At 38.8% G+C, this 121896-nt stretch overlaps 4 protein-coding genes across 10 annotated transcripts in view; 2 read left to right on the forward strand and 2 right to left on the reverse strand.

Annotated features, from left to right (window-relative positions):
• The window catches only part of CA1 (carbonic anhydrase 1), a 9051-nt gene extending 7965 nt beyond the window's left edge, over window positions 1–1086 (forward strand). For both annotated transcript variants that reach the window (XM_036080480.2, XM_036080482.2), the window contains one exon: window positions 775–1086. In XM_036080480.2, the coding sequence (XP_035936373.1) occupies window positions 775–891 (117 nt within the window). In that variant the 3' untranslated portion in view covers window positions 892–1086. The remainder of the gene's footprint in view (window positions 1–774) is intronic.
• Window positions 1087–40651: 39565 nt separating this feature from the next.
• Window positions 40652–75192, reverse strand: CA13 (carbonic anhydrase 13). Of its 2 annotated transcripts, XM_036080497.2 has the most exons (7): window positions 75012–75192; window positions 70793–70990; window positions 63036–63154; window positions 55229–55324; window positions 53659–53721; window positions 52535–52690; window positions 40652–42832 (listed from the first exon to the last, which is right to left on the reverse strand). In XM_036080497.2, the coding sequence occupies exons 1-7, from the start codon at window positions 75046–75048 to the stop codon at window positions 42713–42715; spliced, it is 789 nt and encodes a 262-aa protein (XP_035936390.1). In that variant the 5' UTR covers window positions 75049–75192; the 3' UTR covers window positions 40652–42712. The 2 variants fall into 2 exon arrangements, with proteins under 2 accessions (XP_035936390.1, XP_077928383.1); XM_078072257.1 differs by lacking the exon at window positions 55229–55324.
• A 17029-nt stretch (window positions 75193–92221) lies between these two features.
• On the forward strand, window positions 92222–97092 carry RBIS (ribosomal biogenesis factor). Of its 4 annotated transcripts, none has more exons than XM_078072260.1 (4): window positions 92222–92361; window positions 94851–94967; window positions 96548–96664; window positions 96961–97092. In XM_078072260.1, the coding sequence occupies exons 2-4, from the start codon at window positions 94854–94856 to the stop codon at window positions 97030–97032; spliced, it is 303 nt and encodes a 100-aa protein (XP_077928386.1). In that variant the 5' UTR covers window positions 92222–92361; window positions 94851–94853; the 3' UTR covers window positions 97033–97092. The 4 variants fall into 4 exon arrangements, with proteins under 4 accessions (XP_077928386.1, XP_035936385.1, XP_035936388.1 ...); XM_036080492.2 differs by lacking the exon at window positions 92222–92361 and adding an exon at window positions 92569–92696; XM_036080495.2 differs by lacking the exon at window positions 92222–92361 and adding an exon at window positions 92639–92714.
• E2F5 (E2F transcription factor 5) lies at window positions 97074–121486 on the reverse strand. 2 transcript variants are annotated; one of them, XM_078072259.1, is made up of 8 exons: window positions 120951–121486; window positions 106221–106330; window positions 104881–105044; window positions 103337–103378; window positions 101806–101870; window positions 100999–101266; window positions 99055–99099; window positions 97074–97875 (listed from the first exon to the last, which is right to left on the reverse strand). In XM_078072259.1, the coding sequence occupies exons 1-8, from the start codon at window positions 121182–121184 to the stop codon at window positions 97766–97768; spliced, it is 1038 nt and encodes a 345-aa protein (XP_077928385.1). In that variant the 5' UTR covers window positions 121185–121486; the 3' UTR covers window positions 97074–97765. The 2 variants fall into 2 exon arrangements, with proteins under 2 accessions (XP_077928385.1, XP_077928384.1); XM_078072258.1 differs by having other exon boundaries at window positions 99055–99102; window positions 120951–121484.
• Between the last annotated feature and the right edge of the window lie 410 nt (window positions 121487–121896).

The following is a 121896-nucleotide window of genomic DNA, read 5'->3' on the forward strand; positions in this document are numbered from 1 at the left end:
AGTATTGAAATACTGAGGGCACACCAATTTTTTTCAGGTGCAATCATTATTTTCACTTTTGGTGGAGTCAGTGATTTTTTTTTTTCACATCTCCACAGTTTTATAGGCCAGATGATGTGTTTGTGGAACTCTTAAAAATCTGTCTACATTAAATGACAGGGTTTTTTTGTAAGGTGGCGTTTTCAGTAAAAGGTAGGAATATATTTTGGGGTGGGAAAGTGATTATTCTGAGAGCTGATAAATTATCACACATTGTGGCTTCCCAAAATAAGCTTTCGGCCGTAGCTTAAGTCCCTCCAAATAGGCTAGATTTTTAGCAGAATAAGACATAAATGCTGACAACAAACTGACGGTTGCCAGATGGGAAGGGGTGAGGGGATGGGCATACTAGATGAAGGGGAGTGGGAGGTACAGTTATGGAATGAATAAGTCACAGGGATAAAAGGCACAACACAGTGAATATAGTCAATGTTACTGTAATTTTACTGTATGGAAACTGAGGCAACAAGCAGCACGTCACTCACCCAAGGTGGCCCAGTTGACCTTCTGAGAAAGTTGGCGTTCTAATCCAGCCCATCATTAATAATCTAAACCAAATACCTAGTTCAAATAAATGTGATGGGATTTTTTTACTTCCTCCCTTCCCATTGGTAAGACCGTTGCAATCAGCAACTTAGTTTTCTAAATATCAGTGCATTAACAATACTGGAAATAAAGTGTTTTGTGCAACTTTAACAGCCTTTGATTCTTTAAATATTTCATCCTCCCTCCCAGCTGGCACAGTTCCGAAGCCTTCTGTCGACTGTTGAAGGTGACAAAGCTGTCCCCATTCAGCACAACAACCGGCCACCCCAGCCTCTGAATGGCAGAATAGTGAGAGCTTCATTCTGATAGGACCGGGAAGGAACTTCTCCTTCCTCCAGGAACACTCCCCTGCTTCGGACATAATCCAGTAAAACAATTTTTAAGAAGCACATTTATGTCAATCCTAACAAGGCAGTGTAGCTGCAAATTCAATCTGTAGAGTGAAGTTTTGATTTTTATTCTTGATGTTTAACTCAAATAATAATCCATAAGCTTGTAAAACCTGTGCTTAAATTCAATTTATTTTGTGGAATTCTTTATAATTGCGATTAAAGTATACTGAACAATTTCTTAGGGATTTGTGTCTGTTTCCATTTTATTCAGTTTAGTTGAACCAGTAAAATAACTTTATCCCTTTCTTGTCTATTATGTACTTTTTTTTAAAAAATATTAAATCGTTTCTGGCCCATGTACATTCAAAAATCTTAAGTGCCTTATTTGCAATATTATTTTGCCTCAAATGTAATAACCTAAGAGCAGCTTGAGATGAGATATTGAGAAATTCATTTTCTTACTCTTGAAGGCAAATATACAGCTAAGATGACAATTGTATTTAATATTATTATCCTGGCCCAACATTGCTCTCATTTGTGTTCTCTGTGATAAAAATGGTATCTTTTATATGGGAAGATGTTGCTTCTGGTTATTGCTTCCACTTTTCCTCCTCCCATTAGCAAAGCCAATGGTTCCGCCCCTTGTTATAACTAGATAGCTTGAATAGAGACTCTGTAATTCAAAATTTTTGAAGAAAATTCACCCATGAATGGTTTATAAAAACGATGGAGTCATTTGGACTTAGAATCATATAAAAAATCATGTAATCTTTTAGTCAAACGTGCCCTTAACTTGAAGTCAGTTCTTTCTGAAGCCATATCTACATCCAGAATTTAAATCTTGTGTCTAGTACGTAGTCTTGTGATTTACTTTAGTTTTCTTCTCCATGACTAAATGTAAGAAATCATATTAGAGCCCGAAGTCTGTACCCATTCCAATGTCTTAATGTTGTCTAATGTTACAGAATCAGTCAAAACTTCTAAATAAACATAAACATAGTTTAAAAAGACAGATCAAGCAGATTTTTCATTGCTCTTGAAGGAGCCTTTGTATAAAGGTTGTGTTAAAACCATACTAAAAGACTTCGTTTGAATTTTTGATCTGGAGCCCAGAATTTAAAGAATCCTATTTGTTAAAATGTAATAGATCCAAATAATACTTTCGCTCTGCTCCCATAAGCATTGTATAAATAGAAAATACTTTCTTTGCAAAAGTCATCTGTGTATATTACTATATATTTGCCAGATATTGAGAAAGCCTGAAACAGTTACACCTGCCCTATGATCCTCTCATTTCACATGAGTCACATTGAAAGGATTTCAATTCTAAAGTTATCAAAAGTCATCATGAGAGCCAAAAAAAGAGGGATATGAGTTTAATTTGAAACATATATCTGCTTAAGGTATAAAAGGTATAAAAAATTTTTTGCAGAAAGATATCTACAAAATATATCTGCTCAGGGCACACAGTTTTTGAAAATATTTTCTGGAAAAAAATTGAGCAATTTAAAAAAACAAATTTCACAATAGAGCCCTGAAAAATACTTAACTTAATGACCCATGTATTTTTTAGGTTAAAATGGATTCTTGAACTTAAGAACTTAAATATAAATCTCTAAGTCTTGCTATGGAGAAGGCAAAGAAGTGACAGAAGATATATGATGATCATCAAACTTTATCCCTAAGCTGAATGCCAACTGGGGAGCATGTTTCCCCTGCTGCTTCTGCCAGAATTTCATTTATTTGGCAGAACTCACGAGGTGCATTATGGGGGCTTTCCACATTTCTCTGAAGTAGCCGATAAAAGCAGCTGCTGAGAGAAGATATGTGGACAAGGCATTGGATCATCTGAGAAAGCAACTCATATGTTTCTTTGACTCACCCTCCTGCTGTGTGCCCTATTCCCTTGCCAACTTAGGTAAATGATTTGAACATCCTGCAAGGATTTTGTGATTTTTCCATGATGTTTGGCCGCTGACCTTCTTCCAATCATCCAGAATGACAATGGCAGCTGAAAGGCCCAGCAACAGGCTCAAAGGTAGAAAGGTGCTTCTACTCCCTACCATTTTCTGTCTTATGCAGCCCCATCACTCCTACCCTTGCTTTCAGAAATACCGTGCTGAACATTTATGGCATTCTTTTGCTGATTTGTGAGTCCAAGGTATTTTCTAAATCGTTCATTTCTGTATGTTTTAGAAAATAACTCTAAGAACATTAAATTCATCAAAGGCAGAATTAGGGAAAACGAAAGGAAAGAAAATAAACATCTTCTTTAAATTTAATTTTTTTACATGACTCAGAAGAGGAAATTTCTATTTCTTATAACTCTGGTTACTCTATATGCAGTGGTCCTTCACCATTTTGTGGTCACAGATTCCTATGAATATGTAAGTAAAGCAATGAAGCTTCTTTCTACCTCCCCTGAAAATGTAAATAATTAGATATAATCAAAATTTAGCATGGAGTTTTAAAGTACTTAGAAACTCAACCCTTTGCTCCTTTCCCCATCACAAAGTCAATCTTAGACCACAGATAGGATTCTGGCTCTAAACAACAACAAAAAAGTTGAACTACAGTGGGACTCCAGGTCTCTCGAACTTGCTTCCTAATTTAACAATTATTTTTGCTTTTCTATGTCATTCTTTATATCAGGTTTTTAGATGGAATGATGTATATATCTAGTGTAGCTCATGAATTATCTTTTTGTTGTTTTTCTCTTTTATAAATATTGAGTTGGTAGAGGTCCCATTGCAGAAGAGATATAAAACAATAAAAAAGAAAGAGAATTCAAACTTTAGTGAATTGTTTCATTTATTAGTGAGTAAACTAACAAAAGCTTACAAATGAGAGTAAAAACAGCATAGAAAAAAATTCAATTGAAGACTATCTCATCAGATTAATAATGACCCAAAATCACTCTGAAAGTCATCAACATTCTTTGCATCTAAGACAATGAACACATACGGAAATACTTATTTTGTGAGCATAATCTTGATGATTATCCATAAATAACAAATGCTTAATTACACACTGTTCTCTGTGAGACACTGTACTAGGATTTCCTTATTACTCTTACTAGATTTGGCTGTTTTCAATCTCAGTATGTAGACAGAGGCAGACAGACAGACACACATAGATATATATGAATAAATGCATTTATTGCAGGACTGGTCTACTATGACAAAATAGAAACACAGATACGGATTTTTTTTTTTTTAAAGATTTTATTTATTTATTTGAGAGAGAGAATGAGAGAGAGAGAGCATGAGAGGGGGAGGGCCAGAGGGAGAAGTAGACTCCCCGCTGAGCAGGGAACCCGATGTGGGACTCGATCCCGGGACTCCAGGATCATGACCTAAGCCGAAGGCAGTTGCTTAACCAACTGAGCCACCCAGGCGCCCCCAGATACGGATATTTAACCTACTACAAGAATACAGTTCATTATATGTTCCTAGAATTATATGGACACATTTATAAAGCTAAGAAGAAAATGCATAAAATAAAAAAGATTTTAATAGATATATATATGCCATTCTTAAAACAAGTTAGGAGAAATGACCTTAAGCATTCTTGCTTACAAATCTTGATTTCAATAAGGAAGTTACTCATGGAGTAACTTAGGTCTTAAAGATATGTGTATACTCTCACACAGATCAGACTGGTGGTTGCCAGCTGAGAGAGGGGCAAGGGGATGGGTAAAATGGGTGAAGGGGCTTAAGAGGTACAAATTTCCAGTTATAAAATAAATAAGTCATGAGGATGTAATACACAGCGTAGAGACTCCAGTCAATAATATTGTAATAGCTTGATCCATGACAGATAGTAACTAGACCTATCAAGGTGATCATTTTGTAATGTACAAAAATATCAGATCACTGTGTTGTACACCTGAAACTAATATAACATTGTATGTCAATTATAATTCAATTAAAAAGGAAAGCACAAAAAAGAATAAAGCCCTAAACTAGGGAGAAAATATAGGTGCATACTCTCATCTTGTATCTTTACAAGTATCTTGAGTATCTTTATACTAAGAGTGAACTGATGGACAAAGAGGTCATGTTTGAAGGTGTTAGAATGCTCACAACACAAGTGCACTTGCTAGAGGTTTCTCACAATGGCATCTGGGATGCTAATCCTTTTGCTATGAGAAGTAGAAATAGCAATTATGTCAGAGAGGAATAGTGTTTAAGTGGCCTTATTTTTTTGCCCCTCAAAGACTAGAGAATATACTTTCTTCAAATCATTAATAAGTATTTTAATATCCTTTAGAGGCAGACACATGTAAAGCTGTTTGGATGTGTTATTTTCCATCATGTTAACAAATGACCTAAATTGTCAGCAAAATCAAACATGCATAACAGAATCACACCATGCAGAAATAATATTTAGCTACTTCGGGGAAAAAAAATACCCTTATCTCATCCATATACCACAATAAATCCAAGGTGGTTAAATTTTTCAATGAAATCAACATACTAGAAAAATAGGTAAATATTTAAGTATCTGATTGAAGAACCTTCAAAACACCAAAGCTACAAACCAAGAAATAATAGAATAATTGATTGAACTATGAAAAACCTAAATATCTAGGTCAACCAACAATAGTAAAAAAAATTAATGAAAATAAAAATGACAATGGGGGAGCGCCTGGGTGGTTCAGTTGGTTAAGCATCTGCCTTGGGCTCAGGTTATGATCTCAGGATCCTGGGATCGAGTCCCACATAGGGCTCCCTGCTCAGCGGGAAGCTTGCTTCTTCCTCTCCCTCTGCTCCTCCCTGCCACTTGTGCTCTGTCTCTGTCTCTGTCTCTCTCTCTCTCTCATAAAGAAAGAAAGAAAGAAAAAGAAAGAAAGAAAGAAAGAAAGAAGAAAGAAAGAAAAAGAAAGAAAGAAATACAATCTTTTTAAAAAATGACAAGTGGGGAAATTTTTTCAGTGTAAATGACATCCACAGGAACAATGGCCTTGCTGTAGAAAAAGCTTTCACACGTTATTAACATAAAAATTGAATTCCCAGGAGAAAATAGAAGATATGAACAAGCAATCAGTAAAGAAAGACAAATGATGAATAAATATATGAAAACTGCTCAATCTTAGTAATGAAAGAACTACAGAACAAAACAATACTCTCTGATTCTTTTTTTTTTAAGATTTTATTTATTTATTTGATAGAGAGAGAGCACAAGCAGGTAGAGTGGCAGGCAGAGGGAGAGGGAGAAGCAGGTTCCCCGACGAGCAGGGAGCCCGACTCGGGGTTCGATTCCAGGACCCTGGGATCATCACCTGAGCCTAAGGCAGATGCTTAACCATCTGAGCCACCCAGGTGCCCAATACTCTCTGATTCTTTGCATATAAAATTAGTAAATATTTTTTAAATAACACATAGTGTTATCAATGATGCAAGGAAATTAAAACTGGCAGACATTGCTGGGAAGAGCATGAAGTAGTGCAGTCTGTTCATGAGTGATGCTAAAGTTGTGTTCCAGAATAAATCTTATTATCAAAAATCACGTGGGGTGTCTGGGTGCCTCAGTCTGTTAAGCATTCAACTCTTGATCTCAGCTCAGTTTTCGATCTCAGGGTCATGAGCTCAAGCCCCACACTGTCTCCACGCTAGGTATGGAGACGACTAAAAAATAATTTTTTTTTAAATCATGTAATGAAACATGAGGTTCAATGTAGGGAAGGAGAGTTCAGTGGTAGAATTCCTGCAGCTGATGACAAGCCTTCCCTAGCATGGAGTTGCCCACGGAGCACTAGGAGAGCATATCCCCCACACTCTGCTTTTTTGTCTTGTTTCATAATTCTTGAATACCTCATTGATCTCTTCCTTTAGACTATCAACACTGCAGAAAGAACGAGTGAAAGAAAAAAAGCAAGAAGGCAGTGATTCGTCTTATCTCTCATCTTTGTATCTCTTTGAAGAACTCAAAAAGTTAGAGCATATAATGAGTGCTTAGTGTATTTGACTTGAACACAGATGTAGTTATTCTGGCTATAAAAAGTCATAATACATTGTCTATGAAAATTAAGCACAAACAATCAGTCTAACAGCAGTTTCTGATTTCTATGCAGGAAAAAAAGTCACAAACAATAAATTATTAACGCAGACATTTGAAAAATGATACTGTAATTCTATTCTTATTTATTATTTCATATGTATACTAAGTACTTTACCATGTGGATAGCATTACACTAATGGTGTAACAAAGGTAAAGAAAATAAGATACTTGATCCTATTAATAAGCATCTTATGAACTCTGGTTTTAAATTTCTTTATTTCTTCAATAATTTACTATGTGTTTACCACTTGGAGAGCACTTTGCTAATGTTACTGGGAATGCAGAAATAGATAAAAAGAGACCCAATCACAGAGGAGCTTATAATCTATTGGTGGAGACATCCATGTTAATAACTGTAAACCAAAGTAGAATTAAATATATACGATATACATGCAATTAATTGCTATAGGAAGGCAGAGGAAAAAAATGATTTAATCTTAACTTCCTCTTACTATTTATCCAGCAAGGGTTTACTACCAGTATAGGAGCTACAGATTTGCCTATCTTTCAGGACACAACCGACCTACTTCAACAAGTTGGAACCCAATAGAAGGGTTTGAAATCTATTGTCAGCCTTGTCTCCTGGTATGAAGAATATGCTGGGAGAATAGACCTAATTCAGTGAAAAGCCATCTTGGCTTTCAAAGTAGAAAATGTAAGAGGTAAGGCAGCAGACAAAAAGTAGTAGACCTACACTAAGCACAAGATAATGGCATGTCCTAAAGAAATCCAGAACCAGCTGGAAAATCCAGAACAGGGTCACAAAATCAAAGCTGAGGTTGAGGAGCCAGGCTTCAATTCCTGGGTAAAATAATGCAACTTGCTGTCTGTCCATACCTTAGGAAAATTGGGCTATGGATGCCTAGACTCAGACACAGAGCCTAGGCAGAACCAGCAGTTGCTAGAACTGAAGCCCATAGCAGCCGACAGCACTGGCTAGGTGTGGAGGCCCAGGTTAAGGCCAGACTTCTCCCTTGATTTAAAGTCAGGATCAGTTTTAGAGACGAGTGGGATTGAATTTGCATCAGGTGGGCCAGTCGACCCAGCTCTGATGAAAAGGCAGATATGAGAAGCATGAATAAAAAGGGACCTTTAAAGAGAGAGATAAAAACAGCACAATCCCCATTGTCAGCGACTGTCCAATTTCCAAATTTTCAAGCTACATTTGTTATAAATCTGTCCCCAATCAGTTTGGAAAGGTTACCCGAAGTCAAATAAAGCACAACTAAACAACAAGTCATTTTAGGTTAAACTTGATTTAGAAATAAATGAGTCAGCACTTTAAAGAACAAAGGGAACATTCTGTAAAGTTACAGTCTACTCAGAAAACTCAAGCATTCCAAATGTTTCCCACTGGGCAAAGTAAACACAGAATCTCACCAACGTTAACTGAAGGGCAGTGTGGTATATACAGAAAACTTGTTTATGAGCAATATACATTATAACCCAACCGTTTATGACCTGATGCACCTGTGAGGTGAACTTCTTTGATTCAAGGAGATGGAAGCCAAGAAATTGCTCCTATTGGAAATGAACAGAGTTGTGTAACAGTATCAGACCAGTTTCACTGAGAACTTCTTGGTATGTCTATCTTTGGTATCAATCTTTCTTTGGTAAGAATGTACCCACTTTGTAATTCAAAGTATTAAAACAATATATTCAAATTAATTCACAGGTAAACAAAGGCATGTGATAGTGTAGTTAAAATGCTGGAGGCCCTGGAAACAGGAACACAATTCACTTCAGCAAACATTTATTAAACAACTACAATGTTCTAGGTCCTCCTGTCCATCCAGCTTCTCGCCACATTCCCAATCCCTCTCAACGTTTCTCATTTCCATTTCCACTACCCCAACTTTGTTAAGGTCAGCATTGTTTCTCCCTGGGATAATTGCTACCGTAATTGCTGAGTTCTTGCCCTTCTCCAAGTATGTTCCACATCAGGACTCAATCTAAACCAATTCCTTCCCTGTAAAAAACCCTTTAATGTTTTTCCTTGTTTCAGGATAAACACCAAATGGCTCTTAAGAGCTGTGTGATGTGTCCCCACTTATCTCTCCTGTTTCACCCTCCACCTCTCCCCTCAAGCCTCCTGTGCTCTAGCCATGCAGATATATCTGCAGTTCACTGAGCAGGCTACATTACTAAGTGCCTCAGTGCCTTTGCATATGCTCTCAGCAACATGTCTGTCTCCTTCAAGACTCAACCAGATATCTGCCTCATATAAAAATTCCTTGGTCCTATAGCTAGTAGTTACACAGTATCACCCTAAGACCAAAGCAAGAAGGACCCTGCACTTTGGAGGGCCTCATACGTCAGAAACACAAAAATAAACTTATAAAAGAATATAAGGACACCTCATTCTCTCAGGATCTGGTGTTCAGCACTGGCAGAGCAAGACTCATAACCCTAAACATTTATTCCATCACTAACATGATTTAGGCTCCAAAGAAATGCATCTCCATATCTCTAGCCGTATGTCCTTGAAACAAAAGGCAACTGCAGCTGGACCACATAAAGATTTGTGGGTCATGCCACTGCCAATTTTGGAGACAGACCCTGCTGCAGAGTGTGGGGAGAATTTGAGCAGTGATAGTGTTTAGGCAAGAGAAGGCCAACAATAATCATGCTTTTCAAATAGCATATGTGCAATAGATTCTTGCAAAACAACTGCTATTCCCAGTAGAGCCAAATACCCATTTTCTTGTTTGTCTTTGTGATCAAATTTATGGTTCCAGAGCTACTCACAAATTAGCAAGGATTCACAACAGCTACACATGGCCGCTGAGGAACACTCTGCAACCTTTAACAATTCACATTACTCTTACATCTGTATATAAATAGATGTAACATGTGTGACTCACCAATCCAATTAGCAACCACATGGACATTGGTTACTAGAATTGGGAATCATTTTATTTGTATAAGAACATTTAGCACACTTTAGGATGGACCTAAAGGGTATTTTGCTAAGTGAAATAAGTCAGACAGAGAAAGACAAATACCATATGATTTCACTTTAAGTGGAATCTAAAAAACAAAACAAATGAATAAACAAACAAAAAGTAGAATCAGGGGCATCTGGGTGGCTCAGTCGTTGGGCATCTGCCTTCGGCTCAGGTCATGATCCCGGGGTCCTGGGATCGAGCCCCGCATTGGGCTCCCCGCTCCGTGGGAGGCCTACTTCTCCCTCTCCCACTCCCCCTGCTTGTATTCCCTCTTGCGCTATATCTCGCTGTCAAATAAATAAAATCTTAAAAAAAAAAAAGTAGAATCAGACCTGTAAGTACAGAGGACAAACTGATGGTTGCTAGAGGGGACGGAGTTGGGGGGATGGGCAAAATGGGTGAAGGGGAGTGGGAGATTCAGGCTTCTAGTTTTGGAATAAGTAAGTCATGGAAATAAAAAGTACAGCACAGGGAATATGGTCAATGGCATTGTAGTAGGGTTGCATGGTGACAGATGGTAGCTACGCTTCTGGTGAGCATAGCGTAACATGTAAAGTTGTTGAATCACTATGTTGTATACCTGAAACTAATGTAACATTGTGTGTCAAATATATTCAAATAAAAAATATACATTTTTTTTTTAAATGTTTTATTTATTTATTCATGAGAGTCAGAGAGAGAGAGAGAGAGAGAGAGAGGCAGAGGCAGAGGGAGAAGCAGGCTCCCCGCCTAGCAGGGAGCCCGATGCGGGACTCGATCCCAGGACCCTGGGATCATGACCTGAGCCGAAGGCAGACGCTTAACCATCTGAGCCACCCAGGCGCCCCAAAAAATATACATTTAATACAGTTTAATTAAATATTCAAAAAATGAATTATAAATTTCAGCTTTAGTTCATTTTTAAATTTTTTTAATGTTTTATTTTATATTTTATTTTAATAGATAACTGAATATTTTATATAAAGGGAAATTTCTGAAAAAATATAAAAATGATTTAACTTTGGTACATTTGTTTTCATTTACAATTTGATGAAAATATGTTCAAATTTTATACACTTTGAACAGGTATATATTTAGACACTTAGGTTACTACTATTAATAGTATACAAGTTAGATGAAAATCTTGATTATAAAGTCACAATTAGTTATTTTGATAAAACTAAGGTCAGAAAAATGTATTTGTAGGTAAATCAATTTTATTTATGAATTATGCTTATTGTTATTTTATTACTCACCCAAACATTGCCAGCCCTTCAACAGAATACACAGACATGCCCACTAATATTTAAATTCAGTTGTCGTTGATATCGTGCCAGCTTTTAGTAATAAAAAATTCACATACTTTCAATTTCGTCATTATAAAAACAGCTTTATGAAACTTGATTTATAATGTTTAAATATTTGAACATATGGGATGTGGATCTTCATTTGTACCTCTTCCCAAGTCCTTCAAATGTTAATAATGGGCCAGTGGCTCCCACAGCCACTGAACCTATGTCTTCTCTGGAGGTACAACATTGTATTGTAATTATCCGTTCACAATTTTTTTTTTTTTAACCACTAAACGATCTTCTCAAGGGCAGAGATTTCATCTTTGTAACCCATGTGCCTAGGACAATTCCTAACACACACTAGGAGTTAAGTAAATTGGTTGAATTAATACATACATAAAATAGAACGACGTTGTTTAAGAGCATAAATTTTTTTTAGCTTAATTGCCCAGATTGCAATCCTGGCTCTCATATTGACTTTTAACCCGGAATAGTTACCTTAACCTCTCAGCCCTTGGTTTCCTCATCTATAAAATAGAAATAATAAGAGTGCCCACCTCATACAGTTGCTATTAGGACTGAAGGATTAAATGAAGTAATGAATGAGGTCATATTTGCAAAGACTTAGAACTGTGGCTGCACATTAAGTAATATTTACTAAATAAAGCCCCAAATGAAATTAGAGAACACTTCTTAGGTTTCACTAAACACCATCTCATTCATCACAACAGCCCTTTGAATTACATATAGTTATTAGCCTCATTTTACATATGAGAAAGTTGAAGCTTCAAGGACTTTAGGGGAAAAAGTGCATGTGGGTGAGAACCTGGCTTGATAAGTGTGTCAGTGACGTGAGTAAGAAAATTTTTAAAAGTGCATGTGGGTAAATACAGGATTCTTTCTTTTTTTTTTAAGATTTTATTTATTTATTTGAGAGAGATAGCGAGCTAGAGAGAGCATGAGTGGGAGAAGGGACCCTGGGATCATGACCTGAGCTTGAAGGCAGACACTTAACTGACTGAGCTACCCACACATCCCTACAGTACTCTTTCTTAATGCTAAATTTTATTTACTTTTTCTGAAACTGTCATAATGCTCTAAAAAGATTTCAAGGGGAAAAGTATTATAAATCTAAACAAAAAAAAACAATAGATGTTTGGCAGGCAATAAATCAAAAAAAGTAAAATATTTTATAGCTAAATATGAATAAAAGCAATGAGCTCAAATAGAAGTCACTAGCCCTTAAAAATACAACATGCCCCAATGACCTCAGATATTGAAGTATTTTATGAGCACTATGGTATTTATTCTATGGTATTCTATGGTACAGGAAGTACATGAGAGTTATTCCTGGTGAAAAAAGAAATAAAATTATTTCTGTCAGGCTGTTTTTGGAGCTGAGACAATGGCTTTAATGCTCCTTCCAAGAACAAAATTGGAATTATCCTAGCACCATAAACATGTATTACTAACTGACTTCATAGCATTTGAGGGGGTTACCACTGTGTTTTATACTATTGAGTTTATAAACTTTTCTTGTGACATCCTCTCCCCCCAAGGATTATATAATCTCATAGGAAAACAAAACAGACAGGCACAGGTTTTATAAAATGTACCTGTTAACATGGCCAGAAATGGGAGGGATTTAAGTTGATTAACCTGGGGATTTTGCACAAGGCTCGTTTTCACCCTCACAGGTTGAACTAGACAGTATGGTCAGAAAAATGTACTAAGAAATACAGCAAATGGCTGTGGAGGAATCGTACATGGAGGAAGATGATAAGCCACTTGCCCTATTGAAGCAAGAACAGTACACAGAAGTCAATCTGATTGAGATGGTGATGTCATTCTAGAAATGCCATTGATTTATACTAAGATAGAGTGATAATTTACCAACAGAAAAGTTGAGGAGGTATGCTAGAATTAAAAGACACGTAGATAAAAGGGTCAGAGAGCCCCTCCGCCCCCCAAGATCACAGTGCCTGAAACGGAATGTATTCCTCCTGCCTCAGGCCATTGCTTTTATATTCTCTGAGCACACTTCATACTGTTTATTTATTCATTGTTATACTCTTCAAGAATGCGTTTGCTGCATATATTCAGTGTAGGTCCTAGATCACAGAGGCATAAGTGACAACATTAATTTTTTAAGGGAAGTTATTAAAAGAACAGAGAGAATGCAATAGAGCTCCCATATTGCCCTTCTTCCTAGTGCACATCACACTTATAATTACTGATTAATGTCGGAGATTCCCATGAGGTCAGGCTCTTTGTTTATCATTTCACTGCCATATTCCAACTGCTTGACATGTAGTAGGTACTTGATGAATATTTGTTTATTGATAACAGACAATTCATTTGTCAATAAGGCAAGTGTGTTTTGTTTCTATTCTGAGTGAGATTTTGTTGTTCTTGAGGGAAGAAGAAAAGCAGATTTATGGAAACATACAGAAAACGTCTGCCAGAATTCTAATATCACAGTAGCAAGACTTGCATAGACAATACACTGCTTTTCTTTTTTAATTTCCAAAATTTTCAAATTCCCAAATTTTTATATGGAACAAGTCCACTTGAGTAACATGACCAGCAAGAAAAGGATTGGATTGTTGTTAGACAAGACGGGAAGAGGAAAACCCAACTGGCTGGCTGGCTAAAGCAGCCCTCTGGACCTTTTTCTTTCTTTCTTTCTCCCTTCCTCCCTCCCTTCCTTCCTTCCTTCCTTCCTTCCTTCCTTCCTTTCTTTCTTTCTTTCTTTCTCTCTTGAGATTTTATTTATTTGAGAGAGAGAGTGTGGGGGAGGAGCAGAGGGAGAGGGAGAAGCCGGCTCCCCACTGAGCAGGGAGCCCATTGTGGGGCTTGATCCCAGGACCCCAGGATCATGACCTGAACTGAAGGCAGATGTTTAATTGACTGAGCCACGCAGGCACCCTGGACCTTTTCCTTATGTGCAAATTGGTGATTATTTTTTGAGATTCTTCTGAGACAACAATGATTTAAAAGAGTATCCTGAGGTACCCAATATTAAAGAACCATATGCGGAGTCCATATTCAATAACAAGACTGAACAATTCTTTTCAAAAAGGGGGATGATTCTTCTGCACATCCACAGCATCATATCTCCCTGTCTCCACATATTCAGAAGAATAGCATGGCATTCTGGGCCTTCTTAATAAAAAAGAATTCTCAATTTTTCTTAGAGAAGACCAACAAGATACAATTCTACAAGGCAGCAAATGCTGGTGGGGGGGAGTAGAAGTAGAGAAAGGTTCAGCAGCAATGATGAATCTTGTCTTTTAGAAGTGAGATTTCTAGGAGAAAAAAAAAAGAAAGTTGTCTCAAGTTTAAATAATTAACCAGGGTATAAAAAACTTTAAAAGATCTTGTTAATGAATTCCCCAAATCACTCTACCTGAGAAAAAGCTCTTCAATCATTTTCCAATTTACTAGGATGAAGATATTATTCTTTTCTTGCACACTTTTAACTTGAATGAGTAAAGAACCTAACTCTTGTCTGTGTATAGTTTCAATTTTTAAACAGCTTTCTCAATCTGATGTTTTTAGATCTGTTATAATTCCCTTCAGGACCTTGTTCGTGGAAGCCTCCGGAAAAAACAGACTTAGAGACAAAATGCCTGCTCAACCCAATATTTTTCAAGGGACTTTTCAGAAGTAACTTCAAAAATTAATTTTAAAAACTTACACATTTCACTCTATGTTGTAACATTTTGAAAACTCAGTTTTTTTTGTTTTTTTTTTTAAGATTTTATTTATTTATTTGAGAGAAAGAATGAGAGAGAGAGAGAGCACACGAGAGGGGGGAGGGTCAGAGGGAGAAGCAGACTCCCTGCTAAGCAGGGAGCCCGATGCGGGACTCGATCCCGGGTCTCCAGGATCACGACCTGAGCCGAAGGCAGTCGCTTAACCAACTGAGCCACCCAGGCACCCGAAAACTCAGTTTTAATATTTTATTTAGACCTTAAAAATGAACAGATAGATGAACTGAGACATATTGAGCTCAGACCTTAGGACTCTTCATTATTGACAGCATACATGGTAATTAGATCATCTGGTCCTGTCAGTCTCCATGACGCCTATAGACTGTGCAAGCCAAGTATGTAAAGTGCCAATGTGGAAAAAGACGATTTGGACATTTTATTAACAAAGCAACTGAAAGCTGATCCTCTGCTGAAATTAACTCAGGGTGGATGCCTTTGTAGTGCATTAATGCCACCATGGCATTGTCTGCTTGCTTCCTGAACAGATAAGTCATCCATATGAAAATATTTTGTTGGCAGGAGCTAAATTCGTATCTAGCAAAGTTTTTAAAAGCTGGTAGTTAGCACACTGAGCTCTGAATTTGGGTGGGCAAGCCGTCTTGAATGCTCTGGCATGGAAACCCTGCCCTGATAATCCCTGAGCTAAAAAAAAGATGCAGAACACAAAAGGCATCCTGACAGCGGGAACTGGCAACACTTTCCTTTTCTGTGACCAAACCAGGAAGATGCGTCATTGCTGAACCATCTCCACTTCTCCTCTCCCATCAGCCTTTGCTGCCTTGTAGAATTGTATCTCGCTGGTCTTCTCCAAGAAGAATTTAGAACTCTTTTTTTTTTTTGAGAAGACCCAGAATGCCATGCTACTCTTCTGAATATGTGGAGACGGGGAGGTACGATGCTGGTTATGTGCAGGAGAAGCAACCCCCCTCATGAACAGAATTGTGAAGTTGCCACCCTCTGGCATTTTCCAGGATGTGTGGGTAGAGGATGTGAGGTTGTAATACAGGTTTGTTGTATAAAATCTATAAAATACAAACGATCCTATTGAATGAATAAAACTTATCCATAATCTTACTACCCAAAGACCACTATTGTGGCATGTAATCTTCCAGATATATAACCCTGGAGGGGGAGGATAGATAGATGATACTACAAACCAAGACTTTATTCTTTTGTGATTTGCTTGTTTTGACTGTCAATCATTTATTAATACTCTCCCATGTCAATTAATACATTGCTACAAAATAATATTTAATAGAAAAATAGTATTTTAGTAGGAGGGTGAGCCAAATTTATTTAATAAAGCCCTTACAGTTACACATTTGATCGTTGTCAATAGATTTTTGACAGGCAAATTTGTGCTGATCATCTTGCACAACATGTACATAAATATTTGTACACTGCTTTGATTTTTTTCTTGGTATGAATTTACAAAATACGGAAGAGTATGCATATCTTCAAGCTCCTGGTATGTGATTTCCTCTGAAAGACAGATGTGGTATCATAGGGACAGTGAGGAGTGCTCTTCCATATGGGATCACATTTACCATTGCTCAGGGACAATCAACCAAATACGGGGTTTAATGTTTTGATAAATAAATACCTAATAGTTTAATAAAGAGAATCTGCTTAGGAAAAAATAACACAAGTCTTTTGCTTTCTTTTGAGGGCAACTTCAGCTTTCCTAAACCTCACAGACTAACCTTAGCAAACACAGCCAATCCACTGGGCCAATGTACTGTGTACTTGGGTCTGATCATCTGTGACAGTTGAAGGTGGCTTGGGGAAATGGGTTCCCCATCTTTAACAGGTTTCAAAAGCTACCTCCCTGTCCTAGGGGGAAGAAGGGGAGCATGATCATCCTTCCTCAAATGGAATGTAAGGAATCCAGATCCATGCTCTCTCTTTCTACACTGAAGCCTCATCATAGACATGACAACTTTGAACCATGGACCTTCCAGTTATGACTTCTATTCACAGAGTACAACTGCTTTGCTCTTCAGCACTTTTCCATGAATACACCCATGTTATCTCTCTCCTACATCATTTTTATAATCCTGTATAAACTATATACCTCCTACATATATTCCTTCCTTGCCCTCTTTTACATTCCACACACATTTCCTTATGACACAAAATTCCTCCATCTGTAGTTTATTCTCTGTCTGAGTCCCCTCCTAGATGACCTGGCTCTAAGAAAGGGCAAGAGCTAGAACACTCATGTTCTGGGAGTAACTTTGAGGATGGTAGGAAACACCTAAAAATGATTTAATATGCACAACACTGAGGGAAATTAAAGGATAGAAAGGATTCGACTTTTAATCCTTTTAAGTTTTTTTTTTTAAGGTTATTTATTTATTTGAGAGAGAGAGAAAGAGCCTGAGATGGGGAGGGACAGAGGGAGAGGGAGAAGCAGGCTCCCCGATGAGCAGGGAGCCTGATGCGGGGCTCGATCCCAGGACCCCAGGATCGTGACTTGAGCCAAAGGCAGATGCTTAACTGACTGAGCCACCCAGGCACCCCTAATCCTTTTAAATTTAAAAGTTTATTTACATGAAACCATAATGATATATCACAGTACACCTACCAGGGTGGTACTGGTGAGGATGTAGAGAAATTGGGACCCACTGAACATTGCTGGTGGGAATGTAAAATGCTACAGCCACTATGGAAAATGGTTTGGCATCCCTCAGAAAGTTGAACATAAAACTACCATACGATCTGACAATTCCACAACTATGTATATACCCAAAGAATTGAAAGCAGGGACTCAACAGATACCTGTATGCCAATGTTTATTGCAACATTAGTCACAATAACCAAAAGGTAGAAATAACCCAAGTATCCATCAACAGATAAGTGAATAAACCAAATGTGGAATATACCTGTAATGAAATATTGTTCAGCCATAAAAGCAAATGAAGTTCTGATATTGCTGCAACATGGATAAACCTTGAAAATGTTATGCTAAGTAAATGTATCAGACACAAAAGTACACATATTGTATAACTTCACTATAGGAAATATCTGAATTATACAAATTCTTAAAAACAGAAAGTAGAATAGAGGTTACCACAGACTGAGAGGAGGGAGGAATGGGGAGTTATTGCTTAATGGTTACAAAGTTTCTATTTGGGGTGATGCAAATGTTTTGGAAATAGATAGTGGTGATGGTTGCATAACATTGTAAATGTAATTAATGCCGCTGAATCGTACACTTAAAAATGGTTTAAAATTTTATCATGATTTATATATACGTGTGTGCCTTATCACAATTTTTGAAAAATCAATAATGTAATGTGCTAAAAACCATTGAGCTGTATACTTTAAATGGGTAAATTATATGGCATATGAATTATATCTCAATAAACTGTTTTTTTTAACTTCTTTTCTAAAAATGCTCCCTTTCTTCATCTGAATTACTATATTTAAGAGGAAAGCACAAATAAATTTGAAATATATTTTATAGTTTTTGGAATTATGTTTCAGGGGCTTATTTTCCTTTTTCCTAGGTACAGTTCCTGGTAGTATAGAAAAATGCCTATGTTGACTATATTTATTTACAAGAGTGTGCATTCCTGTATATAGTTGCTAAACTTACATTATTTGAATGAAACAACAGCTGATACTAATGGTTTCCATCAGAGCTGGGCTTCCTGCCGTGACAAGGTGAAAGCCAATGTCAATGAAGCTCAGCAGAAATCAGCTAACCAGAGGCTGAGATAACAGCAGATCCTTCATTATTAAAATATATTCAGAAACAGTTTGGGGAAAATAATATATAGCCAGTTTTGCTCCATAGCGGACAACAAGACCCAGCTTTTGGAGGAAATCTTTATTGTGCTTCAATATCAAGGATATGGAATAAGACCAGGAAAAAAGAATGACTCAGCCTTATGGTACAATTCATCTGTTTTGAGGATGAGTGAGAAGCTGCATGACCCTTCTTCCTCCATTTATTGGCTAGATCATTTAACATCTGACCTCTAGTTTCTCTTAACTTCCTACCTGCAGTTTTTCTTAGTTGAAATAAGAATAAAGAAATCAGGGTAATTGTGAAGATCAAATGAAATATTTTGTCAAGAGAGCCATCAATGTTAGTTCTCAGCAATGAACTGGAAACATCAAGTGAGATTCAGCCCATGAGAATTTGTACGATCTTTTCCAGATTCCCTAGGCAGGAGCTAAGATTTTATTTTCTCTTTCTCACAGCAAAGCCTTTAATTCCCTCCAACTGAGGCACGCTACTGAATGGGAGCCGCGTGCCAAAAGATGGCCGCCATAAAGAACAGCTGCTCATTACATCCTTCTTCTGTGAGTCAGACTCAACTCTTCTTGTCAGATAGTCATATTTATTGTCACAATGTATTCCTGTAGTAGTTTTCTATTGCTTCCATAACAAACTACCACAAACTTAGTGGTTTAACATAACACAAATTTATTGCCTTACAGTTCTCTAGGTCAGAAATTCTACATGGTTCTCATTGAGCTAAAATCAAATTATTAGCAGGATAAGTTCCTTTTTTGGTGGCTCCAGGAGTAAATCTGTCTCTTTAACTTTTCTAGTTTCTAGAGGTCACCAGCACTCCTTGGCTCATGGCCCCTTCCCTCCATCTTTACAGCTCACAGACATACAAATGGCCAACAGACATATGAAAAGGTGCTCATCTTCAGGGAAATGCAAGTCAAAACTACAATGAGATATCACATTGCACCTGTTAGGATGACTATTATTGAGAAGACAAGGGTTCACAAGTGTTGCTGAGGGTATGGAGCACTATTAATGGGAATGGGACTGTAAATTATGCACTATTGGTGGGAAGGTAAAGTGGTGCAGCCACTATGGAAAACAGTAAGAACTTTCCCAAAAAATTAAAAATAGAACCACTATTTGATCCAGCAATCCCTCTCCTGGGTATATATATCCAAAGGAAATGAAATCAGTATCTCAAAGAGATAGCTGCACTCCCATGTTCATTGCAGCATTAATCATAATAGTCAGGATAGTGGAAACACCCTAAACATTCATCAGTGGATGAATAGATAAAGAAAATGTGGTCTATAATTTATACAATGGAATATTATTCACCCATAAAAAAGAAGGGAATCCTGTCTTTGTGACAATGTGGATGAACCAATGTGGGAGACATTATACTAAGTGAAAGAGTCCAAACAGAAAGACGATACTGTATAATCTCACTCATAGATGGAATCTAAAAAAGTTGAACTCACGGAAGCAGAGAGTGGAATGGTTCTTTCCAAAGGCCGAGGGATGGAGGGAAATGGAGAAATGTTGGTCAAAGAGTACAAACTTTCAGTTATACGCTGAATAAATGCTGAGGATCTAATGTAAAGCATGCTTAATAATAATTATATGGTTAATATTACTGTATTATATTATTGAAATTTGCTAAAAGAATAAATCCTTAGTGTTCTTACTATAAAAAAAGTGGTAACTGTGAAATGATGGATTTCATGTGTTACCTTCATTGTAGTAATCATTTCACAACACATATATTAAATCATCACATTGTAGATCTTAAAAATTCACATTGTATAACTTAAATATGTATAATTTTTGTCAATCATACTTCAATAAAGCTGGGGGAAAATAGAAAAAAAATTTTAATTAAAAAAAATCAAGTGCATGATGGTACATCTCTCTGACCTTGCTTCTTCTGTCACATTTCTTTCTCAAACCACAGCCAGAAATGGTTATCTGCTTTTAAGGATTTATGTGGTTAGATTGGGCCCATCTGAATCCTCTGGGATCATTTCCCAGCTCAAAATCTGCTCCTTTATTCACATTTGTAGAGTCCCTGTTGCCATGGGAGGTACCATATTGCCAGCTTCTGAGGATTAGCTGTGGGCGCCTTCCACCTCTTGATGTCCCTTCCAGTCATATGATCCTGTGCATCTGGATTTTCCTCCTTGTATAGCAGAAGAACAATCGTTGTCTCTGCACAAGTCCTTTTATAGTAACCTCTGACCTTTATAAAATGCCAGTTGACTATCTCAGGTTGCCCCCTTTATATGTCATGGTTCATTAATAATGGGGATGCCTTGTCTCACTTGGCCAGACTAGAGGAAATCCACAGCAAATCCTCGCTCCAAGCCTGTGAGGCAGGCTTCTACTGAAATTAAAGATGGATGCAAGACTCTCTTCTGGTTATCTTGTTAAACTCTTTATCTTCTCACTTTACAGAAGGCTAAGGACATTTGTGGAGACCCCTTTGCTTTGTTGCTAGTACTATGGATTCCTGGGACAGCAGAGTCTCAGCAGGGTTCTGGCTGTGAAGGATGTAGCCTCTCTCTCTGTATTTCTAGCACCACAGCTCTTCTCCCTGGCAGGATGGTCTACTGTGGGAGTCAAGGAGAGAATCCAAACCCCCAGTACATCCCGCAGAAACACCCAGGATTGTACCTTTGCAGGCGAAGAAAGGAATTGCTCCTAAACATACCTTTTCTGAGTCAGACAGACCGGAAATTAGATATAATTTATATAGTTTTGCTACTTACACTTTTTTTTTTTTTGCTACTTACACTCTTAAAATGCCATTATCCACTCTAATTTCATGGAGGAAAACACATCCAAATGTAAGAACATTTTTCTATTTTACCAAATAAATAAATGAACATAATTCACACTTATGTGTCTATCTCCCTCACAAGACTGTGGGCCCCTTCGGATCAGGAACAATGTCTTATTCAGTGGGTACTAGTTACCCACCACAATGCCAGGCACATAGTAGGGACCTGGTAAAAGATGGTTGAATAAATAAATAACATATGTTGGTAAACAACCATCACTTACTTTTTTTATTAATTTACCAGTGACTAAACCTATTTATAAATAGATGATTTTGTTCAAAAATATTAAACAAGCACCTATTATGTTTCTGACACTGTGGTAGTTCTGGGGATAGAAACATGAAATAGATACATTAAAAGAAAATAAGTCCTAGAGACCTAATGCACAGTTTAGTGAACACAGCAAACAATTTTGTTTCATAATTATACAACTTACAAAGAGGTTAGATCTTAAGTATCCCCACCATAGAAATGATAATTGTGTGAAACGATAGATGTGCAAATTATCACTACATCAGCAATCATATCACAATACTTAAATGTATCAAGCTAACATGTTTTACATCCTAAATTTACAGTGTTATGTGTCAAATACCTTTTAATAAAACTTTAAAATTAAAAATACATGAAACAGAGCTGCAGTCTGCCAGGTGTGAAAGAGGCAAAGACAAAGAACTGTATTATAAGGTGGGCAGTGCTATGAACAAAATACATCACAGCAGAGTTGAAAAACCCTCAGTCGTGCCCAGCAAAGAGACAGATGGTCAAAGAAGGATTCAGAGAGGAGGCTACATTTGTGCTGGCTATTAAAGGACAAAGAGATAGAGCAAGGAGTTTAATGAAAATGAAGAGAGTGTGAGCAAGACCAAAGGTAGACAAGAACAGAGCTTGCTTAGAAAATGGCAAAGATGTGTGGAAAGACCAGAACATGGTGGGGCCAGCCAGTGAGCAGCAGGAAATGGTGCTGGAAAGGGGGTCAAGGCCAAGAGCACAACGTCTTGAATGCAGGAGCTCTTGAATGCTTGTGCTCTACTCTGGCTGAATAACCCCCTTCAAGGCGTGTGTCCAGAAAAGAACACCACTGTATCTTGGAGAGATGATTAGTACAGTGGTGAGGCAGCTGGACTGAAGGCAAGAAAGCGGGGGGATTATGGACTAAACTAGGACAATGGATATGAGGAAAGGTTCCTGCTTCCAGAGACTCTCAAAGTACACACACCATTTCCAGGGCTCATGGATCTGTGCGTGAATGTGTGAGCTCAGGTTATTTTATGGTCTCATTCATGCGATCCCTACTACATCTCATAAAGCCAACCTTAAAATGAACTTTTCTATGCAAAAAAGCAAACACATGACTTTTCACAGTTAAAATCCTGGCATCTGCTTAGACACATACTTAATAAAGAAAGATTTTGTCCTTGTTTGCTCCAACCTTAATCATCTGTGTGACACCATAAACTGAATTATCTCTGCTTTATGAGAAGAGAGATTAGCATCGTTGGGCAGAGTGTGACATTCTTCAACCATTTGCCACCACTCTGAAATGCCTGATGTCATATGGAGGTAAGGACATGGTACATTTGCTCCCAGTCGTCTTTGCTGAGCTTACGGGCAGAAATGCCATTTGGAAGGTTTATATGTTTGACCAAGGAAAATAAATGCTTGCTTTTGGATGGAAAACGAACTTTACCCTTCATATTATAAAGTACATTGTAAATTACTGCAACTCTGTGACACAGAGTGACACCCAGTTTATCTGATTCCTTCCATTTCCTGCCACATTATTCAATTTATAAAAAGTAAAACAAATTATCAAAACTTTACAAGACCAAGATACACTAGAGATTCCTTTTTGTCATCCCTAAAAAGCAAAATTGTGAGTTGTTATTGGTGTGGAAGAGAGAACATGAGTGATTTTTTTTCTTGTCTTTATTTTTCTTGTCTTTAATAAGTGGTATTCTAAAGCCACCCTTTGCATGTGTTAAATACATTACATTTTCATAAAAGAACCTTATGAATGAGCAGCACCAATTAAATTCTGCCCGATCTGACTTTCAGAGGTAAGATCTCTTCTGGGGAGGTCCAGTTCTTCAAGCCAGGGCCCCTCACATTCCAGAAGAACCAAGGCCTCTCACCTTTTCCATGGTCCCTGCATAATCCTTTGTGAATTCAGAGTAACACCGTTTTCTCAGTGAGCAGAAATTCCGTGCTGCCAGTCTGGCTCAGTGATATTTAACTCGCAGTTTGTTTTGGGTTTTGTTTGGCTTTTGTTGGTGTTGTTTTGTTTTTTCAAAGCCATTACTTTTGGTTTGTGGGCAAAGGGCAAGTATGCTCACATTGCCCTTGGCCCTGGAAATCATTGCCTCCTACAGGGTCGCTTGGCAATGCTGTGTAAAATATTGATAAATGTCCGTATCCTTTGGGTTTAAATCAACTCCAGGAAATTTAAAGTAAGGAAACAAAAGGGGGAAGAGTAGCGTATGTACAAAGATGTTCATATTAATATGACACTAACTAGCAATGGGACTAGCATGTTCAACAATAGAGGAGTTGTAAATTATGATATAATCCGTGATATTTAAACTTTGCTTAGACAAGACGGTGAGACCCTGAATTCATTGAAATGTTATACATAAGCTAAAAATGTCAATGGATTTAAAATATTTTAAAGAGCAACTACTCAAGGTGAGGCAAGAAATAGGAGTAGGACCGAGGCCTTCTTGTTTGTGCCCTCACCCCCAAACCACCTCTGAAAAATTCACAGGGCACTGTGACGCAACGTGAAAACCACTGTGCCATCATTTCTGTTGTCACTAAAAATAAGTGCTTAGCCACAAAGACAAAATGTTTGAGACAATGCGTATAAAGTGAGGTTGAATGGGAAGAGTGCAATACATACACGCTATACATACCTATATACATACAGTTGTATAAACGTGGATAATTAAGAAGATTGGAAAGATGGTGGATAGATTAATATAATTGGCCTTATTGCTCAAGGCTGTTTTAGAAACTTACACCTCTCCTTAGTGGAAATGCGCTTATCAAAGTCATGATTAGCACTAATGCTTTAGGCAATGAACTTGGCCCTTCCTCAGCATTCCCATCTGTGAAATGGGAATCATTATGGTATTTGTGTTGTGGGGTTACAGTGAGCCTCAAATGAGTTGTGTACAGTGCTCAGAACAGTGCCTCAAGAAATTTTAGCTGTCCGTGGTAGTATTATCATTCCAGCACGCCCAGTCGTAAAAATTTTTGAGGGGAAAAGAGAAAAATTCAGATTTAGCCACCTGTCCATCTGCTTGATTTTCTGCTCAGCACAGTAAACGCCCACCCACACTGGCTATAGAAGGCTGCCCCTGAGCTAAGATCCGACGCAGCTGTAGAAATATCCCAGAAAACAGTGCCCAACAGTGCGTGTATGTCCCTATGCCCCTACTTCTTACATACTTGATAAAAATAGCACTTTCCTTCTGGAACCTGTAATGTGATTAACAAAATCAGCACACCTAAAATGCCATTCTTCTTGCATATATACTGAATTCAGGAATTTTTACTTCAGGCTGTATATTTTCATTTAATCGGATGTTCTGTACACGCACAGATCAGAGAAGTTACTTTTAAAAGACTCCAACATTTAAGTACATTGACCAAATCTTTAACGGGAAGGAAAGATCCATATCTACACGGATGTTACCTGCCATATAAATATAGGGTCAGGAGGCTGCGGTCGGCTAACATCCCCTCTCCACCCCCTCATCCAAACCTCTGATCTCTGAGGCTGATTCTGGTGTTTCAGCCTTCCATCAACGTAGCAGCTTCTTAAATACAGAAGTAGTATTTATTTTTGTATTAACTTCAATTGGTTAATCAGCAAACCCTACTGGGTTACTTGATGTCTAAATATGTTGATTAAAGCCTTACACTTTTAATATGGTATTTAAAAAATGCTTCCAAGCTTATGTTTTCAATAAAACAATCTCTGGACCCCTCCTACCCCCACCCCTTTTTTTCTTTAGAACTTCTTAAACTTTCATTTGGAGAGTACCATACATTAGCAGCGACATCTAGTGTCTGAATCGAAGAGGAATTTGGCACTACTAGATTGTTCTTACTTGGATCTCCCACATTGATAGATTGTGCTCAAACAATAAGATGTATTGAGTATGCAAGGACCTGTCATAATTCCTTTAAGTACCTAATCTCATTTAAGATGCACAAAAATTTCTATGTTGATACTATTTTTGTGTGTGTATGCATGTGTGTACATGTGCGTGTGTGTGTGCGCGCACGTGCGTGTGTGTGTGTGCGCGCACGCGTGTGGATTAGGAAAGTAAGACCTGGAGAAGTGAAGACACTTGCCCATGCTCACTTGCCCCATGGCTCCCAAGCCATTGCACTTCATCCTCCTTCCTTCCTTCATGGCCACTGCCCTTAACCTCCAGTCTAAAAATATGCAGGAAAAAAGTGCTCAGATTTGACCTCAGTGATTCAGTTGCAAGAGGGTAGGACCAGAAACCCCAAAAGCTTCTCAAAAAGTAAAATACATATCTTTGAGAAAAGACAAAGAAAAAATTACTTTTTAAAATTTTTTTTAAGATTTTATTTATTTATTTGACACAGAGAGAGAGAGAGAACACAAGCAGGGGGAGTGCAGAGGGAGAAACAGTCTCCTCGATGAGCAAGGAACCCAATATGGGACTCCATCCCAGAACTGCGGGACTCAATCCCAGCACCCTGGGATCATGACCTGAGCCTAAGGCAGACACTTAACCAACTGAGCCACCCAAGTGCCTCTACTTTTTTCTTATATGAGAAAGTAGTAACCTAATTTCTCTAGAATCCTAAATCCAGAAAAATCCTGTTCATGCTCCCATAACTTTTTAAAATAAAATATGTTTTTGGATTCCCCTAATTGTAGGAATAGTCTCTGAGGAGTGGAGCCATGTAGGTGATGGATGGTCATATAGGCGATCTAAGGGAAGAAAGCCGGACTGAGCAAGGCAGTAGATTGTCTTTAATGAAATCTCCCATCCTTGAAGGCAGCAGTGTAGTCTTGACCCAATAGAAAACCTAGAATTTAATGAGGATTGAAGAAAGAATACCAGCTAGTTTCCTAATGCCACTGTGAATCTCAACAAGAATGAGGCATGCCAAAGAGAAGGAGAGTGTGGTAAAAATGACAACAACGTTTGTAAGTTTCGATAAGAAAGCTTTTAATAAATAAGGCCTCGATATCCACTGATAGAGCGTAAGCATTGCTTGAAGACCTCAATCTAGTCCATTCCCTTTGCAAAGAAGGAGAACAACATTCCAAATGAGACTCTATGCCATTTGAAAACATAGAAAAGGATGACATATTTATAGAAGTGAAGAGTGACCCAGGATTAAAGCAGGCTTGACTCCAGGAAATTTACATCCAAACTTGCTTCCCCCTGGGGCCACTTCTCCTGATTCTGTGCTTCACAGAGGTAGACAACAGAGAGTAGGTTACAAAAATGTTTACTATTAATGAACGCTTCCTCAGCCTTCTCTCCCCTGGCAGGGGCACAGACAGGGCCCAGTGGAATCTCTATGGTGCCCAGAGGATTAAGCAATAACCAGAGCAGGTGGCAGAGATGCTCCCAGAGGGAATGGTGGCCAGAAGATGCACCTGGGGGGAGGAGAGAAAAGTGTAGGAACAAAATAGAAGAAAGGACACCGTGGGTTAACCTGTCTTACTCATGAGCACCAATGAGACACTCCCAGCAAATACTTAGAAGTAAAGGAGGAGTGGGAGTCTTTGGAAGGTACTGGAATCTGGCACTAGCAGAGGGGAGTAAAGCATGATTTCGCATTTTAAAGACCGGTGATGTCCAATCTGGCTGGCACTGGCCAGTCCGTGCCCTGGAAGGCAAATCGGCTTTTCTTTTCCAACAGCACCACCTGGTGGTCAACAGAAGGAACAACTCCCTGCTGTCTAAGTCCCTTTTTCACCCTTTACGGAGATTATGCTCACATAAATTTTTCCTCTTAGATTTTCTTTAATGCCTGTAAAAATACTCCTTTTCTTCCTCTGCGTATTCTCCCTTTAGAACACCATTTTCTGCAAGAACTCCTTCTCACCATCCTCTCCTGTGCTTCTTTTCTCTTAGTGTGTGTCTCACTCCAGCAGTGTTCTGGAAGATACAGAGTCCAGGGCAAAGTGACCACCTGAGTTTGGAAATATGGCATCTATTAAATTGTGAGTGAGAGTCTTTGAGTGAATCAACTATTTGACAGTAAATTTATACCTTTGAACACTGCATGAAAACTTTTAGAAGACTTTTGAAGTACTAAAGCCCTATTGAAAATAGTCTGGGAACATACATGCATATGTGTTGTTGCATCAGCTCAACACCTTAAAGGCTGCAGTATCTTTTAAAAGTTTTCCGGCGCGCCTGGGCGGCTCCGTCTGTTAAGCGGCTGCCTTCAGCTCAGCTCATGATCTCAGGGCCCTGGGATCAGGCTCCCCACTCAGTAGGGAGTCTGCTTGTCCCTCTCCCTCTGCCCCTTCCCCAGCTCATGCTCTCTTGTGTGCGCGCTCTCTCTCAAATAACTAAGTAAAATCTTTAAAAAAAATCTTTAAGAAACAATGCACACTGTATAGAGTACCAAAGCTGACATATAATTTTACACCCAGTTTTCTACAGAAGCACAAAACTAATCCAGAAAATCAGAGATTATATTGTGAATCTCTATGCTATTTTATTTATTTTTCTTATTGAGATATAACTGATACAACATTGTATAAATTTTAGGTGCACAATGTGTTGATTTGATACATTTATATATTGCAATACAATTCCCGCCTTAGGTTTGCTAACACCTCTCTCACATTACATGATTATCATTTCTTTTTCTGTGGTGAGAATGTTTCAAGTCTAATCTTTTAGCCGCTTTGAGACGTAGAGAGCAGGTGTGAGTGGCATTGTTGACTCTCATCACTAGACTGTGTATTAGCTCTCCAGAATGTATTCATCTTCTAGCTGCAAGTTTGGAAACTTTGACCAGCTATGCTATTTTATCTTTAAATTTTTTAAATCCTTAATTTTTTTAAACTGTGTTATTTTAAATATGCATGAAAATATATTCATTTGTTCATTGAATAAATATTTATTGATGTCTAGCATGTGCCGATCACTATTTAGGTGCTAGAAACACTGGCTCACAAAATAAAAACCCTGTTCTTAGGAAGGTTACATTCTAGTAGGAGCGACAGACAGATGACATTAGAAATAAATACTATTAGGTTAAGTGCTGTGACAAAAACAGCCAAGCAAGGTAAGGAGAAAGAGAGTAACAGGACACTACTTCAGAGAGTAGGGTCAGGGAAAGCCTCTTTGAGGAGGTGACACTGGAATGAATGAGGGAGTGATCTGTGGAAAGATCCGGGGAAGGGCATTCCAGGTGAAAAAAATATCAAATGTGAAGGCTTGAAAAGGCCTGTTGGCGAAAGAGTGAGTATCTGCACCAGAGTGCAGTGGGTGGGACAGTGGTAGGGACTGGGGACAAAGGCAGCCGGCACGGATTACATAGAGCCCATCGTCAGGACTTTGTTATCCAGAGTGAGAGGAAGTCGCTGAAGCATGGAGCTCAAGGCAATGAAGCCCTTTGAGCACTCTGGCCGCTATGTGGGGGAGTCTGCGGGGGCAAGGCTGGAGCCAGGAGACCAGCTGGGAGCCATAGTCTAAGAGCAGAGCCCGTAGGACTTGCTAACAGGTTAACATGGCTTAACGAGAGGGGTGAGAGATGAATGTGTTTTGAGTAGCTGGTGGTGCCATTTAAGGGACGAGATGAGAGCCCTGGAGAGTAGGGGTTGCCGGGAAGAACACAGGATGGCACGTGGACTCGAGGGATCTGTTTGGACATGTCCGTTGTTAGATGCCGGTCAGAAATCCCATGGAGTTGCCGTCTAGGCAGTTGGATAAATTAGAATTTCAGGGGAAAGCTGAGGCTGGAGATACAAATATGGGTATCATCAGTATATTTAAATGTTGTTTATAAAGTCATAGGACTAGAAAAAAATCATCCAGAGAGAGAGTGAAATGAAGAGAGAACAGACTAGAAAAAAAGTCCCTGGGGAGGAGGGAAGACACCAGGAGATGTGTCTCAGAAGCAAAGTGAAGAGACAGAAGCACACATACACATACACACTTGTGGGTGTTTATGTGCAGGTGTGAACGTGTGTGTGTATCTTTGTGTGTATGTTTGTGTGTGTGTGTATCCAGTGTATCCACATCTAGTAAATAATTAAATTCATAATTGAGCACTTAGTATTTCTCTGATTCCGTGCCAAGACTAAAGGAGAATAAAGGAAAGGGGGAGAGAAGAAGATATTTTTTGGCTTTGATTTATGACTTAATTAGAGAATATTCACATGTAAGCTTTCCTAAATGACGTTATTACAGAACAACAGCATGTGATTAAATTTTGCCAAGTCTTTTGGAAGATACTGTCTGAACTGGTGATAAAATGACACATTTATAATAAACATCAGTTATAGGAACTAATTAGAGAATTAACATGTAATTGGACATCAGCAATTAATAGATATATCTGAGAGAGTTCCTTTATTAAAAATATTTAAATATTTAAACCTTCTCAATCTTACTGATTTTTAAGAAAGACATTTTCATTGTATATGACAAGGAGTGTTTGCTTGGATAGGAATGAAGTGTATCCTCATAATAAAGAAAATAAATACAGCTCTCTTTTCCTTTCTTCCTTAATATTGGCTAGAAAGCCAGATTTGGCTCTCTATTTTCTTAATAGAATTAAGTAAAAGAATAATTGGGGCTCAAATTTCACACTCCTGTGATGAGTGAGCAAATTCAGCTTAAAGTGTGTCTCTGTGTAGTTGCAAATCACACAGAACCTTCCATTGTTTAAGGCAGGAGCACTTCAAGCTTGTGTTTGTCCAGGCTCCAGTTTCTAAAGGGAAAAACACAGAAAGTATATCAACTACACGACAACAACAAAAAAAGGAGCAAATAGATGTGGATTTAGGAACTGTTGTTTCACTGCTTGATCTCAGGATGTCCGAGTGACAGATGGAGAAACCCAACACAGATTAGTCCCTATGCCAAGAGAAAAGGGCCCTGTTAGGGAAATGATATTCGGGAGACCCCTGGGGATCAGGGCTGCAGGAGTTTTATGGATCCCAAAGATTTTCATTATATAACAACCCTGAAATTGTCTTCAAAAGTTTTTATAACTGCACGACCTCTACTTAGTCATGGATTTGTGATTAGTCTGACTCATATTTCTCACAGCCAATGCCTGCCATCTGCATCCTTGATTTTATTCTTTTGCTTCTCGTCCCAGCTGGCTGAGAAAATGCTGCATCTACCTATATCAAAAGCTAACTTTCCCTAAAAGAAAATTCCCATGAAAAGAAACAGGATGAAACAAAGAAACAGGCTACATTGAATTCTTTTAGATATGTTGTCTCATTCTCTTTGTATTCTTTTTTATCCATTCAATGAGTAGATTTAACCAATACCATGTTCAATCCTTGGGAAGTTTTACGGAGACTTTCCCAACAAAAACTTGAGAATAAGGAAAGTAAATTTAAAATTCTATATATCAGCTAAATAGCTCTAAGAGTTGGGCTTTGTAATCTGTACATTATGGATAAGAAAAGATATTTAAAGACTCTCCTTAAAGGGCAGAATGGCCCTCAGATCTGAAACTCTCACTTGGTGAATGTTGACATGTTGAAAGAAAGGATGTACCAAGTAGGGAAAAGGTTGATTTGTCACAAAAAAATAGGAAATCAATACTACAGAGGTATATAATAATAGAGTTTATCCAAACACGATCCATTGTTAAGAAAACAGTAGCCAACAGATCAAGTATTTTAGTTCTCCTGGCCAAATTATCCATATTTGGGAGATAATGGCAGGGAGGTACAGCCCACAAAATTCTATTCTTATCGTCTAACTTTGAAAATCACCCCTTTTAGTGAGCTGGATGTGTTAAACTATTCCAGGTCTACTGATATAAGGCTTGTACTTCTTCTATTTATCTTCTTTGTCCTGAATTCCATACTCACTGAGCAAACTCCTGATTTGGTTTCCTATGTGTGGTGACCTTCCTAGTGGAATTCAATAGATACTCTTTGAATGTAGTCATGGTGATCCGAGCTCATATCAGATGCATACTACTCTTCATAAATTAATAACTTGACTTTTTTGCTTTATATAATCAAACTTGTGACCTCACTTATTATGAGTCTGCCCTTGAAAAGGGAATTCACTGCGGTGACAAAGTAGGCTTCTAACCTTGCAGACTTGAGGGCTTGGCTCTAGACCTGGAGAACTTTATTAAGCTGTATCAACCTAGGAGACTCCTTAGAAAGTAGCCATCTGGCCTACACGTGGCCACACATACCCTTCCGCATTGCTATGACCTGGCAAGAAAGCTGAATTGTAACTAATCTGCCAAGATAGGTTATTACTCTTTTCCAAGAGAAGTAGCAAGAACTGGAAGGCAGGGCCCTGGGGAGGTAACTCCCTAAGGGTAGAAGGAGGGATCAGGGGAAGAGGAAGGTCAATCAATGTAAAAAATGAGATTGGGAAAAGGTAAAGAATCCTGGAGTTCATGGTCAGGACCATCCATAATACACAATAAGAAAAAGACAAAGGCTGAGAAGAAATTTTTCAAAACTGAGGGCTTACAGCAGCAGAAGTGACAGCTTGCTAAGAGCAAGAGGAGGTGGGAAATTTCTGTTGGCAGAGCCCAGGGAACTACGAGGCCGGGACTTCAGGTGACTACAGTAAGTCATTTGGACTTGAATTCAAGGAGTGAACCCAAACTTAGAGGAAATTATATTGTTCCTTCAGCACCTAAACAGAAATAAGTGCAAGTTGCTGGGCCTTAGATCTGATGTTGGGAAGTAAAGAGTACATCCAGAAGTGCCTGAAGTAGCATGAGTAATCCCATGTCAAATAATGTGAGATTAGAATTTACCTTTTTACATCTCGGTAATATGTGTGCATATCCATATCTGGGTTGTTTTTTTTTTTTTGCAGCATTAATAGAACTTAATTACTGTTCACTAGACCTGATCACAACTTATTTATTTATTTGTTTGTTTGTTTATTTATTTAGATCACAACTCTTTTAGAGCAGAGACATGCTGAGAAGAATGAAGGATGGGAAACCGGATCAAGGCATGGTCCACAGGAGTGGCACTTAATCCTTTTGGTCTCAGGACCCTTTACTCTTGAAAGTAACTGAAGACCCCAAACAACTTTTGTTACTGTGGATTATATCTATTGATAGTCACTGTATTCGAAGTTAAAGCTGAGAAATTATTAAGGATTTATAAATGGACATAACAGAGTTTATGAAAATAATATTTTATAAAACAAAAAATGTAGTGAGTGCCACTTGCAGTTTTGTAAATCTCTTTAATGTCTGGCTAAATAGAAGACAGCTGGATTCTTATATCTGCTTCTACAGTTAATCTGTCATGATCAACTGTTTGGTTTGAACCACTTGAAGAAAATCCAGCTTCACACCAATACGTAGCCGGAAAATGGAGGAGTTGAGGCGCCTGGGTGGCTCAGTCAGTTAAGCATTTGTCTTCGGCTCAGGTCATGACCCTGGGGTCCTGGGTTCGAGTCGCACATCGGGCTCCCTGCTCAACAGAGAGCCTGCTTCTCCCTCTGCCCCCCCATCTCCACTTGTTCTCTCTCTCTCTCTCTCAAATAAATAAGTAAATCTTAAAAAAAAAAAAGAAAATGGAGGAGTATATTAATAGCCTTTTTGGATAATTGTGGATATTCTTCTTTAGTAAAACACCAAATTTAACAATGTTTTCTTAAATATTTTCTTAAAAGTTACATAAAAGTAAACTGTATGAATAAACTTTTCTTGCTTTGTTCTACTAAAATTTATTGGTCTATCTTGCATTGTAAAGAGAGATTTTATCTGTGCATGCATTTATAACATCATGCACTGTTTATTTAGAAAATATTGGTTCACCAAGTTATGCATATCTTCAAAATGTTGGCACAATTTGTTATACAATATCAAAAAAACACATTTTTAAAAAAAATTACCACTGGTCTCATCAAAAATGTCTTTGAGAAGCTGGCATGCTTACAGACCAGATATGTTTTTCAAAATCCTAATTTTCTCTTTAAAGTTCTAATTTTATCATTGCCAACAAATTTTAGTTGTTTTTCTTGAAATGAGAAGCTCACTTTGCTCATTTCCAAGAAAATATTTGTCAGTTATCCAAGTCTGAATATCCAGTTTGTCAGTTGCTCTTTTAAGTAAAAATGATGCTCAATGAAAAAAGTGTCAGGGCACTTGGCTGGTTCAGTCAGTAGAGCATGTGACTCTTAATCGCATGGTCGTGAGTTCAAGCCCCACTTTAGGCATAGAGCTTACTTTAAAAAAAAAAAAGTGTCTAATTCAATTTGCAACTCAAACCATTGCATAAATGCTTTTCCAAAAGAAAACTACAGCAGAAGTTCTTGCAAATTTTCCATTATGTTACACCAAATAGTAAAAGAATGCTCAGGAATTGAGAGTAACTATTAATCTCAACCTAATTTTCAATAATATGAGTACAATTATTAATTTTTACTTAACAAGGACATTCTTAAGAAAAATCGGCATTTTAAAACTATGTATGGTGGTAAAGAAAAAAATGACTACTATCACCATTTACTGCCACAGCCTTGATTTATGCCAAGAAACCAGCGATTTTACCCATCAGTGCAAATGTCAAAGCAGTGAAAAAGGCAAGGGCAGAGAGGCACAGAATGAGAGAGAGAACCCCAAGCAGGCTCCACGCCCATCGAGGAGCCCGACACAGGGCTCCATCCCACACCCCCAAGATCCCGACTGAGCCACCCGGTTGCCCCATTATATTTTGGTACTATTATAAAATAATTTTGAGTGCACTGACCCCCTGGAAGTGTCTCAGGGGTCCCGGGGTTCTGCAAACCACTTCAAGCATTGCTGGTCCATGGCACAGGTTGTGGAAGAAAATTATCTGGTTGTCCAGATGATGGCAGTAGAAGGTTTTAGTCAGAGGGAAGAGAGGAGGACTGCGGCGCTAACAAGGAAGGGCATGATGTGTTCGGAGACCATCCTGGGAGAGGGTATACCCATTTAATCACAATGCAACAACTATAATATACACCTCCACCCCCATTTATCTTGGATTCATTTCATAACTGATAAACTAACATTTCCTTAGGGAACAAATTGCTTGAGTTTTTAGGTCAGTAACCTGTGGGCTCTTGTTATTTCACTGAAGAAGAATGGATTTCAAGATGCGCTAATTTTATGTGTAATCAGAGCACTTATTACTCATTCATGTGTATATTTATGTATGTTTGTATTTATTTATTTTTGAAGATTTATTTATTTATTTTAGACGGGGCGGGGCAGAGGGGGAAGGAGAGAGAATCTCAAGCAGACTGCTCGCCGAGCGTGGAGCCCCACTTGGGGCTTGATATCACAACCGGGAGCTCAAGACCTGAGCCGAAACCATAAGTTGGCTGCTTAACGGAATGAGCCACCCCGGCGCCCCTCATGTGTTCATTTATTAATGCTTTCAACAAATACTTCTTGAGCCACCTGTAAAGGCAAAGGCACTGTGAATCGTAGGCACGATCAATCCACATAGGTTGCTAGACAAAGAAGCCTGAGAGAGATGAGGACGAAAGCGAACAGAGACATCTCTGCCTCCTTGGAACTGGAGAGAAGCCAGCAACAAACAGACCACAATGATCAGAATCCAGTGTCTCTACCTGTGAGCCCTCTGTGGAACACCAACTGAATTGGGTCAACGAGTAGCTCCTCCTCACTGAAACTGCCAGGTTTGCCAATCCCAGGTTTGGTCCCTAGCTCTGACGATCCTCATCCTACCTCATTCCTGGGGGAAAGTATCGATTTATCACTGTATCAAAGCACTAGCAGGAAAAACGTTTTTAAAATCTTGTGCCCTTATTGAAATGCTGACCTTGCATTTGGCTTGAGAAACTTCATTCTCTTTTAGGAGGATGATGGTTATTTCCTGAAAGGTCTGAATTAGCTCGTGAGTTTTTTTCTTTTCAGACCTCTCTTCAGCCACTCGTTAAGTGCAGAGTAGACATTTATTGTTTTTGCCACCCAGAATCATCTCTCCCTTCCTCTGGTACTAGCTCCCCATTTCCTTTCGCTGTAGCCGCCCTCCTCTGTTCTTAGTCTGTGTGGCTTGGGAAGGGGCTGATGTCACCTGCTTCCCCAAACCAACGTTCTATCTGCTGGCCATGATGACTTGATTAAGGATGGGCTGTGACTTGATCTAGGCAAGTGGGAGTCAAAGCCAGAAAATTTTTTGAAGTTTTTGAAGAAAGAAGCTCTCCTTTACTGTTGGTGTGGCTTACAGGACGTGGTTTAGGAATAGAGATGCAGGTTTCCAACCCTCCATTATGAAGGGAGGGTCTGACTGCTAACAGAGCCCACAGAGGTAGAGACAGCCAAGAAGGAGGGATGCTGAGGCCTGATCTCAGCCCCGGCTTCACATTACTGCTTTAACCATGTAGTGTTGGAGTTCCTATTGTTCTCAAGCAGAAGAGTCCTCACTGATATATCTCCCCACCCCCTAGTACCAGATACAAATCTACATAGAGAACCAGAGAATCCAATTTCCAAAATATCACATTTGCAAATCTTCATGCCTTTGTTAATTTATCCAGAATTAATTTTTCCCCATCTTTTCCATGTTTCCTTAGCACTCTACAGATAGCTGAAATTAAAATACTTAATAACATTTCATATGTTGCAATTTATTTTTATACTTGTCTTAGATTTTGAGCTAAGAAAAGGAACCATGTCTTAATCATCCTTATATCTCTAGTACCTAACAAAACATTTACCACATATTCTGACAAACTGTGGTCAAATTAAATTTCCAGAGTGGGAGAGAAGTTTAACAAAGGTCTTCCATCTCTGGAGACTTCCAGCCCAACATCAGTAATTTGCTTGACGTGCATAATAGAGATCCCAGCCCTTGGTGCCTTGGCTGGTTTTAAGCCCATTTCTGCTTAGATCCATTCCTGGACCTTTCCACTAATCTGCTCTATATGGCAGAGGGGAGGATTTCTCATATTTTCACATTATGTGGCATCTGGCTAGGTCCCACCAATGGGCATTAATGGAATTTGGAGGACAAAATAAAGGGAGAACCCAGAGTATTTCTCCCCTTCTCTCTGCCTCAAACCAGGTCTCAGGTAATGGCTGTGTTTCTAAAAACTAACTAGATCCTGCTAGTCAGACCTACTTTAGTGTCAACTTCATCTGGGTTACCATGGCTCCTGAGCTCTAGGAATATTGCCTCCTTCTAAGGAAGGTGAGAGCAACCTGCTCTTGCTAATTTCTAGGTTGCCTCCTCACTGTCCTTTTGGTCTTTCACTATCATCCCTTGCCTGCATAACCAATTCCAAGCATTGGTTCATCTGATCTCATTGAGACACTATGAGATGACAGGAACTAGGGTTTCCCTGTTTGTTATAATTCCTCCCTAGGAAGGTAGAGGTGAGTTTCTAGCCACACCAGAAAAATCTCCAAGTAACTCAATTCAATAAACTGTTTAAGTCAAAGCTTAATTCACATAAAATTTAATCAGTCAAGTTAATAAAAATATCAAAAGTTTTGAGTTAGTGTATGGCAGCATACATTTAATTTCTATTGTAAATAATACAGTATTTGATGTTTCCAGTATGGACAAACTATGCTGCAGAAAGAACAAACACATAGAACCTTAATTCATCAGGGTCAGGTTTTTTTAAAATATATGGAAATGGAGAACTAGAATGAACCCTGCAATGTTGGATTGAAATCGGACATATGAGTGTGATACAGATAAATAAAGAAGTATGGTGTTGAACCTGTATATACACATTATGTTTGTGTGTATGTGTTCATATGTGTGTGTACACATTCCCAACTTCTGTCCATGGAGAGGATCTAGGAGTAGTAACACTCCAATAGCAATGAGATCATCTAGTATCCAGACTGGTTTTCTCAATACTATTCTCCACTAAAAGAAGACAGGGTTCCTTGGAGAAATGGTAGATCTCAGGATTGGGGAAGGGAAAGACTGAGATGAGCCAGGAATATCAAACTGCTGTCAGAAAGTAAGGAAACAGGGACATGTCAAAAGGACACAGAAGTCATCCTGAAAGTGCTCCTACTGACCAAATCAAGAAAAAAATGTGAATGAGAATAGATAAATGAGATATTAGTGATAATAGCAACAATGATAATAACAGATTATAGCCCACTGAATAAATTAGGAATTGCTAAGTCCATGCTAGAAATAAATTAATTAATTAAAGATTTAAGGAGGAACTGGGTATTTACATGATCTCAGAGCACATCCTCACACAAATATTTGTTAATTTACAAAGGCTAAAGGAGTAATTTTGCAATGGAGAAGCCTAGCAGACACTGTCTTAATCAAGTGATGAAAGTGAATATTCTCCATAAGAGGACAAATCAAAATTGGTTGCCTGATAGAATGGAATGAGAAAAGCCCAGCATCCAGCATTGCTTTTGTGATATTCCTCCCATTGGTATTTAACCTGCATCTACTCACAAGGAAACCTTGAACAAACCCAAATTGGAGGACATTCTATAAAATAACTGGCTTATAATCTTCAAAAATGTTAAGGTAGTGGAAATCAAAAGACTGAAGGATGGTGCCCAATTGAAGGAAACATGACAGCATGAACAAGCTATTCTCAAATGGATTAGGTGGTAATAATAAAGCAATGTTAATCTTATGGTTGGTGTTTTGTTTTGTTTTGTTTTTTCTTCAAGTTTTTATTTCAATTCCAGTTTGTTAACCTACAGAGTAATACTAGTTTCAAGTGTAGGATTTAGTGGTTTATCACTTACATACAACACTCAGTGCTCAGTACAAGTGCCCTCCTTAATACCTATCAGCCATTTAACACATTCCCCCCACCTTCCTATCTTCCAGCAACCCTCAGTTTGTTCTCTATAGTTAAGTCTGTTTTATGGTTTGCCTCTTTTTCCCATATGCTCATCTGTTTTGTTCTTAAATTCCACATGAGTAAAATCATATAGTATTCGTCTTTCTCTGATTTATTTTGCTTAGCATAATACTCTCTAGCTCCATCCATGTCATTGCAAATGGCAAGATTTCATTCTTTTTCATGGCTAATATTCCATTGTGTATATATACTACCTCTTCTTTAACCATTCATCAGTCAGTGGACATTTGGGCTCTTTCCATCTTTGGCTATTGTTGATAATGCTGCTATAAACATCAGGGTGTACGTATCCTTTCGAATTAATATTTTTGTATCCTTTGGGTAAATACTTAGTAGTGCAATTGCTGTGTCATAGGGTAGTTCTATTTTTAACGTTTTACAGAACCTCCATACTGTTTTCCAAAGTGGGCTGCACCAGTTTGCATTCCTACCGGCAGTGTAAGAGAGTTAAGCTTTCTCCAAGTCCTTGCTAACACCTCTTGTTTCCTGTGTTAATTTTAGCCATTCTGACCAGTGTGAGATGATATCTCATCATGGTTTTGATTTGTATTTCCCTGATGATGAGTGATGCTGAGCATTTTTTCATGTGTCTGTTAGGCATCTATGGGTGACTTCTTTGGAAAAATGTCTATTCATGTGTTCTGCCCGTTTTTTAACTGGCTTGTTTTTGGGGTGTTGAGTTTGATAAGTTCTTTATAGATTTTGGATACTAACCCTTTATTAGATATACCATTTGCAAATATCTTCTCCCATTCCGTAGGTTGCCTTTTAGCTTTGTTGATTGTTTCCTTTGCTGTGCAGAAGCTTTTTGTCTTGATGAGGTCCCAATAGTTCATTTTTGCTTTCGTTTCCCTTGCCTCAGGAGATGTGTCTAGTAAGAAGTGCTACAGGCCAGGTCAAAGAAGTTACTGCCTGTGTTCTCCTCTAGGATTTTGATGCTTCCCTGTCTCACATTTAGGTCTTTCATCCATTCTGAATTTATTTTTGTGTACGATGTAAAAATGTGGCCCAGTTTCGTTCTGCATGTTGCTGTCCAGTTTTCCCAACAGCATTTATTGAAGAGACTGTCTTTTTCCCATTGGTTATTTTTCCTGCTTTGTCAAAGACTAATTGACCATACAGATGTGGGTTCGTTTCTGGATTTCCTATTCTGTTTCTTTTATCTGTGTGTCTGTTTTTGTGTAAGTACCATACTGTCTTGATCACTACAGCTTTGTGATATAACTTGAAGTCTGCAACCGGGATGCCTCCAGCTTTGCTTTTCTCTTTCAAGATTGCTTTGGCTATTCAGGGTCTTTTGTGGTTCCATACAGATTCTAGGGTTATTTGTTCTAGCTCTGTGAAGAATGCTGGTGGTATTTCGATAGGGATTGCAGTAAATGTGTAGATTGCTTTGGGTAGTATAGACATTTTAACAATATTTGTTCTTCCAATCTGTTAGCATGGAATGTTTTTCCATTTCTTTGTGTCATCTTCAATTTCTTCCATAAGTGTTTTATAGCTTTCAGGGTATAGCTCTTTTACCTCTTTGCTTAGGGTTATTCCTAGGTATCTTATGGTTTTTGGTGTGATTGTAAATGGGATCGATTCCTTGATTTCTCTTTCTGCTGGTTCATCACTGTTGTATAAAAATGCAACAGATTTCTGTACATTGATTTTGTTTCCTGTGACTTTACTGAGTTCGTGTATTAGCTGTAGGAATTTTTTGGTGGAGTCTTTTGGGTTTTCAATATAGAGTATCATGTCATCTGCAAATACTGAAAGTTTGACTTCTTCCTTGCCAATTTGGATGCCTTTTATTTCTATGGTTGTTTTAGCTATATTGTAGTTATGTAGGACAATGTCCTCACTCGTAGAAAATATATACTAAAGTTTGTGTGATGATGGAGCAGTAGGTTGGCAACTTACTCTCAAATAATTCAGAAAAAATATGTACTGTGTGTGCATTTTTTCTGTGAGCTTGAGATTATTTTCTATATAAAAAGTGTAAAAATATAATCTCATTCTGTGTCTTGCATATACGAGTCCCTGATACAGTTCAAAGTTTGTCTCATTTTCTTTATTGTGATTGAATCCAACTTAAATTGAAATACAAAATGTTTAATGAACATAAATCCAATACATGTGGGAAAACAAAAGAGATCTGTACTAGTATTCACACTCTTTAATCTTTTTAAGAGATAACAACTTCGGCATACACTTAGACCTTTCACCCCTATGAGATAAATAAATTAACAGTCTTCAAGATAATCAGTGCTATGTAGACTTTTTTAGTCTACTGAAGTCCGACTTATAGCACAGAACTGATGCAATACTGTAGCAGAAACCATAAATTACAAAGTAATAACTCTCATGCAAAGTAATTAGAATCCTCATTACACACCCCTTCAAACAGAACAACATACTTTCCCTGAGGAAACAGACTTCTTTCTCCTACTAGGATACTTTACAACATGCCTTTCCAAACTAAAGAAACACCTTTCCATCCAACACTGGTATTTTTAAAACCGTTAAAACATCTGGTTACACAAGTAGATTTAACAATTATTCCTTTAAGAAGAAACCATTTTTAAGAGATAACTTATATTTTACTTGTTACATTAACTGATAGTGCATTTAATCACAAGCAGCAAGATAATCACCAAAGATATCAAATAAAAACATTTTAAAACGTTCAATTCATTAAATATTTCCTAGATGGCAATCTCCTGCAAGGCTTAAGCTAGATGCTGTAAGGGAAAACAAAAATGCCCAAGGTATCAGCATTAGACTTCAGGAGTTATCTTCTGCAACCAAGTACAGCATTATTACACAATTTACTGATACTCAGTTACCCTATCAAGAAGACTATGGCAGAATAATTTGAATTATCAAAATCTACATCCAGAGGAGGAATGGTGTCTGAAACAAAGTAAGAAAATCAAGGAAACTCAGCTAAACTTCCCTCAGATGACAGAAGTGTCCCATGTGTTCAAGTCTTAAATGTGGTTAATAGTGTCACTCCACTTGCACCAGAGAGAGCAAAAGGACCTTCACCATCCCCCTTCACCAAAAACAAACAAAAATATATAAGAGACAATAGGTTAAAATGAATTATCAAGAGCCAACTTACAAAATTACTTGTGAGATTTAGGGACATGTATAAAAGGGGAGATGGCTTTGCCATGGAAATGGGTTGGAGGGTTTGTGGATGGATTGTGTATTTATATGAGACCCAAGTAAATATTTTCCACCACTTGACAGAACAGTTACCTACACAGGATTGCTCCCTGCTCTGTTGCCAAAACACAGGGAAAAAGTAAGCAACCTATTCCTCATGCCCTTGAGCTGCTCCCCCATCTGGTACCTTCCAATCTGTTAGTTTCAAACCATGTCAATAAACTGGCAAGAACTGCATCTAGTCAATTATTAACCTGTTTATCATTAACTTTACTGCATGAGTGTGATATAGGGCATAATTCATTAAACAGTCATTGATATCCTGAGGAATTTCCAACAAAATTGGATGGGTTAATTTTGAGCTGTGGAGTAGACACAGTGAGTAGTTATATCCCACCCCTCCTTAATGCCCATATCGTTCATTTTATTAAAGGTACCGTGCAATGGGGATCAACAACATAATCAAAACAAAAATTCACTTTAAAAGGAATTAATTGGAATGATATCAAGACATTAAGCAGATTCACTTGTGTAGAAAAAGATATCACAATCTTATCATTCTGGAAAAGATTTTAATTTTTTGACCAAACACTACTGAGAGATATGACTGATTTAATTTCTAGGGCAAGGGATACTTTTTAATGCATTCGGAAGTTTTGCGATGCCTGCCATGTTTTCACATAAGTTGAAGTAGACGCATTTTGTGGGTCTCAACACACGTCAAACAATTGTTTACTGCTTGAATACCCATGAGTGCAAATCTGAGATGGATGAGTTATGTTAGTTTGATTACAGAGATCTGATCTTCTTTGTGGTGCTGAAGCTGAGAGCAAAATGGTACCCGTAAATCAGAATTCTAGGAAAGAGCTGTTTGCAGGGATTTTTGTGTTTTGTTTTTTCTCCACAGACATGTTTGGGGTGGTCCGCTGGTGACAACTTTTAATGGAAAGAGGCTCTCACTTTTCGGCCCTTCAGAGGCTGTGGCGGGCGGTGATTGCTCAACAAAAAAGCCGCTGCTTCGCCCTCCGCCGTGCAGAGGAGAGTGCGGAATGTGGCCAACTGTTGAAGAAAAGAGCAGAGTGGGCTTCAGCACAGAAAGTCACACCAGTGTTGGTGAGCTGCCCTCCTAGAAAGTTATGAGACATACAGCCTTTCCTCTACCAGGAACTAAAATACTGCAGGAAAAGTATTCTAAATTATGAGTCATATATATAATAAAACACCACTTCTGCTAAGTTCTCACCACTATACAAATACCTGTGGGTTCAAAAAACCAAGTACATAAGGATTCTTTATCTGAGGATCAAAGTAATATGAGGAAACAACATTTAGAATGTGGTTCAAAGAGGACATATCTAGGAATCAGAGAATGTCACCTACAAAGGCAGAATAGGACGGTGGAAAGGTCACTGTACTGGCTTTCAGAGAGAGGTCCCAGTCCTGGGTCTGGCAGACCAGTTGGGTGACCTTGGGCGCTGCTCTTCAGTTACCCCATCTATAAAGTGAAGCATTGGATTATATGATCTCAATAGGTAATATTGGAATGTAACTCTCAGAATTACATTGAACACATACCAGTACTCCAGTACAACATGGCCTCAATTTTCATGGCAACCTTGTGGTGCTCATCCTATAGAATTTTGATCTTTTAAGTACTGTTTTCCTTAAGCAATAATTTTGCTCTCACCATACTTGAGCCTTGCAAACAACTAACCATGGTAAACATGTGGGCCCTTCAACCTCTGATAATGTTTAAATACAATTTCAGTGATATAGGCATATTTCTCATCAAAAGGGCTTAATTTTTCTTATTACAGAAAAATGCTGTTACAAACTTCATACAACACACAAAGCACCAAGAAGAAAATAGAAATTACTAGTAATCACATCACAAGATATAATCACAGTTAACATTATGGAGTGTATCCTTCCAGATGTTTTTATATACATAAACACACGAACGCACACACACACAACGTTTTATTATAAAAACAGGCTTAACTATCATGCTCCTTTGAAACCTTATTTTTGTACTTAATACATATCCTATATATCTTTGCATGTCAATAAACATAAATATATGCCACTATTTTTAATTGCTGAAGTTTTCTACTCTAAGCATGTTGTATAAATTATTTAACAATTCCCTGGTGATTTAATACTATATACCAAGATTTAGCACTGGTCTATAGTAGTAAAATGAAGACTGGGTAAACTAGCTGAATAATTCTACTTTCTTGAAAATGTTCACCAGAAATCTATTACCAATTAACTCAAGTAGGTTTCTGGTGTTTGTTTTCCTATTTCGTTTGAGCAAAGATAAATTATTAAATTATTGAGACTAAAAGCCTCCATTCTTGGGATGCCTGGGTGGCTCAGTTGGATAAGCGTCTGCCTTCAGCTCAGGTCATGATCCCAGGGTCCTAGGATCGAGTCCCACATTGGGCTCCTTCCTCAGTGGGGAGCCTGCTTCTCCCTCTGCCTGCTGCTCTCCCTGCTTGTTCTCTCTCTCTCTCTCTGGCAAATTTAAAAAAAAAAAATCTTAAAAAAAAGCCTCCATTCTCTAAGCTGTGCTAGTCACCTAAATGCAGAATCAAGCAAATTCACACTAGGATAGGGGCACCTGGGTGGCTCAGTTGGTTAAGTGTCTGCTCTGCCTTCAGCTCAGAACATGATCCCAGGGTATGGGACAGAGCCCCGCATCAGGCTCCCTACTCAGGGGGAGTCTGCTTCTCCCTCTGCCCCTCCCCTGCTTGTGCTCTCTCTCTCTCTCTCAAATAAATAAATAAAATCCTTTTTAAAAACTCATACTAGGACACATCTATTAAGTTTCCATCATCATCATTTAGTTGAAGCCTAAAACATTTCTTGTACGGTACTAGCCAGGATGGGAGGCAGAGGTGATGGAGATCCTCCATAGGCAAGAGTTTGTCACCGCTCTCCACGGAGATAGGTTCATGCATCATATACAAGCAGCCATCTCTTTCTACAGGTGATACTTTGAGGGGTCTTTTAAAGGGTATCGATATGGGCAAGATAAGACAAATAGTTACAACTTACTATTACTCATATTTCATTAGATCAGATTATAGCTAAAGCCAGATGAGATTTGAATAATTCTCTGGTAAAGTCAAGCAGCAGAGGTAAATAAAATCTAACCTCTGGAGCCCCAGGGGAAACACTCAGCCTTCCACAGATCTTGGGGACCAGGTCTGTCTGGAGTGGCCTTTCCAGTGGCTGTGCAGGAATGCCAAGGCCTGAATCAGGGCACCAACTCGCTGGCCTCAGCAAGCACGACTTGCCTCCCATTGAAGCTGCCCATTCCTCTGAAGACCTTGGCTATTTTTTTTTTAAGATTTTATTTATTTGAGAGAGAGACAGCAGGAGCAGGGGGAGGAACAGAGGGAGAAGCAGGCTCCTCACTGAGCAGGGAGCCCGATGGGGCTCAATCCTAGGACCCTGGGATCATGACCTGAGCCACTTAACCGACTGAGCCACCCAGGCACCCCTCCCACCCTCCTTTGACTCCTCTGCAAGTTGGTCATGGCTCCCTACCTCTGTAACACCTTAACCTCACTGGAATTTACTCTAGATCTTTCTCTGACCTGCCTGCACATTTTGGTGAAACTCACTGAACCTGCCCTGATGTCTTACCAAACCCCTTCCCGTTCTGGCTCTGGGTCTCCCTCCCAATCACTCAGCCCAGCTAGGTAGACCCTGCATCTGCCAGTCCCTGCTCAGATTTGCTTCTCTCGGCTCTGGTGTCCTCCACCACCGCACTAACCTCAAAATGCACACCCTGGCTGGCCCTTACCAGTCTCATCACACTCTGGGCCCCTGGGCTTCCTGCAGACAGAAGATCTGCCGCTCTGTCACGAAGGCTGATACCATCTACACGAGTCCTGGCAGGAGTCTCCCCAGATCAGCCTGAAGGCTGAGGTGGGTATGACTTGTTTTGCTGTTTTTCTTGGCTCTGATACTGAAATGTTAACATCCTTATAGAGTTACCCCAGTGAGCAGAAATACTCTTTTCTAATGTTTTGTAAATAGCTTTGTTTATGTCACTCTGGTGCTCAAATGTCTAATAGCACTCCACCCCCTGCCAAAGCTGGATGATAATAAAAGTAAAATCTCTCTTACAGAACATGGTGGGCCAGGTATTGCCCTAAGTCCTCTACATACATACCTCATTTAATCAATGATATCCTCTTATCCCTATTTTCAAGATGAGGAGCTTGAGGGACAGCTAGGAAGTTTCAGTAAATAAGCCATCTGGCAAATAAGTCATGCACTAACCACAGCACTATACGGCATCTCTAACTTTTTTTTTTTTTTCCTATTTTCCCCTAATCTCTTTTCATGAGCTTTTTATTATGGAAACTTCCAAACATACATAAAACTAGAAAGAGCAGCAGCATAAATCACTACAAACTCAGCACCCAGCTTCATCCATCACTAACACACAGCCAATTTCATTTCATCCACACTCTCACTCATTCTCTCTTTCCACCTCCCATCCTGCCTAAACTGGATTATTTTGAAGCAAGTGCTGAATATCATGTCATTTCAGGTGTAAACACTTCAAAATCGATCTCTAAAATATGTAACATTTCTAACTCTAATAAGGTCCCCAAAACAAACTGGTTAGCCTGGCTTTGGGACCACCGGGTCCCGACTAACTAGGTTGTCTCCAGTTACTGCCATACACGGGGCCTCCTCGAAGCCAGGTTTGTGAAGGGTGGCCCCAGAGCACCTGAATGAAGAGACTTTGGGGTGATTCTTAAAACTTCAGGTTACTGAACCCTACCCCAGACCTTCTGAAAGAGAATTTCTGATAATGCCCAAGGATTCACATTTTGACAAGCTTCCCCAGGTGATTGTTGTATACACTAAAGTTTGAGAACCTTAGGTACAAAGGGGCCCACATTTTCTGCACCTCCTTTTCTTGCCTTTATTTGTGGTGTTCCTTCTTGAAACTGCTCCCTTTCCTTTACTACCTCCAACCAGTCACCGCCCTTTTCCTAGCCCATATATCAGCTCTTTCATGAAGTCTTTTCCGGATTTCTCCAATAAAATAGTCTCTCCCCTTTTAAACTCCCTTTACACTTTATTTCTCTTACATACCAAGCACAGCCACTGTGTTACCATTTTTTATGCATTTATTTTATCTTGTCTATTAGATTATAAACTACTTGAGGACAAGGGACATTTTTAACACTTCTTTGTATCTTTTGCATTATGCCTTGCGAGAGTCAGCAATTATTAAACAATTCTAGAACTGACTTGCATTGTCTCCTATAATTTAGAACTTTAATGTCAAAGCTAATTATATGGAGTTTTTTGGCATAAGTCAAAATTAATGTTCAAGTGAATGAATTCTTTCCCCATTTCATATTTAGTTTAAAGATGCAGAAGAAGAGTATTCCTAGATCATTATCATTAATTACATAATATAGCATTTTACTATTTTAAAAGGACATTAGGTGTTGCTTCCAGATCTGTTGGGCTAAGACCCTACAGACAACCTCCCTGTGGAAAACAACTCTAAAACCCAGACACGAATACAAAAAGCAACAAGTCACAGGTACTGGAGAGTGCACAGAAGCAGAGGGACTCAGGTAGATAGCCTGTGCTTCTCTCACACGAAGGAGAGCTGGGAGCTCTACAAGTGAGTTCCTGTCTCCCCAGCTTCTCACCTGAAGCTGAGTAGAGTCTGCAAGGTGCACAAAGCTGCAATGGAACACACCGGTCTTACAAGGACAGAGCCAGAGAGAGGATACTCTATAGCTAAGAACCACACACGCTGTACTGAGACCACAGCTGCTGCACAAGAAAGAAAATTGAGAGCTCGAGCCCTGCCAGAAAAAATTACCTACTCACACAAGGGAAATAATATTCATCAGAAAAAAATAACTAAATCCAGAATCAGCACAACGTCATGTTCATCACATCTAGAATACAATAAAAATTACTTAACATACAAAGAAGCAAGAAAATGGAACACATTCTCAAAAAAAGAAACATCAAGAGAGTCTGACCCAAGATGAACCAAATTAGGAACTTACAAGGTTTTTTTTAACAAGGATTTTAAAATGACTATTTTAACTACCTGAGGGTCGTACATTTTTAAAAAAAGCATCTTTAATGCAGAGTGGTGGGAAGTCTCAGCAGAAAAATAGATATAATAAAAGAGAACCAAACTGAAAATTTAGAACTAAAATATAGAACTGCTAAAACAAAAAATTACCTGGATAGACTTTACAGTCAAATTGACATGACAGAGGAAAGAGCGAATGAACTTGAATACAGATCAATAGAAATTATCCATGGTGAAGAACAGAGATTAAAAAAAATTATCTAAAAAAATAGTCTTGGTGAAATCAGAGAGGGAGACAAACCATAAGAGACTCTTAACTCTAGTAAACAAACTGAGGGTTGCTGGAGGGGAGGTGGGCAGGGGGATGAGGTAACTGGGTGATGGGCATTAAGGAGGGCACAGGATGTGATGAGCACTGGGTGTTATATGCAACTGATGAATCACTAAACTCCACCTCTGAAACTAATAATACACTGCATGTTAATTAAATTGAATTTAAATAAAAAAATTTTTTAAAAATAGCATCTTGGGGATCTGTTAGATGATATTAAAAGTTTAAATATATGTGTAATTGAAATATCAGAAGGAAAGGAAAGAGAAAATGGGGCACAGCATACATAAAAGTTAACTCATAAGTCATCAAAAACTTAAATGTGAGAGCTACAACCATTACTTAAAGTATGAAAAAAATATTTTGTGGCATATAGTTAGGCAAAGATTTCTTAAACAGGACACCAAAAGCACAAACCAGGAGTAAACTGATAAAAATGGACTACATCAAGGTTAAGAACTTTTGCTCTTCAAAAGACAGAGTTTAAAAAAAAAGGCAACCAACATGTTGACTGGGAGAAAAGTTCTGCAAAACATGTATTTTAAAAAGGGCTGATTGTATACAGAACCTTTGCAATTCAATAATAAAAAGACAAACACCCAAATTAAAAAGGAGCAAATGATTTGAACAGATATTCACAAAAGAAGATATACGCACAGCCAACAAGCACATGAAAAAACATTCAACATTACTAGTCACCAGATAAATGCAAATTTTAAAAATCACAGATACCCATTAGAATGGCTAAAGTTCAAAAGACTGACAACACCAAGTGTTGGCAAGGATGTGGAGGAAGTAGAAATCTCATATATTGCTGGTGAGAATGGAAGATGGAACAGTCACATTAAAAACCAATATAGCAGTACCTTATACAATTAAACATGAAGATACCGCATGACCTAGTAAATCTAGGTCATGTCTAACTTCACAAAACGTGAAAATATGTGTCTACACAAAAATGTATATGCCAATTATTCCTAACTTCCAAATATGTACAGCTATTATCCATAATAGCCCAAAACTGGAAGCAACCCAAATATCCATCAATTGGTAGATAGATTTTAAAGTAAGGTGGTATATCCATATCATAGAATATTACTCAGTAACAAAAATTGTCAGTGAATCTCAAAAACATTATGCTAAGTAAAAGAAGTCAAACACAAAAATCTACATACTGTATGATTCCATTTAAATAAAATTCTAGAAAAGGCAGAATTCGAGTGACAACATCTCAGTGACTGCCTAGGGCTATCGGTGAGGAAGGAGATGGAGTGCAAAGAAGCGTAAGGAAATTTTTTGGCTGAGGGATCTATTTTATATCTTGATCTAGTGGTTGCTGCATGGTAATATACAACAACAAAAATCATCAACTGCACACTAAAACTCATGAATTTTATTGTATGGAAATCTCATAACAAATGACAAAGAGAATTTTTTTAAAAAGAGCGTAGAATCAAAAGCAAATATCCTGCACATTGAATTCAGCAGATGAGCAAGCCAATTTAGATAATTTAGGATAACCCAAAGAAACTTGGCAGAACAGTTAGCCTTCCAAAGAGAATGACAGATCTGCTATCAAAACTATCTGAAAACAGCATATCTGTTTACTGGTCTGGCAGTTAAGTTAAGCATTTCAATAAGTGACTCTGGGGACAAAAAATGGGCTTGAATCAAATAAAAGAAAATGAAAACCATCTGGTTTGCCCTTTTGGTCAAACAGTGACTGGGAAAGAAATAGCAGTAGAAAAACCTAGGAAAAAAATGGCACTAAAAAAAGAAGTTAATCTTCATAGCTAGTGACATTATATGGTAGAATTGGAAAATCCATAAAACAATGTGTCCCAGGGACTTCAAAAATAAAGAGCTGCCAAAATTGAGATTAGAAATTATCTTTTGGAAAGTAACTCTTAAGTAAGTGGTATACACAAAAGACATGTTCATTTCACTTTATAGAAAAGAGGTAAGCAACTGAATAATCATCTCAACCCTCTCGTGTTCTGGATTTTCTTAACCTTTTTATTTTAGAACAGTTCTAGATTTACAGAATTATTGCAAAGATAGTACAAATAGTTCTCATAAGCCCCATACTCAATGTGCCCTATTATTAATATCTTACATTAGTATGGTACATTTTTCACAATTGGTGAACCAGTATTAATATGTTATCATTAACTGAAGTCCATCCTTTATTCAGATTTCCTTTGTTTTTACCTAATGTCTTTTTCTGTTCCAGGATCCCACCAGGAAACAACTTAGTAGCCATATCTCCTTGAGCATTTCTTGATGATGACAATTTCTCAGATTTACCTTGCTTTTGATAACCTTGATAGTTTTGAGGAGTACTGATCAGCTATTTTGTAGAATATCCCTCAGCTGGGCTTTGTCTGATGTTTTTCTCATGGTTAGACTGGGATTGGCCTTCTGAAATACCTTTTGCTTCATTTTTTAACTCTTAAAGTCACCATAACATCATATTAGAATAATTTGGATTAATATTATTATTCAGATAATCATTTCCATCTGGTTAAAAATGAAAATGTCTGGGGCGCCTGGGTGGCTCAGTCGGTTAAGCGTCTGCCTCTGGCTCAGGTCATGATTTTGGGGTCCTGAGATCAGCCGTGTCCAGCTCCCTGCTCAGCGGGGAGTCTGCTTCTCCCTCTCCCTCTGCCCCGCCCCCCTGCTGTGCTCTCTCACTCTCTCTCTCTGTCTCAAATAAATAAAATATTTTTAAAAAATGAAAATGTCTGAAAGTATTCATGCTAGAGTAGATGTAAGTGAATTTAAGTAGATCACAGTGAATTATCAATCATACTAAAGCTCTAAAATATAGTTATTATTTTATATACTCTACCTTATAAAAACCACATTAATAATTAATATTAATTAATTGAGCCTCAAATTAGATACAGTAGTGAAACCACAGCTAGGTAGGCATAATTCCTAAACTTACAGCGGGTCATTTTTGATTAAGAGCTTTATGTATTTTAAGGAACTAAATTATATATTCTGATATATTCTCTTCCAAATGGCAGGTGGATTTTAAAAAGTTATTTTCCAAGTGGCTTTAAGGGATTAAAAATATCCTTGAAATATGAGGGAAAACATGATCTCCTATTATTACTTACTACCTTGTTATAATTTATTAATTCTTACCCTTATCTTGTTCAAATTTAACAAAGGAATGTAAAAGTGAACAGTTTAGCACATGGAGGAAAGAAAAATGTACTCCGTTAGTAAGGTCACTGAATCAGTGACAGGTCCTTTTTCTCATGACACAATGCATCTTATTTATGATGGGAAAAGTCACAGGAATTTCCATGTCAGTCAAGCTCTGGACTTCAATCCAGACTTTTACAAAATATTTTGATTAGTATGTCCCAGATTATTATTTGGCTTTAATCCTAAAGATAAGGCCAACAGAAGTTGGATGTGTTCAACACCCTAAGGGAAAATGTTACCTGACATGACCTTGGTAAAGGTGAACCAGCTCTAGTCCTTGACTGGGGGTAAAAAATAAACAGCTAGGCAGGTGGGCAAGCCCAGAACAAAAGCGCTTGATTAGCTGCAAAAACTACTAGACTATGTTCTTGCTAAGATTGTGCAGCAAGTAATTCAAAAAGGAAAACAAAAAGCAAAGAAAACCCACCCAGCACAGCATCCACAGAAGACATCGCATCCACCTGTCAGATGGGTCAGTCACACGGGTCGTAGACCCAAGCCGAGTTTCCGGGCATCAAAGAGAGCCTGAGCCTGCAGACGGCTTGCAGACTCAATACGTTAATCAGAAAAACAAGTGAGGAAATGTCTTCACTAAAACAGCACAGGTAGGTACCCAACAGCATCTCAGTAAATGCTTAAAGCCCCTCAAGCAGCCCCACAGAAGTTTTGTCGACAAAAGAGAAGAGACCCATTGCTGGTGTCACTGCTCACTTTCTGATTGCGACATCATCTGTAGGAGGAGCAGGTCTAAGGACTGAGGTCAAAGAGAAGAAAGTCCCCTTCTAAGAGTAGCCCTTCTCCTGATTTTCCCGTTTATATACCAACCTGTTTATATCTCAGCCCAAAAAAGAAAACAATTATAGCCTTTAAAGTCACTTCCCTCAGTGTCTGTATGCACATTACATTTCAAAGACTGAGGAGAGAAATCATCTAATCACAGAAGGTCAAATAAGAAAGGGACATAAGTTTTACCGGGTCCAACTACCTATCTGATTAATGAAGGGAAAACACAGGCTTCATCATGCCCCAGAAATTAAGGGCAGGACTTTTTTTTTTTAAGTTTTGGTCCAGTTTCCTCTAGTAAATCAGGATCAACCTTGAAGAAGTGACATACCTGTTGAGAGCTGATATTTATAGGTTGTTTTAAAACGATCCATGTGACACTCTCAAGAAGAGGCGGGACTGTAAGGGAACCAGGATATGTCCAGTAGTCCCAGGATGGAGGAAGCAGAGATAATGGGTCAAAATTTGTGAATCGCGTTTGTTTACCCTGGTGGAGAAAACAGAATTCCCACAAATTACAATGGGAGAGCTTTACAGAGCCCTCAAAAAAACAAAAACAAAAACAAAAACACATGCATCCAATGAAAGACTATCTTACTGGAACTCTTCAACTCATGGAATTATTTAGTATCTGCCTTTGTATCTTAAAAAAAAAAAGTTTCTACCTTAATCTAAAAATTTTAGATGAGGTAGCATATTAGATTTATTTATTTAAGAAGCACAAGATTTGGGCGCCTGGGTGGCTCAGTTGGTTAAGCGACTGCCTTCGGCTCAGGTCATGATCCTGGAGTCCTGGGATCGAGTCCCGCATCGGGCTCCCTGCTTGGCAGGGAGTCTGCTTCTCCCTCTGACCCTCCTCCTTCTCATGCTCTCTGTCTCTCATTCTCTCTCTCTCTCAAATAAATAAATAAAATCTTTAAAAAAAAAAAAAAAGAAGCACAAGATTTGTTTAAAATGTGTTGCAATTAGGGCGCCTGGGTGGCTCAGTTGGTTAAGCGACTGCCTTCGGCTCAGGTCATGATCCTGGAGTCCTGGGATCGAGTCCCACATCAGGCTCCCTGCTCGGCGGGGAGTCTTCTTCTCCCTCTGACCCTCCCCCCCTCATGCTCTCTCTCTCTCATTCTCTCTCTCTCTCAAATAAATAAATAAAATCTTTAAAAAAAAAAAGTTTAAAATGTGTTGCAATTAAACGCTGATTGTGCAACACTCCAATACCAGAAACTAATCATGCATAGATTTATTAGTAATGATTTTAGATAATTTAAGCCCCTTCATCATTTTCAAAAGACAAATGACAATAGGTTGATTCTGCTCTATTGGTCGAGTATGTTCCAAACCTGCTTCAAAGCAGATAGCATATGCTCTATCTAAAGCTGAAGTTATTAAAAGAAGGTAAGAAACTTCAGGAGAGAACAAGGAATACATTAGTCATTAGCAAATAATATTTCATTTTACCTTTTCTTTAATCGAATCCAAAATGTCAGTAATCTTTTGCAGCTGAGAATTATGTTCACCAATCTGAAAGCACGAAATTTCAAAAGAAATAGTTACTGTAGCAGAACAGGTCTGGTTCACTCCATTTCAGTCACTGGTTTTGAATTTTTTTTTTTAAAAACCTACGCCCAGCCCAGAACAAACAGAGACTGTTTTATAATGACGCTGTCTTTTACCTGCTGGCTTTATCATGCCAGAATAATCTGAACAAGGTAATGTTACAGGCTGCTTGGCTGAATTTTAAGCTTGATTCCAAAACTAGTAGTAACAGCTACATAGTTTTTCCATTTTATGAATGTTTAAGATACAGGTTAGCTTAAGAGAAAACTCCCTTAGGAAACTCTAACATAATACCTGCACTATTCAACCAGATGTAACCTTCAGACCTGAGATCCAAACTGGCACTTGTGACGTCAAAGCATTAAAAGAAAATATCTCCAGGGACACCTGGGTGGCTCAGCCGTTAGGCGTCTGCCTTCGGCTCAGGTCATGATCCCAGGGTCCTGGGATTGAGTCCCACATGGGGCTTCCTCCTCAGCGGGGAGCCTGCTTCTCCCTCTCCCTCTGCCCCTCCCCCTGCTTGTACTCACTCTCTCTCTCAAATAAATACAATCTTAAAACAAGAAAAAGAAAAGAAAATATCTCTCACTTTCAACCTAAAATGATTTGAGGTCCTGCACCAAGACAACATATTATCATGACTAGAAATCATCATCAGAAAAATATATGTACCTCTTTTCATTATTTGGGATGTCCTGACTCTACCTAAGGTTTTAAGTCCTTCAGGATTCAAGTATAATCTCTTGCCTCACTCACATTCCACGGCCACCAGCGGACTTGGCAGCCAAAGGGAAGGAGCCGCAACCATTCATCCCACCCTCCATTCTGCCCTATACTCCCCCAGGCCCAGCCCCAACGAGTTCCAACATCGCACGCAGAGTCTGGCGGCAGAGCAAAAGCGCCCGCCCTACAAGACTGCGGTCACAGTGGGAGCTGAGCGGCCCAACCCACCCACGGGGATTTTAACAAGGATACTTACTTCACTACATGTGACTATGAGACAAAGGAAAAGACAACAACAATTTTTAAAAACCGGTCAGTGTGTTTGAGACAACAAACCACAGTGGTAAAACTAGTGCTTCAAGAATCAGGGACGTGAACTTCACTCTGTCCTGTATCTCTAAATACTGTGTAATCAGGAAGAGCCTACAATAAAGATTTTCTTCTCAGAATCTCAACTGTTACTCCAACTATTGTTGCGGCTGCCGCTGCCGTTTCTATTCACATAAAAATGATCAATGGACAATAAGAGGAGACGTAAGACGATACTCCTACGATACTCCTAAGGTAGTTCTGGGCTATTAGGTAAATCATCGACTAATACATAAATGTTTAATATTAATTTCAAAAGGAAAACATTACACTTAGAATGAGTTTACTATTAAAAATGGTAGACTATCCTTTCCACAACTGAAACTCTTTATCCAACATGGCTGATGAATTATTTAAAATGAAATCAGTGGATTCTCACCTGTAAAAATACTCCCAAGACAGCTAGTCCATCTGGCTCATGAGCTGCCTCAACAAAGCTGGGGTATTTGTCTGAATTCCAATGAACAACATGGAGCTGAAAGGGAGGTATGCAACATAATTCAAATGTTATCTTTTAAAAATCCTTAAAAACATAAATGAAAATAAAATATTTATATAGATGTTCCTGGGCTGTGCACTCATGTGTATAATGTATTCTTCACAGAATCCACCTATTTGCTGTTGTCCAAAAGCCAAAGACATGTACCATGGCCACTGTAGTCTATGGTATACTATAGGAAAGTCTACAGCACTAGTTAGAATGTTCTGGAGCATCCTGCCAAGCCCCTCTGGCCCGAGCAATCTCCAACTATTGCTCCTGAGTGACTTAAGGCTTCTTCCTAGCCTTCCAAGGGTGGGACTGCAAGAGAGCAGCCTCAGGTCAGATCCCAGCTGGTAGCAGAGTCCAAGAAACAAGCTTAGGCTCACAGGAAGAGGGAGAAGTCAACCAAGGGTTTGCAGTGACGATTCTGCTGCTAAGGACAGTACCAACTGTTCCTGAAACTGCCTAATCAGATGTTCACCACTATACTTGAAGGCTTTTTATGACTTGAAAGTGCAAATTCTCCTTAACAGAACTATTTTAGGCAGTATTCACACATGTATTACCAGCTATAATTATGTTTAGATCCTTTGCTGATAGCAAGTTTTAATGGGGACAAAGAGGCTTTGTCTAGGAACAGGAACTAGGAACCAGACATGTCTGAGGATGGAAATGAGAGGCAGCTGGTGCCGAGTTAAGGGAAAGGAAAGAAGGGGAGAGGGAAGGAGTTGGAGGACCTGGAACTCTAGAAAATAGAAAATACACCTACTTTACAACACTGCCCTCTTGCAAGTGGCCTCCTGCAAAAACCAAATGAGTCCTATATGTTCTGCCACTGTAAACAGTACAATAACCCAAACACACAAACAACTGTGAAAGACTATAGAATAACAGTAAGGCAGAAATCCACCTTAGAGAGATCTTCATTCCTGATTAAGGGGAAGAACACACTAAGATAGATGCCAAAGGGCAATATGCCATGCTCAAACAATTTGGCCAAGATCGTGAGGACACCATGTTGTCCAAGAACCCCTGCATGAGGGACTGACTTCAGATTAAATCTCCTTTCAGTGAATCCTTTTGGCACCTCAGGGCGGAAACACATATGAAGGGTTTCATGCACAAATCACCTTTCTAGCTGTCCCTTAAAAGAGAGAATTGAGTATGTTCAAAGACATGGTTTTAATCCCATGCTTTAAATATAACTTCATATCTTATAGGCAACTAATATGGGGGAATTTGTGGATAAATAAGAATTATCACAACTATAAATACATGAGCTACAAAACCATAAAATAGTCCACCATCTATAAACAATCAAGGAAGGTTGTGGGATATGCAGACCGAAAATACAAAGGTGGATCCCTGTGGTGCCATGTTCTAAGTTGGTGTGAGATAGTTGGAGGAGGAACGAAACCTTCAAAACACTGGATGATGAAACAAAATTCATTTGGCTTACATGAGATAGAGACATTCCACTCTAAGGGAGGGGCTGAAAAGAACATCAAAATTGTTTTAAATGGCTCTATGCCAATCCATCAGCTCCCTTAGTAAGAGATGACACCAAAAATATAAAAAGATGTGAAATGATGTCTTTAGGTTCACAACAACAACTGATTAGAAAATGAATATGTAACTAAAGAGAGATGAATCTATATATCCTTTTGCTGATTAAAAAAACAGCAACTATTTAGGGGCGCCTGGGTGGCTCAGTCGGTTAAACATCTGCCTTCAACTTGGGTCATGATCTCAGGGTCCTGGGATCGAGCCCAGTGTTGGGCTTCCTGCTCAGCAGAGAGTGTGCTTCTCCCTCTGCCCCTCCCCCACACTTGTGCTCCTACTCACTCTCTCAAATAAATAAAATTGTTAAAAAAATAAATAAAAAACAGCAACTATTTAGAATATTATGGGAAACTAGAGCAAGAAGTTTGTTTTTTTTTTTTCAAATAAGTCTTTCTCTCTCCCACACATCTTGCCTAACTGGCACAAATAGCTTCAGAGGGAATGATATCACTTTTATTAGCGTTTGTATTTGGTTTTTTGGAGTTTTGGGTTTTTTGGGTTTTTTTGTTTTTTTTTTTTTATTTTATTATGTTATGTTAGTCACCATACAATACATCATTGGTTTTTGATGTGGTGATCCACGATCCATTATTTTCGTATAACACTCAGTGCTCCATGCAGTACGTGCCCTCCTTAATACCCATCACCGGGCTAACCCATCCCCCCTCTCCCCTCCCCTCTAAAAGCCTGTTTGTTTCTCAGAGTCCATAGTCTCTCATGGTTCATCTCCCCCTCCAATTCCCCCCCCATTTTTCCCTTCCTTCTCCTAATATCCTCCATGCTATTCCTTATGTTCCACAAATAAGTGAAACCATATGATAATTGACTTTCTCTGCTTCACTTATTTCACTTAGCATAATCTCCTCCAGTCCCATCCATGTTGATGTAAAAGTTGGGTATTCATCCTTTCTGATGGCTGAGTAATATTCCAGTGTATATATGGACCACATCTTCTTTATCCATTCATCTGTTGAAGGGCATCTCGGCTCTTTCCACAGTTTGGCTACTGTGGACATTGCTGCTATGAACATTGGGGTGCATACGGCCCTTCTTTTCACTACATCTGTGTCTTTGGGGTAAATACCCAGGAGTGCAATTGCTGGGTCATAGGGTAGCTCTATTTTTAAATTTTTGAGGAACCTCCACACTGTTTTCCAAAGTGGCTGTACCAACTTGCATTCCCACCAACAGTGTAAGAGGGTTCCCCTTTCTCCATAACCTCTCCAACATTTGTTGTTTTTTTCCCTGTCCATTTTGGCCATTCTAACTGGTGTAAGGTGGTATCTCAGTGTGGTTTTGATTTGGATTTCCCTGATGGCTAATGATGATGAACATTTTTTCATGTGTCTGTTAGCCATTTGTATGTCTTCTTCAGAGAAGTGTCTTTTCATATCTTCTGCCCACTTTTTGACTTGATTATTTGTTTTTTGGGTGTTGAGTTTGAGAAGTTCTTTATAGATCTTGGATACCAGCCCTTTATCTGTAGTGTCATTTGCAAATATCTTCTCCCATTCTGTGGGTTGCCTCTTTGTTTTGTTGACTGTTTCCTTTGCTGTGCAGAAGCTTTTTATCTTGATGAAGTCCCAAAAGTTAATTTTTGCTTTTGTTTCACTAGCTTTTAGAGATGTATCTTGAAAGAACTTGCTGTGGCCGATGTCAAAGAGGTTACTGCCTGTGTTCTCCTCTAGGATTTTGATGGATTCCTGTCTCACATTGAGGTCTTTCATCCACTTTGAGTCTATCTTTGTGAATGGTGTTAGAGAATGGTCAAGTTTCATTCTTTTGCATGTGGCTGTCCAATTTTCCCAGCACCATTTATTGAAGAGACTGTCTTTTTTCCATTGCATGTTTTTTCCTGCTTTGTAAAAGATTATTTGACCATAGAGTTGAGGGTCCATATCTGGGTTCTCTATTCTGTTCCATTGGTCTGTATGTCTGTTTTTGTGCCAGTACCATGCTGTCTTGGTGATCACAGTTGGGTTTTTTTTTTAAGATTTTATTTATTTATTTGACACAGAGAGAGAGCACAAGGAGGGGGAGTGGCAGGCAGAGAGAGAGGGAGAAGCAGGCTCCCCGCTGAGCAGAGAGCTCGCCGTGGGACTCGATCCTAAGACCGAGGGATCATGACCTGAGCTGAAGGCAGCCGCTTAACCAACTGAGCTACCCAGGTGCCCCAGCATTTGTATTTGAATTAAGACTCAAACAAATAACAAACTCACATTTCCTGACTAAAAATGACAGCCTCATTGACTTAAGCAAATGACAAGAAGTCGTAACCACAACAAAAATGGAAATGAGAAGTTTCTTCCCTGTTGGAAAATAATTTCTTTTTTTTTTTTTAAGATTTTATTTATTTATTTATTTATTTATTTGAGAGAGAGAGAGAGCATGAGCACAGGGAGGGGCATAGGGAGAGGGAGAGAGAATCTCAAGGAGACTTGGTGCTGAGGGCAGAGCCCGATGGAGGCCTCGATCCCAGGACCCTGAGATCATGCCCTGAGCCAAAATCAAGCGTCTGACCCTCAATCACTGAGCCACCCAGGTACCCCAATAATTTCTAAATAATAGTATTATTCAACTTCAGCATTTTTAACTGCATACTATTGATATGTAAATTATGTTTAGCATGCCAAAAATCACCATTAATGTTAAAATTATAGTTTTACTATCAACTACATATTTAATATGCTTATTATATAATCTGTACAAACTGTAATCAGATGAAGTTTTAAATATGGAGTGGATTATTAGCTACTTTTTATAGATGCATACCTCTTAGGATAAGGTTTTCCATGATTTAGATCAGTTTAATCTCTCTATATAATGTTACAAATCATCAGATTAGACCCAAAGTTAAGTTTTTACATGGTACACTTTAAATGGTTTTTTCCTTTCATTTCTTTTCTTCTTCTTCTTATTTTCTAAGAGGGTACAACTCGATGATAGTCATGAAGTTAGGTACAAAAGTGGCTGGAAAAACGAATCTAAGAATCATTTCTACAGCTGAGCACAAAGGGATTTTTTTGAACCTGAAACCAAATGTCAGTGATTCCCAAATACGTCCAGCTCCAGCCTGGACGTCTTCCTTAAACTCCAGGTCTGTATACCTAACAGCCCTCTTGAGCATGAGCCTAGACTATCTAATAGGCACCTCAGACTTAATGTGTGCACGACAGAAAGTCAACTTCTCTCGGCAACCTGCTCCTCCCTGGACTTGCCCATCTGAGTAAATGGCAGAACGAGCCTCATGTTTGCACAAGCCAAAGTCTTAGGAGTGTTTCTAGACTCCTCTTTCTTGTTTCACTCGTGACACCTGTTTCACTGGCAAGTGCCACTGACTTTCTTTCCCAAACATATCCTGGGCTATCTACTCTCTTCATCTCCACCACCCCCATAGCCCAAACCACCATCCTTGCTCATTTGAAATACTTCCATAACCTTCTAATTTGTCTCCCTGTTTCCACATTTGCCCAACCTCTTTTCCACACAGCAGCTAGTTATATTTTATAAAATATAAAGTAGAACATGATATTCCCCTGCTCAAAATCTTCCGTTGTCTTTGTCTCAATACATTAAGGATAAATTCCAAACTTCTCACCTTGCCCTACAAAGCCCGACAAGGCATGGTCCTTGCCTGCCTTCCTAGGACACAGCCTATAACCTCTCCCTCATTAATTCCAATCCCAGAAGCAACGTCTTAGGGTTTTTAAACATGCCAACGTCATTTCTGCCCGAGGTCATCTGTATTTGTTGTGCCCACTCGCTGAGAAGCTATCTAGATTTTCTCATGGTGAGTTTTCCTAACTATTCAATCATACTACCAGATCCCATGGTATTGTTCCTATCAAAGAACTTACCATATACCATTTATTTATGTGTTTATTGTCTACCTCTAACATCCCACCAAACCCTGAGGTCTGACCCAGACTGCCTCATTCTCCATCAGCACAATGACGCCCCCCGCAAACCAAATCAATCAACAAATCCCACCGAAGATGTAATGGCCACCAGCACTCCAATTAACTGCACTATCATCTATTACCTGGAACTTCCCTCCTCCTCACTGACTCACTTATCCACTCCTGCTTCAACCCAATTTATTCTCAAACTGTAGCATGAATATTTTTAAAATGCAAATATGATCACCTCACGATTCAAAGCCAGTTAATGGCTTCCCACCACACTCAGAATTAAGTTCACAAGCCTTACCATGATTGATCTTCGTAAAATCAGGCCCTCCAGCCTTTCCAACTTTACCTCTGGCATCTCTCCTCTTTGTTCTTCATGCACTAATCCCACTGGCCACACTGTTCTTCGAGTATGTGATGTGCTTTCCCACCCCAAGTCCTCACACATGAGTCTATGCAGGGCCTCTGCTATATCCTTTGCCTGGCTCACTCCTGCTCATCCTTCAGGTTTAGGGTTGAGGGACCCTTCACAGGGAAACATTCCCTGGCCCATCCTTACTTCCTTCCAGCACTCCCTTCAGGAAGAGCAAGAGTAAGCTGGACAAAGATGGGCGACATAGTGGGGTCACAGTGAATTCTTAAAGAGTGAATGAATTCATGAACAAATAAAGAAATAAAATAAGGAAAAGCCTTAAACACATATTAAAGAATATGTGTTTCATAAGTTGACTGAAGTATGAAACTTCAGTCAAAACTTAATCTACTTCAAGAAGGAAAGTCTATAAAGATGTCTCTTGCTCTGCAGGTCAGAACTCTGAGCCTCCAGAAAATTTCAGGATAGGAGTGCCCTTTTCAAGAAACAACTTGCCAGCTCAGATAAAACTTCTCTGAAAGTATACTTTCAAGTTTATGACACTAGAAAGTATCACCATAAGGCATTGTAACTAATTTTTCTTAGTTGCTTAGGAAAATTACAAAGCCATAATCCAAAACCAGCTCAATCCCCATAAAACCTTCCAGATTTAGAACAACGTGTTCAATTCAGAACATAAAACTTTAGAAAGCAACATGAAAACCATTGAGCAGATGATATAAACTGAGGCACCACACAGATTCAGGAGTCCCACTTTCTAATTCTTGGCATCCTTTATCCTGTGCCATGGAACACTTTGGATATACATTTTATTCCCCCATCCTGAAAACAGAGCAGGTCCCATACCCTAAGCACTTGGCTTCAAACAAAAGTGTTTTAAGTAGACAAATGGATGATTTGGTTGATAGGCTCAAAGAATAGATGTACATGTTAATGGAAGAGCAAAACTGGAAAGTTCTCTTGGTTGGATTTCTCCGAACAGCAGAACTATAAAGGAGTGTCTAAATTCCACAGCTCAGTAACCATGAGAAAATGAAAAAGAACTTTACTTGCCTGGTAATGCTCTGTTTCACCTAGAAAACTCACAAGCCAAATTACTGTCACTTAAAAAGCTTTGGTTGCATCATACAATAATTCACTTCCATCTCATGGAAAAGGTGGGTGTTAGCAATATTTAACAGTATTAAAACTTGAAGTATATTATGCTTTGTCATTTAACAGAGGATTAGAAAAAGTAGGGTTTTATTAATGAATATAGTTATAAAGGAGTAACTTCCCAATTAAAAAAATGTCAATGAATGCTTTATTGTGTTATGACTTCAATAATTAACAGAGATTCCCTTTTAGACCTGTAAATATAGAGGTAATGTAGAGTTTAGGAGAGTTTGTCTTCGTTTCTTTTCCCTATAAGGAACTTTACCATTTACTATCACTTCTACAAAATATGATATTAGTATTCACCTTGTCTGGACCACAGTTGGGCCCAAATCAAATGTCTCTTTCTCTGCCTTCTTCCTGGACTTTCAGGAAACACAACAGATATTCTAGAAAGAGTTTGTAATTTGGTATCAGACAGATCTGAGTTTAAATCCATCTCAACTGCTTCCTAATTGGATAAGTTACTTCCTCTCTCCAAACCTTCAGTTTACTCATTTCTAGAAGGAGCACGATAACCCTAAGCTCTCAGAGTTGGTGTAAGGCTCAGAAGGACCACATTTATAGCTCTCATACTGATAAACTCTCCTATTGATGGAATAAAGCAATCTTAGACACTAATTTGCTCAGGATTAATTTGGAGTCAAGAGTCAAAGCCCACCACCTAGGAAACCACTGAATCACGAATATATGTCCGACGGCTTACCTCTGCAGCATACCTCACTCCATCCACCACGTGTTCAGAGCCGTGATCATCAGAAGACCCCCAATGAAGGTGAAACTGTCGCAAACGGTAGCTTCCAAAGAGAGGACCCCCACGCAGAACTAAGCACCAATATATTTTAAATTGTTAGCAAGAAAAAAATATTTACACATGCTGCTACGATTCACATCATCTCCCCGAATTATTCAACATGCCCATGTCCTCCGAGGAATTTTTTACAAATGTGTCATTCAGTTTGCAAAAAGGCATACAATTTTTAGGTATATGAGGAATGAAAACAAACATTTTAAAAGGTTGGAGAGTCCACAATACAGATTTTTATGGGACATCTGGGAAATCACAACAGACACAGGGGTTAGAAAGTAGAAGAAATTAGGAGTTCCTAAAAGCAAAGAATTGGTCTGTTTATTGGAGGATGTCAGCCTCTCTGAATAAGGATGTGGTATGTAAAGAGGGCCACTTTGAACTTGGTGGAGCAGCCCAGCACTATGGTTAGAAAACAGCCTCCAGCATTGAGAAGACATAGGCTCATGCTCTTACTGTGTGATCTTGCGTCAACTCTAACTTCAAATCTTTAGCTTTTATGTCTGTCACCTCAAGACAGTAATACTCCCTCCTCCTAATACTGTTTTGAAAATAGAAGAAAAGTTGAATACAAAGAACTTATCACTGCCTGGCACATGATCAGCATGCTGGACATGTTAGCTTTTATTACTATTTTATTGTTAGGATTACTACAAAAATTGGCCAAGTAAGCACATCTTTTGTACTTGAATTCTATCTTTCCAGGGAAACCTGGAATACAGGACAAAATTAACTCTTTTTTGGCAACAGAATCATATCTTAAGTATATGGAAGAGCTTCTTAAGAGAAAACATAGCTCTAAACTATCTCCCCCTAATTAATTTTTATTGGGCATGTTTAAAGGATATGGTGGGGGGGATAAGAAAGCACTGAATGTTCAATACACCCTATGCATTACTAATCTCCCATCAATATCCAATGGAAGTGTTAGATTGTGAGATGCAGCCTTAATAATAGTTTGATTTAAATGACCCTACTCTTCAGAGATTTCAGATAGGTAGAGATGCAGAGATAGAGATATCTCAAAATTTGTCAGGAATGATCTGTCTTACATAAGAAGCAAAAGATGTTATGGGGCGCCTGGCTGGCTCAGTCAGTAGAGCATGTGACTCTTGATCTCAGGGTCGTGAGTTCAAGTCCCATGTTCCACAGGGAGCCTACAGAAGCAGAAGATGTTAAGGCGTATCCCATGCAGTCTTCTAGACACAGCAAGGGAAAAAATGGAAAATACATTTGCCTAAAGCACACCCCTCGTTGAGCTATACGGAGGGAGAGAAATGGTCCGGTTGTATTAACCAGTACCACTGAATTCATTCCTTCCTTACTCAGTTGGACTCAGCTAAAGTTGAACATCAATGATTAAGAGTTAGTGTGGCTGGAATCAACAAACCTGGGGATAGTCCCAGCTCAGCTACTGAATTATGTAATCTTCCAAAACTCACTTAAGCCTCTGTGGGCATCAGCTTTCTTGTCTATATTTGTGTTCGTTTGTCTGTCTATTTTTAATTAGGAGATTAGACTGGATGCTCTTTAACTTCTACAATTATCAAAACTACCAAGGAAAAAAACTGAGCATTTGCAATAAAAATTTTTTGGGAGGTCGAATGGTTGGAGGTTTCTTTAGATTCATTTGGATCCAGATTTCTTTACAACAAATAAAGATAGCTATTTCCAAAGCCCTCTGAAAAATAAAAGAGAAGAAGCATTTACATCAGATTCTAGGGCTTGCTCTTCTGTTAGTTACACTGTTATAAACAGAGTAGTTTTAGGGTTTTGAGTCTCTCACTGAACAGTGTTCACGAGAGCAGACTCTGATTCGGTCCCTGCTGGACGCATCACCCAAGCACAGTAACTATCACAGAGCAGATACATGATAAATATTTGATTAATGAATGAATAAAACATTTGCTCTGTCTTTAAACAAGCAGTTTCAAAGATGATTCACAGATAAATTAATTTAAAAGGCACATTTCCCTAAGTGACTCCATACAGCATGGATGCAATGGCATTCCAAATAAAAAGAAATCAGTATTGGTTTCAGGAGTGGAATTTAGTGATTCACCACTTACATATAAGTTACATATAACACCCAGTGCTCATTACGGCAAGTGCCCTCCTTAATGCCCACCATCCATTTAGCACATTCCCCCGCTCTCCTTCCCTCCAGCAACCCTCAGTTTTTCTCTATAGTTAAGAGTCTTTTATGGTTTGCCCCCTCTCTGTTTTCATCTTATTTTTCTTTCCCTTCCCCTATGTTCATCTGTTTTGTTTCTTAAATTCCACTATGAATAACATCATATGATAATTGCCAAAGAAATCAACAATTCTATTGTCCTTTTTTTTTTCTTACTGTAGCATAATAAGACCTGAGCTGAAACATAAAGTCATTCCCTATATAAACATAAAAAGCAGATTAGAGAGCTTGAGTAATCAATGTGGAATTAACTTTGGGAGAAGATGCAAACAAGCTGATTCAAGAGAAAGAAAGTGATACCAAAAACACACATGGTTATGGAAACATCCAAGAATAATGGTTGGATCTCTGGAAAGCCTACTCAGAATCCAGGGTTTAAAGCCAGATTAGCATAGCTCTGCTAGTTAAGCAACAAAGACTGCCTTACACTCTACATATTTGGACTCCACATCTGAGTGTTTCCACTAAAATACCCAAACTGGGACCATGATCAGCAAATGTCTACTTGTGAAGAAAACATTCTCTTGGAGCAGAGCTCTTCTGAAGAAACACAAGGTGGGGAAAAGTGAGTCAAAATAGTAAGGTTAATTTATCATTGACTTTGAGATAGTCTATAATAAAATAATGAAACTATAATATAAAATGAATAATGGTAACAAAAGTTATTTTTAAGGAGAATGACTTAGTGTTTTCATGTGTCAAATCATTCATCTTCCTCTGCAACCTAGATGAGTAAATAAATATTATTGTCTCCATCTTATATCTGAAAATGAATAATCATTTCTCCAAAATCACACCTGGTATACAAGTATAGTCCACTTATCCTTTCATTCAGAATTTTTCTTAAATCTATTCCAAATAAAACACTCATATAAGAGGTCTACAGAGATTAATAAACCAGAGTTAAATGCCATAAAAGTTTGGGAAATTTTTAATATCTTAGTAAAAGGGTCCTTGTCATTTGTTATACGCTACAAAGACCAACAATGTTGTGAAACTAGAAATGTTTCTAGATTGTTAGAAATTTGCTAATCCAACTCATTTTCTGAAACTACACTGTCGTCAGTGGCCTTAAATGATAAGCAGGGTTGCAACAAAATCAGAAAAAAAATCTAAAAAATAACACATTTATCTTTGCATGTATTTACTGTCTATCCCACCAGCATACAAACTCTTTTAAGGCAGAATCTGTCTTGTTCTCTTGTATCTCTAGTGCCTAGGACAGTGTCTGCATCGATAAATACCACGAACATGAAATAGGAAAAAGACCTCATCTATAGAAGCACTTCTCCATAAACTTTGGTTTATAAGGTGGCTACTGAGTAAGTGACCTAGGAATCGCTAAAGAACATGTTCTTATGACTGTGAATCTAACAAAAGTCATAGCCTAATCACTGTGTGGTAAACATTTCTGTGAAGTAAAGCTAAGTGAATAGCACATCTGTATTTTGCTTGGAATCTAGGAAAAGAGGAACCAAACAGCACAAATCTGCCAGGATTATACTATGAGAGAGAGAGACCAAGGCCATCGATGTTTCTGGTCACTGGGGCCTGAATTCTTTATGGAGCCAGGAAAGTCTTCATTAAGTCTGGCTTCTTTTGTTCTGAGCATATGCACACCATGTTACTCTCCCATTGCTCATTCATTCAACGATTCTGAAGAGCTTACTATGGGCCTGCAACTGTGTTCAATACTAAGTATGGGATGCTGAGTAAGATCATCCCTATCCTCAAGGAACTTACAATCTAGTGAGGGAAACATCATTACACTAAAGCTTTGTAATATCTACACTGTCACAGATCACCAATTCAGTTTCCTGCAGATCTTGGCTTCTGGGAGGGATCACACAACTAAGGTATCCTTCCCCCATATCTTTTTCTGGTTTTTTTTTTTTTTTTCTTTTCTAATGTATAACTTCAGATCTTGTGAATTTGGTTGATTTCAGGTAGTTACCTAGAACCACATAACTAGAACTTGATAACTACATTGTAACTGAGAAATTAATAATTTCTAGAGATGAAAATTAAAGAATAAGCACTGAAACCATCAAGTCACTGGTGTTCTGAGGAGGCCTTTCTTAACGAGAAACCAGCTTCCTTTTGACATCTTTAAAAAATTTCAGCACAACATACCTCATATATGGTAAGGATACAGGCCTGTTATGTATTATGCTGTATTATTATTAGTTATTAATATTTATTAAGCACTTACTCTATGCCAGGAACCCTCATTTATTAAAATATAAAAATTAGTACAACAGCCTTTAAAAATTAAACATTCAAACAATGAATAATCCACTAATACTTAGGTGTCAAATGGTAAATATTAATTGATTTCTGGTGCTTTGTAATTTTATTGGGATTTCACCTATGTAGACTAATGTATCCTGTACCATAATGCCATATCAATTTTCTAGGTCCTCCAGGAAACATCATACCAAAAAAAAATGTTTTTAACTGGAACACACATTTCTTGAGTACCTATTGTGTGCAAGGCACCATGCTAGATAGATGAGTAAGACATAGCTATTCCCACAGGGAGTCTTGAGCTGAGTGGAAAGAGAACCAACTGGCAGTTACAATGCAGTGTGGGAAGTTCTGTGATAGGACAAGCCTGGAGTGCCACCAGAAGAGTTGTGGGGCCAGTCAGGTGAGATTCCCAGAGCTGAGATCCTGTCTGAGTACAAAAAGACCAGGAGCTAAGGTGAGAATGCCCTTGTCTTTCCTTATCAGATTATTTCTCCCCTACCATGGTCAACAGGACTTCTTCCCCCAAAATTTCATATCCTCCTGCCCCCTTTTTATTTTATTTATTTTTTTAAAGACTTTATTTATTTATTTGACAGAGAGAGAGAGCACGAAAGCAGGCAGAGTGGCAGGCAGAGGGAGAGGAAGAAGCAGCCTCCCCGCTGAGCAGGGAGCCCGATGCAGGACCCTGGGATCAGGACCTGAGCCAAAGGCAGATGCTTAATCGACTGAGCCACCCAGGCTCCCCTGCCACCTTTTTAAAGGTTTATTAAAATTCCTATGGGTGATGCACCAGAGGTTAACCACACAGAATGCAACTTCCCAGACAAAGAAGGCCTGCAAGGACCATGAGGAAGGTTTCATGCCTGTGGTTTCTTGATTGGTGGGATTCAGAGTTAATTTTGGTCAAGAATGGCTTCTTTACAAAATGGAAACTGTCTTCTTCAAATCAAAGTGGTTTGCTACAGAAAGTATCTTTGTGTTTTTTTATAGTTTACCAAAGAAAAAGAAAAGCCAACAATTTAGTAGTGGTTTCTACTTTTTCACTGATTTAGTACCCAGAATCACCATGAAACATTCTATTTTAATTTATCTTGAGAAAAAAGAATGAGAATCATGACCCATATTTATGTAGTTTCTGTCTCAGAGGGTACAAAGTACTTTACAGACATTTCCAATTAACCCTGGTAATTTCACTGTGATCTAGATAGGATAGAGGCCTTCACATGGGGGAGAGGGCACACATTACCAATCACAGACACAGTGTCAAATCTGGAAACACAAACAAACTGATTCCCCTGGGTTAACCCAAAGTAGAGGGAAAATGAGAGGAAGAGGGAAAGAGACAGGGAGAAAGAGGAAGAGAGAAAGAGGGAGAGGAAGGAAAAAGGGAGAGGGAGAGAGGAAACCTAGATCATCATCAAGCAAATTAGAGTAGGAATTTTTTATGACTAAGGCTGCCCACATTTAGAAATAAAAATGTTTTGGGGCGTCTGGGTGGCTCAATCAGTTAAGTGTCTGACTCTTGGTTTCGGCTGAGGTCATGATCTCAGGGTCATGAGATCAAGCTCCACGCTCAGCAGGGAGTCTGCTTGAGATTCTCTCCTTCTCCCTCTGCCCTTCTCATTCATGTGTTCTTTTTCTTTCTCCCTCTCTCTAAAATAAATAAATCTTAAAAAAAAAAAACTTGAGGGTATGTGTTCTGGTAAGCGCTGTGAATTGTGCAAGACTGTTGAATCTCAGATCTGGACCTCTGAAACAAATAATGCAATATATGTTAAGAAAGAAAAAAAGAAGAAGAAGAATGTAGCAGGAGGGGAAGAATGAAGGGGGGGAAATTGGAGGGGGAGAAGAACCATGAGAGACGATGGACTCTGAAAAACAAACTGAGGGTTCTAGAGGGGAGGGGGTTGGGAGGATGGGTTAGCCTGGTGATGGGTATTGAGGAGGGCACGTTCTGCATGGAGCACTGGGTGTTATGCACAAACAATGAATCATGGAACACTATATCTAAAACTAATTGTGTAATGTATGGGGATTAACATAACAATAAAAAAATTAAAAAAAAAAACTTAAAGTTTTAGGTGAAGTGCATTTAATCACTTCTTATTCTAAAACTAGGAGTGGGTAGCCTCAAGTTTTTATGTTTGAGATACAAACTGTACCAAACTATGATTATGGGTGGTATAAACGTTATACTCAGAAGCCTTGGACTATTTACAATGTACCCACCAATCATATCTATTAATACAGATTCATAAAACTGAGGGCTTGAAGAAAAGACAACTGAATATAGTATATAAAAAGCAATGTCCCCCCTTCCCCAAAAAGTTAAAAATACCATGTATTAATCTTTCTTTGTGCATTTTTCCTCAATGCTCTGATGAAAATACATCTTTTATGAATTTGACAAATATGAGAAGTTTTGTGGGCTTATAATTTTTGCTAACAATATAGTGTCACATAAATACAGTATATTATTACTAACCTAAATCTGAGCTTAATGAACAAGTGAAAACCTTCTTCCAATTTAGGATTTTTATAATTTAACTATATTTTTCATTAATAGAGTGAATATAGCAACATCCTAATATTAGACTAAAAATAAAAATAATTTGTCAGAAGCCTTAAGAGGTATTCCAAAATTCAGGCGCCTGGGTGGCTCAGTTGGTTAAGCATCTGCCTTCAGCTCAGGTCATGATCCCAGGATCCTGGGATCGAGTGCCGCATGGGGCTCCTTGCTTAGTGGGGAGCCTGCTTCTCCCTCTGCCTGCTTCTCCCCCTGCTCCCCCTTGTGCTCTCTCTCTTTCTCTCTTCTGTCAACTAAATAAATAATATCTTTAAAAAAAAGTATTCCAAAATTCAATTCTCTCTAATCTTCTCTCTCAACTTAACTTTAAACTGGATATCATCCATTCCTTGGGTAGTAGATATGCTTGAAGAAGGATTAAATGTTCATCTTAAGGAAATTCTCTTTTTCTACTTCATTTAGTTATCAAATTAACAAATAAACTAAAGTTTTATTTGGTTGGTCCATGACATTCACAGTGTGAGAGACATTATCTCATGAAATAGTCAAACAAAACTCTTATTACAAGTTCTAGCAAAGTATTGATAAGGAACACACAATGCATAGGTATTTTAAATATGAAAGATAAGAAATCACAGTCCAATCATCCAAGACCCTCAACCCCCACCAAAAAAAAGAACCAACCTGATTTGTCCTCTGTGTCATCAAAGTCAACGCTGAAGGAATGGCCACTATTACTGATGATTTTAGCTGAGTTTGCATCATACTTGATACTAAGAGGTCGCAGGGAAGAGTCATATTTCACTTCTTTGGTTTTAATCTCAATCGGAGATTGCTGATCCCCGTCAGCAATAGGGAAAAATTTATTCCAATGAATAGGACCTTAAATATATAGAACCAAAAGAAAAGGACTAAATAAGTTATTTCCTTTACCAAACAAATGCACTGTGCTTGAGTTGAAGGAAAAACAAGTAAGATCTTCATCTTCAGGACCTTTACATCTAATTTTTTTTACAAGACTAGTTGTTTTTATTATGGGTATGAAAACCTCCTGTTTGCCTTAATTCATTTGCAGCATTCAACTAACCCTTATGGACAAAAAGCATGTAAGTTTTATTTTTTTTTAAAGATTTTATTTATTTATTTGACAGAGAGAGACAACAGTGAGAGAGGGAACACAAGCAGGGGAAGTGGGAGAGGGAGAAGCAGGCTTCCCGCAGAGCAGGGAGCCCGATGAGGGGCTCGATCCCAGGACCCTGGGACCATGACCTGTGCTGAAGGCAGACGCTTAACCGATTGAGCCACCCAGGGGCCCCAAAAAGCATGTAAGTTTTAAAAAGTACTTTCTAGGGGTGCCTGGGTGGCTCAGTTGGTTAAGCATCCGACTCTTGGTTTTGGCTCAGGTCATGATCTCATTGGTCATGATCTCATGGCTCATGAGATTGAGCCCCATGTCTGTTGGGCTCCCTGCTCAGCGGGGAGTCTGCTTGAGATTCTCTCCCTCTGCTGCTCCCCCACCCCCACGCACATGTGCTCTCTTTTGATCTCTCTCTCTCTAAAATAAATACATCTTTAGAGGGAAAAAAAGTACTTTCCAAAGGTACCTTTCTACCAAGCTACAAACAACAGCACAATTCATCACTGAAAACAATGAGATTTAGTCTCAGCTCCAAGAACGATCTGTGGTAGCTCCAGCGGTCAACAAGTTCACGGGATGAAAGAATTAATGGGACTGAGAAAGCTGTGTAGCAAAAAAAGGGTGCAGTTCTTAAAAATGCTATCCCTATTTCTTTCTTCTATCGCTCACTGGTGTCTTCAGGTGTCACCCAGGCCTCAACTCAGTTACCTCTGATGTGCAACAGGCATACTAAGGAAATACATAAATTTTTCACACAGCATAATCCAAATAAAATGGCTGCACCATATCAGGAAATGTAATACTGTTGATTATCTTCAGGGGGGTCAGGTAACAATTTCTTTCTTTCTTTCTACATTTCAGAAGGTCCTTCTGCAGTTATTTTGCCAGTGCCACACTTGAATTCCAACACAAGAGACAATTGTCATCCTGATCCTCTATTCAAAAATTCAAAATTGCATCTCGTTCCCAAGTAGGACACATGTTTGGTAAATTGACATGAACCAATAAGCGGGCAATTCCCTTGTCTAGACTTTTCATTTCTCTGGGAGACTTGATTCAAGTTCTGCCTCCCAAAACCAAGAGCAAGACTGCAGCTTCAAGGAACCTCTAACCTACAGTGACTACTCAATTCTGTCTACTATGCTGCAATTTACACAGCTACCACGAGGGCGGTAGAGCACAGGGCTACTGACTGAGCTTTTCCCTCTTTCACTAACTGGATTTCTCGAACATTCAAGTACTTATTAAAATGACACAGCATGACAATTAAACATTTGTTACTGACAACAACAAATACTTTTAAAGATAAGATTTAGAACATTTCAAAAATGCAAATACATTGCAATTACCAACAGCTTCAATCTCTAAATTTAATACTCCTTATTAGTCTCCAAGTTTGCAAAGGAGAAAGCTTAAGCTCTTTCCTTCACATATGCTTCAGGTACAAAAAGTCAGAGCATGAATATATAACAACCATACACACAACTTAAAAGCTCTTCTCTTGAGAATCTGACACTTTGGACTTCAAAGCAACTTGAACATCAAAAGTCCTTGCCTACAACTTATTACAGAAAAGGCATTACATTTCCTGATTTATTAAGAACTCCAGTTTACCTTTCTAGTACTCTTTCTCTGCACAATCTAGTCCTTGCTTTAAGTGAAAAAAAGTTTCCTATCTCACTGTCACCAAGCATGACTTAACCTGATGAGAATTAGAGTTTGAATATGTGATGCATATATCACAAAATGTTGTTGACATTTTTCTTTCTCTTCCTAATTCCTTTACTCTCCTATTTCCAGTCCTTTATAACAAGAATAATTTTTAAAAGTAGAGGCAACCCAAAATAAAATAAAAATAATCCCACTTTGCATAAATTATTCAATATCATTTATTAACCACCACAGTGGGTTCATTTCCCTGCCTCTTAAAGAGGCCCCTTTTTAAAAATTTTTCCAAAACATCCAACTTTAAACCCATTTAAACCTAGTTCTTAAGTAGAGATATCTAGTGAATCTTCCACTGATTCAAGAACTTTTGAGTATCTATAGAGACATGTAGTTTTCAGTAAGTGTCACATTCCCTAAACTGAACCAATGAAACCATCACAGGTTAGTGCAAGAACTTATATGTGTTTGGTGAAGGTGGTCCCCCAGTCCAATGCCTCAACTCTTGGTGTTCCATTTTATCATTGCTACTATACCCAGTTTAAGTTTCCTTTTATCTGCTCACTCACTGCTTCTGTCAGTCTCAACAGAAAACAAGCAACCAAACTTGCCCAGTCAGGATTCAACATATTTCCAGTAGGATTTTGGCACAGTTGATCTACTTACAGGCACGGTCCTCAGAAAGCTATCTAAAAGCAGGAAATGGCCCTATAAATTCTTAGCAGAAATACAGAATCTCTCTTTGGTAGTGACTTTTCAGAGATAGATTTTTGAAATTTCTGAAGATGAGCTCCATTGGAGCCACTATTTTCTAACATATAAACATAGTAAAGAGTAATCAGTGCTCATTGACTGAAAATACCCTTCTTCTTCCTAACTATAATGAGGGCACTGTCGCTACCCAGGAACTATTAAATAACAAAAATTAAAATTATTCCAGCAGAGAGGAAAATTAAAAGAAATTTGTTTTGTGTTTTTTTCCCAAACATAAATTGGAAAGTAGCAAAAGTGTGAGATTATAATTATAGTTTCAGTCAGAAAGAAATTCACCTAAATTATACCTTTTATTATTAAAGTTCTAAATTTCACCTGCTGCCATTTTTAAACTGGCAAGTTAATCATAACTTCAAAAAGGCTACAATTAGAAAAGAAGATTTTCTGTTTCTTTGTGAAAATAAACTTTCTATAAAATTTGACTGTAGGGTACTGTTCAATAATATATATGTTAATCCAAGGAAAGTATTATTATTATTGTTATTATTCACAGATCTAATTTTGACAGTGAGTCACTGTCAGGCTTTCTTGGTTTTATCTTGCAGTTATTTCAAATAATGGTTATTTTGATGATTTAGTATATAGAAGAAGTATACATCTTATTATTACTGACACTCCCATCAATAAATACATGTTCACCAACGTGCTAAAATTTGAATAATCCTCTGTCTCTGCAAGGATGAGTGTGGGAAAGGGAGAAAGAGTGAAGAAGTAGCCCGAAGTATAACTTCATTTTTTTTTTAGAAAGAACTTAAATCTTCCTAAAGCTAACAGTACCAAACTGCCATGGCAATATTTTATAGTAACAGCTATTAAGAAAATTGCAGTATTTTGGTTGCCAAGAAGGCAACTTAAATCTTCAGGGTTGCAATTCAATTATTAAAATTTCTTAAGTATAGCGTCAAATGTTTTCCATGACTCGTTTCCTCCAAGTGAATAGTGAACTTATCAATTCATTAAAGTATGTCATCAGACTTCTAATCTCCATGCCTTTAACTGATAAGTAGTTGTTACTAGGGAAAGTCCTCGGCTTTTCAAAGGAAAGTGAATGGACATGTAACGAAGATTTCGGGGTCTGGGAGTCTTCACAGGGCTAACGCACACCAACTCTCACCCCCACGATCAACACCCTCCAAATAACGCTTTTCCCGTCTACACAAGACTAAGCCTTCCCTCCACTTCCTGCATTCAGCTCTGGGGAAAGCTGCCCAATTTAAAGAGGAACCAAAAAGTTTCTCGCAAGTGCGGGATCAGCAGTGTGTGGGTCTGTCCCCCACAACCGCCCCCTGAGCAAAGCCCTCCCTCGGATCTGCAGAAAGCGCTCACCGTTGTGTTCGCCGTAACCCCAGCTGAGGCGCGACATGGTCCCTCGGGTGGGAGGCAGAGGAAGATGTGGCAGGGCAGCGAGAAAAGCGAGCGAGCGGGGCAGGCGCGCGAGCTGGCGAAGGCGGTGGCCAGCCTACGGAGGGTCCGCCCGCAGCCGCCTGGCAGAAAGGGAGCGCAGCCACCTGGCAGAAAGGGAGCGCTGAAACCCCGGGGCCAGGGCGCTAACGACCTCGTCCGCCAGGGGGCAGCGGCGTGCAGGAAGGCGCCCGCACGTGTGAGGGCGACCCGGGGCGGTGGAGCTGAGCTGGGTCCAGGGGCGCGAGTTTGAACTCCAGAGAACCAGAGCGGGCTTGATAGAGAGGCAGAGGGGGAAGGGCGGAAGGAGGGAAAGAAAGAGAGAAGGGTTTCCAGAGGGGATTTTCTGCCTTCTGAGAAGTAGTCACCCCGGAAAGTGTTGCTTTGAGGGCTATCCCGGGAATAAATGAATCACCTGGACCTGAAGCTGTCAGGCTGGAAGGTGGGGCTGCTGGTGGAGATGAAGTCCTTGATGGTAGTGGTGGTGGTGATTACAAGTACAAAACAATAATGACAATGGCAACGGCCACAAAAATAATGTAGCTGCTATTCATTAAAGGCTTCCCATGGGCCAGTGTCTGAACCAAGACGTTTACCCACATTTTGCCATTAGATCCTCAACATTCCTTTGAGATTGCCCCAGAGGCTTTAGGGAAGCTAAGTAACCTGCCCCAGGTCTCCCAGCTAATAGGGGCTGAGAGTTCCTACTAAAAAGGGACAGATGTCCCTTCCCTTCCCCAGCCTGGCGACCCCGCCCATTCATCCTGTCCCCTTCCTGACTCTCATCTCTACAGGCTGTGGCTTGAGGAGTGAGGGAACCAACCTGATTATTGATTCTTGGTCCAGAAGTTCTGCTGCCCTTTTGTCCCTGCAGAGAGGAAGATGTTTAGTCCATCTTGTCTTGGATGCATGGTAGGCTTGCTGTCCTCGGGCTGAAAGCTGAGCTGAACTGACTGCAGAGCCTTGAATTTCTGTCCTGGAGTAGTGGGTGTTCTGGGCTCAGAGTGAAAAATAAAGAGAACTCTGAGACCTGCCAGGATTATAATTACTGTTCCAGATGCGGAAGGGTGTGAGTTGGGTCAATTTGAAATTTCAAATTGAACTGTGCAGTGTTATTTATGGGCAAACTAATGCAAAGAGCTTCTTAATGGTCATGAGCCTTCCATAAAAGATGTAAGGGTGGCTATTCAACTATCATCTTCCACTTTCTCTTGCCATCCACACAGCAGCTGTATAATGTGGTAATTGTAAGTCCCAGGAGGGTACCTCTTTTGGTAACCACCGTATTGTTTAGGGACCACTAAATAAAGATCAATTTGAATGATTCTTCTGACCTAAATACCCCATAGTGCAGCCTGCACCTCCTTCTGCTTTTGTAATTTTTAATGAGGTTAGAATGCAATGGAAAAAAATTTTTATACAGCCATAAGTACAATAAACTTTATGCTCCTCTTACACCTAAGGGAAAGCACAAGCTTTCTCTTCCATATTCTCTGACACAATTGGATTCATTTATGCTGGCATAATAGTGGCCAAACTTATTTTTTAGATTTTATTTATTTATTTGACAGAGAGAGACACAGCGAGAGAGAGAACACAAGCGGGGGAGTGGGAGAGGGAGAAGCAGGCTTCCCGCCAAGTAGGGAGCCCCACACGGGGCTTGATCCCAGGACCCAGGGACCATGACCGGAGCCGAAGGCAGATGCCCAAAGACTGAGCCACCCAGGCGCCCCAGTGGTCAAGCTTTTAATAAAAGTTTTATCTATATTCATTTTCACTACAAAGGACAAAATACATATATGTATATATTTATATGCGAACACATATTGAAGTACTCTTCTCCAAAATATACAAAAAATTCTTGAAACTCAACAATAAGAAAACAACCTGATGAAAAAATGTCCTGAAGACCTTAACAGACATCTTACCAAAGAAAATATACAGATCGTAAATAAGCACATGAAAGATGCTCCACATCATATGTCATCAGGAAAATACAAATTAAGACAATAGGGAGATACCACTACATACCTATGAGAATGGTGAAAATCCATAACACTGACAACACCAAATGTTGGCAAGGTTGTGGAACAACAAGAACTTTCATTCATTCATGATGGGAATGCAAAATGGTGCAGCAACTTTAGAAGACAGTTTGGCAATTTCTTACAAAACTAAACATACTTCTACCATATGATCCAGCTATCACAGTACTCAGTATTTATCCAAATGAGTTGAAAAGTTACATCCACATAAAAATCTGCACATGGATGCTTATAGCAGCTTTATTTATAATTGCCAAAACTTGAAAGCAACCAAGATGTCCTTTGGTAGGTGAATGGATAAACTATGGTACATTCAGACAACTGAATATTATTTAGTACTAATAAGAAATGAGCTATCAAGCCATGAAAAGACATAGAAGAAACTTAAATGTCATATTGGTAAGTGAAAGAAGCCAATCTGACTATATACTGTGTGATCCCAAGTATATGACGTACTGAAAATGGCAAAACTATGGAGACAGTACAAAGATCAGTGGTTGCCAAGAAGAGGGGGGAGGGGGTGCTGAGTAGACATAACACAGAGGATTTTTAGGGCAATAAAAATACTCTGTATAGCAATCTATACCTTCAATGCCATCCCGATCAAAATTCCAATGACATTTTTCAAAGTGCTGGAACAAACAATCCCAAAATTTGTATGGAATCAGAAAAGACCCCGAATCGCCAAGGAGATGTTGAAAAAGAAAAACAAAGCTGGGGGCATCACGTTGCCTGATGTCAAGCTGTATTACAAAGCAGTGATCACCAAGACAGCATGGTACTGGCACAAAAACAGACATACAGACCAATGGAACAGAATAGAGAACCCAGATATGGACCCTCAACTCTATGGTCAAATAATCTTTTACAAAGCAGGAAAAAACATGCAATGGAAAAAAGACAGTCTCTTCAATAAATGGTGCTGGGAAAATTGGACAGCCACATGCAGAAGAATGAAACTCAACCATTCTCTAACACCATTCACAAAGATAAACTCAAAGTGGATGAAAGACCTCAATGTGAGACAGGAATCCATCAAAATCCTAGAGGAGAACATAGGCAGTAACTTCTTTGACATCGGCCACAGCAAGTTCTTTCAAGATACATCTCCAAAAGCTAGTGAAACAAAAGCAAAAATGAACTTTTGGGACTTCATCAAGATAAAAAGCTTCTGCACAGCAAAGGAAACTGTCAACAAAACAAAGAGGCAACCCACAGAATGGGAGAAGATATTTGCAAACGACACTACAGATAAAGGGCTGGTATCCAAAATCTATAAAGAACTTCTCAAACTCAACACCCAAAAAACAAATAATCAAGTCAAAAAGTGGGCAGAAGATATGAAAAGACACTTCTCTGAAGAAGACATACAAATGGCTAACAGACACATGAAAAAATGTTCCTCATCATTAGCCATCAGGGAAATCCAAATCAAAACCACACTGAGATACCACCTTACACCAGTTAGAATGGCCAAAATGGACAGGGAAAGAAACAACAAATGTTGGAGAGGTTGTGGAGAAAGGGGAACCCTCTTACACTGTTGGTGGGAATGCAAGTTGGTACAGCCACTTTGGAAAACAGTGTGGAGGTTCCTCAAAAATTTAAAAATAGAGCTACCCTATGACCCAGCAATTGCACTCCTGGGTATTTACCCCAAAGACACAGATGTAGTGAAAAGAAGGGCCGTATGCACCCCAATGTTCATAGCAGCAATGTCCGCAGTAGCCAAACTGTGGAAAGAGCCGAGATGCCCTTCAACAGATGAATGGATAAAGAAGATGTGGTCCATATATACAATGGAATATTACTCAGTCATCAGGAAAGATGAATACCCAACTTTTACATCAACATGGATGGGACTAGAGGAGATTATGCTAAGTGAAATAAGTGAAGCAGAGAAAGTCAATTATCATATGGTTTCACTTATTTGTGGAACATAAGGAATAACATGGAGGACATTAAGAGAAGGAAGGGAAAAATGGGCGGGGGGCATTGGAGGGAGAGATGAACCATGAGAGACTATGGACCTGAGAAACAAACAGGGTTTTAGAGGGGAGGGGGTAGGGGGGATGGGTTAGCCCGGTGATGGGTATTAAGGAGGGCGCGTACTGCATGGAGCACTGGGTGTTATACGAAAATAATGGATTGTGGATCACTACATCAAAAACTAATGATGTATTGTATGGTGACTAACATAACATAATAAAATTAAAAAGATAAATAAATAAAGGGATAAATACAAAAAAAAAAAAATACTCTGTATGAGGGGTGCCTGAGTGGCTCAGTCGGTTAAGTGTCCAACTCTTAATTTCAGCTCAGGTCATGATTTCACGGTTGTGAGACGAAGCCCTGCATCAGGCTCTGTGCTGGGCATGGAGCCTGCTTAAGATTCTCCCTTATTCTCTCTTTCTCCCTCTCTTCTTCCTCACACCCTCTCCCTCTCTAAAAGAAAAATACTCTTGTTTATTACAATGATGAATACATTTGTCCAAAACCACAGAATATAAAACACCAAGAGTGAACCCTAAGGTAAACTATGAACTTTGGGTGGTAAGTTCATCATTTGTAATAAATATAGCCTCTGGTGGAACAAGTTGATAATGGAGGAGGCTAAGCATGTTGGGGACAAGGGTTAGAGATTATATGGGAACTCTCTGCACCTTCCTCTCAATTTTGTTGTGAACCCAAAATTACTATAATACTCTTTCTTAAAAATTAGCAAAATAAACCCACAAAATACTAATGGAGTCATGTAAAACACACACACACACAGAGGATGTAGCATGTAGGAGGTCCACTGTCAAATTTGGGACAACTTGGCCATCAAAAAGAATAATAATAGTAATAGATTGTAACTTCCACTCCCCAAAATATCCATGAGTCCACAGTGATACTGAAAGAAAGAGAAAGAGAGAAAATGCTTCTTTATGAGAGAATGTAAGCTACTAAATACAGATAAAGTGATAGAATCATAAAACAATCATTTTTGCAAGGCCAGTGTAATATTTGGCTCAGGCAAGGATCAGTAATGGGTGCTAAAACTTCTAGGTGAAATGCTATTGGGAATTAGGATATTCACTTGGCCTGGGATTAAGAGACAAAATACATGCCACAACCAAACATACTGTGTGACCCTCAGTTGGATCCTAGGTTGGGAAAAAAGATGCAACTGGGGACAGTTAAAGAAATGTAAATACAGACCACATGTAGGTGATATTATTGAAATGAATTATTGATGTTAATTTTCATAGGTGTGGTGATGGTATTGGCAATACTTTAGGAGATGAACGCCAAAGCAGTAGGGCCGAAGTACCTTCATGTCTGCAACTCTAAGATGCCTCAGTCAATAATTGGTGAATCTAGCTGAAGGATGTTTGGGTTCTCATGTTACTACTCTTACAATTTTTTTGTAGGTTTTATTTTTTTCCAAAAAAAGTCTGGGGCAACGGAAACCTTCTAATTCCTCCAATTAATGAACCATTAGCTTGCTAAATAATCTTTTATAACTAGGTGTGGGTTTTCTCCTTAACAAAGAGCCTCTGTGTCCAGGTTCATAACCATGAAGTGTAAACAAGTAGAGGAAAATTAACACTGACCAGAGAACCGAGGATTCGTGACCAAACATGTGGTCATAATCTCCACTTCACTCTTGATTCAATTAGATCCAGTTCAAGCTTCCTTTGCAACAAACCATGCTTAAGTCAGCTCTTCTCTTCAATGATCACACACTGTATGTTATGAGCAGCTCTTGTAAATTATAACTCTAGCCATAAAAATGTCATTAAGGATGGTAACATATTAAGAAAATACCAATATGAATTAATATTATTCTATTAGGGCATATATATACAGACTCTTCCTCTGAGATGCACATTTTTTCAAGGATTCTTTTTAGAAACTCTGAACGTGAACCCAAGTGGCTATTATCATCTGACTTTTCCTGAGCAGTAAACTGAGATGAACAAGGTTCCTCAGTTACCTAGAGAGGCAGGCCACACAGTTGGGGACATAGCCCCAGTCTGCAGAGTCCCAAGTCCAACGTGCTCCAGTCTGTGCCCATTTCCTTCATTCAAGTCCTATGATTTGCACAGCTGGGACTTATTAACCACAGGAATGTCTTATCATTTGGTATGGAGAGTGTTGGTTTTATGGAGCTGATACTCTATGGGGATTTCGATTTCTTTAATTTCCCATTCCTAAGGTTATTTTAAGGTTATCCTAAGGTTAGGATTGCATAATACAATCTCCTAAAGGGGCTGCAGGACTTGCCCAAGTGACCCAGGTTTCATGCCAAGATGGGAATACTCAGACCAAAATTGAAAAAGTAGCTTCAATGAATCACCTCTCAAATCACTTTCCAGATTATAACTTTCAGGAACTGGAGCCAAATATTTTGTCCTGTATTGTCAGACACGAACGTACATTGCCAAAACCCTACCTTCTACATTTTTGTTCTTTTGTTTAATCTCATACGGTCTTCTAACAGGAATTTATCACACCCTATTTTATAGTGTTTCAGATCTTATTTGAGCATATTATAAAAGTAGATAAAGCGGGAAAGAGAAAAGGAGAGAGCTAAGATTATTTAAAAGGAAATAAATTTGTATAGACATCAGATCAGTGTTGAAAAGTCTAGATAATTCAGGGCAACATAATTCAACTGTCAAAGAATTTAATTAATCGTTATTAGCTCGGAATAAGCTAATTTGGAAATAAGTCAATTTCACTCTATTGCTGTCAACTCTTTGAAATATAACGACAGAGAGAATAAGGGGTGCTAACAGGCATTCTGTCATCAGAACTTATAAGGCTTACCTCCCCTCTTCTGTCCTCTAGGGAAGGGCAGTCTGTTCTCTCAAGAGCAATAATCCCCATCTCACCATCAAGCAAGGTTTGATAGACCCCCACACACACTCCAAGAAGTTCTCTGCCTGGATACCACCATTTGACCACCAAAGATTTGATGCACTAGCCCTACCTAGGAAAACCTCCCACTCCCACCAAACACATACGATCATATCCTTTATAACTTATGTCACCAACTCCTCTTCCTCTTGATCATTGCCATCATCATACTAATATGTTCTACAATTTCCTCTTGTTAGAGGGAAAATCCCTTCCTGAACATACACCCAGCTCCCATTCTGGTGTTCCTTGGGTTCTTCTATACCCAACTGTATTAGTAAGGTTTCTTCAGAAAAACAGAACCACACACTCTGTGTGTGTGTGTGTGTGTGTGTGTGTGTGTGTGTGTGTGTGTAAACGAGATTTAGTATAAGGGATCGGCTCACACAGTTATGGAAACTGACAAGTCCTGAGATTTACAGGATGCGTTGGCAAGATGGAAACTCAAAAGAGCCAATGGTGTAGCACCAGTCTGAAGGTTGGCAGGCTCAAGAACCGGGAAGAGCCAATGTTTCAGTTCAAGTCTGAGGGCAGGAAAAAGCCAATGTCTCTGTTCAAAAGCAGTCAGGCAGGAGGAATTCTGCTTTACTCAGGAGAGGGTTAGCTTTTTTATTCTATTCAGACCTTCGACTGATTAAGATCCACCCACATTAAGGAGAGCAATTTGCTTTACTCAGTCTACTGGTTTAAATGTTAATTTCATTCAAAAACACCCTCACAGAAATACCCAGGATAATGGCTGACCAACTATCTGAGCATCCTGTGGCCCAATCAAGTTGAGACATAACATTAACCATCATACCAACTTTTAAATTTTAGGGGTTTGGGACTTTCTATTAGGATCCCTTATCTCTATATACTCTCATCCTAGGTACTTCCACTTCTATGGACATCATCTACCTAGTTTAGAAATCTATTCCAGCACCATCCAAGAGAAATATAACATAAGTCACAAGTGCAAGCCATATATGTAACTGTAAATTTTCAACCAGTTACATTAAAAATAAGTTTTAAATAAGTGAAGTGTGTTTTAATGGTTTATCTTATTTAACCCCATATATCCAAAATATTACTGTTTTAACATGAATCAATATAAAAAATATTAATGAGTGTGCCAATTATCGATGCATTCTCTCTCAACTTTAAATTCACCACACGTTACCTGCTCTGTGATAATGGAACTCTGAGAATGTCTTCTTTGCAGCAAGCACAATGCTAACCTTTTTTCAATAGAGGGACATTACAGAAGAGGGACTGGTTTCCTGGTTCTGGCAGGCTGCATTTTTGTTTTCTTCTTGCTTCTGCTGGGCTCCTGGCAGAGAGAGGTGTGGGTGGACATGCAGGGGCACAGTGGCCCAGCCTCACCCCAAGAGTGTTTAGTCCTTCAGCAAGTTCACAGCCCTAGCCCCAAACCAGTAACCCTCTCCTCAGAACTCCCGAAGAAAACACCACCCATCCCAGCTCTCTTGCCACCCCGCTGGCAGGTAGATGCCTCAACTCCTCTGCACACCTGCCCAACAGCTTCAGGCAGCCTGCTCCATGGATGGTGTTTCCCATGGTGCTTTGGACATAGACACTGCCCTCTAGGTTGTGTATCACCCTGCGGAGACATGGTTCCCAGTGCTGAGTCCCTTTGCACCCCTGCATGCCAGACTTGGCCCACTGAACCCCAGAGGGGTGTCTCTGCTTGCCTGGCAACTATGGGCCAGCTCTGGTCTGGGTCACCCCATGAACTTCTCCGCCATCCAGTGGGCTGCTACTATACCTCTCCAGTAATCTGAATCCCAACCTTGGAAGGGAGGCCAACTTCCAAGTTCGTCCTTCCTTGGAAACTCTCCCTTAGCCTAAGGATATTCTTTATAGTTCTCTTATATCTTATTCCTTGTTATAGTTAATAATTCTTTGTGTCAACTTTCCCTGTTAAAATTATCGTATGATTTTTTGTCTCCTGGTTGGACCTTAGCTGACACAATTATACCGTTTACATTTTTGTGTCTTACTAGGTCTTCTAAGTCTGATGTGTATTTTGCTCTTAATAGAATATCTCAGTTCAGGCTAGCACATTACCAGTGATTGATAGCCACAGGGGGCAAGTGGCTACCATACTAGGGCAGCATCGCTCTAGATCCACTGAACTGTATCCAACTGCTGCAACTTAAGGTGACTGAAATGGAATTAATGATTTCCTCCCCATCCCAGCTTCCTTCCCACAGTTTTCTCTATCTTATTAAATGGCGCCACCATCCACCCAATTGTGCAAGTCAGAAACAATAATCATACCAATTCCTGCTTTCCTCTTTCTCCCTTCCCCTCTAAATTTTGTCTATTTTAACCCCTAAACAACCAGTTGATATGACAAAGAAAAAAAAAGAAAACTAAACTATAAACGTGAAACAAGGTTCAAAAGAGTAATTTTTAAGACGTCTTCATGCTATTTCTTCCTGATCAAAATCTCAGCTTCTTAAAAAGTATCAAGACTCCATCTCAATAAGGATGTGGTGAATTTGGCATGCTCATACACTGTTGGTAGAATTATAAAATATATGGTCTTTCTGAAAACAATTTGGTAATTTAAATCAAGTATTCTAAGTGTTCATAACCTTAGGTTTTATTCCTAGGCATGCTCCCCAAGAAAATATTAGGAGATCCTCTCAAAGGTTTATGTACAAAGATGTTCATCACAATGTATTTGTAATAGAAAAAAAATCTAGAGACAACAGAATATCAATGATAAGAAGAGAGTTGAAGTAACTTATTGTATATCAAAAGATGTAATTTTAGAAAGACATAAATATATTTTCAATATACTTATTAATAAGTACGTTTATATTTATAGATTATAAATTTTTAGCTGGAAAGAAATTCCAATTTTTAATAAATAACATAGCATAACTGCTTATGTTACTTAGGGAAAAAAGCTGCAAAGAAATATATTTTTGAAAATCTGTGTGGTGGAACTTATTCATTGTTCAGAACATTTATCAGATTACCTTTAGATGCTAGGCTGTTTTGGGGCACCTGGGTGGTGCAGTTGGTTAAGAATCTGACTCTTGGTTTAGGTTCAGGTCCTGATCTCAGGGTCATGAGATCAAGCCTCGTCTTGGGCTCTGCACTCTGCATGGAGTCTGCTTAAGATTCTCCCTACCTCTGCCCCTCCCCACCTAAAATAAATAAATACATAAATAAGGGGCGCCTGGGTAGCTCAGTCGGTTAAGCGTCTGCCTTCGGCTCAGGTCATGATCCCAGGGTCCTGGGATTGAGCCCCACATTGGGCTCCCTGCTCAGTGGGGAGCCTGCTTTTCTCTCTCCCTCTGCCTGCCACTCTGCCTACTTGTGCTATCTCTCTGTCAAATAAATAAATAAAATCTTTAAAAACAAATAAATACATAAATCTTTTTTTGAAAAAAGTGCTAGGCAGTTTTAGGCACAAGGAATATAGCTGCTGCACTAGTCAGCCTCCAAGATAGTCTTCAAGGATCCTCACCTCCTGGCATTTAATTCTTTGTGTAGTTTCCTTCCTTACTGAATAGGATGGGCATATATGAATAATAAAACAGAGTGGAAGTGATAGCGTATGCCTTCTGAGTCTAGGTCATAAAAGACACTGCAGTTTCTCCCTTGCTCTCTTGGGTCACTCAGCCTGGAAGTAGCCAGCTTCCACATCATGAGAATACTCAGACAGCCCTATGGAGAGGTCCTCCTGGAGAGGATTTCAGCATCCTGGCACCTGTCAGCACCAACCTATAGCCACGCGAGTGAGTCGCTTTGCAAGTAGATCCCTCAGCCTCCAGTCAAGCCTTCAGATGACTGTTTCTCCAGCCAACAGCCAACTGAACCTCAGGAAAGACCCTGAGCCAGAACCATCAAGCCAAACCCCTCCCAAATTCCATACCCACTAAAATTATGAGATAATAAATGAGGATTGTTGTTGTGAGTGACTAAATTTTGGAGTGATTTGTTACACATTAGAAAACTAATACAGCAGCAAACAAACAAAACCAGATAGAAGCCTCTGCCTGTACGGAGCTTACATTCTAGCAGGAGGAGACAGATAAAAAACAAAATGAATAAATACATGGTATGCTATGGGGCAATAATGGGATAGCAGAGAAGGAATGTAGGAGGACTTGGAACTTTATAGAAGTAGTCACGGAAGCCCTCACAGAAAAGAAGACATCAAGAGAAGATCTGAAGAATGTGAGAAAGGAGCCTTGCAGATATTTAGGAGAGTGCTCCAGGCAGAAGGGTCAAGAAGGAGGAACACAACTAGCATGGAATACAGAACAGTAAGAAAGCAGTAGGAGCAAAGGGAGGTCACATATGGCTTCAAAGGCCATAGTAAGCACTTTGGCTTTTATTCTGACTGATGTGGGGAACTTTGGGGATTTTGAGCTGAGGAATGACATGATTTGATTAACATTTTAGCAGGATTCCTCTGGCCACGGGGTTTGCATAGAGATTAAAGCAGGGGAACCAGCTAGAAAGCTATTACAATAACCCATATGAGAGGAAGATGATGGAGAGTAAAATCAGAATGTAATCATTGCTGGTTATTTGTTTTCTTCTTTATACTTTTCTGAATTTTCCATTTCTAAAATGACTCTTCCTGACTTTTCTAATCCAAAAGAAAATCAAGTCTTTAAGGAGCCAAATGTTTGTAAGAACTTTTAGTCTTCAGTATTTTTTGTTTGTTAAAATATAGATGCCCATGTAATTCTTAGTAGGATTTCAGCAAACAGTGTTGCTATCAAACAACACAAAGAAAAAAGTCAAAAACTGTCTACTTTAGTCTGTGTGGACTCTGAACATAACAATTTCAACTGAAAAACAAAATTATTTTTGAGCTTTAGACAGCTTGAGTATTTGCATTATCAACTAAACTTGATAATTACAAAGCACAGCATCCTTTCCCTTTTTACTTTTAAATACTGTTGAAATTTGGAGTGTCAAATTGTAATTAAACAGCACACTGCCTTCTTTGCCTTTGCCAGTTTTCTGAGTTTTAAACATGCATCTGCTAAATATTCCACAATTCCTGTAATTTTTAACCATTACTTGGATTTTAACCAAGCATCATAAAAAATGTGAAAGGACTTCATGTACCCTTTGAATAGTTTTATTGCCTTAGGACTATGTATTTGAGCATTCTTAACCTCAAATATTTCATATACAAGCCCTCCTTTGTGACTATAATTAGTTTAGTTTCAGGGTTTCTAGGCACTGGGCCAGGGGATTACCCCGGATAAAAATCTGTTCAATTAAATTAAAACATATTGGTTGAGCATCTAGCATTCCTGAGGAACAGTGTGACAAGAAGATAAAAAGAAGTGTTCTTCTAGCTATTTTTAGTCATGGTAAAGGTGATAGGGCTTTAAAGTCATTTTTAGTATATTGGCTACAATATCTTGCTTGCTTTTTTACGCTTCAGGGAATTTTATTTCATTTAGCAAATGTTTATGCCATACCTCCCGTGCATTGGAAATGGTGACACAAAGGTGATTGAGTAATAGACTGGCCCTTGAAGAGTACAGGGACTAGTCGAGAGACAAACATGCATACAAGTAATATGTTTGAATTATAGAAAATATATAGTGAAATGCTAAAGCCTGTGACCTACCTCCTGCAGCTTTATAATACTTGCAGAAGTGAATCATTTTTACTTCCCTCAAAAGGGTTAATGGTCTCTTTTCATTTCTTGGTTCTAACCCTCCAGATATTTCCAGGAATTTGACCTAGTTAGAAAGGTAGAGGGTCCTGTCTGTTCTGCTCCACTTTCTTATATAGACCGTGTTATAGATATGTTTATTCTTAGCCTAAAATTAAATGCTTCTGTCACTGAGGGGTTAGAGAGAAAAAGAATCCCTATTTCCATAATCAACCATGAACATTTTCATGATCTAATTGGCCCCTCACAAGAAATGCAGATTCATTGGAAGGTAGCTTTACTATTTACTTGGCCCGCAAAGAAACTTTACAGCAAGGCAAAATGCATATCATTTTTATTGATGATCAGTATGCACTGATACTCAGGGGAGCTAGCGCAGGTGCTCTGCTATCCCAGGCTCTCTGTCATTTACTTCCTGAACCCCTGACTCCTTGCCTGCCACCGTGCCTTCTTCCAATCTACTTTCATGCTGCCAACTAAATTAGTTCCCTATAACAAGCCATATGATGTGTGTGTGTGCGTGTGTGTGTGTGTGTGTGTGTGTGTAGGTGTGGAGGGAAGGGGAGTCCTTCATTGCCTATAGAATAAAAATCTAAACTTTGCTATCTGCTTTTTTTCTCTTCTTTCCCTCTTTCACTTTCTCTCTCTTTCTCCCTTCCTTCCTCCCTCTTCCTTCCTTCCTCCCTCCCTTCCTTCCTTCCTTCCATCCATCATAATTAAGTCTAAAAGACATTAGGTCTTAATAAGGGAGGGGAGATGGCAGCATCTTAGGGAAAGTCAGAGCCTGAGCAGGGTAAGGAAACCATTTCTGCAGGTGGCAGCCGCCAGAGTGGATGATTCAGTGGATGGTGTGAGCCCAGTGGGGCTGAGGGGGGCACCTGCATGAAGTCGGGGTGGGAGAGGTGGCATCAGTGAAGGAAGATTGGTTACTAACAGGAAGATAAATCAAATGAGTGATTAGCACATATATGTAGAATAATATATGTAGGAAGCCAGGTTTCTCACTGATGGAGAAATATATTACAAAAATGAAAAGGTAGGAAACTAAAATAAATCCTATGGTATTCAATTCGAATTGGACATACTGGCATAAACTCACGGTTTTATATATAGAAATAAATACAGTTGGTGAGGTGTGTGAACATGTATAGATAGGTAGACAGACAGCCAAACAGGATGTACATCCATGCATATATTGCGTAGATCTGCCCACTGAGGCCTAGAAGCATCAATATTCCAGAGCTTGGCTTCTAAATATTATTCTGCACTAAAAGGAACCAGGGCTCCATGGAGAAATGACTAATTCTGGGACTTGGGATGTATAGGTCCAAAATGAACCTGGAGTGCTTTGTTGTGCCAAAAAGTAAGAAGGTGGTCAAAGAAGGATGGGGACAAATCAAAAGGATATATGTGAAGGAGCACTCACTGGCCAAATCTCAGGCAATGTGAATGTCAAAAGAAATTATGATAATAAAAGGCTGTCATCCATTGAATAAAATAGCAACCATGAGCCTGTACTAATATAAATAACTAAGTGAATAAATAAACGGAAAGAGAACAAAGTTTTTACTTACAATGGAATGTTAACTGATGACTTTGGAAGGAATGACAGAGATATAAAAATTACAATTTGGGAATCAATACAGTAATAATTAATTTATCCAAGAAACATCGAGTACCAAAACTGGCATGAAAGTTTGATGAGGAATGGGATATTGGCATAGTTTCAAATTGCTCTTCACAAAATACTCATTGATTAAAAGGGGGAAAGGAGTAAGTCTATAGTGGAGAAACTTGGCAAAAAAATCTTAAGCAACCAAAGTTAACATCCCCATAATGGGACAAATCTAAATCACGAACCACCTGATGGGATGCAATGGGACCACAGCATCACTTTTGTGGGATTTCTGTTCACCTCCTTTCCCAAAAGTATATCCTGAATCAAATTATGAGGAAACAGAAAAACTCCCAATTATGAAACATTCTACAAAATAGTCAGACTTATTTTTAAAAGTGTCAGACTATTGTGATTGAATGAAACTGAGCAGTGGGTAGAATAAAGTTGAATCAATGAAACAAGTTTACCATAAAGTATCATCTATACAAGGCTGGCTTTGTTCCAATAAAGGGCTATGAGATTTGTTATGAATGGTTTGTTATTATTTATGTGTGCTCTCATTTTCCTCTTCTCCCTAACCATCCCTGTTTACTTGTTGAATTGCTTTCAAGACAGTTCTTTGAGGACCAGATCTGCATACAGAACTCTGCATTGCTGAGTTTAATAAAACAGGAAAACTAAGGTTTCTGAAAAATGTTTTCTCCACTTATTTAATTCATCTTTAAGGTCGTTAGAAAACTGGAAATATATTTGCATGTATTTTTAAAGACTAGAAAACTTGAAGTTTTTTTTTCTTTATATAAGATTCATTTGGTTCATAAGTAAATGGCTTTTAGAAAATTAGCATAATCCTTTCTTTTGTCCTAATAATATCTTGTGCTCTCATGCTTTGTATTTTATTAATTCTGCACAATACTCCTGTGAAGTAGGTTGGACAGGAGTAAAGACTCTTTCAGGCACAAATGATTTAAAAAAAAAATAACCCAAGACAATTTAAGCCAATAAAACAATGTTTTTGCTTAGGTAACTGAGAAGTCTAGGGATAGATCTTTCTTCCATCTATGGCTAAATCCAGACTCAAATGACATCATCAGGGTCCTGTGTTCTATTGTTCAGGTCTGTTTTCTTTTATATGTTGCCCTCATTCTCTCCCACTGCAGACATGTCTCCTGCAAGTTGCTGGAGAAGATGCTTAACAATAGCCTTAGTTTCACATCATCCCAATACAAAGACACTAAATGCAGGAGACAGCATTCTTCACTAGCTCTAGTTGAAAAGTCTTTAGAGGATGACTGTAATTATCAGCTCAACCAGGACCACTTAATGGGAGAAGAAGGGTTCCCCGGAAAGGATGCTGAGCAGATAATGATTGTTCTCTGGAGTGGGCATATCTTCTGGTCATCTACATATGGGAAAGGGAAGCACAGAAAAATGAAGTAACTTCTTCATAATCACACTATTGGTTGGTGAGAAAGGTAAACCAGAAATCCATGACTCCTCACTCACCACAGATAATGCCTCTGCTCTTGCCTGTATTCCTTTGGTGTATGTATCTTTATTTCACCATTTCAAATTAAAAAAACCGGGCCCATAAGTTTTCATAAATACTATAATGTCATTCCATTACATCTATTTCTTTGTCTTCCATATATACATCAATAACTTCACATTCAAGGAACCATACTTATACCTGCCTTATTTGCTTCAATATTTGTGGATAACTCAGGCTTGGTAAAAGGATCTGTAGCTTTGGTTTTTATGTAGATTTATGTAGCTTTGGTTTTGTTTTGGTTTTGCCCCCACACATTATGGGCACTTTATACCAGCATTTTAAGGTGTTTTTTAAAAAGTCACTCTTAGAATACAAAATTTGAATAAACATACATTGACAGGTAATTATTCCTCTTTCCTCAATATATTCCCTAATTTTGTGATGAACATAAACATAACAACATGATTTACTATAAAAGTGTCTCATCTTCCTATAAGCAGGCCAGTGGCTGATTTGGAGGAAAGAAAATTTGACCCAGGGCCAACCCACACAGATCCTAGTTTGGTTTTGTCCATTACTAGTTTTGTGGACGCCAGCCAATGGCTTAAAATATGAGCCTTAGTAGTATCCTCCTTGCAAAAGGGGAGTGGTATTGTGGTCTTATTTTGATACTTAGAGTGTAGGCTAAATTCTTGTAAGTAATAAACTGATACATGTTAGTACTTCTACATTTGTTTAAAATCTGGCTTTTCTTATGAACTCATCAAAATAAGAAGAGAAACATGGGAAAACTGTTACTTTAATGGAGAGCTCCTCTTGGTAGAATTGAGTCACTTTTCTAGACAACTCAACTCAAAATGTCTTTTTTTTTTTTTTTTTAAGATTTTATTTATTTATTTGACAGAGAGAGACACAGGAAGAGAGCGAACACGAGCAGGGGGAGTGGGAGAGGGAGAAGCAGGCTTCCCGCCGAGCAGGGAGCCCGATGCGGGGCTCGATCCCAGAACCCTGGGATCATGACCTGAGCCGAAGGCCAGACGCTTAACGACTGAGCCAGGGGCCCCTCAACTCAAAAATGTCTTAATTGAGAAATACAAACTGACACAACCGGAAGGCAAAAAAAAATGTTTCTTCTAAGGTTCTCTACGTTCCCTGATACTTGTTTTCTTTTTATATTTTCTGTGCCTGTGCTGTGCTGTTAGAAATTCTCTTTTTGAAGCAAGGAAAAGAGAAAAGCATCTTTTCGTTCATTACAAACATTCCCTTCGGAGATTATAGCTCCGGATCTCTCCCAGCCGCAAGGTTCTCTGCACCCCCAGCCGAGCCCCGGACGCAATCCAGAGGCGCACATCGCCACCTGCTGGGAGCCTGGGCAGAACCAGCCTGCGGCTGAGGGCCGACTTGGTGACGGACTTCGCGGCTCGGAACCTCAGAAACGCCTCAGTGCTTTCTGTATACACCTACCCGCCCGGGAAGTCCAGACTTGGCTGCATCCCCAACGCCCCTAGCTTGCCGGAGCCGAGTACTGGTCCTCAATCCTGCCTGAGGTAAGGGACGCTCTTGGGGCGGGATTTCCCATGGTGGGTGGGACTTCGCCCTAGAGGCGGGGCTTCGCTATGTTTAGAAGACACAGTAGAGTTAGCTCTGTGGGCGGGGCTACGTTACGAGGGCGGGAACCCGCTCGTGAGCGGAATTACGTTCGGTGGGCGGGGCTTCGTCTGGGCAGGCCAGTGTTCTGTGGGTGAGACTCCGCTGGGTGGGTAGGGCTTCGTCCGGTGGGCGGAACTACGGCCTGTGGGAAGAATTTTGATTGGCTCCTTCCCCCCCCACCCCTCCGGAACTTCCTGAAGATCTTCTGCGTGTAGATGGTGTCAGCCGGAGCGTGAGTTGCTGCACGAGGGTATTGAGGGTATGGGGAGAGGTTAATAAATTTTCTGGCAGACTGGCGTGTAGTTTTCGGGGCTTGGGACTGGACTGGTGAGTCTCGTGCCAGTGAGGCCCGGAGGCTGGGCTCCGTCGCGCGCTGCCTCCCTCAGGCAACCCTAGTGGGCAGCGGGCCTGCTGGCCCAGGCCTGAAACCCCGGTGCCTTTTGGGCCTTAAGCCCTTGTCAGGGTACCAGTTTTTCGTTGTGTCTCTTGTCATCCCAATTTTCACGTTGCTGTCAGAGAATTTCAGTATTGCCCCACCCCCAGGGTATTGCCGTCTCCATGAACCTTTCTCAAGTCCACTACTCTGGTGGACTCCTCCCTCTTGTGTCCCTTTGTATGCTGCCTCTAGCAAGACATATCATGTATCTGTGTTTGTATCACACACATATATGTATATCACTTTTTCTATGTCTATCACTTTTATACCACTCCTGGCACATCGTAAGTTATTAATGAATACTAGATAAGTGATTGGATTTTGCTTACTATTTTAAGGATTTTAGATTATTTAATTGGGGGGATATGATGTGTATTTTCTACTTCCTCTGTAGTAATCATGAGTTTCCTGTGTTCATGTTTGTTTGTTTAAGTAGGAGTACCATTGGTGTTTACAAGCATTGCTGTCCCTAAGTAGTTTACTGAAGCTAGATACTGAAGGAGGATATAAATTTCAGTCGAGAGATACAAGTTGAGCAAAGGAAAGAAAGGAATATGCAGAGTGTCTTCAGAGAGCAGTTAGTACTCTAGGATGGGTGTGTACAGAGAGGTGGCAGGAGATATGTTTGACATATTTATCCTAAATTTGGGGTTCCGGCATTATACCAGGACAAAGCACACTGCCCCTAATGCGTTAGAAGAGTCATTCAAAGTTTTTAATATTGGGAAGGTTCATCACATAGCACTAGGCATAGACTTGAATGCAGATGACTTAAGCCAGGGGTTGGCAATCTTTCTGCAAAGAGCCAGATAATAAATATTATTTGTTAAATAAATACATATTAGGCATTGTGGGCCACAGTTGTAGCAGGAAGGTAGCCGTAGACAATACATAACCAAATGGACATAGCTGTGTTCTACCAAAACTTTACTTAGAGACAAGTGCCTGACCTAATTTGGTCCGTTGGTATAGATTGCCAATCTATGGTCTAACCAAATGGACCTAGGGACTATAGGAGTAATCCAGTCCTAAACTAGTCAGTACTGCATTATGTTCACTTATACATGAGAAGCCATATCACATAATGTTAGCTCTGGATCTAGTCTCCCCGGCTTTGAATCCTATCATTTCTTGATTACTAACTGTGTGACATTGGGCAAATTAACCTCTTTGCATCAGTTTTATCTGTAAAATGGGGATAATAGTACCTCCCACAAAGTTATGCAGAGTACATTAGTTAAAGCACGTAAAATGTTCACATAGTGCTTATACACATACTATAAGCTCAATAAATCTTAACTATTAATATTTTTAAAATTTTCTCATATGCATTGTTAAAGCAGGTTTGAGACATGTTTCTAAGGTAGGAACAGTGTGTGTTTAGCTATAGAGCAAAGAAAATATGTAAAGTTTCAAGAGCCGTTCACATAGAGGTGATGTGGAAGTTGTGAAAGTAATTAAAGGTAGGAAGTCAGGATTAAGGACTGATTTTGAAGAAGTGTACATAGGAGAGAAAGTGGGGCAAGTAAAAAGGAATGAAAAAGGATGGAGATAGGAGTCCATCCTAACGTATGATAGGAACCAGAATGGTATATGTAAACTAGCAGGATGGATGGTGATGGTTAGCATTGTCAGATGCTGCAGAGAGCTGAGAAAGCAATTGTGTTGATAGTATTAACAAATTCAACCAGCAGAAATTAACGTGGTACTTCCTATGGGCCAAGTATTAGAGACAAAAGAATTAGATACATACTCTGCACTCAAATAGCAGAAAACCTGGTAGTGATGAAAGACATGGAAATAATTTAATACATGCAGCAACTTTAAAAATAATCAGGAATAAAATGGAATTTCTTAGACTAAATTGGTAGCTTTACTTTAAAAACTTAAATTCATTTATAGTTCATAAATGTGGGCAGCTTAATTGAGCTCCTTTTCTTTTTTCCCTAGACAATGGCCAAGAACAAACTAAGAGGGCAGAAGTCCAGGAATGTATTTCATATAGCCAGCCAAAAAAACTTTAAGTCTAAAAACAAAGCAAAACCAGTTACTACTAATCTTAAGAAGGTGAGTATTAGTTACATATTCTGATTCTATTGTTTACAGGCAAAGCATAGTTGTAAAGCCACTGGAAAACTGAATGCTGTTATTTAAAACAGTTTCTTAGCCTTTCTCACAAAGGCAAGATGATTTCAAACATTTCTTTTTTTAAAAAATGAAAAAATTACCTCCTTTTCTTGATGTAGATGTATGAAAAGAAAAAGGCACTTTAATTGCAAATGCATGAGGCTCCAAAGAACAGTTTTTGTTTGTTTTTTTTTAAAGATTTTATCCAAAGAACAGTTTTTAAGTTTTATCAGAGCATAGAAATTATCAAAAACCATGGTATGGGAAACAGTTCTTATCTCTGAACTCAAATATATTCAAGAACCTCTTAACAGAAGCAAGACAAAATGCTGGTCAGCACCTATTCTTTTTCTCCTCAGTAATTCTTATTTCCTTGAAGATATCTACAACTCAAACAAAAACCTATAAAATAAGATACTTTCTTTCTTAAAATGCAAAATTTGAAAAGAAAGGAGTTTCTCTTTTTTTCTTTTTCTTTTCAAAATATTTGAGAAATGGGAAATTTATTCAAGATTAAGTAGATTCTTTAAGAAAATTCTTCAAGAAATGTTTTTAAGTTTAAGTAGTAGGAGGAGTCAGCTCTCCAGGACTTAGTAATTGTCATAGTAGTCATAGAAATGTCACATTTTATCTTTCAGTTTTCATGAACTACCTAAATCAAGCCTTTTGATCAAGGATTTTTATGACTTAATAAATGCTACAAAGAAAATAAAGCTAGGTGATATGATATGGGTAGGGAGTGACAATTTCACATAGGATTATCTTCAAAGTTGACATTGAAGCCAAAATCCAGATGATAACGAGCAAGTAATCGAAAGTTTTGTTGAGTGTTAGGAGCAGCATATTCTAGGCAGAGAATAGCAAATACAAAGGCCCCAAGCTAGGGAAAAACTTCGTGTATTTGACTGACAGGAGATCATTTTGTTCAAATAGGAGTACTAGGAGCTTTATATATGCTAATGGAAAGATCTAAGAGAGGGAAATCTGGATAGGCAGGCTGGTTGGAGAAATGATCAAACGGTTTTCTCAGAAAATGGCCTAACTTACTAAATGGAGGTTGTAAGATTGCCAGGCACTATATAAATGGTAAATTAAAGTTTGTGGTCATGAACTTAAAGTGAAGCCAGCCAGTCAGTCATGATTTCCTCCAGATTCAGTTTTAGGCTCAGAAAAAGCTGTCAGTTGAGTTTAACTAGATTGCCAAGCAGGTTTGATTAAGGGAGAGAAGAGAAGGAAAGTTAAGAGAGTGTAAAGAAGTGATTGATTAAATAATGGTCATGGAATCTGTGCCTATACCAAATCTACATATGAGGTATGTCCACATAATTCTTATTTTTAAAAAACCAGAACCTTTGTCTAAAATTTCCCAATAAGACCATAAGAATTTTTGTGTGAATTTTCCCCACAAATGGGTAGGGCTGATGAATTTTTAGGTTTAACAAGGTTAAATTAAAGTTGGATATATTGTATCATTAATGGTTACAAGATTGTAGATTAATGCCTTTTTTCTTTTTTAAAAGATAAACATTGTGAATGATGAAAAAGTTAACAGAGTGAATAAAGCTTTTGTAGATATACAAAAGGAACTTGCCCATTTCTCAAAAGGCCTTTCCCTTGAACCTTTGCAGAAACAGCTGGTGAGTAGAAATCAGTTCCTTTTGTTATGGCTAATAAATTAAACTCCCAACTTTTTAAAGCCAGGAAGTTGAATGTACTTTAGTATTTGGATCTCTACTATACTTGGCCTTGTGGTATATGCAGCATATTGAGTCATATTCAGACTCTAAAACCTTGAGTCCAAATATGAGAATTTATTGTTTTACTTCTCAAGGTAGGACTAGAAGAAATTAAGTTAGATAATAGATTATATACAAGTCATTTTTGTTCACTACTGTTATCTAAATTTTAAAATACAATATTTTTCTCCCTTCAGATTCCTCAGCAGTGTCATGAAAACGAACCAGTTAATGTTGATGAAGCGACAAGATTAATGGCTCAGTTGTAATACACTGGAGATACAGCAGACACCCCAAAAAGACCAATAAATTAAATGTTTTATACAGTTTTATTTTTAAAAATCTTGTTAATGTACAGGCATTGGCACATTTTTAAAACAAACTACATAAACAGATCTTTCCTATAATCTAGGAAAGTGGAATGTCAGAAGTCAACAAAATGTGATAAACTTAAAGTGCTAAAACAGAAGGCACTTCACAAAATCTGTTCACTGAAACAGTTAATATATCCTACTTTACATCCTTCACTTTATAAGTGGCAGTGAATGTGTGTTTGGATTGGAGGACACACAGAAATACGGACAGTTTCGTGGCAGTAAAAAAAATACAAGACAAACAAGTGATGAGCCGCTGGCCAACTTTGTTTTGTTTTAGATGGCCGTCAGTCTACTTTAACTTTTCCTCTCATAAGAGGAAAAAAAACAGAAGGATTCAGAACTGGAAGAAAAGCTGAAATCCCAGAATATAATTACTTGAGGGTAGAGGGAATTTGTAGGTATTAAATCACATTTTCCCCTGAAAAAGGCCTTTGTTTTTGTGGTTGAAAAGAGCCCTTTGTTTTTATGGTTGAAGTTTTGTGAAGTAAAAAAGAAAGTATTAGAGAACACTTCAGAATCAGTGAACTAAAAAGATGTTACATTCATTATTTTAAATACTTAGGTTGTTAAGAAGTCTAAAATGTTACAGTTAGAGGTAGATAACAGTCCCAAGTTTCCATGGAATCTAATAATTTAGTATCTGGACATCAAACAGATCACAAACTCCTTCATTATCATCTAAATTAAAGTTGTAGTCATCTGCCGGGGTAGGAGAAAGCCGTAAGAGAGGAAACACTGCAAGCAAAACAAATTCAGTGTTAAACACGGTTTTTACATACAGTTAATGATGTTTAACAAAATACTCTCAAATACATTTATCCAAATTAAATTACATATAAGAATATTTTACAGTATATAATAGAAAAAGTAATACATTAATTTGACTTGTATCTGGTGTATATTTTGAAAGATTCTCATTTAAAGATAATGTATGCGTTGGTATGCATAGGTATAGCATGAGAAAAAGAGGCTAAAATTTTTATTGGTTGAACTTGTCACACTAATATATGTGCTTCAGAAATATTGGTCAGGATGCCTGGGTGGCTCAGTCGGTTAAGCATCTGCCTTCGGCCCAGGTCATGATCCTAGGGTCCTGGGATCAGGCCCTTCATCGGGCTCCCTGTTCACCAGGGAGTCTGCTTCTCCCTCTCCCTTTGCCCCTCCCCCCACTCATGCTCGTTCTCTCTCTCAAATAAATATTTTTTTTAAAAAATTGGTCAAAGAATGTCCTCTGATCTGCTAAATAAGTTACTACTTTGAAAACAAGTAGGAACTCGACTTAATTAATTTGCTGATGTTCTGTTTCTACAGAAATGTTTAATCTCAAATGGTTACTGTACCATTTGCTTATTTAACAGTTGCAACTTCCTAGGTCTGGCTATATTTGTTAGGAACCAGGACTGAATCCAAGAACTTACAGAAAGGTGAAGCCAAAAGAGTTACTATTAAAGTAATTACAATTTTTTTTTTGTATTTTTAAGAGTTTTAAAAATTATTTCAGAACAGATGGCAACTTGGCTAATGTTAGTAATAGTTCACGTACTTCACATTGGTATCTTGAAATTGGCCTTAGTAGGGGTATTTACAAAACTGGGTTTTGAGATTACCTACATATTATTTTACTCTTCCTAGCCAAATTCTTCAGATGTGAAAGGGCCAGTGTGCTAACTGTAGAAATTTATTCAGTGATGGTAATAAGTATCCCCTTCTGGGCTCTTTTTTCTCGAAATGCAGGAAAATAAAAATTCTGAAGGATGCCTATGATTTACTGTTAAGTGGGAGATTTTTCATGAATCGTCATAGTATGTTAAGCAGTTAAAAAATATAGGTCCCACATTTAACTCATGCCATTTATAAATTCTAGAAAAGCATTATTGATATATAAAGTAGTTAGTAAAATTTTAAACTACTTACCATCAGAAGACATTAACTCATCAATGATATCTCCACTAATAGATCCTGCTGGAAACAGAAATGTGATAAAGTTTTGTTACATTTCTGTTTATATATTTTAATAGTAGAAAGCAATTATATTTAAATGCAGTTTATATTTAAACAGTATATATGCAACAGCTAATTTAAACAGCAGCTTGATTAACAACACAGTGTTAAAGTAATTGAACTTTATGGAAAGATGCGATTTTCACGAGCACCTACTCTGTGCTTGGCATTACTTTTAAACTTCCAAACTCAAGATGTAGATCAAAAGACTCATCATCGTTCTCCCAAAACTTACTCCTCTGTTTTACAAAGTCAGTGGTACCGTAATTCTCCCAGTCACCCAACCTTAAAACTTCAACATCACTTTCCATTCCTCCTGTTGTTAAATTTATCTCCAGATCTCACATGTCAAAGTTACTTTATTTTGCCTAAACAATATTTCTCAAATCTTTCTCTTTCCAATCCTATTATCACCCATTTTAGCTTTAATGTTCTCTCCTAGTTGTATAACTGCGGACATCAGATCTTCAGTCTCCATTGCGTCTTATCCTTCTGCTTCCCAAAAGCATCTTCCCTAATTGTGTTACTTCTGTGCTTACCAGTTTACAGTTCTAAGTATGCTACTTCCCTGCTCACAAATCCTCATTGGCTTATGAGCTAAAGTCCCAACTCAGTCTGATATTCAAGCTTCTCTCTAATCTGACCCCAAATTATTCTCTCTACTATTTCCAAATATAAAACTATATACAGAAATTTTTTAATGCTTTGTGGAGACCAATGTACTAATTGTGTCTTAAGTTAAACTACATAAAACTTGCCTGTCTTTATACATTCCCCATTAGATTATAATTAGATCATAAGCTTTTTAAGGAGTACACTTTCCACTGTGTACCCCCATTCTATCCCTGAAAGTATAGAAATAGTTACAGAGGGAGGATAGGAGGACAAAAAGCTGTGAACTCCCAGAGTAGTAAGGCTCACACCACATTCCAATGAGACACATGCCAAAGGTAAAAATAAACATGGGATTGTATACAATGTAGTTTTTAATGATCTGCAATATTACATCTAGACTGGCATGACTTAAGTCTAAGTCATTCATTCAGCAACCATTGACAGAATATCTGCCATGGGCCTTTTATTTGAATCAGTAAGTAGTTGCTAAATACCTAGCCATGTAACCACGGAAAAAAATTGAGTGCCCAAGGAAATTTTTATAATTTAGATGTGGACCCTATTCCTGATGCCCAGTTTTTAGAGTTTTAGTTATTTTCATTTCAGATTAAACAACTTAGGAAGGCAAGATTTCCAAAATTGGAGTTGAGACCTTTTTTCAGCTCTTTAAAACTAAGCTTTGCAAATAAAAAGTATAGTGATAAGGAATATGAAGAAAGGAGGCAAACGTCACTATATTGTACACCAGTTTGACTTTTCTTAAAGGTAATTAGAACACATTTCAATCATTTATCCTAGAGTGACTAAGAGAGAAAAGTGCCTTACAAACCTCTGATTAAAAAAACAAAAAAAACCCTGACATATGTAAATAGTAAAAATGGGGGAAAATGAACAAATTTTGATTAATTCCAAACATGGAATCCTAAGGAAAACTGCAAAGTTAGGCCCATTAACTATCTTTTCCTTGGTCACTGTTTATAATTCTACACAGTCTTAACCACATTATACTGTATTCAATTGTATGTGTCTGAATATACAATCAGATTGTATGTCTACGTTACCTAAGAAACAAATCTGTAGTAATACAATTAAAGGCAGGATCTGTTTTTAAATTTTCCTCATAATACCTATCCCAGTACTGGTCACGCTGACAAATTCAAAAAAGCTCACCAACTTGTTTAATATGGTATTCATATTCATATTCTCCCTTCTGATTTCTTAAAACAAAGGCTCTAGACCCACCTGATGATAAGTCTGTGGCTGGTGTCTGTTGAAGATTTTGGCTTCTTTCGGAGACATGTTGCTCAGGCAGATTCTGAGTTGCTATGTTGGATTTCTGTGGAGTCACTGGAGTGGAGGGCTGAGAGGAGGGTTGTGTGAGGTCATCAGGTGGGGGGACAGGAAAAACCACAGGCTTAGACGAATTGGACTCTTTATTTATAAGCAGCACGTGGATGGGTCCTGAATGACTCTTTAGATTGATCTGGTATTTCTTTTGTCCATTCTGACCCTTTAAAGTTATTGGGTATAAACAAATGAATAAATATTAACATTTCTAACTACCTTGGAACATTAAAAATTAAGATAAAGCTACTAGGGACTAATTATTATATAGCATAGAATTATATGTAGCAAAGTCAATAAATGTCTTTGACTCAATTAGAAAATGTTTTGAAAAAGGCCCAATTTAAAGCAATCTATTATTGTTGATATTTAAGTTGAACTTTTTCCTCAGGATTGTTATATCAGTTAGAGATATAATAATTTTAACTGATTTTTTAAAGATTATTGACTACATATCATTACTCATTCCTTGATATTTTCTAGCTCAAAACAAATTTAATAAAACTTGTAATCAAAATGTTAAATAATTCAGTCACTTCTATAATTTTACTAAAGTCATCCAAATTCAGATATCAATACTTTCAGATAGAAAACTTGAAAGCAGTAATTTGAAAGTGTTTACACACAATTAGCTCTTATTCAGCTAAAGAGAAAACATTTGACCCTCTTAAGACAGTGGATCCATTTTAAGAAAAGTTATCCTACCATTTCTGGAATAGGTACCTCCAGCTGTGTACCAGAAGGTGCTTGAATGGCCAAAAGTGTATCACCTGGTGAAAAAAAGTATTTTTAAATTTTAGAAAATAATATTGATCTTGGAATGCAGTGGCAAGAGTATGGGCTCTGGAGTCAGAATGCTTGGGTTTGAATCCCAGGTTAGGTGACCTTGGGCTTTGGTTCCTAATTCTGCAAAATGGGGGAAACATAACATACTGCATAGGCTTGTTTTGAGGATTAGCTGAGGTAATACATGTAACAGTAGATCTTAGAAGAGGCTAAATACTTAGTGTTAGCTCTATTATTCTCATTAACAAATTCAGCTCAAGTTAATTTTGCTTTCATTCAGTCTTGTATAGTCTGAAATTCTTGAAACGTTTAGCCTCAAGTAACATTGTTTACTTGAGATTTTTAAATTACTTAAGTGACTAGGGATACTAGAGATTAGATATGATACTGTGAAAACTTGAGCTTAAGTGAACTTAATTTTAAAGCTAAACTCTACAGCAGACTCTGTTGAGTTGAAGATTAAAAATACTTTCCCCAAACTTTCTTAGAAAGCTCAGGACAGGGGCGCCTGGGTGGCTCAGTCAGTTAAGCATCTGCCTTTGGCTCAGGTCATGATCCCAGAGTGCTGGGATCAATCCCTGCATGGGGCTCCCTGCTCAGTGGGGAGCCTGCTTCTCCCTCCCCCTCTGACCCTCCCCTGGCTCATGCTCTGGCACTCTCTCGCTCTCTCTCTCAAATAAATAAAATCAAAAAAAAAAAAAAAAAGCAAGCAAGCTCAGGACATATGGTGGCAGAGTAAAGCAGTAAGTCCACACATATTGTCAATATAGTCTTGGAAAGTCAGATTTCACTTGGCAAGGTGCTTGGCAGATCTTTTTTTTATGTGCATAATACATAAGACTGTCCATTTAATAAGCCCTGCATAACTAAATATAAATATGTATGCAAAATTTCATTTTACTTGTGTTATAATTATGGGAACACAGCCCCCCTCCCACTATAGTTACTAATACACTGTATTTTCCTTTCAAGGAGAAAACATGGAGGCAGGGGATGGAATAGGGTTAGGAATAATTGTCCTGGTTATAAAATGGATTCACCTAACTCTGCCCTCATGCTTTCTTTGAGTTCATTTGTGACCAGCACACCTGCTTCATACAGTTTCATAAACAGTGCCAATGAGAACCATGTTTTGTTCAAATTTGGTCACTGACACTACAATTCTGTGACTTTGAGACTGCTGTTTAATCTTTCTCTGACTTAGCTGCCCCTCCCACACAGTTTACACCTACCAATGCAGTCAATGAAGTGAAAACTGAAAAGCAGTTACTGTCATGAGAACAGAAACAAAAGCAACCTATAACTATAGAGCACTGTAGAAAGACACAAAATGTCCACAGTTCCTGAAAATAATGACTTCGGGTGAGTGCCTGGGGAATGTTGAATCACTCTACACTAAATAGATCGATCAGAGGAAGAATGTTAGAACAAACTGACTAACAGTACTTACCATTAAAGCAATTACAGATGTCTTCATGAGTTACATAGGAAAATGTACTGTCATAAGAGTTAAGGAACAACACGTATACCAAGGTCTAGGCATTTAAATTAAGATAATAAATCTGTAGGCCAAAACAAAATGACCAAATGCATGAAGGTGTTGCCACACATGGTAAGATAAAAAAAAAAAAGTCTTTAGTCTGGAAAGGCAAAGACAAAGGTCCATAAGAGGAGTGCCCATCCTTTGCTCCAAGAAGTCACTTTTGATTTTCTGTGACATATGAGGACCTTTGAGAGAGATGAAAAACAGTGCATATTGCTCACGGAGACAGGGCTTCTGGAGGGGAAGATACCGGTGGGGAAAAGGATGCTATCAGTAGGAGTGGAGAGTGACCAAATTGAGAATCTTCCTGGGTCATGGTTTAGGGAACTGGAAATGGCCAGAATCTTGGAAAGCAATGCAGCAAAGTCCAAGATCAACTAGTTCAATGGTTTTTGTATTTGGGGGCTCCACAAGACACAGCTTGAAGGGGTGCTTGGGTGGCTCAGTCGTTAAGCATCTGCCTTCAGCTCAGGTTATGATCCCAGGGTCCTGGGATCAAGCCCCGCTTCGAGCCCCGCATCGAGACCCGCATCGGGCTCCCTGCTCTGCGGGAAGCCTGCTTCTCCCTCTCTCACTCCCCCTGCTTGTGTTCTCTCTGTCGCTGTGTCTCTGTCAAATAAATAAAATCTTAAAAAAAAAAAAAAAGACACAGCTTGAAAACCCCATTGTTATCAAACTGTTAAGGAGCTTTGATCTGTAGAAATAGCAAATGAGATCATGGACTTATTCAACAAATTACCAAAACAACATAAAAAATTAATTGTATACATTAGTCAAAAATTCATGAGAGGTAGTAGAAGATAAATGCCATTAAGAGATTCCATGAGAGTACAGGCAAGTTTACAAATCAAGAGAATCGCTGGTATTTGAGAGAATAGTGCTTTTAAGAAACACATGAAGTATACCCCTAATATTTTTCCCCCACATAATATGATAAATACATAAGCCTTGGTCCCCAACCTGGAGTAGGTACTATCTTTGAGTTAATATTAGGCAGAAAGTATCCTGGATTGATTGCAGGTCCATGATATTTTATTTTCAAGCCAAAATTAATTTTTCAAAACTTTGAGAGTTACTGAATTTTTGCCACTTCAGAATACTGAGCATAATTATTTAAATATACCTATGCATTTAACAATGACTTCTAATATTCAGAGACCCCCTAAGCACACTTTAGCTAGCACATTGCATCCTATCAATGGTAGATTGAAAGTGGATGAATTTTTTTTTTCTCAATGCAACACAGGAATAATGTTAATAGATGTATTGTGTAGTTTAAGAGGTAAAAACTTTTCAAATATTAGTATAAATTGTTAGAATGATATTGTAAAATTAAAATGTTATATTCACTTACAAAACTTTTTAGAACACTAGAATAAAGTAACTGATCTTCAGACTGGAAAATATATAAATACAAATTCTCTGGCTATATGTCACTTATTTAAAAGGATATCTATTATTAATGGAGTCGTCCATCACATTTTTGATGCTTTGCTGTAGCCACAACTTCTGCTGATCAAGTTCTCTTTCCTTCAGTTCTAGATCTTCAATTTCAGCTTTAAGATATCTTAATCTATCTATGACTTCTTTAGTATTACAGCCAGCACCTACACCTCTTAAAAACATATGAGAATTAATATTTCCAGTATCAAGCCCAGGTTAACATCACTTAATTTTTATAATAATAAAAACTGACTGAATTAGTAATTTATTCAAGACAAAAAATCCTTATAATCTTCTAAAAATCAAGCATTACAATCCTTAGAAAATTTAAACATTGTACCTCTGAATATATTTGCTTAGAAAATTTATTGGCAAGAACAATCAAATTATAAAAATTCTCAATGCATTTGCCATACAGAAAATGAAAATTTTCGGGGCGCCTGGGTGGCTCAGTTGATTAAGCGTCTGCCTTCAGCTCAGGTCAGGATCCCAGGGTCCTGGGATCGAGCCCCGCATCGGGCTCCCTGCTCCGCGGGAAGCCTGCTTCTCCCTCTCCCACTCCCCCTGCTTGTGTTCCCTCTCTCGCTGTGTCTCTCTCTGTCAAATAAATAAATAAATAAATCTTTAAAAAAAAAAAATGAAAATTTTCATAAAGTCTAAAATAAGTTCTCAGAATATTCTAGAATGGTGTTTGTCATCTGCAAGGCCAGGCTAGTTAGTGACTGGCACCAAAAGGATGTCAAAGCTAACAGTCACACCTGGAAGTGTCATGACGTAGGCTGAGATGCTAGTAAAATAAGTTACAACCTTTTAATATTTTGGTGAGATTCTGGCTTTAAAACAAAACAAAACAAAAAACTAAGGCCAAAGGGGACAAATTTGCAGAACAGAAAGTATTTTTTACATTCAAACATACAACCATACAACAGTTAACAAACGACAATATGCATTTCAATCAACTACTATATATAAGGTACATATTCTATATATAGGACATAGTTCCTGTTCTTAAGGAGTTTATATTAGTTGGGCAGCTAAACACTTAGGCAGAGCGGGATTAATAATACAACGCAGTATGCAGTGTGTGCCAAATGAGTAACTTGAGGGAGAAAATAAGATTTGAATTTTCAGAGTGTAAATCAAACGGTAGACAGAGTAAGGGAGCACGCCAACACAGGAGTGACATATACAGAGACCCAGAGCGGTGTCCAGGGAAAGACAAGGGGCCTGGTGAGACTAGAGGGCCGAGAGAGGATTTAGGAGAGCTAAAGAGTAGAAAGGTCAGATTTTACAGAGCATTAGGAAGAAAAGTAAAGGTTTTAGAGTAGGGTACTAGTTTGTAACTTACTTCCATTGTATGCTATTTTTTGACTTTTTTTCAATCAGGTCAATTCCCTCCAAGACATTGGTGATATCATAAATTCTTCTTTTTTGTCTCACAGCCAAAGTATCTGCAGCCTGTTTTCAAAAAGGGGAGGGGGGAAGGGGGGAGGCAAAGAACAATGAAATAAAGGACAGTTCATATTTTAAAGCCACAAAGGGTTGATTATTAAGTTCACAGCATGACAGCCCAATCCCAAATTTGACCTGGTCAGTTGCTTGGGAACAATAGGTGGGTATGTTCAAAGCATCTCTCAAACATTGCAAATACCAAAGAAATTATTCCATTTAAAAGCCAGCAGATGTTAGAGTGGGGAAAAAAATATATGAAGGGTCATGACACAAAGCCCACAGAAATAAAAGAACACAATAAGAATACTTCACGTCACCTTATGGACTAATCCTGAGGAGGAGTACTAATTGTCTACCCATGTCACTTCCTATTTCATTTCTCTTTTCATAAACAGTCTTGTCTAAAAACAGCCTTAATTGTTTTTTGAAACTTTGAAAAATTATATCTCAGCAACCTGTTAATAATTAAGTCTAGAGACTTGGGGGATTTCTAAATTATACAAACACTTGTAGTACCGAAATATACTATCTACACGTTTTAAACTCACAGTGAAAATGGAGGAGTGAATCACGCCATCCCAACACAAAGTATAAAATCAACAAGAAATCAAAATCTATAGCACAAAGTTGTGGTACCAGCAAATATAATACAAAAGCTTGGTAGTTTGACTCAACAAAAGTAAGGTCAACAAAAATATTTCATGCTACCATGTTACGAATAAATGCAGGAATGCTATACTGTTTCTCTAATTGGTTCCCATTCATATTTATGAGCTTTGTTCCCCAATGGAATAGACAGACCTTAAAAAAGAAGTTATCCTACAGCTCTTTTTCGGGGTGAATTAGACAATAACCTATCTTGAATGTGGAGTCATGTGATAAGAGTTATGGTAAAGAAACAACACATTTATGTCCTTACAAAATTCAGCACATTATCCAAATTAATGAACAGAATTTAGTTTCATATAATTGGTTACCAGCTCTCCCAAGGCATCACTACTTTCTTGATTCTTTAAAAACATAGGACACACACACACACAATCCGGGACAGCATATTATTTGCAATCTGGACCTTCTTTTTACAGGAGCAAGTGTGACTAACTTCACAGGCATTTAATGTCGATTCTATCAATCCATTTATCGTGCTACCAAAATACCAAGTTACCACTGTCCAATTAATTAATCATTCAGGCCTTCAGGAAGGGGATTCATGCTTCAATCAGTGGACCAGGAGAATAAATAAGATGTGGCAGAAAGAATGAAGAACAAGAAACCGAGGTTCTGAGTCCCCAACTCTGACTATTTGGTTCCATCTCTTCTAGAGAACCAGAAAATTAAAAGTAGGGCTAGGCATGGTTTCCTTGATCTCCTCTTCCCTTGTACTTAGCAATTTCCTTCCTGTTTTATCAACATTCATAAAGTTGCTTGAGTTTGAGGCTGTTTTTCTAAAGAGCAATAATCTCCTGCAAAGTTAACTGTAAAAATCTGAAGTTGAGGATTCATCTCTCACTTCCCTCGGAAGAGGTCTTCTTGAGAAGTAACCCAGAGCCCTTCAAGCCAGCTCTACGGTATCCGTATCTATGTACTCACACACAAAAGCCTTCACGACCATAGCAACAGCTCACCGGTTAGGGTATTAGGACATGTTTGTATGAACCAGACTGCAAGACCTATCCAAGGTCATCAGGCGAAGAGCCATCAGAGCTCACTTTTAGATCAAAATTTTTTAAAGTTTATAATCTAGTTTATAATTCATTACTGTTTTAACATGACAAATTTTAGGCCTTTATTTCCAAAACTAAACATTATTTCTTAAATACTTTTCTATTTAAGTATATAAACACATAAATGACCAGCGTGTACAGAACATTATCACTTAAAAAGGATCTCCAGGAGGTTTTTATTTCAGCAGCCCCGTCATTCTTTGGACCGTAGGTTCTGGAGTTTGGCACACAGGGATCCAGTCACAGCGCCGCCACTTCCTATCTTCAGCTCGTCTCAGACTCATGAAGCCTCATTTCCTTTTTTGTAAAATGCAATAATAACATATCTGAATTGTGGGGATTAAACTAGATAATCTTAGCACAACTGTCTGCTACGCGGATCGTGGATGAGATTTAGAGTTTGTGTGTATACGGACCTATCACATTTTATGCAGTGTTTCGGAAAGTTGTGTGAATTCTTAAAGTTTTATGAAGTAATTCAAGACATCATATTCAATAGAATCATACAATGAATCACCATCATCATCATTCATTTAGCCACTATGATGTGCCAGGCTTGTTCTGTGTCTTATGGATAGAGTAGTAACGGAACAAAGTCCCTGCCCTCAAAGAGGGGGAAGGAGTTAATAATATGCAAATAATTGTTAGGAGGAATGCATGTAGGGGCTATATTTACAGCATTTTAAAGCTCCCCGAATAAGGTGGCATTTGAATTGAATGGAGAAGTGACCCTGAAGAATATCTGACAGGAAGCAGCAAGTGCAAATGCTCTGAAGTGGGAATATGCTTACTCTTCAAGGAAAGACGGGGAAGCCAGTATGGCCAGAAGAGTGAGTGAGAGGGAGAACGGCGAGAGAAAGGGGTGGGGAGGAAAGGAGGGAGACAAGGCGGGGCGGGTAGTGAGAGACAGAGATAAAGATGGGAACACCCGGATAGCAAGGGGCCAGATCACTGGGGTCTTGCAGGCCATCGTCAAGACTTCAGCTCTTACTCCCCGTGAAATGGAAAGCCACTGGAAGCCTTTAAGCACATGGTCACTTAATGCCCTGCTTTAAAATGTTCTCTCTGGGTGTTCTGGGTAGAAAAAAAAAGGCTACTGCAAAAGCAATGGCAATAATCCATTCGAGAGATGGTTAGTGGCTTGAATGAACAGGTAACTGAGGATGTTGTGAGAAATGGTGAGATTCGGGATATATTTTGAAGGTATAGCAAGCAGTAGATCCAGACAGCAGAGTCAAGGGTAACTCCACAGTTTTTGACATGAGCAACTGGAGATGAGGAAGACTGCAGAAGAACAGGTTTGAGGCACTAGAAATCAGGAACTTGGCTTTGGATAATTTGACCTCCAAGGGGAGAAGTTCAGAAGACCACTGGACATGAGTGTGTGGGTTAACAGAGAAGTCCAAGCTAGAGATACCATTTCAGTAGTTGTTAGTAAATAGACATTTTAGGTCACGGGATGGAACCCAATGGATTCACCTAAGGAGGTAAAATTAGAAAGAGAAGATGTCTAAAGGCTGACCCCAGGGTACTCAGTGTTTAAGATCTGGGAAGTGAGGAGCAACTTGACACTGAAGTAAGAGAAATAGAAAGAGTGGCATCTTGAAGCCAAGGGAAGAGTGTAAGAAAGAGTGACCAGGTCAAGTACCGCTGTCAGGGTGAGTCAGATGAGCAGTAGACCTGATCATGGATTTGACTTTGGCAAGTCACTGGTGACCTTGGTCAGAGCTGTCTTGACTGAGTAATGGAATCAAAGCCCTAATGGAGAGAGTCCAACAAAGAGTGGAAGGAAAGCTACAGCAGACAACTCTTTTGAACAATTCTGCTGCAGAGAGGAACAGAAATATGGGGCAGTAGCTGTAGGGGGTTATGGGGTCCCTCCAGGAAGTTTTTTTTTCCCCTTTCCTTTCTCTCTTCTTTTAAAGATGGGAGCTAATTCAACACATAAATTATGCTGATAAGAATCGTCCAATAATGGAGGCAGAGGGATAATTAACCATGCAGGAGAGAGAAAGGACCACTACAGGTAGGCAAGAAAGAATGTGAATCAGATGAGCTGAGGATTAGCCTTAGATAATAATAACAAGGCATATTAATAACTGCATTCCAGCCGAGTTTCTGGTGCAGATGTAGGTAGGCTAATAGACCAGGTAGGGGGAGAGTTTAGACATTTCCTTCTGGTTGCTTTCTATTTTTCGTAAGTGGAGGTTGGTTGGGGGCGGAGTGAAGAGGGGAGGGGATGGTTAATGGTTTAGAAGAAAGATGAAATATTCATCTAAGAGAGTAGGAGTAAATACTGTAGAAGGAATGCTGGACGCAATATTAGTCCTCTTGAAGTTAGTCATTGTGAATTTAAACTGAGACCCATGAGCATCAGTGTGCACTTTTCTCCAGCCCTGGAGAACAGCCTGGGTACTGGCAAGGGGCAGGCAGAGAGCAAATGGGTACATCCTCATCCCATGTTGCCACATGGCTATTGAATAAGCGCACACGTGCATGCATCAAATTTACTTCAAAAGGTTACATTTGCTATTATAGATTTGACCTATAAAACACAAAGGAAGCATCTATTTGTACAAACCAACTCAGTTTTGGGGGAAAATAAACAACCCTCTGAAAGAAATACATCTCCCCTCCAAATAGTAACTCCTTTTCTAAAACTATGTCACCAATTGCAAACAAAGTGGTATCTATATGTGGAACAAAATTAAAGCTTGTGATGCTTTTTAGAGGTGGGTAAGATAAATCAGGAGAACTGAGAGAGATCACATGTTAGTGCTAAAAAGGGCTTTAAGAATTTCCTGGCCCCACCCCTTCACTTTAACAAATGAGTCCACTAAGACCCAGTGTCAACTCTGGGGGAGGGAGAGAGATTATGTTGTAGGTTTATTTGAGTTAAGATTAGCTGCAGCTCATTTGTTCAACAATGTTCTTCTGATGGAGCATGATGTTGCATTCAAATGCGCTAACATACACACAATAACTATGGGAAACATCCCGTCTTTCAGGTTCTCCATCTGCAGAGCAGGTACTTTACTCTCTTCCAGGACCGTAACTGTCAATACGTGTGTAGTCAATGCTTCAGCTACTGTGCTTCGGAAACTAATACCACAGTCAGTGGGGCCAGAATCTAAAAGTAAAAAATGTGCCAGGGAAACACTATATAAAGTCAGTTAGTTATATATATATATGCGTACACACACAGATAGGATGCTGACAATAAGGTGAAAAGAACCCAAGTGATGCCCCCAGAGTGCCCATAAAATATTAAAAAACATTTTTAAAACCAAGTGAACTCATTTTCGACTGTGTCATGTGGTATTTTCTGTTATCTATCTTATGATAAGGTTTGAACTGATTATTAGCTAATTTCAAATACTGATAAAGATAATTAACTTCCAGAATGTCTGATTTCAAATCACAGCTAAGAACCATTTATAAGCCAGTAACAGGATAACTGTGTAATAGGATCTTCCAAAGAATATTACCTAATTTAATGCTCACACCATTCTCCTCATTTTTTGGGTACAGACTCATAAAGCTAATGGATAATCAAATGGAATTTGACATTAATTATATATTCATGAAATAAGTTTGTGGCAAAACATTTTCAAACGGGCTCTATAATTTGAAGATTTTAAATAAATGCGGTGTGCCGTCAAAATTCCCAAACTAAAAAAAAATTGCACTGAATAAGCAATTTAAGTACCATTGGTACTTGTAACAAAAGAACTGTATACATATCTAAGGTTGTGGGTAACACCTTGTGTTAGAGAATGAGGTATAAAAATGGAAACAGTCCCATATTGTAGAGATAAAGTATTATAAGAGGTTGAAAAAAAGAGAGATTACTTAAGGTGGAGGCAAAAAGGAAAGCTGCTGGAAGAGGCTGCCATGTGCTTTCAATGGGTCTGCAGGGGACATTGAATCAATAAGGAAATTAAATACCAAAAATAAAGAACTAACTTTGTGGATACAAAGGCCTCCCTGAAGAAGCAGCACTAAGCACACAGTATTTTAATTCCAACTCAGCATCCTGCCCCAAAGAAATTCCTCCTAAAAAATCTCCAATGCTTTTGGTACCCCAAACAGTCATTCCTAAACATGATATTGATATATATGTACCAATATTTTTGAAATGCATAAGCTTTAAATTTGTTTTAATTTTTATTTTTAATTGGTTCTTATTGCAGTATAGTTGACATACAATAACTTATTAGTTTCACGTGTACAACTTAGTGATTCAACATTTATATGTTGTGATCACCATGTTAAACCTAGCTACTGTCACCAAAGTTGTTACATATTATTAACTATATTCCATAGTTATACTTCGTATTCCCGTCTTATTTATTTTATAACTAGAAGCTTGAGCCTTTTAATAAACCCTGCATAAGCTTTTATAAAGAAACGTGTTTTATTGTTTTACTCAAGTCACCAAAGATTACTCAAAAGAAAAAAGAAGATATTTGATAAAGTATCTGTTTAAGTAGGTAAAGCCTGCTGAAACTCTGAAATCTATAAATTGCAAACTCTAGATTGCCTGTCCAAGTCTTCAACTGCTTTGGAAATTCTCTCCTCGTAAGTACTAACTTTTTAAAACAAGAGCAAAATTCAGTGTGCATCTGCTATTCTACCACTTGGGTTTGTGCTGGTGGCAGGCACAGACGTGAGAGGCTCTGGGATAGGCCTGACGTACTAACTTTATGACCCTGGGCAAGTTACTTAGCCTCTCTGTGCCTCAATTTCCTGATCTGTATGACTGTTAAGATGCTGTTATTTGAGGATTAAATGAGTATATCTGAAACACTTAGAAGAGTGCCTGGCACATGGTAGGCATTGCAGTTGTGTTATTGATCCAAATGATCCAATTTCAATTATTGATCCAATTTCTCCCCTAAAGTAATGAGAAAAGTTTGCTCTTGGAAGGTGTAGCATGGAACAAAAGAGAACACCCGTACCTATCTCACTAAGTCACTATTTAACACTTTGGAAGGCAGTCAAGCTCAATGAAGTAGAACAAAAAGGCTTCTAAAGAGCAAAAATAGATATAAAAAGGTGTATTTCACTACTCAAAACATTCACCCCATTTGGATCCTACGTTACTCCTTTTATATGATTCCTAACAGTTGGGCTATTTAATTTCAAGGTCCACGGGAGAACTGGAAGTACCATCTGGGACAGTAGGGAGGCACCTCGGAGCAATCAAGCACAAGAAACTATAGAAAGGACAACAACTCACAAAGCAGACACAGCTCAGGCCTCTCGACAAGACAGCAGTCCAACGTAGAAAAGCCTTGAGGCGGGGCGCCTGCGTGGCTCAGTCGGTTAAGCGTCTGCCTTTGGGTGGGGTCTTGATCCCAGAGTCCTGGGACGGAGCCCCATGTAGGGCTTCCCGCTCAGCAGGGAGCCTGCTTCTCCCTCTCCCTCTGCCCCCACCCCTCCCCACACTTATGCTTGCGCACATGCACTTTCTCAAATAAATAAAATCTTTAAAAAAAAAAAGATAGCTTGAGGCTATCATCTCCAAAAAATACAAGAAATAATATTCAGTAGGTGCTTCCAGACCCACCTTACAGCGTAAGAAGTGTGCAACTGCCCATTTCCCTGACTTTCCCCTACAACTGTAAGCTGCAATCTACTAAAGGAAGGGACTGAGGTACACAATGGTTAACTCCTATTTGTTGAACGCGATGGGAAAAAGCCTAGAAACACCTTATATGCCTGTCTGTAAGAAAGGTTAATTCTGATTAATGTGATGGATGTAACTTGTGAGGCCATCACAAATTATGTTTATAATTTAGAAAGATAAAAGTTTGATCTCAGCTATAAAAAGGTGTAATAAATTGAAGAAATATTGAAAACTGAAGACAGTGGTTCTCTTTGGGTGATGGCATACTGGGTAATTTTTATTTTAATCTATTTCCGAGCTTTCTACTATTTGTATGTTACTCCAATAATTATACTTTAAGTTTAAAAAATGAATCAGAAAGAAATCCTCCCTTCCACAAACGTATTAGGTTTAATGTATAAAGAGAGAATAATTAGGGACAATTCAGTTTTAACTGGCAAAATCTAGAAAAAAATGTATTTATAAAAAATATTCTTATTAAAGAAACAGCTAATACAATTCAGACACCCAAATATATGTATGATCCATATCAACAGGCAACCCTATTCAAACATTTCATTCCTTTAGTCAGCTAACAAGTGCTTGACTTTTATAATTCATCCTTGGATTGTGATATTATTCTCAAAAACACGTTTATACCATTAAAGTAGACTATCTGAAAATTATTACTCTCATTCCTAATTTATTTTCTCTTTCTTTTTGCCTGGTGTAACAAACTTTTTGAGACTTTTAAAGTTGGCGAGTTTCTTGTAAATAGACACCTGAATTCTTTTTCATCTAAACCACTTCATTAAAGGGTAGATCAGTCAGTTAAGTGTCCGACTCTGATTTCAGGTCATGGTCTCAGGGTCTTGACATCAAGCCCCATGTCGGCCTCCGTGCTGGGCATGGAGCCCGCTTGGGATTCTCTCTCCCTCTCTCTCTCTGCCCCTCCCCCTCCACTCACTAGCACTCTTTCTCTCAAAAAAAAAAAAAAACAACAACAACTTTATTAAAAAGAGAAAGGAATTGAATACATTCATGTGTAATATAGGAACAGGTTTCAATTATCACTCATTTGATGTATTTTGTGTTATGCTTTCATGATGTTACCTTTTGTTCTTTTTCATGGACTTAAGCTGTTATTTTCCCTCCTTAAAATGAGATAGCAGTTCAAAGTGTGTTTCTGGTCTATTAATAGTTACCTTTAAACTTAATAACATATGTATATGCTTAGCATGGTGGCTCAGGGCATCACTTCTGGCAGCAGGCTACCTAAACTTACGTGTCACTCACTGTGGATATTTTTTTTTTTTTTTTAAGGTTTTATTTATTTATTTGACAGAGAGATAGAGCCAGAGAGCACAAGTGGAGAGAATGGCAGAGGGAGAGGGAGAAGCAGGCTCCCCACTTGAGCAGGGAGCCCGATGCGGGGCTCGATCCCAGGACTCTAGGATCATGACCCGAGCCGAAGGCAGACGCCCAACCATCTGAGCCACCCAGGCGCCCCATGGATATTTTTTTAAAGTAAACTCTACACTGGATGTGGGGCTGGAACTCACAACCCTGAGATCAAGAGTCACATGCTCCACTGAAAGAGCTAGCCAGGCACCCCAAAAGCTTTTCTGTTTTTTGTTTGTCTGTTTGTTTGTTTTTTAAGGAAGGACCATGCCCAATATGGGGCTTGAACTACTGTGGATATTGACCGTCAACCTCCTTACACGTCACTTTCCTATCAGCAAAATGGAGACAATCTCTCTTTTATACTTTTAAGGATTAAGTGAGTTCATACAAGTAAAGCATTGGGCATAGCGCCAGTCATTTAGTACCAGCTATTAATAATAATTTTTATTAGTGTTGTAGAGCTTTAGTCTCCTGAGAATTTTTTTCCATTTAGCCAAGCACCTGGTATTGATGTTTAACAATTAGACGCCGGAATAGATGTGTCCAGGTCAGCTTTCTATGTGCATATTTAATAATTTTATTTTTTAGAGCAGTTCTAGGTTCAAAGCAAACCCGAGCAGGAAGTGGAGTTCCCATATACCCTGCCACCACATGTGCGTAGCCGCCCCCACTATCAGTATCCCTCACTGGAGTGGCACACTGGTTAAAACTGACGGACCCACACTGACATGTCATTACCACTCTAAGTCCATAGTTTATATTAGGGTGCATTCTTGGTGTTGTACCATATACGGGTGTTGACAAATGTGTAATGACATGTGTCCACCATTACAGTGTCATACACAATAGTTTCACTAAAAATTCTCTGTGCTCTGCCCTCTCACTTCTGAACCACTGATCTTTTACTATCGCCGTAGTTTTGCCTTTTCCAGGATGTTATATACTCAGAATTATACAGTAGGTAGCCTTTTCACATCAGCTTCTCTCACTTAGTAATACACATTTAAAGTTCTTCCACGTCTTTTCATGGCTTGACAGCTTTTTTTTTTTTTTTAAAGCACTGAATAGTATTCCATTGTCTGAATGTGCCAGTTTATTTATCCATTCACCTACCAAAAGACATCTTGGTTGCTTCCAAGTTTTGGCAATTACAAATAAAGCTGCTATACACATTCATGTGCAGGTAGACATAAGTTTCCAACTCATTTGGGTAAATACCAAGTAGTGTGATTGCTGAATCATATGGTAAGAATATGTTCAGTTTTCTAAAAACTGCCAGTCTTCCAAGGTGGCTGTACCATTCTGCATTCCCACAAGTAACGTATGAGAGTTCCTGTTGCTCCACATTCTTGCCAGCATTCAGTATTGCTAGTGTTTTGTGTTATTTTGCAATTCCAATAGCTATGTCGTAGTATCTCGTGTTGTTGCTTTATGTTTCTTTAATTTTGGTAAAATACACATGACATAAAATTTACCATCTTAACCATTTTTAAGTGTACAATTTGGTAGTTTTAAGTACATTCACACTGACGTGCAACCCATCTCCACAACTCTTATCCTCTGGCAAATTCTAAATCCATAGTATGACTTCGCTGGGGCTGCCATAACAAAAGACCACAGACTGGGTGGCTTAAACAACAGAAATTTATTTTCTTACAGTTTTGGAGGCTAGAAGTCCAAGATCAAGGTGTTGGCCAGTTTGGTTTCTTGAGAAGCCTCTCCCCTTGGCTGGCAGATGGTCACCCTTTCGTTGTGTCCTCACATGGGCTTTTCTCCGGGGGGATGAATCCTGGCGCCTGTGTGTCCAAGTTTCCCTTCTTCTAAGGACACCAGTCTGAATGGATTAGTGCCTATCCCGATGACTTCATTTTAACTTCATCATCTCTTTAAAGGCACTATCTCCAAATATAGTCACATTCTGAGGTACGGAGGATTAGGGCTTCAACATATGGATTTTGAGAGGACACAGTTCAGCCCATAACATGCTGAACCATTAAACAACTTCCCATTCTTCCCTTCCCCCAGCCCCTGGAATCACTCTTCTATTTTGTCTCTATGAACGTAACTACTCTTAGTTACTTCATATAAGTGGAATCATATAGTATTTATCTTTTTGTAACTAGCATAATGTCTTCAGGGTTCATCCATGTTGTAGCATGTGTGAGAATTTCCTTCCTTTTTGAGGCTGAATAATCTTCCATTGTATGTACATATCACATTTTGTTTATTTATTCATCTGTTGATAGACACTTGTATTGCTTCTATCTTTTGGCTACTGTGAATAATGCTATGAATATGGGGTATACAATTATCTATTTAAGACACTGTTTCTAAATCTTTGGGGTATACACTCAAAAAAGTGAAACTGTCCTGAGAATTGTTAAGTATGCCCCAAAGTTCTGGCTGTCCTACTCATATATCTTTCCTTAGGCTAATCCTATCTTTATCCTGTGACACCAAATCTTTCCTTTATGTCACAAACTAAGGCCTTAGATTAATTATTTATTTCTTCCAGGGCATATATTAATTAGCTAATCATAAATTGGTATGAGTCAGGGACTTGTGAGATAAGGAACATCATAAATACTTTATCATTTTAACCTAGGTATTATGCAGGCAATTAGTAACATAAACAATTTTAATACAATCTTAATCATGCTTTAAAATTCAAGGTGGCACCAAAATGACAAATAAAATATAGAAACTCAGTTAGAAATTATATTTAATAGGAATTTCCAAAACAATATATAGGTAGTCATGACTATCTTAACAGCGCTTTAAATTCTTACTTCTGGAAAAGTAGAACCCTAGTTTAATTTGTGAAATAATGTGGAATTCACCATCAATACCCTCATTTTTAAAGGAGGAGCTCAGGGCACCTGGGTGGCTCAGTACGTTGGGCTTCTGACTCTTGATTTCAGCTCAGGTCATGATCTCAGGGTTGTGAGATCAAAACCCCAAGTCGGGCTGCATGCTTAGCATGGAGTCTGCTTGAGATTCTCTCCCTCTGCCCCTTCCCCTGCTGTGTGCGTGTGCATGCTCTCTCTTTCTCTCTCTCTCTCAAAAATAAATAAGTAAAATCTTAAAAAAAAAAAAAGTAGGAGCTCAATACCTCTTTCTTCTGTCATGGGCAGAGGGATAAAAATAATCATGTGTTTTTCTATAGAAGAAACATTCTATGTTCTTACATAGTTGAAAAACTTAAATGAGAGAAGTTTGTGGTTTTTTTAAGGAATACTAAAAGACAGTATAGCATAAACAATAGAAAAATGGTCTACTTTCAAATCTTACTCTGTCACTTTCTACTGTGTGACACTGGGCAAGTTACTTAACATATCAATTTTCTCATCTGTGAAATAGGGATGTTAGGCCCAAATTTCCAAGTTGTTAAGACGATAAAATTAGTTAATATATGTAAAAAGTCTGGAACAAACTCTCAATAAATGCTAGTTATTAGCAGCATATATTGGCAAGCCAGATAGCTTGCTTGAGAGGAGCAAGGGATAATGTGTCATCTCACTGGAATAAAAAGATAAGTACTGCACCCCACTTGTGTAAATAAGACCATATAGTATAGGTGTGGGAGTGGGAGAGAGATATATAAGTTTCACAAACCACCTTCAAGGTGTTTCTAATCTCTAATTGTTAAAGTATACTCAAACAGCTTTATTAGAATTTATTTGCTTTATTAAGCTACATCCTCAGGTATATTATGAAGAAGAAATGCATCACCAAGATATAGCATCCTGTTCTTATTTTTCAGTAGTAGATGTCATGGTTCACAATAAGAAACACTGGAAAGATTTCACTGTAAGATTTTTATATGAATAAGATTTTACACATATATGTAAATAAATGAAAAATATATGTAAATAAATATGTATATTTTTCATGTATATGTGAAAAAAATGATACTCAAAGTGGTCTTTAGGAGTAAAAAAATCATTAATACAAAGAGACATAATGTTACTGCAGAAATCTTGGAAACTTTTAGGAAAGTTCCAGGATGAATGAAACAATGCTGTTACAATAAATTAAATTCCACTTCCTACTTACTTTCTCTGTGACTTCTGGAGAACACTTATATGGCTTTAGATGAAACAAGAGGAAGCCAAAGAATTTAAAGGCAAGTAAGGCAAAGTTCCATCATATTCCCAGCTGAGTTGAGAAAGAAGCCCTCAAAGTTAAACCCTGAGTTCAGCTCTATCTGGAAAACCCCAAACTTCCCTGATTCCCTTTAACTGAAACCACAGTACATTTACACAGTAAATTCAGGATACAACTCAATGTCTAGATTTTGAATAGCAGTTTGCAAGCCATGTTTTGTAACATCTCTGGCTTTCTCTGATGACTTCATGACTTCCTTTGAAATTCTTTAAACGGAATCCATTTTTAGTTCTTGACAATCTAAATACTATATATACACTATAAAGCACTTTCAGGGAGGAAGCAAGGGAGGAAAGGCTGTAGAAAGAACAAGGAATTTCCAGAGCTGGGGGGAAATTCCAGGAATAAAAAGATAGACAGTAGAAACGACTTGCCAACATGCAAAATGCACACATCATGCCTTATTTGAATTCAGATAATTCAACAATCACTTAATGAACACCTACTGTGCGCAGGGTAAGGAAAAGGCATTAAAAGACAAACGTCACCCCCTGGGCTACACTCAGAGGAGGGCCTCTAGTAGAAACCTTCAAGTCCCCCGGAGTCCTCTTCTCTACTTTCAGGGAATACTACAGACGCCGTTTCCTTTGCTCTAGGCACAACCTTAATGATCTAGGTCACACTTTCAAAGCCAAGTAAGGTAGTCCCACTGGCACTCCCCTGGGTGCTGGGACCAATCAACAGTATAAAATCAGATTTCGGATATCGGGGAAATGCCTAGGAGGGGGTCTGCGGTGATAAATGACTCGTTAGTAATTTTTATTTGTTTTTAAAGCTTTGGTTCCTACTTAAACTTGGTGCACTGGTTGAATTTTAATTCAAGTAATCACATTCTCCTGTTCCTCGGCATTGTGGAATCCTTCCAAATCGTGCCTGGAACGGTTAAGTCATTCTGTTTAACCGAACAGCTTTTGATGCATATTGTTGTTTGAAAAACTGTAGTAAAAGACGAAGCACACGTTCTCATGAAACAGGAGTTTACTAAGCGCTTCCACCACCTTGAGTCAAAGTTCTAAAACATCCCCTTTCTGTGTGACGGCAAAGCTCACTTTTAGAAATCTGTATCAGATACCAAATTAAATCAAAAATCAAATATGCCCCTCCCAATCATCAGGACGATGAAAAGAATTGTGCAGGGAAGCAGTTTTTTTTATTATTATTATTATTACTATTATTATTTCAACGGGGAATGAGTGTGGAAAGTTCGCTTTTCTCCTCTTTCATCCGGAAGAGGTGGCAAAATCGGGTTTTTTGTTTTGTTTCGAACAACGGGAACACGGTCTCCTCTAGAATAGCCTATTAAAACCATCAATTCCCAACAGCAAAATCGATCCCCAGGTGTCTCCAGGCAAAGTGCCCGGGTACCCCCTGCGCCTCTGCCACAGGTGGACGCGGAGCAGCAAGGACCCTCGGTCGCCCTCGGGTTCCTGCGCCAGAAGCCACGCGGGCGCGCTCCAGGTCCTAGGCTCTTTGTCGAGAGCCCAGCGCGGCGCCGGGCCCTATTGGTTGTGCGGCCGGTCGGGACCATTCTGGTCCCTCGTCCCTCCCCCATCCCGGAGTCCTGGGCCTGGGCACCAGCCACATGGCCCTAGCTTTGGGGTCGCCCGGTCCCCGCGGGGCGCGTCCACACCACGCCGCCCGACCCACTCTTCAAGGGGGTGGGCTTCTTCGGAGGCCGCGGGCAACGAAGTCCGCCCCCATCCCCGCCTCCCGCGCTCACCGCTTTGAGATCCAGGACGCCGTCCTTGGCCTCCTGCAGCAGCGACACGAACTTGGTGGTGAGCAGCCCCAGGCTCTTCTCGTGCCTGCTGCTACCGCCCCCGCCGCCCCCGAGCTGAGGCGGCGGTGGCTGCTGCGGAGGCTGCGCCTGGGAAGGCTGCGGCTGAGGCCGCTGGCCCTGGCCCTGGCCCTGTGGCGCCTGCTGGCCCGAACTCGCGGGCTCCGCCGCCGCCATCGCGTCCCCACGCCGCTGTGCTGCGGCCCCCGCGCCCGGCCGCTCGTCTGCCCCCGCCCGCCGCCACCTGCCGGGCCGGCTCTGCAGCGGCCGCTCCAGCCGCCGCAGGCCGAGAGCAGAGCCAAGGGTCGCGGGCCCCCGCAACAACAGGTGCGCGCGCGGCGCCCACGGGACTCGGGGCGGCTAGGCGCGCCGGCCTCCGCCCCCTCCCCAAGCCCTGAGAAGCGTGAATGAAGCCCACGACCGAGGGGAGGGGGAGTGGAAGCGAAGAGAAGGGGCAGCGAGGGGTGGGGACCCGAGTTTAAATGGCAGGAAGTGACGCCGCGGCTCGCCGTTGCCTGGAAACGCATTTTTCTGTGGGAAGGAGGAGCGAGCGGGGAGGAGGGGAAGCGTCGGTGAGTGTGTTTCACACTCGCCTCCCCGCTGTTCGTGAGCTGCCTGGAGGAACGACGACCTCCCGCAGCGACAGCGGGAGAAAGCAAGGACATCTCTGGGGCAGAAAATCACTCTGCCCAGTGGCCCTTAGTTTCTGAGCTCCGTTTGTAGAGCCGCAGGAGATCAGATTTGGGTCGCTTATCGTCATTGGGTATTATCTGCTGAGCGCTCTTTTTGAGCTTTAGAATCTTTTGCAAACATTTCAGTGACCGGGACCAAGTGCAGGGTTTTATTCCATAGATCATCTTTTTAAGTTTGGAATGCAAGAGAAGCAAAA

The sequence above is a fragment of the Halichoerus grypus genome, chromosome 5, assembly GCF_964656455.1.
Source record: "Halichoerus grypus chromosome 5, mHalGry1.hap1.1, whole genome shotgun sequence".
Taxonomy (NCBI): Eukaryota; Metazoa; Chordata; class Mammalia; order Carnivora; family Phocidae; genus Halichoerus; species Halichoerus grypus.

Excerpts from the sequence above, each read along its gene's own strand:
- CA13 (XM_036080497.2), bottom strand. The coding sequence starts at position 75,048 with ATGTCGCGCCTCAGCTGGGGTTACGGCGAACACAACG. Across the intron at positions 63,155-70,792 it reads TGACACAGAGGACAAATCAG|TTCTGCGTGGGGGTCCTCTC; the intron begins GTTGGTTCTTTT and ends ATTGGTGCTTAG. Across the intron at positions 53,722-55,228 it reads TCTTGGGAGTATTTTTACAG|ATTGGTGAACATAATTCTCA; the intron begins GTGAGAATCCAC and ends TCGTGCTTTCAG.
- RBIS (XM_078072260.1), top strand. The coding sequence starts at position 94,854 with ATGGCCAAGAACAAACTAAGAGGGCAGAAGTCCAGGAATGTATTTCAT. Across the intron at positions 94,968-96,547 it reads TTACTACTAATCTTAAGAAG|ATAAACATTGTGAATGATGA; the intron begins GTGAGTATTAGT and ends CTTTTTTAAAAG. Across the intron at positions 96,665-96,960 it reads AACCTTTGCAGAAACAGCTG|ATTCCTCAGCAGTGTCATGA; the intron begins GTGAGTAGAAAT and ends TTCTCCCTTCAG.
- E2F5 (XM_078072258.1), bottom strand. The coding sequence starts at position 121,184 with ATGGCGGCGGCGGAGCCCGCGAGTTCGGGCCAGCAGGCGCCACAGGGC. Across the intron at positions 101,267-101,805 it reads AGGTACCTATTCCAGAAATG|GGTCAGAATGGACAAAAGAA; the intron begins GTAGGATAACTT and ends ATAACTTTAAAG. Across the intron at positions 97,876-99,054 it reads TGAGTTAATGTCTTCTGATG|TGTTTCCTCTCTTACGGCTT; the intron begins GTAAGTAGTTTA and ends TTTTGCTTGCAG.